Genomic DNA, 125848 nt, shown 5'->3' with positions numbered 1-125848 from the left:
TTCTCTTTTCTCTCTTTTTTCCTTTTCCGTTTTTTTTCATTTCATTCATAGTTTCTTTCTATTTTTCGCATCTTTTTCTTTTATCTCTTCTTTTTCTTCTTTCGCTTCTTCTATTTCTCATTCTCTTTCTTTCTTTTTCTTCTTCCCTTTCTTTTATTTCTCACTTTATTTCATTTCTCCTCGTTCTTATATCTTTCTTTCTTTCTTATCGCCTTCTTTTCTTTATTATTTCTCCTTTTCTTTCTTTTTCTCTCTTTCTTTTATATCTTCTTTTTTATATTTATTTCTTCATCATTCCCTTTCCTGTATTTCTCTCTTTTTTTCCTTCGTTTTTTTTTATCAGCTTCTTATTATTCGTTTCTTCTTATTTCATCTTTTCTTCTTCTTTCTCCTTCTTTTTATCTTTTTTATTTCTCCTTTCTTTCTGTTTCTCTTTCTTTTATATCCCCTATTCGTTCTTCCTTCTTTTTCTTTCTTGTATATCTCCTTTTCTTCTTCTTCTTCTTCTTCTTCTTCTTCTTCTTCTTCTTCTTCCGCCTTCTTTTCCTCTCCCTCCCCCGTTTCTTTTTCTACTTTTGTTTCAAGAAAAGCTCATTTTCACTCTTTGTTATTGACCTGTGACGATCACAACTTCAATCTCCAATGTTAACGTTGCAACGTTTTTACATTTCAATACAGAACAAAATCTCCCGCTGTTGAATGTCTACTCTACCGTTTATCTTTAAGTGGACCTCCACCAACACCACTGACGCCGCCACCACCTGCAGTGAAAAAGAAGCCAGGATGTGGAGATCGTACAGCAGTAAGCCATTAATAAAAGTCTATTCACCCAATGCCCCTTCTTCGTCCACCCCTCCCCCACCCCCGTTTTCCATTAGGTTTCACACACAAACACATGTGACCTTATATATCGGAGTCAAAATTAGTAATTGCTATAATTTATTTTTTACACGAGAAAATTCAGACTAGGCCCCGAGCTGTATTAATGCACGTAAACATTTTTTTTTTTTTTTTTTTTTACAAGGGAGTCACCACTTATCCAGGCGTGAAGGCCACTCGAGGATAAAAGTTAATGAGTATACGGTTGTCACTGAGACAACAACGTAGTCATTACACACGGTTACACATGTAGACCCAACACTTTGTAGCAGAGTAAGTCGCAAGGAACATGAGACAAATGATAACTCGGCTTCTATGTTTTTTAACAACGATATATATTTCCTCATTCTCCCGCCACGCGTGACTTCTCGTTACGGCTGTGACGTCACTCACGTCTCTAACATGCTGGTCTCTAATGTGATCGTCTTTTCTAATGTGCTCTCTTTCACCTTTTTATAGTCTTTTTCTTTTTCTTTACCCTGACATCATTTCGCACACGGCTGGATATTTGAACATAGCCGCCATACGCGCGTCCGCGTTCCGTTACGGTGATCGTTAATGGTAGAAACTGGGTAGAATTTGATTAAGTGGCAGCTCAACAAGAACTTGTTTACGTTGGACTTGAAGACGATTATATTGCACTCGACTGGAAAGTAGGCCAGCGGACTCACAAGAAATGTTTCACAAAATTTAGCTTTAAAAAAGAGCAACTCTGAGCAAGAATATGAATGATCTCACCTTTTTGGCCTTTTTAACGCTAAATTTCGCGAATTTTGCCGTTTTTGAAGCCGTTTGGTTTTGTATTGGGCCGTTTTCAAAGCGTAACGGACGGACTAACTAAGGAATGAACCAGTAAAATATTGTATAGAAACAGTTTATCGAAATTTTATAAGAATTCAACTGTGGGATAAAGTTGGTTCGAACCTGACACCCCCAGCTCTCCCTCTCCAGTCCGTGTCGTTATCTACTTAACCACCGACCGTAATAAAATTATCTCACAAATAGAATCTCGTGTGTCCGTATGTGTGTCTCGTCTATACGTAACTTTGATAAAGACATATTATTTTTACTCTTAACTGAATTTTTATTGAGATAAAAAAAAAAATAGAAAAAGGAAAACTAAAACGTATTTAATTTTTTTTTTTTCACTAATATTCTCCTCAGATTTAAATAAGTTTAACAAATGTGTCCCCTCGCTCCCTCCATAGTTTTTCTTTAGCAATATTGAACTTGACCTAACCACCATATTTCATGGCGGTATCAATTACACTAAACACGCCCATCTCAAATAAAACAAGTGAAGCATGCATGGTCCCCCGTGAGTGCACAGTGAACGAGGCATAAAAAAATGACTAAGTTCAGCATCTGCCCCCCCCCCATTTAGCCCCAAAAGTCGCCAAGGGACGTCAAATCCTGGTGAAAATGAACAAACAGTGCATTTAGGCCTTAAATATGTAAATTTGAGTTCTGCACCATGCAAAAAAAAAGAAATGACTAAGTCCATCATTTGCCCCCCCCCCATTTAGCCCCAAAAGTCCCCCAAGGCGTTAACATATTTAAATTTGAGTTCAGCACTATGCAAAACTGCTAAATAGACATACACAGTAAATTTTGGACAAATATGATAAAATAGTCCCAAAAATGGAGTTTTTTTATTAGCCCTAAAAGAGCCCTTGGGGCACATCCAAGAGTTATCGCGAAGTATAGACAAACAAAATGATAATCATATCATAAAGTTTAATACAAATCCAAGGCATCAGCACAAAAGTATCAATTTTAGCCATTTTAACTCGAAAGTCACACTGGGGGGGGGGGGCGGTAAATCTGTTCTGTTACTTTTTTACTCATATCATGTTTAATGTTTGTGCAAAATTTCAAAAAATTCCAAGGCGTAGTTATTGAGAAAAGTGCAGACAGACGAACGGACAAGGGTAAATTTACAGGTCCCACCCCCCCTTTTGTCGAGAGGGGGGGGGCAACAACGTTTCTAATTCGGGCTTTACCGTTTTAATATATGTGACAACAACAACACGACTACAACGAATCGCTATTTATTATTTTGAATCTGTGCTTAATTTTACAGCTCAGTGCTGATTGATGCAAGCATTTAACTTCCTTGCTGGCTTGCCAAGTCATAGGTCATCTCTCAGGCAAGTTGAGTGCACAGGGGAAGTTTTTAAAGAGGAGGAGCACTTGCTAGATGCTGATCCTGGATATGACCTTAAACTATATCCGATGGTGAGGCCCCAGCTGGCGGGCTTTAGGGAGTGTGGAGCAACCCTTTAATTGCCATTGCTCCCGGGTCCACTCTGACCCGGAGTGGTAGTACCTGTTAGGGTCCCAACTATGGGTTAAATAGAAACTGACTTGAAAACAACAAATATATTCTATAAAAAAATTTTTCTTCAAAATCTTTGGATTCAGCATTAAATAACCTGAAAAGGATTGATATGCCGTAAAACAAAAACAACCAACCAACCAATCGCTAGATGCTTGCCCTTTCCTTGGTTAGAACAAGGCACTGAACAACCTCACGTTGCTCGGATCCCCTTCTCCTAAACTTCTTTTTTGGGACTCAACGAAACCCCCTCTAATCCTGGCTTCGACATGACTTCAACAAGAAGACATAAAAATCCATTATGGATAGCAAGGGACGCACGTGCACTTATTATCACGCGTGAACAAGAACGCACTCACATACACACACACGTACACATACACGCACACACACACACACATTATTATTGATTATTTAAGGGGTCGACTCAACTTGTTTACGTTGGACTTGAAGACGACGATGTTGTAATCAGCTAGTACAGAGTTCCACAGGCGGGCAGTTCTAAAATTCTCCGATAAAATATATTTGTGTTATCCCAAAAGGAAAATATGGAATCATCATCATCATCATCATCATCGTATGAATCCAAAGACTCTATTGTTGGCATTGGTTTTCCCGATATTTTTCTAGTCAGAATTATTTCTAGAAAGGCATCAGGTTCTTACGAGAGGGATCACGTGAAGGTTGCCAACATCCTAAGTGAAAGTGATTTTTGTGTAATGAACTAGTTGAGACATCTAGGATGTCAGTCCGTGTCATTGACCACTAGAGACCACCATCACCCCCCATTCATAAATCTCTGTAAGTTATGCTCTAAGATAGGAATTGGAAAATTCGACCCTCGAGTGAATTTTGTTTGGTCCGCCACCATAATAAGGGCACGATATGAATAAAGTCTTTTATTTATTTATTTATTTTTTTGTAAAAATATGTTAGTATTTTTTTCAAAATGTTACTGCAATAAAATAAACGATATCCTCTAAATATAATATGATTATATGAAATCTTGTTTTCTTCAAACGCACACCCATCAACGAAATGTTGTATCTCTCTGCTTGTTCTACAAGTATTTTACTGGTGAACGCTCTGATGAACTACAACCACTTGTACCCCTTCGACGTAAATACCCCTGATATACCCGACAAGCAACTAAATTCCACCCCTACACAGTAGAGATCTCTAGGCCTTATACTCCAATAGTTTCTTCCCCAGATCTACTAGACTTTGGAATTCCCTTCCGTGTTCCTGCTTCCCTAACTGTACTGACATGCAGAAGTTCAAGTGTCATGTGAACAGACATCTTGCTGCTCATCTCCCTTCATAATATCCCTTCAACTTATCTCCCCGATAGTAGCCCCCTACTTCAAAGTGGCCGTGTGCCTTGTTTGGGGTGAAAATGAAATCAAAAAAAAAAAAAAAATATTTACACATTTTATAGCATTGTTGCCGTTCATGTCAGTATAGTCGAAGCTGTTTCACCCTTTCTCCTATAATCAGCGTGGCCTTCATGTTCCAAAAGGTTGCCGGCCTCTGCTCTAAGATAAAACAAACGAACATTGTCCACTAATTCTCTCTCTCTCTCTCTCTCTCTCTCTCTCTCTCTCTCTCTATTTCTCTCTCTCTTTTCATAAAGGGAAGATCATTAAGTTGCAATTTTAGGAGAATGTTTCTTGTTTTTGCTTATTATTACGTGTACACCTTGTTATGCAAGCGGCGGTTTATTTATAGCAAACCAAACCAAAGTTGCCTGATCCAATTTACCCCCCAAAATACAAAGGTTAGAAGAAACCTTAACAGTGAAGAATTGCTGAAGAATATATCTATTTTTTTTTTTTCAGGTGTCAGCAGAATAGTTACAAAGATGCAGCCGATGTAATATGCTGACTGCGGCCTTATCTTATTTTATTTACAAGCAGGGCGACCTGGCAGTACCCGGGGTAATCGTGTAACATAACTCTTCTATCTTTCTTTCTCTTTCCTCCTCTTCCGCTTCCCACTTCCCGCTCTTTCTTTTCCGCCCAGCCCATTCCTCTCTTTGGATACACACACATACGTATACATACACACACACACACACACATGCAGATACATACACATGCACACACACATACACGCAGACACTATTTGAGTTGATGTAATGGACTCTAAGGAAATCATCAGAGTTAGTTCCCTTTACAATGATAACATAAAAAGATCCGTGTACGTCTTGATAACATTAAATGGTGTAAATGGCTATTTGACTCCACAAGGAATGAATCTTCTTTTTTTTTTTTCTAACTTTTAGCTATTATTATTTTTTTTTTTTCCAGTGTTATGCTAAGTAAAAAAAAAATACATACTTTGTGGATGTTTGTTGTTTATTTTTCAAGTTTTAGCTGGACACAAACAGAATTCGTCTTTTATATAATAGATTTACTAATGAGTCACCTCTTTATCAAGATAATAAGATTGATGGGTCGGGTGGGGACTGAAAAGCCAGAACTTAAGAGACAGATCGTCCTGGCCTACAAAAAAAAAAAAAAATAAATAAATAAATAAATAAAAGAAGTTGATTAGCCTCGTCGGCTCTAGACCAATCTCATCTAAGCCAAAATTTGACTCCTAAATGTATTTAGTTTCGACCACAAATCCTAAACATATTGATGCAGTTAATGACATTTAGATAAAATATGTAGAATCTATGCTCCTATATATTTTTTTTTGTGTAATGACATTCATATTAAAAACCTTTTTTTTTCTATTAATTAAACAAAAAAAAAAAAATACAACTTTGCAATATATGGGTCGTGGAATTGCATTCATCTGCAAAGATCTAGCTAATTTGCATATTCTTTTAAACATTCATTTGAATTAATTCCCTATTAGTTTTTTTTTTTTTCGTTTTTCTTATAGGACTATCAATCTTTAATTAACTATTACGTGTAATTATATTCATGCAGATATTGTACATGATTTATACTTGCGTAATATTTGCGTAAAAAGGTAAACACAAATCTCTTTCTATATATATTTATGTATGCATATATATATTTGTTTTAAAAATTTTGCCTACCAAACTCCTCTGTCAGTTTTTATTCTACAGGCATGAAACTTCATATATAGGTTATTCGAACCCATACGAAACTTTATATCTGGGTTTTAGCCGGGGAAAATCAGTGCAAAAGTGTGAAAATTTTAAAAATGAAATTTGCCATGTGAAGGTCGAACGATAGCATTACGAGTATGCATGCATGACTTAATAGCTATTACTTCATGTTTTAATTTTTAGCCTTGCAGCAAACATGTCTTCATAGCTCAGGCATTAACGTCAAAGTAAATCGTAAAGTAAACATTTTGGTTTTGATTCTCTTTTTTAACTTTTTAAACTTTTTATTTATTTATTTATTTTTAAATCATTGCTATATATTAGGTCCAATATAACATAATCATAAATATGAAATCTGCATTAATCAAAATATCATATTTAAGCATATTTTACGACAGAGCGATGCCGGGTGGCCTGCTAGTTAGAGATAAACTCCAATTCTGATACTTTATATCAACTTTATTGGCCATTTTCGTAAAAAATAGAATTTTTACTTATATAAAAACGGCATTTTGTGTGTGTGTGTGTGTGTGTGTGTGTGTGTGTGTGTGTGTTTCCTATGGACTCTAAAATGGCTTGGCCGATTTTTTTAAACATTTCACACGTGGTATCTCTTACATATTTGGAGTTTCGACAACGAGTTAAAAATTAAAAATAAAACAAAATGCTGTTAGAAACCTTCCCAATAAATGTTATCGTGGCATTTATTGGATGGGTTTTTTTTTACCACTGTTTTGTTTTATTTTTTATTTTAAGCTCATCGTCGAGACTTCAAAGATGTAAGAGATTCCATACGGCCATTTTTTTTCTTGTGATCGTGTAACGCTCAACATTACTTGATTTGTAACCGAATAAGCATTTTACGTTAAATAAAAGCATTAGAAACTTATCCAGCTCGGTAGAAGAGTAATTTATATTGCCTTTGGTAACATTTATTTGTTTCATATTTGTTTATTGACCACTTTTTCGAATCTCTGCGGATTGTAAAAAGACTCGAAAATCTTTATAAAAAAACTGATCAAAGTTTAGTTGAAAAATAAACACAGTTTAAAACGAAGAAGAAGAAGAAAAAGAAGAAGAAGAAGAAGAAGAAGAAGAAGAAGAAGAAGAAGAAGAAGATCTGTAACGGAATCATCAAAAAATCGTAAAAGAGGGAGGGAAAGCAAGAGTCAAAGAAAAAGAAGAAAAAAATGAAAGCATGAAAGAACGAATGAAGAAGAAGAAAAGCAGAGAAAGAAAGAGTCAAAGAAAAAGAAAGCAGAAAAAAAAAGAAATTATCAAAATAGATAAAACGAAGCAGAAACAAAAACCAAGCAATCAAAGAAAAGGAAGAGAAAGAAAGAGAAGTAAAAAAAAGAAGAAGAAAAAAAAATCAAGTATAAAAATGAAATAGATAGACAAAAGAATAAGAAGAAAAAAAAACAAGGGAGAGAAAATAAGACGAAATAATAAAAGATAAAAAAAAGAAGAAGAAGAAGAAGAAGAAGAAGAAAACATCCAACAATTTTTATGTTCTGGCCATAACAAGAAAAGTTGTAGCACAGATTTGGTTTTATTTATAGCGCCCTCTGGCGTTTCTGCGAGTTGCTTGTTTGTGTGTCGAGATAGTCGAACGCACGAAAACATATTCTGAAGAACACAATGAAGAATGCAGATCCCCCTCCTCTCCCTTTCTCTCTCCGAACCGTTACTCCAAATAACAGAAATTAGCCACAACTCAAGAAACGGTGACGTAAATATTTTTGGTTGTTTTTGTTGGGGGTGGGGATGATAAAGAAAGAATGATTTTGGAGGGGGGGGAGGCAGAGATGCAAACATACGTAAAAAGTTATTAGCTTGTCTAAGTTACTTGTGGCGACTTAATCGCGAAGTGATTCAAACGAACGCTAAAAAGCAAATGGCTCCAATTGCTACACTCTTTCTTTCTCCGCTCTTTCTTCACTCTTTCTTCACTTCTAATGCAAGGTAGTTTTCACAAGAACGCGTTACCTCAAAGTATTTTTAACCAGTGAAAATCGTTTCAAACACTAAAAAGTAACAAGTCTATGTCAAAGTAATAAGCCGACGCAAACTTGAAAACTCCTATTAAAACGAGGAAATAAAGTTCAAAGAGAGGCAGGGATTTTTGCAGTCGACCACACCGAACCCTAGAAAGTACGCTCAACATTTGAGGCACATACTATCTGTCTTTTTCCCTTCGTTTAGTTTATTTTTTTCCTTTTCATTTCCTCTTTTATGTACAGAGTGGAAATAGGATACAGTTGAATCAATAGCTTTGTGCTACGTCCGCCCGAAATGAAATAGAAAATGTAAGCTAAACAAATGGGGAATTTCTAGGTTGAGACACTATGAGACACAGACGACATTTTGAGCATCTCTCTCTCTTTCTCTCTCTCTCTCTCTCTCTCTCTCTCTCTCACACACACACACACACACACACACACACACATATAAATATATACGTATGTTTTATTTTTTATTACCATTTTATTTGTTTGGTTACATATGTTTCAGATGTTGGACCATGTTTACGATCCAACAGCCTCGTCAGACCTTAAGGTCTTTTATCTGTTTGGTTACATATGTTTCAGATGTTGCGATGTATGTTTATTATCCAACAGCCTCGTCAGACCTTAAGGTCTGACGAAGCTATTGGATCGTAAACATGGTCCAACATCTGAAACATATGTAACCAAACAGTTAAAACGGTAATAAAAAAAATAAAACACATATTTGCTCTGCAATAGTATTGACCACTTTCTTTAGGTTTTTACTAATTACCAGTTTTACCAAATGTATATATATATATATATATATATATATATATATATATATATATATATATATATATATATGATATGATATAGTAATTTATATTCTTTTTCGTCCTCTGTGCACTCATGGGGAGGGGGGTCGTGCATGCTTCACTTGTTCACTTGTTCCAATAATTTTTCACAGTTAATAGAAAATGAAATGAGTGTCATCAAACATTTCAAATGTACTATTAAAAACTACAAAAATTACAGGGTTTAGAGTTTTCAATAAACATCGGCAAAAATATTCTTCAGTTACTAATTTTAAAAAAAATTGTAAAATATTTTCGAAAAGATTAAAAACTTTACATAATATATGATAAATCCTATTTTCAGACGATTTTCGCACTTTAGCCTGACTAAAAAATTTGGGGGGAGGGGGGGGTGACATAGTGTCACCCCTCTTTCGTTGTCACCTTGGGCGGACCCTCCACCCCACCCCTCCTCTAGCTACACCATTGCATAAATGTCAATTTTTAGAAATGGAAATCCCTTCAGTCAAGTTGGGAAATGGGCAGCTCTTGCTTGACTTTAATCTTCTGCATGGCGCAAGCGACTTTTCAAAAGGTATCCAGCATCTCTTAAGGGAGAAGAAGGTTAACGTGTCCCTATTTTCTTGTCTCCCCATGAGGACAAAGTCAAACACAAAATTGTTTTTTTTATGTATGGAAAATAAACCCAGCTCCTCATAAAGTGACATTCTGAATCGAGACAGAAATAATTGAACTAGTTTAACGGATCGGATCTCTCGTCCTCTGACGAAGACAGATACTACAGCTTGATCGTCTCCCGGGTACGTATGTAACATGTTTCAAAACATCTAAAATCAGCGTGGGCCATTGCAGGCGTAGCACTAGTTTCTTTAGTTTCGGGTGCATTAACGTCTCCCACCCCCTGCGCCGCGCTACTCCAGTGTTCCATCTGAGAGAAACATGTGTGTGTCCTCAATCTAACCACAATTATTTATCAGGACTTGCATCATATTTTGCCATTTCCGTTTTTCTTTTCCTTTCTTCTTTCTTTCATAATGTTGTATGAGGAGCGAATTTTGTCCGTTAACTTTAATAAACGTTGTTGTTGTTGTTCTTCTTCGTTTACTTTTCTTAACTTTTTAAAAATTTCTTTTTCACCGTTTTTTATTTCTTCTTTCTTTTAGGTTTCTGTTTCAATTATTTTTATTTTTGCTGTTCTCATTCTATCTTTCTTTTTTTTTCTCAACCTCTTCTTTTTGTTTCCGTTTCAACCTCTGTTGTTTTTGCTATTCTTTCTCTTTCTATCTATCTTTCTTCTTGACCTTGTTCTTTCTGTTTCAACCTCCCTTCTTTTTTGCTATTCTCATTATCTATCTATATTTCTTTCTTTCTTTCTTTTTCTCGACCTTCTTTTTGTTTCTGTTTCAACTTTTCTTCTTTTTGCTATCCACATTCTTTCTTTCTTTCTTTCTTCGTTGTGAAAACAACACTGCAGGTGAGAGCATTAGTCCAAAGAATCCAAATAATCAATTCTTACGTAAACAATTCAGAAACATAAAATTCAGTATAATCAAAATATTGTTACATTTGGCAAACAGATGAGTAAATTATCTATCTATCTATCTATCTAGCTAGCTGTATATCTATCCATCTATCTAACTGGAGAAGTAAACAAGAGATGTGGAGCTATATTTTGATAAAGTGAGCAAAACATAAAAAAAAGTCAGACTCTGTGAACTGGTCAAGTTTGCACCGGAAGCTCTAAACAAGATCGGAGGTGACGTGTCGTTTGTCATGTGTTCCAGTGAGCTGGACATATTGTTGAGTTGGAATTCGGATGCTAAATAGAGCAGAGGAGTTAACGGATCGTCTCCCACCCAGGAGAAAGCTGACGTGTCTCAAAATGGAGACTGAGAACCCCAGAGGTCAGAGATACTCACTTTCCATTCTTCTGCATATGGACACCTGGGAAGTGAATTATATTATATATAAACAAATCACCATCTTGGATCTTTTGAAACGTATTCATCCAAACAGGTTCCAGCTCCATCCAAGAACAGATGAAATTCTCAGGTAGACCAAAAGACAGAGGACCAACCACACAGTTGAAAAGGTATGTCGAAAATACATGTCTGACATACGCACGCATAAGAACACTTAGACTGATCACAGGCCGCATATATATATATATGTAGATGTTATTTGTTTTTGCGATACGTTTTGAATGAATTCAATTATTTATGAAAGTGCATTTTACTTAAATGCAAGTTGGGAATAATTTTCCCTTTAACCAATTTGGTACCACTATATGGGGAGCGGCGTATATATTGTTTTTAAAATCCCCTGACACATGTTCCGTCGTCTACAACTCATCAGAGTGTTTGAATCTAGCGAGATTCAAAATCTGGACCCCACAATAAGCAGCCTGAACTCTTACCGCTCGTCCCTCTCGCACAACTGTTTGGATATATTGTGATTTACTTAGATATTATTTGTTCTCTCTCTCTCTCTCTCTATATATATATATATACATATATACTAGCAAAAGTACCCGTCATTGACTGGGTTCAAAAACAGTCTACAGAAAATGGACTCTGATTTATGAAAGTATGATAGGTTATGAAAAGGAAGGGTTGTAAAGAGATAGCTTCAAATTTGGGGGTATCAAAACCACAGTAAAATATGATGAAAGTAAAAATAAAATAGATAAATCCCATAATTTATTATACCATACCTGTTCACACTGAAACACTTATCACAATATTCTGTGGATCTATATTAAAAAACCTTGTTAAACTTTGTGACATATTTCCATTCTATGGAGGTCAGGCGTGAACGCACCCCATACTTTTATTATACCATATTTCTTCAAACTGAAACATAATTATCAAAGTATACTTATGCAGATAGATATGAAAAGTCTTTATTAAAGTTTGTGCCTATTACCATTCTATGGAGGCCAGGCACAAACGCAGACCCCACAATTTTATTATACCATCCCTATTTAAGTTAAAACATATTTATCAAAGTATTATTATGTACATCTATATCAAAAACACTTGTAAACGTTTTTTATTTAAATTTATGAATTTTTTATTTCCATACTTTGTGGACCAGGCGCGAACGCAGACCCCACAATTTTAATGAACCACCGTTCTGCCAGATCAAACATACCCATTCCTGTGTCTTGATACATCTTCTATCATTATATGTAATCAATTTTTTAAAATAGTCAACCATATAGGAGCCTATTCGTGACCAGACACACACACACACACAGACATTCAGCTTTATATTATATATATATATATATATATATATATATGAGAGAGAGAGGACGAGGACATATCGGTGAGTTGGAATTCGGACGTCAATCAGAGCAGATAGGTTAAAGGATCGTTTCCACCCCCTGGGAGGGAGATAACGAGTTTCAAAATGGAGACTGAGAAACCCAGAGTCTAGAGATATTCACTTTCCATTTTTTTACGTATCGAAGTGGAATAAAATATTATATAAAATCAATCATCGTCTTGAATCATTTGAAATGTCTTCGTCCAACAGATTTCAACTCCATTAAAGAACAGATGAAATTCTCAGATAGACCAAAAGACAGAGGGCCGACGACCCAATTTAAAAGGTATGTCAAAAATACATGTCTGACACACGCACGCTCAGCAACACTTAGACCTGCTCAAGTATATACACATCACAAACCCAAATAGGTCACAAACCCAAATAGGCCCCCCCCCCACAACATAACAATATCTCTCAAGTGCAATAAATTCAGCATGAATAAAACTAATACCATAAACACAATGAAACCTATCTATATTGTAATTTATCCCAGTTCAAATAAACCCAATATGTTTATCAACACGAATACAAGATTATAGTTAAGATCGTCTGCTCTTTTTGATTTCTGGTTTCTGCTCTGTAGACGATGGCGATATATGTCCTTTTCTGATTAGTGATTATCGCCGTCTCTCTCTCTCTCTCTCTCTCTTCCTCCTTTTTTACCCTCATCGAAACAGTAATATTTGATTTTCTTGAATAAAAAAATTTTTAATAAAAAAAAAAAAAAAAAAAAAAAAAACTATTTGAGCAGATTACATGATTTTTTGGAATTTTCCATTTTCGTCGCGTGACTGGTACGTACATTATACAAACATTTCTGCATTTTCTTTAATTTTAAATGCTGCCATAAGTGGCAATCTGAATAAGCACCCAACATTAGTATTCATGCTTCTGAATTTTCTTTTAGATGAGTATCGATACATACTATTATTTTAAATATTGATTTCCGACAACGTGAAAGCATCTCCTTTCCCCATGTTAAGAAAGACTTTCTTGTCTGATTATCCAATCAAATGGTCAGCATAAACCGGAAGTCAAAAAGAACAGATAATCTTGACTATAACCGGGTATGATTTTCTCTGGGTGCAATAAACCCAGTATAACAATCAGTACTTATATCATGTGCATAACTTATAATTTATACAAGTAGCAATAAACAATATTATAATTTTATCATGAATCCAATTAATACTAAACCCAATAGGTACTTGTGCAGTTTATGAGCTGTGATATTTTTTAGATAGGATTTTAAAGTTAGATACAATTTTTACAGTATCCTTTGTTTATTAAATTATTAGTTGAAAGTACAGAATAGTTATAACACGCTACCTATCCCCGTGTTAAGAATGGGTATCTAAATAATGTCATTATTTCAGCATGCCCCATCTTCGACGCTTATGGCAATGGAGTCAATAATCTAGGGGGAGATGACAAGCATTGACTAAGCAAAAAGAAGCATATTCTGCAAGAGATAATTTAGGACGCTAAAATAGCCAATCGAACAGTCTAACAGTTTTGAGTAACAAGAGATCTCGTCTCCACAAACATCAAATGAAGTTAGTCTAAGAAATTGCCGAAGCAGTTTATGAAAACGAAACAAGTTAATTAACAAACTAAAAACTAAAAACTTAAACAAGTCTCGGAAATTTCCAAAGTAGTTTATGGAAAAATACACTTGCAACATTGCTTGGGTGTATATAAACGCATGTGAAATTATGTCACTGGTAAAGAAAAAAAAAAAAAAAGACTATAAAAAAGAGAAAGAGAACAATCACGTGAGAGATGTGCAGCACGGTACAAGATAACATCCAAGAACTCATAAGAGGTGTGGAGTATGTTCTAGATCACAATGGTGACGTCATGGTTGTACCAATGAGGAAATAAATGTTGTTGCTACAAAGAAAAGGGAGTTGGAGTTATTTCTTATTCTTTGTCTACTTTGCGACTGAGGTCACAACGTGTTGGTTCCTGAACCTTACACACTAAAGTGAAAAATAAATTAGCAATCAAAATTAGTAAGAATTTCAATTTAAAAATTGAGTATACGAGTTAGTGATGGGACGATTTCAATATTTTTGCCCAATTCTTATACAATTACCGAGTCTGATTCTTCATAAATCTCTAAATATTTAGCTATAAAGTTGCTATTTTTCCTAACTACTGCAAAAACATGAGATAAATGTGTGCATATATTTTTGCAAACGTAAAAACACACCTGTGGGGATGCGATCTATAGATTTTAGCGTTACTGGTATTTTAAAATCAATAAATATTTATTGTTTCGCCATTACAATGGAAGATTTTGTTTTAAACAGAATTAAATAAAAAAAGATAACTAAAAGAATCGTTTTGGCATCGGAAAATACGCACAAATCTTTCTGATTCCGATACTCCTAAAAGTTCCAATTTTTCTGATTCCCGATTCCGATTCATTGTCCCAACACAAATATGAATACTATACAAGAACAGTGATAATCAGTTAATCAAACATAAAAGGAAACAATAATTATCATCAGTAACTTACTTTTCAGTTTATGCTTTAATGTATTTTTTTGTAAACTGTTTCAGCTACTTCCGGGACTAACTGTATTTGGCTCTTGTAGACAATATAGTGTACTGCTTTGGCAATTTCTTGGACAATATTATAATGTTATCATGGATCGTCCATTATTTATTTAATCCATGTGTGTATAACAATAAACCCAGGATGAATATCATTTGTTCCTGGTGTAATTTAGCCCAGTGCTTGCCTTCATGGTCGCACTATAATAAAAACAACACAACTTGGTGGTACAACTCAGCTGAGGTCTAGGTGTGTGTTTGTGTGAATTGGAATAAATACATTGAGGACATTGCGAAGGCTGTTGCAAGGAAGGTGGGCTCCCTCTATCGTGCTAGAAAACTGCTCACACCTGAGATAATCCTGTACCTCTATAAGGCCACCATTCGCCCATGTATGGAGTACTGTTGCCACATCTGGGCTGGTGCATGTACCACCAGTCTCTCTCTCTCTCTTCGATAGGGTCTAAAAAAAGATCTGCAATCTAATAGGCCCCACTTTGTCAACTAAGCTCCAACCCCTGTCCCATCGCCGCATTGTTGCATCCCTGAACCTGTTTTACAAGTATTTTAATGGAATGGGCTTTGATGAACTCATTGCACTTCTGCCGACAAACCCGCTAAGCAACAAAATCACACCCCTTCACTGTTGAGGTCCCTAAATGTCAGAAAGTTTTCTACTCAAATAGCTTCTTCCCTAGAGCAGCTAAACTTTGGAATTCTCTTCCTGTTGCCTGCTTCCCAAACTCTACTGATGTGCAGAAGTTCAAATGTAATGTAAACAAACATCTTAATCTTTCTTAGTAGTCCCTTACGTCCAAGTGGCAATATGCCATGTTTGAAGTGAAGATGACTTTAAAAAAAAAAAAAAAAACAAGTTTATTGCTTATCACCTGAGGCGCCCTTATCAGGAAATGCCGACAATGCTGCTCAGGCACTTTTCGCAGAGTACCCTTCCTCTGGGGAGCTGACTTCTCAGTCCCACCTTCCAACTCTGGTGTCTGTTCTTGCAATGGGACAGAACTAAAAACTCTGAGTAGAGTTTTTGCATTTTTGCATGTATTTTATGCCTTGAAACTGAAGATCAAACAGAGCACTATCGACATCTGATGTATTTTTTTTTTTTTTTTACTACAAAAAAAGCTACATAAAGATATGTCATGAGTATCGGAAGAATGCTGTTACAGAATGGTTGCACCAGAAATGGCTTGTTTGATTCCGAAAAGAAATGAGAGATGCTCCTCGCTCTGACCAACTAAAGATGATCAACAGTGACCGAGTGAAAGCTGTAGTTAAACATGATTGCCGTTTGACAATTAGACAAATCATAGATATTCATTCTTTTTGTGGACTGTTATCCTCGTCTTCATAGTTGTTGTTTCACCACGTTTCGGCCAACTCATCCTCTGGCCTTCTTCAGGCGATTAACTGCGACTCAGCATTCTTATCCCCCATCGCAGTTAATAACCTGAAGAAGGCCAGAGGATGAGTTGGCCGAAACATGGTGAAACAACAACTATGAAGATGAGGAGAACAGTCTCCATAAAAGAATGAATGTACAAATTATGAAGCCTTATCTTAAAGGATTCCAAAAAAAAAAAAAAAAAAAAAAAAAAAAAAAAAAAAAAAAAATCGCAGACATTGTCAAAATTTCCAAATCGAGCATGGAAGATGAATTTCATAAACTCAGTTTTAATATCAACTTTAAAAAAAAACAAAAAAAAAAAAAAAAAAAAAAAAAAAACTTTGGGGCCAACCCAATAATTAATCACATGTGCAATAAACCCATTTATTCACTTACCCCGGGTGCAATAAACCTGCCTGTAATACCCGCTTGCATATCTGCATATCTATTTATCTATCTTTAGTCTCTTCGTCTTTGATATAATAATAATCCAAATTCTATCCAATCTACACCATTGACGATTACTATGCTACTACCTTTCATTCATCAACCCTTATCCTCGAGTGGCCTTCGGGCCTTGATAAGTGGTGACTCCCTTGTAAAACAAAATTACCTCACAGAGTTTAGAGGCAAGCGAATACATCTTGCTCAACAGTCATTATGGAATAGAATTATACAATAAGTACGAAAAGTTAGCAAGTTTGTTTACGCAATGAATCGGGGTGGGAGATGGGGTAGAGAACATGCGCGGGACAGATGAGTCAGGCCACCACTCTTATCTTGCGAATCGTTCACTAAGGAGGGGGAGGGGCGCTTAAAATAAAACAGTCCTTCTCTTGAAAAAAAAAAAAAAAAAAAAAAAAAAATCATTGTAGCAGTGATAGTGCCAGTGTTGGATTTCTTTTGCCTCCACTGCCTGGCATTTTGTAGTTGCTGTATGTGTGTGTGTGTGTGTGTGTGTGTGTGCGTGTGTGCTGATGATGATGATGATAATAAAGCTGTTTGTCTACGATACATAACAGGAACTACATTCCAGTGACAGATTGGCTTTTTCTTCTTGCTTGCTTGCCCCCTTACAGTTCTCTCCCACCACAAGAACTGTGAAACCAGGGTTGGAAAGTGAGACTAAAAGAGTCAGCGCCCAAGAAAAGGAGCCCTCTGACTCTGCAAAAGACGCCTGTGCAGACCCGTCACCGTTCCCAGTAGGGTGCCCCAGGCGATTAGCAATAAACTTACACCTTCTCAAAGAGAGAAGGCAAAGCCTGGGAGGGTGGACCTCCTAGAACTGCACAGAACCAACATTACACTGCAATCAACAGGGACCAGATCATTACATGAATGCTCTAATCGCTGTTGATTTTGGGGTCAGAGGTTAGAAATTCCTGCTTTGCTTGTCCTTTTTGGTAAACCTTTACTAAACCCACTCAACATCAACGAGCCGGATTGCTAGAATGAGGGCTACAATATAGTGAATTGGGTTGCTTTTGAAAGTGCTTGTGTTGACGTTGATGAATTCAGCTCAGCTTAATACCACTGACTTCGCACAAATAATAAACACATTTAGGTGCTTATTCAGATTGGCACTTATAGCGATAAACAAAAATGAAGAAAAACTCTTAACATGTACCTACTTGACACGGAATGAAGATTGCATATTTCAAAAATCATAAAAATTGATCAAGGTTTTTTTTCTCTTATTTACAAAAACTAAATTTACCGTTTTTTTTTGTTTTTTTTTTACCAGACAAGGCCATATTTCTGTAAAGAATATAATAAGGGGAGGTAATCAGTGATTATTTTGACAGTTTCCACATGCATTAGGGTTGTTTGCCCCTGCCTACCGATTTGTTGATTTAATATATGTTTATTGTAGCCTGGAGACTATATAAATAATGTTTGCTGTTTATGTGAAAGCTATATAACTCTGGAAATAAATCAAATTAGTTTAATGCAAATATGTGATTTTTTTTTAATCAAAATCGCTCTGAACAAAGCATGAAGCCACTTGATGTAAGGAGCTAAAAAATATACTACTTTAAGATCAAAAACTTGCAAGTGATAAGTGTTGGATTGAATAGATTCTGACCCAGAAGACATCAATTCTTTTGTCAGAAACATTGTTCCTGTAACAGTGCAAACTAAAGGGCAAAATAAGAAAAGCTAGAGTTACACGGCTGCCGATTAAAATCGAACCTGGAATAAACTTATGAATTCTATACTACTTTAAAAATTGTGTCCCATTTAAGAAACAATGGTTAAGGAAAAAAAAAAAGGTTACAAACACGTTTTATAGTCCAGAAGTGCATTATCATTTTACATTAAATTTATATATAAAAGTGATCTAATTTCCGTTTTATTTCTTTTTACCGTATAATATTCTCTCTTCCCTGCAGTCACTTTATCACAGAAGACACATTGCTAGTTTTTTTTCTGCTCTATCGATATTCCTGTGGCAGATGCTCGACTAAGCTCCAAACTCTGGTCTCTCCACCTATAAGATTTTCTCAGTTGATTTCTTCTGTATATCCAAAATAAAACAGAACTTCTATGAACAGTTTTTCAAGAACTCTTGTGAGACACGTTACCACAGGAATGTTTCCTTAGAGACGACATGGTCATTTTTAAGTTCTATGTAAACAAATATCTTTCGAGTAGTCCCCTAATTATATAATTAATAAAATTTTTCAACCCTTTTAAGAGTGTAAAACCATACTGTCCCTCCCAACTGCTGACCCCCACGGCTCGTGTGCCGTGATTTTCTTCTTCATTTTATTGTTCTCACTACATTGTCTTGGCAATCGCAGAGGGGGCGAGCACTGACTTAAATAAAAAGCAATAAAGATTCACTAGAGGCAATTCAACTCTAATACATTGATGTATAAATCAGTTGTGCCCTGACCTTGTTTGAAAAAGGAGCGCCAATTGTGTCCTGTTGATAGCTGTCTGTTAAGACATCTTTTTTCAGTCGGTTGATCAGTTCATGTTTTTTTTTATTTATGGAAATTGATCCAGACAAGGCATGAAGCCACTTGATGTAAGGAGCTAAAAAAAGGTCCTATTTCGAGGGCAAAAAACTTGCCAACGATGTTAGATAGTATAGATTCTGATCCAGGAAACAACAATCCTTTGTCAGAAACGTTGCTCGTAGAATGGACAAAATGAGGGAAGCGGGAAGTATGCAGCATCTCATTTACTAAAACTGTAGTAGTGTTACAAATAGCCTTACTACAAAGTGACAAAGGGTGCGTTCCTTCTGCCACTTGCACATGGAAAGAAGAAGAAAAAAGAAAGCGCAAAAAGTGTACCTGATTTTATGCAAGAAGGCACAAAGAACATGGTAAAGTAAACCTACGTGACTGGGCGAGATTTGAGGCTTAAAGAGAAAGGAGACAGGTCTCCGTTAGATCTTGTGTGGGTGGAAACCTAATGATCAGCCGTGACTTTGCAGAACACTAATTCTGATTCCTAAATATATTGGATCTTAAGCATCTTGTCTTTGTCTCATCAAAAAATGAGACAAAGACAATATATATTTAGGAGTCAGAGTTGTTTGAGGCAGTGTGTAGCTCGGGGAGTTCCCTGAGAGAGTTCAGCTTCGAGCAGATCAGGGTAAACATGAGGAAGCAGGTAAAGCTTGCTAGATATTTAGCAGATGACGAAATGAGTTGATGATCACCCAAACCACAATGAGGCCTCAACAAACATTGATTGGGTGGGTTTCTACTAGTATTTTGTTTAATTTTCTATTTTTGTGTGATTATCAACCACTCATAACTGACTATCCATTCTGTTTGATAGATTCCAGTAACTTCCTTTCCATATTTGCAATCCCAGATGTGGCAACAGTACTCCATCTTCGAGCATATTTGAATCTTGTACAAGGATATTGTGTTGGGAATGAGGTACTTCTTAAAGCAGTAGAACGATACCATTTTTTCGGGCAACAAATCTGATGTTTTCTATTTCAGGTAAAGTGTAATGTGGCCATCACGTTCAAACCTCCCTTGAACCCCCACGCTGTTCAGCTTCGTCAAAAAGGAACAAAGAAAAACGAATAAATCCAGATCAGCATCTTCTCCTTTTTAACAAAAGCATTTACTACTGTTACTCTCCCGTCTCAACATCCCTTAAAAAGTTTCTTGCTGCCACATGTCCATTGAACCTGGCATGCGTTTCTCTTTTGTCTGATCGCACACTGGCCACAGCCTGCCCTTCTTGCCTTCACTTTACACACGCATCTCATTCTCAATCGACTTTTTTCTTTTCGACCACATGGTGTTTTCTTTGTTTTTTTTTTTTAATTTCATTCAAACGCTGCCAATACGATCACTTGCCATCCATCCTCTCGCTGCTGCTATTTTCATAGATGCTTGTATGTGTTCTGTTGCAAAAGATTAGTTTCCAAAAGTTGTCGAAGTGGGGGTGCTTCATCAAGGTGAGAGCTATTCATTTCAGCTGGGGCAAAGTGGGTTTATGAGCGTTCATGATGAACCCCCCCCCCAAAAAAAAAAACTTAGTTTTAAATACATGAAAGGTAACTAGCCTCTTTCACTAACTGTTTTACCCTGCTGTACCATACGCTCCAGGTTGGAGGAGAGAGAATCAGAAAGATTCTGATCCTTATCAGCATTTGAAGTGTTGCCATAGATGGTGGTAGTATTACATATATATATATATATATATACACACACGAGTATGAGGGGGGCGTGCAATAAGTTATGCCCCTGACCCACTTCCAGTTGTCTGATCTAGCTGAAATTTTGCATGTGCAATGATTTATATCTCTACAGGTTATGTGGCAAATTACAGCTCTGAACTAATTGTGGTTTGTTTTACAGGTGTTTGAACTGAGTCAGTGTGAAATGGAGCCTGTTACATTCAACAGTGATCCGGTTTTTGTATTTGAAAGAGCACACACCACAGGAGACTTGATGAAATGAAAGAAACTTATGGTGATAATGTCCCATCATATGACCTTGTAAAACGTTCGCATCGTGAATTTAAACATGGCCGGAAGTCTGTGGAAACAGCTCCCAGACCTAGTCGCCCCTCTTCCGCCATTGATGAGGCATCTGTCTGTCAAGTTGAGGCTGCCATTTTGGAAGATTGGTGCATTACTATTCATCAAATAGCCCAAGATGTCAAGATTAGTATAGGGTCTGTGGAAACTATCATTCATGACCATTTGCATAAGGTGTCAACAGATGGATTCCCAGGTTGTTCACACAATTCCAGAAGCGAGAATGCGTCGAGTATGAACTTGGAGATGTGCCAAGAAGATGAGTCAAAGCTATTTCAAAAGACTAATTATACAGGATGAAACCTGGGTCCATCACTATGATCCAGAGACTAAAGCCCAGTCAATGCAGTGGAAACACTTACTCACCACCTCCAAAAGGCAAGGGTGTGCTTGATTTCTGAAGTCACGTCGTAGTTGGGAGATCAACCTGGGGTATCTACAAAAACGGTCTCCCGAGCTCCATCAAACGATGGAGAAATGCATAAATCTGGGTAGTTCCTATGTAGAGAAAGACTAATAACTGTGCCAAGTGTCGTGGCTCTACTGCTATGGGAAGTGGGTCAGGGGCATTACTTATTGCACGCCCTTCGTGTGTGTATATGTATATATATAACACCAGGAACTGTTTAAAAACATATGGCAATCATATTGACACACCAGTTTTCCTCGGATGACCAAAGTTAAGTAACGTTGACCCTATCTAGTACCAGATGGGTGACCATTTGGGAATTCTAAGCGCTGTATGTGCTGTCTGCTTATCTCTGAATTGTTTCCAGTCGTCCTGAACGTTCACTTGCCACAGGTATTTAACGCCGATTCAAGAGACGTGTGGTTGGTGATCGGGCAAATTTTGCCACAAAAAATCCATACACACACACCCTAAAGTGGGTATCCATAGTCTGTCAAGACTGAAATAAGTTACATGTATAGTAAAAATAGTACGATACAATTCCAAATTAATAACACCATTAATTAATGAACTGTTTAAGAACTAGTTATGTAAATTAGGCACCATCAAAACAGGTTGCTGGAGAAAGTGGGGAAAAAAGTGTTCAGACCTGTGTAGTGAACATCAGCCGACTCTTCTGAACTTGTTTACATTAGACTTGAAGTCGGTCAAGAAGCAAGCAAGCAGAACAGTGTTCCATAGGTGGGCAGTTCTAAGAACAACACATTCAGATCTGCGTAGAGTGAACATCGTCGTGAGACTTTTCCGATCGATTTACAACTGCTACTGTCAATTCCTTACATTCACTGTGAGCAATATGAATGTACCCGCGAGTGATGCCAGCGAATTTGGACGTTTAGAGTTCCAGTTGGTCTCTTGGTGCTAGAAGGCCCTGGATGTTGAAAAGTCTTGTGGCAAATTACCAATTTCCTCCAGACAGTGAAAAGATCAAAAGAGTAAATAGTCCGTCACTGGGGCGCAAAGGTCATTTAAGCCAAAAGAAAAAAAATATAACACTTCAATGACTGGTCTTTTTGAATCAAGTAAATTGTTACTTTATCCAAAAAGATAAGTTTTCTTTCTGAAGAACAAAAATCATACACCGTTTCGTCACATGCCTCAAATTTGTCCCTTGACATTTGTGTGTGGACAGCACCCCTTGGTTAATCTGGGCGATTTTCAAGTTTAATCATTAAGTATGCAGGTCAGATTTTCAACACCATCCATTGGGGTCTTTTATTTCTGACCCAGAAAGTCTTCACTTTTTGCTTGTGCAATTGTTATACTGAGAGGGCGAGGAGAAAACTCCGCCTCTCTAAATAAAAATTAACTCCCATCTATCAATAATTAGTTTTTCAAAGGAATTACATTTTCACCGAAACAAGGCATATTGCCACTTTGTTGTAGGGAGCTACTATCAGGGACATAAGCAGCAGGGGTACTGTGTAGGGAGTTGGGCAGCAAGATGTTGGTTCACGTTGCACTTGAACTTCTCCATGTCAGTACAGTTGAGGAAGCAGGGACTCGGAAGGGAATTCCAAAATCTAGCTGTTCTGGGGAAGAAACTACTGGAATAGAAGGTTCTCTTACATCTAGGGATCTCTACTGTGAAGGGGTGGGATTGTACTGCTTGTTGGGGGTATTTACGTCGAGGGGGTACAAGTGCTTGCAGTTCGTCAGAGCATTCACCATTAAAGTACTTGTAAAAAAGGCAGAGGGATGCAAGATTTCATTGATGGGACAGGGGCTGAAGTTTAGATGACAGTTCAGGACCTATCAGATTGGCGACTCTTTTGAACCTTGTCTAGGAGCGAGAGACTAGTGGTAGATGCACCAGCCCAAATATGACAACAATACTCCATACATGGGTGAATGGTGGCCTTATAGAGGTACAGGATACTTTTTGGCATTTCTTTGCAGTGGTCCTGGTGATAATCTCGATGTAATTGTTCTAACTCATGTTTCCTGAGAGCGTTAGAGGCTGAAGAGTTTAAAGGATGTACTTTCAGATAAATATGCAAATATTGTGAAATTTTTATCTAGTTGAACAAGTATATTAAAAAGTGTTTTAATAATTTTTAAATAAACAAGGCCGATAGTCATTAGTCTCGTGCAATGCATGAATGTAGGATTGACATGAAATAAACTAAAATGATCGAAAAATGGGCGGAAATGACTTAAATAAAAAGTAAATGACTTAGAATGACTAATGAACTTAAGGATGAATTGAATGACCTTAAGAATGACTTGAATGCTTAAAAAATAACTGGACTCCTTCAAAAACAACTTGAATGATCTGGAGAATGACTTGAATGGCTTTGAGACCGACTGGTTGTAAAGTGGGTGATCATTTTACATTAAATTAATACAGAAAAGTGATCTCCCACTTTATATTACAAAGTTACAAACATAAGTACAGCATGTAGTAAGAACAGATACTACACTTTGATCTTGGCCAAAAGGCCAAGAAAAGCTGGTATAACTTGTATAAATGAAATAAGAGAAAAGTTTTGTCTTGTTTTCTTTTTTTTAAATTTTATTTTGTTAAAATCCAGTTTTATTTTTTAACATTAAAAAAAATTTTTTTTTTAAATCAACATATGTACAATTTAATAATAGAATTTTTTATTTATTTATTTTTTTTTTATAAGTAATGCATATCAACATAAAACATCTATCTTTGAAAGAGATAAACATACGAACAAAAGACATGCATTTACCATAAGATATTACGGATGATTTAAAGAGGGACAGGAGTGTGAGAGAGCAAAGAATTTTATTTTATAATCATCTATATAGAATAAAATATAAAGTGTTATTCTAGCTTTTTTTTTTTCCCAATTTTTTTTAAAAGTAATTATGTGTAAACAACCTGGAAAAACATGTGCAAAATAATTTAACGTTTAAACAATTGGCGGTGGCGGGGGGAAAAAGAGAAAGAAAAGAGAAACTAGAGAGGAACCAATTTTATAATTTTTCTTCTAGATTAACTCAAAGTAACATTTTGAAGAAAGAAAAATTATAGAAAAAAAAAAAAAAATTCTCATTTATTCAAATTGGTAACATTTTACATGTGTATGTATGTATATATATTTCCCACGACTGAGATTTGACAAATCAGGTTTAAATATTCGAACCAGTGAACATTTTAAATGCGTTATTGTTATTTCTTTCTAAACCATTAATTCTGCACACTAAACATTTTCTTTTTAGAAATTGTTTCCATTAACAAACTTATTTATATTTTGCAATGCAAAGACACTTAACAGCCTTTTCAATTTTATTAACCATATTCATAAAAAGTAAATCAAAAGGGCCTCACTTTTGGTTTCACCTAAACGAAGGGCATTATCTATGCTCCCCTTGTATGCGGGTGTGTCCACATATACACACATAAGTGAAACAAGTAATTCTCTTTGTTGAAGTGGATTCAAAATTAAGGCTCTTTTGGTTTACTTTTTTACAAATACACTTGTATTTTATGAATGAAAGGCACTTTTATTTAAAAAATCTTTTTTTTTTCATTTTTATAAATTTATATCTATAGCAATTTAAATGCTACCTCGTAAATTATGGAATTTATCGAAGAGAGAGAGAGAGAGAGAGAGAGAAAGATCTTTTTTAAATTTGCGTTAACCACTGCACATCATACATTCTTCTCTGTTGTTGATCGAACATGCCATGGCAGCCATGTTCAACTCCTTGACGGAATCAGCTGGTTCGCTTGTAACAGGAGTGACAAGTTTTGTCTTGTCTACTGTGAATTGGATGGCAGATGCAGCTGGTTTTGTACGGAGGTAATACATACCAGTTTTTAGACCCTGGAAAATAAATAGAAATTAAATTTTTTCTTTTTTTTTTTTTTTTTTTTTAAATACAGTAGAACCCTGGGATATAACATTTATCTATTCCGGGGTTGAGATTGTAAGGTATATAATTTTATATAGTACATGTTAAAAATTAATAAAATTCAGTACAGTATGTAATAAACATGTATATCCTCAAACATTATGAAGAACACCATAAGGCGGGGCAAACACTGTAAGAAAGGGCCTGAAAAACATTGTATTCCACATCGTAACTTGGGAGAAAAAAAAAAAGTTCTAATTGACAATTGGAACCCTGGGATACAGTGGCTCTAGGATACTTTTTTTTTTTTTTTATTAAGTTACGATGTGGAATACAATGTTTTTCAGGCCCTCTATTATGCATGTGCACACGTGCGATTATAACATTATGTGTCAAAACTAGATTACAAATTTTTAAATCTGAGAGGAGAGGGGGGGGGGATTTTCACAACAAAATTTTTTTTTTAGATTTTCTATTATTTTTCACCTCAAACAGTAAAAAAAGAAAAAGGGGAAAAAAAAAAAAAAAAAAAAAAAGACTAGGTAATAATTTGTTTTCTGGGATATTTTTTTTTTTTTTTTTGTTTTAACACCACCAGCAAATTGCCAATGACTTATCACCATCTTCGGGTAGAAAATTCAAATTATATTTAGCACTTATAGTCGAGTTTACAAGGTTACATGACAATGACTTCAGCTCCAACTAACAAAAGTGAGACTATTACAGAAAAATGTGAGTGATGCAGACCAGAGGATTAGTAGGCCAAAATGTGGTGAGACAACAACAACAACAAGGGAAGATGGTAATTACTGGGGATGCAGTTACAATTCATCATTCCTGTCTTGTTACAGTTAATTACCTGACAAAGGCCAGAGGACAAGTTAGCCAAAACATGGTAAAACGACTAAGACGAGGATAACAGTCCACAAAAGAACGAATACACTAGCATGCAGTATTAGGTTATTAGATGTGGTTGGCTTGCAACAATTTTGAAACACGATTGCTGCACTATGAGGGTTGTCTGTAATCGATAAATTCTATTTAATCCATAGTTTGGTTTATTGATATGTTTCTTTAGTGTATGCTTACATTCTGGATACAGAATAATCACTTACAACAATCCTTGTCATATCACAGTAGTTAACATTGACTTGTACTAAACATCATTTCCAGTTCATTTGAGAGTCAAGCAGTGCAGATTCAGAAGTGGTTGGAGATTGTGTAACACTTGCAGCTAACCTTACAGGGGGTATCCATTGTCTCTCCAACTTAATGGAGGCCAGAAAGGATGGCATCAAAATTATTTCAAAAGAGCAAGATCTTTCTGTTTGGGATTTTGTCAGGACAACATATGAGGATACTTTCCTCTACAAGTAAACCCCGATTAAATATTCAAAATAATTCACGGCACAAATAAGATCTCTTCTGTATGGCTAACCCATACTGGTTTTTATGAGGAATTGTGCACTTTCTAAAAGTTTTGTTAGCTACTCCAGACTAAACAAATTCTTGTCTTGGTATCCAGTAAGACCACAAGAAAAATAATACAAGAGATATAACATTTAAATGGTCAGTTGAGGAGAGGGAATTTGAATGGAATATTGAATATCTATGTATCTCATATATAGATCAAGTGTTAGCCCCCAGGAAGGGATCCCTTGATTTCTGAGAACTTTGACTAAGTGAAACAATGAAATGCAAGTTATTTATGAGATACACATGATTGATATTGATTTCCATAAGATATTTATGCAATTTAAACCACTCCACCATTAATCTGCTCTTCTGGCAGCTTAAACCCTAAAAACTAAAACTTACCAATTTCCAGCCGTAGAAGTGCATGCTGGTCAATTTGCCATAATTGGGCTCTGCAATGTGAAGATTCAGAGATTGGCTCTGATCAATGTAGATGCCTCGGTCAGCGGCCATCTGGATAACCACCTTCTGGGAGATTTCCCAAACCGTCTTGTACAAGTTCTTCAGTTCTTTTGGAACATCCAAATTCTACAAAAAAGAGAGGAAAGAATGGAAATCATAAAACATACTTGTTTGGAAGAAATTTTACTTTTGTTGGTATCAACTAATATACACGTAACAATTGCATTTTTTTTTTTTCACAAAAAGAATATCCCTCCTAACAAGATAATACAAATATTTGTTAAAACATGAAAGCCTAAAGATATTAAAAAAACACTTTAATTAATGGAGTAGGTTTGTTTTCATAAACAAAGTTAACAGAAATTTGTAAATATTACAAAAATCTTGCAAGCTTGAATTATCGAGTTATCTTCCTCTGCTTTTTTTTTTTTTAAATAGTGGACAAGACAGCTGCTCTTCTTTTACTCATAAAATTTGATTTTCTTATTTTCAAATACAACTACTTAATCAGTTTACATGATTTTTTTGGAATATATTTTCATTTCTTTTTGTTGATATCGGGGGGAATTTTGGATATGGACTGTAAAATATGTTTCAAAAAAATTTGAAACTACCTTGCTGACGAATTTTCCGTTAACATAACCATAGTTTATATTATTTAATTGGAATTCATTATTGAGATGAGTATTATTTATTAATTTATTTATTGTGGACTATTATGCTCATCTAAGACAACCTAGAAAGACGAAGATAATAGTCCGCAATAAATAAATAATACTCATCTCAATAATTAATTCCAATTAAATAATATAAACTACGGTTATCTTAACGGGAAATTTGTCAGCAAGGCAGTTTCAAATTTTTTTTAAATGTTTTATGGTCCATGTCCAAAATTCTAGTATTTTAGGCACGTGGTCCACTACCAGTTAGATTCTTAAGAAAAAGTGAGTTTTTTTTTTTTTTTTTTTTTTTGTTATTTAAGTGTCATTTTTATTTTGTTAGACATTTTAACTTATTCAGTCAGCCATTTTGGGTCATTAGGTTTTTTTGATGGGGGTGAAGTTGGATCGGGTAAAATATTCTTTTGTATAAAGGGGCTTTTTTTTTTTTTTTTTTTTTTAAAGGAATGTTAGTATTTTGTTAAGATTGACTTTTTTAAAATTCAAATTGTTAACATTGTAATAGTTCTGCCGGATATTCTCGAGGTCGCCACAATTCAAAAGAAAGTGTTTTACAGTAAAGGGTTCTTGGCATGCCACACCTTCTGGAGGGTCTTTTTTTAGCAGAAAGGAGTGGGTTATATGTAAAAAGAAAAGTAAATAAATAAAAAACAGTAAATAAATAAAAAATAACCTTTAAATATTTACTATTAGACTAGTTTCTTGTTTTATTTTCTGATAGCCGTATAAAAAAAAGTAATATTTGCATGTATTTTCACAAACATAAATGCACGTGTGGAGAATCTATAGATTTTAGTTTCATTAATATTAATGTATTGGGCTAAGAATATCAATATTTATCATTTTATTAGTACCAGCAACATATCAATATTTATCATTTTATTAGTACCAGCAACAGGAAATGGAAAAGTTTTAAGCAAGAGAAAATGAAGGCAGGGAGAAAGAAAAATTATTTTGGGCATTGGGGAAATAGCACAATATTTCCTTATATGCGAATACCCCCCCCCCCCAATTTCAATTCGTTATTCCAATTATTTGTCAGCACCAGCAATTATCCTTAGTTTTCTTTGTTTGATGGTTACATTTTTGCATTTTCTTTTTTTTTTTCAAGGGCAGAGGTTCATTCCTGAAACTATGAAAAATGTTATATAACTCCATATTTTTTTTTTTTTTTTTTTTTAAACTATTTTGCAGTAAATCTTGGTAGAATACATCTTATATTTACATTTGTGAAAGATCATTTGAAAATGAAAGATTTTGTAACCCAAATAACGTCTCAGATTGCTTTTATTCATGCTTTCACCATTTCATTTTTTTCTGCATGGCTATCAAAATACCTCCACAGACAATAGTCATGGCGATATTGATTCAGAGTACTTAAACACATAACACGCTCACCTGTATTGATCCATTGCCGGCAATCAATTTATTTTTCATATCATCGTCCCAAAGTCCTCGTTCAGTCAAATCTTTTAGTAAATGTTGGTTTACAACCTGAAAAGAAACGTTGAATATATAAGATATACAATATACTTAGAAACTTCAAAACTAATTCTCAGTGCTAACCACTGACTAACACAATTTTTTTCCAAAAACACAAATTTCATACTAGCACAGACAACTTTATTTTATATAAGATTCCCTGAGGAACAAAACAAAATTTTTTTGCCGAACACCGGAAATAGCTGCTACCCCCTCCCCATAAAACCTGGCAGAGTTGACCAAAAAATAATTTTTTTTTAATCTGAAATATTCATCAAGAGCAATGTCGATCAAGAATATACCAACTTTGGGTGTTGGTTTGGTAGTTGTTTACTTTTAACTAAACACACATGCACAGACAATTGTTCCTTTATATAATAGATTAGATGGCCTCACACTTTACAATTCTTTAATTATTAGGTTGGTGCAAAAATAATTTTTTTTTTACTATATATAAATCTGATAAAAAAAAAAAAAACATTTTTGCACCAACCTAATAAAATCATAAGACAAAACTAATTGGATATATAATTAAATGAATAAACAAAATACAAGTAGACAAAATATAATTATGAAAATATAATTAAATAAAATATTTAATAAAACTAATTAAATGAATAAATAAAATTAAATAAATAAATCAAATGTTTATCTATTTAATTTATTGCATTCTTTTTTCCTTTCAATTTAGGAGCACGTTTTCACACAGACACAACGGTTGAACTTTAAATTTGACATGCGAAACTGAAATAGAAACCACTACGTTTCTTAACGTCTTTTTTTTTTTAACAATTCATTTACTTGCAGTTCGGATATTAGCTTCACACTAGCGAGTGGGGTTGGTATGCATAAAAAAAAAAAAAAAAAAAAAAAAAAAAAAACTGTTGAGAAGTTGGCTCAGAACCAGTGCATATTCTCTGATGAACTAACATTATCTGCAAACCGAACTATAATATCCCACAATTAAAAACAACCAGCAACTAATTTATGTATGAAATAACTACAATAAGGTGAGAAAATGATCCATATTTATATCTTGAATATCCGACAATACCTGGAAACTGAATATACTTCACATTTGAAAATAGTCGGTGTATTATTGTGCATTTTGTTTCTTCCTTTACAATTTAATTTCAGCTTGTTGGATTTTTTTATCCTTTTATTATCATCATTATATAATTAAAAGGGAAACACAGTAACACTTACCATAAATTCTCCAGAAAGAACTCGCCGAGTGTAGATGTTGCTGGTGTAAGCTTCAATGGCTTCATTATTACCCAAAATCTGAGCTGTGGACGCCGTTGGCATAGGAGCAAGCAACAGGCTATTTCGGACACCATGTCTAAAAGTAAAAGTTATGTGTTTTCATTCAAGTCATATTTTCCACACTGCATTTATAAAGAGAAATTATGCTTCGATCAATCCAACTATGTAGACGTGCGGAAGGCTGCATGTTTGGTAGGGCTTCATGGATATATAGACTAGAAGCAGTAAGTCAGCAACTGGGGGGAAAAGTTTAACTTAGAAAGGAGACAAACCAAGAAAATGATCAGCCTTATATATATATATATTATATACACACAATATTAAGTAAAGTGATTTTCAATTTAAAAATTTTTTTTTAAATTTAAAAATCAAATTTTAATTAAATTAAAAATCAGTTTCATTAAGAAACTGATTTTTAATTTAATTAAAATTTGATTTTTAAATTAAAATTTTTTTTTTTAATTTTTAAATTGAAAATCACTTTACTTAATATTGAATTAGCTCTAGGACATTTAACTATCGAGCTTATTATATATCTAAATTACAACGAGCATTTCCTGTATTTTAATTAAACTAGTAATTTCACTGTTACATTAAAATACACTTAGCTCTTTAGACTATTATTCTAATCTCCTTTAAATTATATATATATATATATATATATATATATATATATATATAAAAAAATGCCGAGATGAGTTACGTTAGTTTACTTGATTTCTTTTACAGAATATCAAATATTTTCATTTAGAGTCCAGTAATTTTAGAAAAAGATTTCATGCTTTAAGTTCTTTACATCTTCCAATATTTTATTCAGTGTGTTTGGTTTGGGTGTTTTGTAGAGAAAAACTGTTTTTTTTTTTGTTTTTTTTTTTACTTTGCATAACAAGTTTGAAGATGCAACAATATCAATGTTTGGTGCATTTTAGTTTAGTAAATCCGTATCTTTAAACATCCTGATCTGGCAATACTAGATGAGCAACTGAAGATTCTATCAAAATTAAGTCAACTCAAGTATCCAAGTTGCCATTCTTGAGAGAGAGAGAGAGAGAGAGAGGTAGTGTAATTTGTTATTAGGGTGGTTCTATGCTTGCTGTCATTTAGTGGAAATCTGTGTATGGAAATTGTCATTAAAACAAAAGCATATCCCCACGATTGGATATGAAATACAAATACTTACTTAGCAATTTTCTCTTTTAATGCTGCCCAATCGTGCATGGGATGTGGGGCTGCATTCCACATGTCATATTGGAGAATCTGTACATATAAAAAAATAAATTCAACATTAACGCCTTAAGATGATTTACCATTTAAGATTGAATTCAAAGTTTTTTTCCATACAGATGCCTGGTGTCAGGTTTATAATTTTTTTTTTCTTAGGTACATTTGATAATTGTTTCTTGCATTTGTCGCCAGGTACACGCACTTGTCAAGACGATTTCTCTCCGCAAATATAGTCTCGATGATATCTAACAAATTTTCTTAAGCCTGATTTTGGGATCCTGTTTAGAGGGGGGGGGGGATATTGTAATAGTTTCACTTCCACTGAGAAAAGAATTTTGAAGATAGCTATCAGCTTTATCAAAGAATTTTCATGGAAAATGTGAGTTATTTAGAAATGTGTACAAAAACTAAATTGGCTGGTTTGTTTAACCAGCATATCAACCTATGACATTTTGAGTCATTTAATGCCATGTGTAAGTTTTCTTTTTTTTGTTTTTTTTTAAAAGTTTGTTTTCTATACTTGTTGTCTTCGGATGTTTGGTCTTCCTTTTTAGTTATTTATCACAAATAATTATTTAAGCAATGTTTCGATGTTATTGGTTGTTGTAGAGGGATATTTGTGGAGATACGCTCTTGAAGTTTAGGATATTATCAGTGTTTTCTTTTTTAAAGAGGTCTTTTAGATTTTTGGCCTTGTAAATGTGTTTACGAATGTATGTGAGGTAATGACAGCCCAGCAAGAAATGCTTCATCATATGAATCCAAAGGATTATATTACAAACCATTTCTGTGCAAGTTTGAAGTAGCATTTTGTGTGGTTTTACTAAAAATGTAAAACTAAAAATTAAGCACAATCAATGTACGATTAATTGACGCTGATTAAAAAAAAAAAAAAAAAAAAAAGACATAGGCGATCTACTAGGTCCATCAGCACAAAATAATTTGTAAATAAAACGAATTTACTCAGAAGTTTCAGGCTATTTTGGGAAATATTTTTTAGCCTATATCTAAAGATATTTACTCAAGAAATCTCCCGATTTTTTATAATCTTTTACTACAAAACAACTTTACTCAGTCGTGATCATTTTTGGAAAATATTTAAAAGGCAGGCTTTTCAATTCAATGTGCCACTTTTCTTTATTTTTTTAATCTTAGCAAAAAATAAATAAATAAATAAATTTAGTTTTAGAAAAAAATTATTATAAAAAAGATTCTTACCCCTTTGCTAACAGGAGATCCAGAATACGTCTCATAAGGTCCATATTTTTCTGCCAATTCGCAACTGGCCTCTAATGCAGCATAATAAATAGTGGCAAATATCTGTTTATTCAATTCCTGTGCATCTGCACTATCAAATGGATAACGCATCAAAATAAATGCATCTGCTAATCCTTGCACTCCAATACCAATAGGCCGGTGTCGCTTATTCGAAACTTCAGCCTGGAGAAGAAAGATTGAAAAACAAAAAAATAATAAGTTGCATGCAGATGGAGTTATCTACCCTTTTTCTATATCAAGATTTTTTTGTTGACGCAAAATATTATACATTTTCATTTCAAAAACATCTACGACAATATAATCATATTTGATCTATTATTTACCATTTTATGCGGACATGTATTGGATGATTTTTAGAAACTGATTTCCTAACTTATCTCTGGTTAGATTCCTTTGAAAGTCATTTTTATTAACCGAAGCAACTTTTGCATAGGCTAGACATTCTTCCTCAACTAACCCAGCGGGGGTGATGGAGAACAGTGATCTTATCTCTAGATGACTAAAGTTAAAGAGTGTTTCATATAGGTTACTCACAAAATACATACCATAATTCTGGTATGGTGTTGAGAAATATAAATACACACACACACACACACACACACTGGCCTGGGAAAGCCATATGGGAGACAACAGAAGCAGCAAAACTGAAACTGGTTTGCAGGACTATATATACAAATGTACGCAACTTTGAGTATATTTTATTAGTTTGTAAATATAGGTTCATCTTTACCAATTGTCATAAAATTTTAATAGAATAGTATCTTCAAAAAGCCTGCAAATTTTCATCTCATAGAACCAAAGAACGGCGACTATTGATCAGAATTAAACAAATGAAGGCTCGTTGGAAAGGTAATGACCTGAATTCTGTAATGGACTATGCGATATTTGCCCTTAAGGCTGCACATTAAAGGGATAATCCAGAGTTTTTTTGTTTTTTTTTTTTACACAGCTATAAAATGTTTCAATTACATTATTTGTTTTCCTAGTTTTGCATATGAATTACGAAACATTTGCCCAAAACCTCTGGCCTTGATGGAGGAGAGACTAAAATTTGCTATGGTTTCAAATGATCTGTAATAACAGCAAGGGGAGACTTGATTCCAAATATTTCTCATGTTATATATCTCCCCACTTTGGTTTTTATACATTAAGTAAATTTCAGTGTGCATAAGGATTATTTGATACTGGAGATATTCATAATCATACACTATTTCCAAAAGAGAGAAGATATATTTGGAATCATGTCTCTTACTATTATTTCAGATCATTTGAAACCATAGCAACAAGTTTAAGTCTCCCCTCCGTCAAAGCCAAATATAAAATATCCTTAAATATGTTAATCTATATTATTATAGCACCAATTCTCTAATGATTGTACTTAATTGAATAGGGATTTCAAAAGTAATAAAACAACTGGGCACTATAAGCTAAAACCAAAACCATAAGTGCTCCAGTTTTATTCATCACCCTCCAAATCATGTCCATATGCATAACAATTTTCTTTAGCTTATAGATGTATACTTGCACATGTGTAGAACAGCATTTAAAGTTGACTTACTCTGATGATCCAATTAAATTTTTTTTAATCCCTTAGCAGCTATTTTTATCAGCTAAAGACCAAATCAAATTTGACCTACAGGTCCAAATCCTCCATATATCAAATTTTAATTATGTAGACCTAAAAATTGAGAAGAGTTTGCTAGAAACTGTTCCTCAGGCACATAAACTATGATTTACAATTAATTAGTAAATTAGTACACCAAATATTACACATCTTCCTTTTATGTGTCTAAAAAAAAAAAAAAAAAAAAAAAAACTGACACTCCACTCATCCATTTCACATGCTGTTTAACAATAGCTCCTAGCCATTTATTATTCTTAAGTTAAAGAATCTAACTTTGTTCCAATGCTCGCATCTCAGAAACTGAAAGTATGCATGAATATAAATCTGATTATAGACAGAAAAAAAAAAAAAAAAAAAGGCTAATGCAAGAAATTGAGATATGATAGTGGAATACAAGTTGGAGAACTTATCACTCGGGTTCCAGAATAATGTAATAACGTGAAAATAAAGTTAAACATAACTCACCTCTGGAACTGGGTAATGGTTTACTTCGATAATTCTGTTCAGATTTTTTACAATCACTTTTGTCACTTCCTTCAATTTCTTGAAGTCAAACGTCCGATCAGGTTTAACATACATATTTAATGCAATGGAGGCCAAATTGCAGACAGCCACCTACAAAAAAGCAAATTTCATTTTACTCATTAAAGGAGAAAAAAATTTTTTTTAAATGGTCGTCCGTTCCAATTATGTATTTTCAAACAAAGGCATTTCAGGAAAAAACATTACGTACTGAAATGTCATGTAAAAATTAGTTTAAATTCCAAAAAATGGTCCAGTAGATGTGCTAGAGCTGATTTTTAAAACAAAGCGTGTAGCAGATCAAAAGTAAGATGGCCGACCTGAAAGGTAACGTCATTGGATTCTGCACAAAGCAACTTAAATAATAGAATGCAGTTATCTCCGCCTAATTTCAAGCATGTAAAGAGTTAATTTACAATGAAATCACAACTTCAAAAAATTATGTTTTTACTTATTTTTTAATGGACCATTTTTCATAATTTATACCAATTTCAGTATGACACGTAATTACTTTTTCTCTGAAGTCCTTTTTTTTTCGAAGACACACTACAGTATTAAAAAAAAAAAGAAAAAAAGATTAGAACGTATTATGAACAGAACTAAATTATAACAGTTGCCATAAATCCGTCGCTAAAACTAGGCACTAATAATTTAGTATATTCTTAAAAATCCAACATGTTCTCGCATGTACATAAAAAAAGAAAAAAAAAAAAAGAAAAAAGGTACTTGTACAGTTTAATCAAGACATTAAAAAATGTAAATATTGAAAAAAAGATTATATTGTGCATATCCGTTTTGGACTGAAGATCTCAAAAAAATCATTTAATTTGATCAAGTAGTGTTAATTTTTTTATTTTGGACTATTAGTCTCATCTTTTATTAGTTGTTTTTTTGTTTTTTTTTTTAAATCTTTTTATTGGTTCACAACGTTTCGGCCAACTTCCTCTGGCCTTCGTCAGGTGGTAACAAATATGAGACTAATAGTCCGAAATAAAAATAAAAAAATTAACATAAAAATGCTCATCTCAAAATAAAAATTCCAATTAAGGAATAATATATATATATATATATTGATCAAGTAGTGTTTCTTTTTTTTTTTTTAACAGCGGAAAAAACGTTCTTATGAGAGCGCATTAAAGTCAGCCATTATTAGCTTGATTAGCTTCACCCAATAAAAAAAAAAAAACCTTAAAAATCACATAATCATAAAAAAAAGAACTTCCTCCTCCCTCAAAGCAAAACACATGATCTTTCATAAGAAAAAACAAATAAGTTAACTGCTCTAAAATGCTAGAATAGCCCTGAAATGGCAGATTATTTTGCATGTGTGAAATTAATCCCCCACTCTAAATTGGAAAAACAATTGTTTTTTTGTTAAGTTTTAAGGTTGTCACACATAATCGCACTTAACCTTATCACTATAACCAAAAGCCCAACTGCCCTAAAATAGCCCCGAAATCAGATTATTTTACATTAAATTCTAAAATAATTGTTTTGGATAATTTCTCAGTGTATTCACATGTAATTGCCTAAAAAGGTAGAATCTCATTTTAGGGAGACAGGTGTCAATCTACAATCATAATACCAAAAAAAAAAAAAAAAAAAAAAAAAAAAAAAAAAAAAAAAAAAAAAAAAAAAGAAAAGATATATATTTTTAAAACAGCCCTAGTATTAGAATTTAGTTTCTTGTACATAAAATGCATTACAATTCTATTTTGAATTCTCTTAATGGATAAAGGCATTTCATAACATTTATTGCAGATTACTTTCTAGAAATTTTCAGTGTAGTATTACAATTCTTTGCACACAATTATATCTATATGGCAAATTTCATTGCTGAAGCTTGTTTTAGCAAAAACATTACATTTTTATTGAAGAAGAAAACAAAAAAAGTGACAAAACTAATACGATCATAAAGAGGGGAAAAATATCAAAACGTGCAAGGCACAAAAAGTCATAACTTCATTTTTTTTTTTTTTTAAATGAAGACTTAAAAAATTAAAAAAGATTCTTAGATCATCAAGCTCTTTCTATATAGGCCATAGAGATATTTCAAGCATTTTTTTAATTTGTTCTATGCATCTTGCTATTTTAAATATATAGCACTTAAATGAATATTCCTTCAGACCAGATGAATTCTTGCCGCCGAATCCGGTTAAGACCAATAGAAAAATATACTATATTTAACATAGTCCTGGATATAACTTCAAAAGACATCCAGTGGTGAGGCCCCATTTTGGAACTGTGGAGTTCCCCCATGATTAAAATTACTCCCAGGTCCACTTTGACCCTGAGTGGTAATACTTGTTAGGACATCTGGTGTTAACAGATCAGGCTGTCTAATACTGGTTTCCTGACGAATAAATGCATCTAACATTGATATTCTTTTATTCTTTCTATTTGCAAAACTCAATCATGCTCTGCAAATAATAAAAAATTTCAATGCTTGTGCACTTAATTGATCCATACTATTTTTTTTTACAGAGTATTTTTAAGTTTAATTAAAGTGTTATGTTTTTATTAAATTGTATGGTTAAAGTACAAAACCGGTACAAAACACCCTCCCATGTTAAGAATGGCTTTCTAAATAAGATTTCAGCATGGAGGAATAAGTGCACTAGTACCCAATTTTCTTATATGCAGGTTTACCCCTTAGTTAACTTTTCTCCCAGGTTCACTTCGTTTCAGGGCATCTCATGCTAACAGATCAGGCCATCTAAAGATACTGGCTTCCTGACCAAAAAGGCAGCAAACATTACAGATGGCTGAAGACCGTCTGTGAACTTAATATTCCCTTAACACTTCTTCCTTTGGAGAAAGCTGGTTCAACCACAGACCTTTTGATCTGGGCAATTGAAGAGGAAAAATGGGTTCTTTGTTATTGTAGTGAAATTTGAAAATTGAAATACTGAATTTCAATTGAAACGAATAGTATCTACTTAATTGTCATGTGACAGTAATGAAAATATCCAAAAATTAAGAAAAACGATAGGGTAGAAAATTTATTAATGTAAACGGTTCTCAAAGACAATTAGCGAAAATTTTGCTAAATTTAGCGAAAGATTTTCAGAAAATATTTACCCCCCCCCCTCCATTCACAACTAGAACTATGGGTTTTTTTTTCTGTTTCTTTCTTTGTTAGGAAAGATACAAAAGTATAATGCAAGGGGAGTAATTCTTTACTTCTTTGGGTGCAAGATCAACGACCAGAAAGGTAACTTTCAAAATGGAAAATGAGCATCATTCCCGTTTGTTCCTGTTATCATACTTTGACTTCTAACCTTTCATGTGCTTTGTTTAAATTGTCGTTACATGTGTGTCTTCATAATAAACGTATACCGCCATGTAACAGTGAGTGATTTTCTTTTATTTGTTCATAATTGTCCCCTTCTTTCATCATGTGCTGCAAAAATACCCACATGAAAGCTGGACACCCTGCAGTAAGATTTTATGTCATGTTGATCCTAACGCATTCCACGATTAAACACTTTCGCAAAACTTAATTTTCGCTAATTGTCTTCCAAAACTATTTCCATTAATAATAAATTTCTACCTTATTGTTGTTTCATAATTTTTGGATATGTTACTACTTGAGACCTAACAATTCAGTAGATAGCATTTGATTTTATTCAAAATTCAATATTTCAATTTTAGTAAAGACATGTTTATTTAGTACTGTATATATACAGATACCCCCCACTACACAACATTAATTTTCCAGTTCTTTATAATGTTCTTCATTTTTTTTTTTTTTTACTAACTGAACGTTTTAGAGCTAGCGAAGAATCTTGTAGATTGATATATAGAAATCAAGTTTTAACCGCAGAAAGAAGTCCCTTGATTTATGAGAATTACCGAAGCAAAAAAAAGGGAATAACTTACTTCATCAGGGGCTGTATATTCAACAATTTCCGTACAAAGATTGCTACATTTGATGGTTCCCAAGTTTTGCTGATTGCTCTTTCGGTTACAGGAATCTTTATATAGCATATATGGAGTTCCAGTTTCCGTTTGGGATTCAATAATCGCATACCATACTTGCTGGGCTTTCAGAGTCCGTTTGCCTTTACCAGCCTTCTCATAACTAAAAAAAAAAAAAAAAAAAAAAAAAAAAAAAGTTAGAAAACTATTAAAAAATATATATATAATATGGAATATAAAAGGTTGTAATTAGTTCAAAATTAATAGTTTCATTAGCTGTATAATTTCTGATTTTGATCAGTTGTAGCCATGTACCATTTTTTACTGAGAATTATCTCTCCTGGCATGTTACAAATTAAAAAGGTAATTATACTGAAAAAGAGTTAGTTCCCACCCCTACCCTCTTCAGAAGATGGCATTAATATGAAGATTCCAATTTTTTTTAAAAGGAATTGGATCTAATTACATTTAATTCAATCAGAATTAAATATTAATTAAACTTAGAAAATTTAAAATAATAAAATGAAAACGAAATAAAAAAACAAAAATGAAACTAAAATAAAAAAATTATATACCCATCATTAAAAATTACATATCCTATTTAATGAACTTTTTTTTTTAGAGACAAACCTGTTTTGGAAATACAAGTAAAATATTTGAATGAAGGACAATTCATTAACGGAATAAAATTATCTTGTAGACAATAGGTTGATAAAACTATTACAATGCTGACAGTTGGAAAAAAAAAATAAAAATAAAAAATAAAAAAGGGGGGGGGGGGCAAAGGACAAAAAAAAAATAAAATAAAAATAAATGAATAAATAAATAAAAATTAGAGAAAGACATTCGGCCCACTCCAACTTACCTTGTATACAATTCCTCGAATTCATCACCCCAGACATCAGAGAGTCCAGGACATTCATCTGGGCACATCAACGTCCATTCAGCATCTTCCTCCACACGCTTCATAAATAAATCCGGGATCCACAAGGCATAGAAAAGATCCCTAGCGCGTTGTTCATCTTTGCCGGTGTTCTTTTTACAGTCCAAGAAAGCAAAGATGTCTGCATGCCATGGTTCCAAATAAATGGCAAAAGCGCCAGGACGCTACAAGGAAAGAGAAAAAGAAACGGGTACATTGAGATTTTAAGGGTGGTACTCATGAACACAATCCATTCTGCAATGCAACATATTTGGTACAAACAAACTGCAGCTAATGCACATCTTGTCTGCTAGTCCAACAGTTTTTGTTTTATTATAATTCTATTTTTATTATAATTCTATAAGCACACCACAACACAAAACTCAATAAATCTTAACGCTGCCCAAATTTTGTTGGAGATGGCACCTTTTCAGTTCAGGGAGAATCTAGAGATTGTTTTGATAGGTATCATCTTTGCTATAAAACCACAACTAAATGGAAGGAGTGGATAGGTATTCAGGATCACACCTACTGATGAGATGATCATCAAAGTGTCCCCCAATCATTGAGGGTGACAATTTTGGAAGGAGGTGCTTCAAGTAAACAGTTAAAGTCTATAAATAGGTTTGGCAAGAGTATATATAATTGGTGACAGACTAGTGTCCTGTCAAGCTAGCCATTCAGGCTAAAGCAGCAGCAATTCTGTCAACATAATAGATTTACTTTCTGTCCTGGGGTTTAAAGCAGAATCACCTATGCACAAGGACAAAAAAAGACATTCCCGGTGGAAAATTCAAACAGCCACAATATTGCTAACAGTGAAATAAAATTCTTACGATAAGGCAAACCTGTTGACTACCAATCATCACAATTAACATTTTTGGTTATAGTCTAGATTGGATGGTCATGTTTGACTTTCTGTTTCCGCTGTCCATTTGGCTGGATGCTTAAACATGGTCAAGCAGATACGAAAATCATTCTTAATATGGGGAAGGGAAGAGGTGGGCACTTTCACATTATCTGAGAGGAAGATAATTAATCAGAAGGGACCATATCTTGCTTATCATTGTTGTCTCGTTTTTGGATAAAAAACCAGAAAAAAAAAAAAACAAAAAAAAAAAAAAAACAAATCTATAATATAAATCTCACCTGTTTGTTTAAATGTATGTATGTATGTATGTTTACCTAAAACTTTGGAGCGAGATTGGACAGATTTTCACAAGATCAGTATTATTGTGAAGCTAGATCTTTCGGACAACAAATATCGAAAAATTAGCTAAAAACATTAATTCCTTCACCCTTAAATGTGCACATTTCTACAAAGAGGAGTAACTTTTTTTAAACCAATATTTTTGAAAGTCATACCCTCTTTTGGATTGTCTTGGGACAAGATCAAAGTGTAGTATCTGTTCTCCAGATGCTCCACTTCTATTTCTTGTTCTCTTTTGGTGGAGGAGAAATCCTTCACGACTGAGACAATTTTTTATTTTTGTACTTTTTCTCCACGTTAAAAAACGACCCTGGTGTCTAACTCTGTCCCGTGGGGAGGCATAGTAAATAGGTACATCACTTCCAGTTTGGTGATGGGTGCAACAGCAAAGACATCAGGTTTTTTTTCCACGTTCAAGCTTCCCTGCCTACTTACTACCACTCTCAGATTTCTTAAAGACTGATAATCATAGATGCAAATTTGCAACAATCCTAAATATTTAATATAAGTTTTAAATGCATTGGCCCATCCCTGCTACCATAGGCATATCAATTAAAAATAGAAACCAGTAAAACTAAAATAATAAAAAAACATTTACCTTATTTCCACCTTGATCAACATAACGTGCAGTATTGTTAAACACCCTGAGCATAGGAAGCAAACCATTTGAGGTTCCATTGGTCTGTTTAGAAAAAGAAACAAAAACTTTATATTTACAATAATTTGCAAAAACGATAATTAATCTGCCGCATGGAGAGTAAGTTATTTACAGTATGCAATATTGTCAGATAATGAAAGAATTGGTAGTGGGAACCATATAAAAAAGGTGACAGCCTAAAAGATGAAGTCAAGAAATTATGTCACTTGCATCAGAAACAAAGTTCTATGCCTCTAAGTCTGCTGAAACCAACAAGAACACAGGAAGTGGTGGTCCTAGCAATCGAACGATGAGCACAGGTGGCCAAAAGTTGGCCTTTCAGTATATGTACCGTTCTCAATTAATTACTTCTAAATTTCTGTCATACACATGCATTTGATTTGTTCTGTCCAATAAACTTTTTAAAACCAAATCGTCCATGTTCGCATTTAATGAAGATGTATGGGTGTATAATGTTATACACTTGCAATATCAAAAATATACACAAGAGAAGTCATGAAGACCGACTTAAATCTTATTATCTTAAAGGAAAATTAAATCTGAACAGCATAGGGAGATGTGTGTAGAACTTTGGTTAGGTCACATTTAAAAACTGGATAACAATGCTAGGGTTTGTTTTACTATACACAAATTCGAAAAAGTAATAAAAAAAAAAAATAAAAAATAAAATAAAAAAAATGTTATCAAAGTTTTTTGTTTTTCCCCCACAGGCATCACTTATCAAGACCAAGAGGCCACTCAAGGATAAGGGTTAAAGAGTGTACAGTAGAGATTGGACAATATAGTAATCGTTAGTAATGGAAATTCGGTAAATTTATTACCAAGTGGGACGGCTCATCAAGAACTTGTTTACATTAGACTTGAAGACAACCATATTGTAGTCAGTTGGAAAGCAGGAAAACAGAAGACAATTCCACAGGTGTGCAGTTCTAAGAAAGAAGCTTTGTTCATGGAATGTATGTTTAGGTTTAGGCACAGATAACGAGTGAGGAGGGGGAGGAGGAATTATTGATAGTGCTTTCTATAGTGATAGTGTTTACTTTCCTATCTAATTGGATAAGTTTTTAGAGCTTTTATTTGATGTTTATTCAGTTGAAGACTGCCAGCGAACAAGAAAAGATGGCTCCGATGTCTTTGAAGACTCAATACCCACTTCAAAATAAGAAATAAATGTCACTAACATTTACTGGGTGGGTTTCTAACATTTTGTTTTACTTCTTATTTTGAAGTGATTATCAACTCTTTAAAGAAATTGCGACCATCTTTTCTTGTTCGCCGGCAGCCTTCAATATTACTTGTTTTTCAAATTGATGAAACATTTTACATTAAATAAAAACACTAAAAACTTATCCTGTTAGGTAGGAAAGTAACTTATCTTGCCTTTGATAATATTTGTTGTTTTCTTTTGACAAAGTTTTTGAATTTATGTGTATAGTAAAACAAACCCTAATACTGGCATTAGTAAATGTAGACCAGTTGAAGTAGCAAGGTCAAATTAGCAGAGTAAGTTCAAGGAAACCATGGAAAGTAATAAATGATATATTTGAGAGAAAGTCGAATAAATACAAACTTGCTGGATAGATTAGTTTGGAAGTCAATTCCTAAAAAACATCAACCATATGCTAGAATTTTCTAACTGAAAGAAAATTTTTTTTTTTTTTTTTTTTTTTAAATGGGAATGTCGAAAGATTTGAGGAAAAAAAGGGGATAAATAGATTCCTAAAAAACAGACGCTAGAATCGTCAAACAATTCTAGAAAAAAAATAAAATAAAAATCAGAATGTCTCACCCCAGCAATGTAACTACCAAAGCTCCTGATATTGTGAACATGAATCCCGATGCCACCTGCACTTTTGGAGATCAGAGCACACTGCTTCAAAGTATTGTAAATACCTTCGATGCTGTCCGATTCCATCGCCAAAAGAAAGCAACTGAAAAAAAATATATCAAAGAACCACACATTAAATGAAAGTTTGGTTTGCGGCATATCAAAATCATTTGGTTTATTTAACACCAAAACATTAGGTGTAGTATGCTAGACAGAAGTTGAATAATATTTCAATGAAACTTTTTGACTATATTTTGTTATAGCTTTGTTACTTTTATAAATTAAAAAAAATTCTTTCTGGGTTAACCGCGCGGAAGATTTTTCTGGTAGTATCTTGTAATTTTAAAGGATTCTTGACAGTGTTCATACGACATTCTAAATTCTGATCTTTTAAATTAGAGTTGAAGGTATTGGTTATTTCGCATAGCTCACAAGTCAACTCTAGATCCTCACCTATTCCATTATCGGAGTGTCGGTCGCCAATCCACTGAATTCAGGGATTAGCCAAATATCGAATTGTTTCAACACCATAATAGCTTTGATATATATATACACACACACTCGCCAAAGTACCCGTCGTTGACTAGGTTCAAAAACAGTCAACAGAAAATGGACTGATTTAAGAAAGTATGATAGGTTATGAAAAGGAAGGGTTGTAAAGAGATAGATTCGAATTTGGGGGGTATCAAAACAAAAGCAAAATATGATGAAAGTAAAAATAAAATAGATAAACACCATAATTTATTATACCATACCTGTTCACACTGAAACACTTATCACAGTATTCTGTGGATATATATTAAAAAACCTTGTTAAACTTTGTGACATATTTTCATTCTATGGAGGTCAGGTGCGAACAAACACCTCATAATTTTATTATACCATATTTCTTCAAACTGAAACATAATTATCAAAGTATACTTACGCAGATAGATATGAAAAGTCTTTAAAGTGTATGCCTATTTCCATTCTATGGAGGCCAGGCGTGAACGCAGACCCCACAATTTTATTATACAATCCCCTATTTAAGTTAAAGCATACTTATCAAAGTATTATTATTATGTACATCTATATCAAAAACACTTGTAAACATTTTTTTTCTTCAATTTTTTAATTCCATACTTTGTGAATCATCATTATACCAGATCAAACAAACATATCCATTCCTTTGTCTCGATACATCTCCTATCATTATGTGATCAGTTTTATACAATAGTCAACAATATAGGAGCCTATTCGTGACCAGAGACACAGACATTCAGCTTTAAGGATATTAAATCAAGAAAAATATTTGTTTGAACTCCTGCCTTCCCTCAACTAAATTGAATTGTAATTTCCATTTCAGTTCTGTCGAAAAACTAATTATGTATCATGCTTTCAACTCGTTCTTTACATTAGTTTGTAATCTTATGCAAATTAATGCCATATGTATATTACCGAGCCTTCTACAAACAAAAATCTTTCTTTCCTCCCATCCTTCCGTCACTAACAGAAAAGAGAGGCGCACCCGTTTGTGCAAGTCACTTTTTTCATTACTTTCACCATGTAAACAATTTCCCTAATGTTCTTGCTCAATTTCGCTACAATATCTCCGTTGGATCCGCTTTATGTCCTCACAGCCTGTCAGTGTATAATGCACCGTGTAGGGTTCTTGGCATGGTTTACAATTTGGTGATTCTTCCCATTTCAGAAATCACATGTGGATAGTATTTAACGTTTTTTTTGGTCTCCTGTTGTCACTTTGCATGATTTATTTTCTATACACAAGTTCCGACGCCAACGGAGTCTGGGTCATTTTTCAAATGACCAGTAATGAAGTTATATACAGTTCTAGGCTAACTATTACAAGCTTTATAGTCTCTCTTTAAGGATTTAGTTTATTGCTAATTGCCTGAGGCACCTCTACTAGGGAAATGCCGACAAAGCTGCCCAAGGACTTTTTGCAGATCAAAGTGCAGTGGCACAGGCTTTTCAATCTCGCTGTGGGATAAAAAATAAATACCAAGGCATTTCACGATTTCAGCCACCTAATTATATATTTGTTTTGGTTTGAATCTATTTTTTTTAAGAATGGAAATCAATTTGATTTCTAGATCAACCTTGCTGAAGGATTGCCCATAAGTTATTTTCCTGGTAGCTAGTGACTGTTGAATTGGTTTAAAATCCAAACAGCCTGCCAGTATTTGATGCACTATGTAGGGTTCTTAGCAGGTTATGCAAATTATGGTACATCTTCCCTTTCATTACCGACCATTATTATTGTTAGTGTAATCAACATCTCAGAATTTGATCAACAGGAAAAAAAAAAAGTCTATAAAAATAGCTAAAACTGAATAATTTAATTCTTTTAAAAACTCACTTTCATGAGATCTATATATTTGGTCAACATTAGAACATGCTATGCCAATCATATTTGTTTAATAATTAAACATATTTTTGTAACTATGAGAAATATGCAGTTAAGCCCCCAGCTACTAAGGGAAAAAATAAAATACAATAAATGAATATCAGATTACTTATCTACTTGGCTAATTTTTCTGTTTTTAAGTAGTTTTAAACCCCCACCCCTCGCAAACAGTCCCTTTTTACAAGTTGTTAGCCAACAAGATGGTCGGCAACATAAACTTAAAAGGAACGTAAAAACCGCAAATGCCAAAACAAGGCTGATTTCCCATGAACAGAATGTTGGCAGAATTTTTGTTAACTTAGACAGAGAATCTAAGACTATTATAAATAATAAAAAAAAAAAAAGGGGGGGGGGGGTCAGACAATTTCTTTTGACCCAGATTTGATGTGTGTTCTTATTTCTACTAGCTCATCCACTTTCCATATGATGTAGCTTTAAATTTACAACAAAAACAGGAGTAGGTGAAATGGGAGGCATGTTCCTACCTGGACAACTGCGGTCTCATGGTACCAGAATTAAAGAGAGTTGGAGAAGCATGAGTAAACCATTTCTCAGACATCAAGTTGTAAGTCTAGAAAAAGAAAAAAAAATTTTATTAAAGGAAACTCAAATCATAAGTTATGAAACTTTAACAATTTTCAGCATTTCCTGTTCAAGTTATATACAAATTAAAAAAAAAAAAAAAAAATAAAAAAAATTAAAAACCCACACGCGTGACGAGTCCTGATAGGGATGAAATTTAGAAAATTCTATGTCGCTTAATTGCCATATATCTTTTCATAACTTACTACCCAGCTCTACTCACGGTGAGCACTGTTGAAGTAAGTACTGAAAATCAATATATAAAATATATTTCCTTATAAAATTTTGTGGATTAAGTGATCTTGTCTGTGTGTGCCGAACAGTTTCTGTAAAAACTACTTTGTCAATTTTTAGTCTACAGACTTGAACCTTGATATATAGGGGATTTAGGCCTACCTGCTAAATTCTATTTGGTTTTTAACCAGTAAAAATTGAATAATTAGAATTGGAAGGTCTGAGCCAACTTAAAATGCTGATCTATGCATGCACAAATATACATTTATATGTTTCAGATAAGACTGGAGTGATAAATGTTTTGGTTTCAATTCTGATAACTAAGGCTATGACAACAGAATATCCTCAGCTTTGACTCTTGAGTATATATCCGACAGTTAATCAACTGAGAACCACATCACTATATAAAAGCATATAAGATATCAACGGATACACACTTGAGAGTCCAAACAATGGAAATAATATGCTGTTTGTTGTCCTAGCCCTACTGATAACACCAATTTTTTTTTTTTTTTTTTTTTTTTTTTTTTTTCAATTTTTGTAATTACTATATTTTGGGTCATATCAGGCAATTGCTTTTCATTTTATGGGGAGCTGGTTTTCCCCAACATCTTGTAAGGGAAACAAACAAATACGCAGAAACTGGCTTGCAGCCAAAGTTAAGTGCAGGATTTCATTCCCCTATGGCACGATGTTTGACCGCATTAAATTTACGCACGTCACGTAACTTTTAATCATTTGTGGGGGACCCAGTGTGCAGTTTGTATACCGGTTGCATAGCTGGATCCCCTCTTGTAGAAACCGGTTACAGGAAATAGGCTGAGTGTTTGATAAGCTGGATAGTTGGAGGTTGTCATTACTAGGACAGCATAATAAAGAAAACAATCAACAATGTTATGAGTAAATTTAAGACATTGAAATGAAGCACGCCGAAACAGGATCATATATTTACATATGTACAAGGAAAATTTATTTACACAGAAAGGTTACGAACGTTAGAGCGTTTGTGTTTATAACCTAGCATACATGTAGATAAACGATCGTTGCGTGTATGCATGCATCAATGTATAAGAGTTTGTCGAAACTTACGTTGGAAATTCATTGTTTATAGGAATTTCATACCTATCTTGAGAAAAGATAAACGCCTGGTCGAGGCACGGACGCAATTTGCGTGCCACTCACATTTGAGGTTTGAATTGAAGGCAAACACATGTCAGTTTCATGTCTCGAGTGTGAAGAGAAAGAACTGAAGAGGAAATGGAGCGCGCCACCTGTTGGGCAAAGCAGAGGTTACCACAGGGGCGATAACTGATGCATTGGTTAAAAGGTGTATGCATGGATGTGTGTGGTTTGCTTAAATACATGTTACATTAAAAAGGCATGTTCCTATACATTTAATTTCAAACATTCTCGATTCCACTGCCCTCGTAGTGTTGCGGTAAGTTATCAGGCTATTTGCCTCAAGGCTTCAGGTTTGAGCCTACCTACCAAAACTTTTTTCTTTTACACCGACAAACACCCGGCCAAGGCTGGGCACCCCTGCTAGTTCACAAATAAAATATTAAAACAAAGTGATTTGGGGGAAACATGATGAAAACAAGCGTGCTGAGTGAGAAGATGGAGTGTTCATTAATTAGTATTAAATAACGATAATACAAGTTCCATGCTAATTAGACGGTTCACCATTTCTTACCACCATATTTGATATTATGATAAGAGAATTCTTTCAATTTAACTTATACAATTTAAGAACTAAGAAAGTATTTCTGGACTAGTCCAACATATATACGTAAATTGAATAACATCACAACCTACATGAATAGAAATTCACTTTTTTTGGCGTTAAGCTCTTACAGCTGTTTCGTGAAATGATGGACAATTACCTCTCGTCCATAGAACTGTAAATCTTCCATCCAGTCACTCCTCAGAGACGCTTACAACTATTCCCAACAAGTTCTTCAATCCGTTGTGAACACGTTTATTTTTATATATATATATATATATATATATATATATATATATATATATATATATAAACCTGCATACTATTGAAATTTTTTTAAATAACTATGCCTAACTTTCTTAAATCCAGACATCAATGTAAATAAACTTAAGTTAGATAACTTAAAATTGTTTTTTTTTCCTTTTTTTTTTTGTGCCCGTGTAGGCATTAATAAATTTTTTTAAAAAATCTATGATGTATGTGCTTATTATGGAATGAAGTAAAAAAAAAAACAAACCCTGCTATAAATTTTTTTTTTTTTTTTTTTTTAAATGAGATCATTCCCTAACAGGCACATACAGAGATTTTTCTTTATCTCAATGTCTTTGACAAAGTGCACAAGCACCTTAAAAATAAATAAATAAAAAGTGAAAAAAAGAGCAGGTAACTAAGAAATATGTTCATTACAGATTGAAAAAAAAAAAATCAACTCACAAACAATAAAAATAAAATGGATATAAAAAAAATTATAAATACAAACCTCAATTGCACTGTCGATATCATCATGGTGAATGCCAACAGATACTCTCATTAACATATGTTGAGGACGTTCAGCAACTAGAAAGATTAGATAAAAACATTAGCCAAGTTAAATAATATGAATCATTCCTAAAGTAATATCTCATTTTATTTTTATTCTACATAAATGGATCAAAATGGATTGCAAATTACATTGTTATAAAGACTGAACTTATTCATATCCTTAGATTTCAGATATTGATGGTGTGAGACCAAGAAAGCAGCCCGTCATGGACGTGTATCAAAAGAGATGTGCTATTGAATTCCTCCACGCAGAAAAAATTGAACCGATCAACATTCACTCGTGCCTACTAAACATATACAAAGTCGATGCAGTTGACGACAGCAGAATTAGAAGATGAGTTTCTGGATTTCAGAGTGACTACAGATGTAACGAAACATGCTCCAGACTTATAACAGACATCAAAAGTGCATCGAGAATGATGGTGACTATGTAGAAAAATAAATTCTGGAGGAAAAAACATTACATTTTAATGGTGCCACTCTGCTTCATAGTTCTTTGAGATTTTAGTTTTGGAGTTTGAAAAAAAAAAAAAAAAAAAAAATAGATGGCTTACTTTTAGAAAAACTCATTATGGATGTTTAAAGACAATTTGGATTATTCAGTCTATGATTTGGATCTTTAAACAACTGTTTCACATTTCAGTCAATATAACTTTCTTGTAAATATTGTTGAATGCTGGCATCTACACAGAACCCTTTTAACCCACAGGGATAGCATGCTCTTGTTCTTTCAGTCATGACTGGGTAGAAGTTTTAAGTAATTCGCAATTGTATTTGGAGTGTCACTTATACCGACGACTGAACACTCCTAGAGGTTGAAGGTTCAATCCTCAATGAAGGCAACACCTAAAAATACAATTCCAAATTACACAGGACATGATTGACGGAATGATATCCCATGGATTAAATTAAACAGATCCGCTTTAACTTCGGCACAAATTTCCCTAAGTTCGACAAGAAATAACCTCAAGTTGGAAGTCACGTCGACCGAAACGCTGTGAAAATTACAATCAAGATGAGAATAGTTCAAATAATACAGATCCTGCAACAGTAATTTAAGAAATGATGCAGTAACGTGTACTGAGAAAAGTGACCAACAACACGGAGTGTGCATTAACCTCATCTTCATAGTTATTTCACCACATTTTGGCCAACTATTCCTCTGGTCGTCAGGTGGTTAACTGCGACGGGATAGGAATGCTGAGTCTCGTAACTGCATCTCCAGTAATTACTGCCTTCCATAGTTGTCTCACCATGGTTTGACCAACTAATCCTCTGGCCTGCTTTTTGGACAGGATTGAAACGGCTAATCTTCAGACAATGCTCACGTGGAACCGTAGAAATTCAACACCTCTATCCATTGGAGTGTGCATATTTACTATATAAAGATATTTAAACTTAAAAAAGGATTACGAGAAGAAAATTGAAATAAACTTACCCTTTCCGTTTATTTTCAGTAAATAAGATCTTTCTAGAGTCTAAAAAAAAAAAAAAAAAAATATTTTGAACAAGGAAAACATGTGAGTGATTGAAAAGGAGTTTTCTTAGTTAAACTTGCGTAATAAAAGACAATATGGCTGTTAACATGTTTGTCATGTTAGTGTAGAAAAAAAATTGTTTAAACAAACTCTCGGAATATTATATTGGAAGACTTTACAAATATTTTGACTGGTTGGATTTGTAACATCATATGGATCTAGTATGTGATTTGATGCAATGGAAAATTATCTTGTATAGATTCCCAGGTGTAAGACAAACTAAATTCCCAAAATTCATAATTTCTACGAGTTGTTCAACAAAATCAACCCATCAAGAATGCTGATATTACTTGTACATTGCTAACTCAGAAATTTAACTGATTGTTCTAAAGGGAGATAATTATTTTACTAAGACTCGTTCATTTTTTCATACTAATTGGGGACACCAAAACATTCAAGGAATTGTAAGAAATACAGAGACCCCCCCCCCTTCAAACAATTTTTTTTTCCAATACTTTATTCAACATAAAGTTTAATAACATTAATGACAAAAAATATGAACTTACAATAAAAAGAGCATTAATTTTTTTTTTGTTACAATTTTTTGTCGCATTTTCCGTTTCCGTAATGTTAAAGCTTACATATTTATTATAAAACTAAAGTAATTGAAATTTTTTATTTTATTTCAAACAAAAAGTCTCCTCTTTGCAATAATTCCTTGAATGCTTTAGTGTCTCAGAAATGAATCTTAATAAAAAAAAAAAAAAAAAGTCAGCTCCCTTAGAAGTATCAAGTTCAGAATCACCACCCTTAGAATAATCAAGTTTAGACTTACCAGCTTACAAATATTAGCATTCTTAATAGATTGATTTGGTTCATCAGCATAACTTGTAGAGGTCACCCGTTATATACTGATACTGTTATGAGTTTCAGGAATTTGTTTTGTGTGGTTAATGACTAGGGCTGTGACAACAGCATATTCTTTTCATTGTTTTTACTCTTAAGTATATATCCGACACAAACAGGTAATCAAGCCAGAACCACATCACTTTATATAAAACATAAGATATCAACGGATACACACTTGAGTCAAAACAATGGAAAGAATATGCTGTTGTCCTAGTCCTTGTAATGACACAATCTAAGAACCTGGGTGTTAAGTTCAAACCCAATTCAATCCAAAGTAGATAGTTCCGCTTTGTATATGGAAACCCCTATCCACCTAATAAGAGGAGAGAGATAGAGATTGTAAAATGCAGGATTGACAATATAATGACTATAATAGAATTGACATTTTAAATAGTTTTTTTTTTTACACAGTGATCACCACTTATCAAGGCCCGGAAGCCACTCAGGGATAAGGGTTATTGCAAGTACATTATGTTAGTGTGGAGATTTGATGAAGTGTTTACTTAAGGGGGTGGTTCATTAGGAATCTGAAATGATGGAAAGTTTGGAAAATGCCAAGATTTCACAAAAATTGTGAGGGAAGGGGGGGGGGTCATACCTCACAAGAAAATAAGTACATACTGATATTTATCTGACATTTCTCAGTGTGCAGATATTGCCAATTGGAAACTTTGTCGCTTCTACACTATCAGAAGCATTTCGGAAATCGTAATACTGAATTTCACATGAAAACAATGGTATCTATGTATTTATATTTTTAAGATGATTATATCCAAAAGTTACGAAAATCGTTAAGGCAGAAAATTATTTATTAAAGAAAATAAAATTTGAAAACGATCGCATTTATTGATGCAAGACACAGGAGAGTTTAAACGGGTGGTAATTTTCCATTTTGATTTATTATGGAAAAACAAGATGGCCGAAATTTTTTACCTGCTAATTTTTTTTATTTTATTTTTTTAAATGATGCAGTAATATTCAAGTAATTTCAACTGCATAATTTGGAAGCTAATATTGTAATTTATTAGAATTGACAGAAAGAGTAGAAACCACTATTTTTTAAAGTAAGTAAAAAAAAAAAAAAAAAAAAAAAAAAAAAAAAACTTATTTTATACACCATTAAAATAGTAATTACACGGTTGAATTTTTTAAAAATACATTCCTCATTAAAATAGTTTTTGTTTATATTTTGTGAAAGAAATGACATCTACCTTTTTTTTTTAAATTAATTTCATTACATTCTATTATATTTCAGTTATTTAATGGGCCTGACCAATAACTGACCTTTGTAACCAAAGTAAAATTTCAACAAGGTCTTTAGATTCTGTGAAAATAAAACTCTTATTGAATCTCATCTAAATGTTCTGTTAACATGGATTTGTGGAAAACACTTAATTTTTTTTATATATATATGGATAGAAAATAAATCTATTCAAAATATTACAAAATTAAATCCAACTTCTCAGTTGACTTTTTTTTTTAAATTTTTTTTTTTTTTTAACTAGCACATGGCTGCAATAATAGTAACTTTATCAAGTAAGGTGACCATAATAAAATCAATAACTTACCTTGAAGCCAAAATAGTTGTATTTATAATCCCGGTCGTGGATAATAGCAGAATTAAGTCTCTGGAATAAAAAAATTTAAAAAAACATTGAACAAATTAATATTCATAAAAGATTCAAACCATTATAAAATTTTTAAAAATATAATTCAGACGTAATAAATTTGGTCTCTTCTTGTGCTTACAAGTTCTTGTTAAAAAAAAAAAAAAAATGTACACACAAGTGACAGACTGAAAATGTCATTGAACAAAAATCATGTAAATTAGATCAAGTAGTTTTATTAAATAAAGATTTTATGAGCAAGCAAGAAGGAACAGTCTCGTCATCTTGAAAAGAAAAACAAGAGCTGATAACTCAAAATTGTGAGATCAGCCTTGTAATGCCTACAATTACCCATTAACTCCTAAAAGTCTTTTAAGAAATTATTTTCTTTATAAAAATAAAACTTGTTCAATTCCCATAAATTTTGGAATGTAATCTTTTGTTCCATTACAAACACATACAAAAGATATTTTTTTTTAATTAAAACTACATAGAATTCTAAATAACTACTCCCTCTCATCTTTTTTTTTGTTGGCATAAATGTTGCGCATTTGTGAGAATGACAGCCATATTTAAAGATGACTGACAATTATTAAAACACGAAACACAGTAGGTGGATGAACTACAATCTTAATCTGGCTGTTCCAATGAAAATTGACAGAAATGATAAATAAAAATAGTTTGTGTTTCTGAATATTTTAGATAAAAATTGATTCATTTTTTTTTTTTTTAACAAAATTGACAAGTCACTTCAGCTGGGGTCGTGTCACCTCACATACAACTTTAATAAAGCAGCATAAGAGTGGTAGTAATTTCTTAAAAAGGTCAACTCCTTAAATGTGAGGAGTTATTTATTTTTATTAAACACAGCCATATTTCCAAACATCCAGAAAATGGCAGAGATGATGGTGTTGTTTGGTTTTACTAATATACATGAAGTCACTTTTAGTACTTTGCAGAGCTCAACGGAAAATGGCAAGTGTCTGCATTCATTTCATGTAACAAATATGGCCGCTACAAAGACAATTTTACGAAGCAACGACAATCATTGCAGACTTTCATAAATGAAAGTTTAAGCACAGCGAAAAAACCTGGAAAATATTTACTGCATTCATAATAGGGCTCAATAAGAGCTTTTAATTGATAATAAAAAGCTATTTATACACACATAGTATGGCTACACAATTTGGAATATGTTTCAGTTGTATTATAAATACACCAGCAGTCATCTGACAAAAATAGCCCAACCCCCTTTTTTTTAAAGGGGCATATCTGAATTTTATAGCTATGACTGAAATTTGTAAACATGCTTCATATAAATAAAAATGTTTATTATGAGGGTGGAATATATTTCTCACCTCTTGATTGGCTTTTATAATGTTGTAGATATTCGGGGAAACCATTGGAGAATGCTTCTTTGTCCGTGGATTGATATAGTTCTTTAAATCGTCAATTACATCTGTATAATAGAGATGTAAAATTAGTTCATTTTTCTTAAATAAAAAATTTTAAAAAAATAAAATAAAAAGATGTGCATAATACACACACACACAATCATACATACACTCATACATACACTCACACACATTTGTACATGTCCAAAAATATCAGGTGGCTATTAAGATCTAAGAAAGTTTTAAACTCCCAGTGGGAAATAAAAGCACACAATAAATCAATTTAATTATCACTAAAAATAATAAAAATCAATATTGGCATTATTTTTCCCAATTTTTAGTGTAGTTACCGATTTTTGGTCAAATACAAAGAATTTTTATTTGGAATTGCAATTTTCATCCTTAGCTGCATAGGATCCATATTTTTTTTTTATTTTTTTATTTCATCATGAAAGTATTAGTTGAATTTATGTAAGAATTTCAATCCTCTCAAATAAATACTAAGTGAGCAAAGTCTAATGGAAAAATAGTATTTACACATACTATTAGCAGCGCTACATAATGCTGCAAGGCATAGAGGGAAGAACAGTTTGTTTTTTCTTCTTACTTTACTTTTTGTACAAAAATGTCACAAGAATGTAAATGCGTCAGTAATCAAAATCAATTTTAGTAGATTTGAAATCTAAAAGTTTGCATGAAGTCAGTTTTATTAACTTCCATTTAAGTTATGACTGTGTATCGTTTTTCTACCCGCTGTAAAATACTGGTTTTAGGCAATTGTATAGATTGACAACAGATAATTCAATGTGGTAAAAAATTTATCATAGGTAATAAAAATGGTTCAATGTTTTTTTGTTTTCTTTTTTAAATTATAGTAAATTAGGAATGTTCTGGAGTTAAAATTGATGTCTTATTATTAGGGCTATCTTAGGTATGTTTTTATTTAGAGTGATGTGGTTCTCGGTTGATTAACTATGTTGGATATATAGAGTGTATAAACAATGAAAAGAATATGCTGTTGTCCTAGACCTAGTTATTACGTAGTAATAAGTGGGGGGGGGGGTTGTCAATAGAAAATGGTGGCATTAGCAATAGGAAAACCGGGATCAGAAACAATGAATACCAAAACAAAGTCTTGTATTGAATTATAGAAATTTACTGCTTCTTCATTATTAATGGAGACATTTGAAAGCAGTTAGCTAAAACGAGTTTTGCTAAATTAGCCCAAGATTTTCAGAAAATAATTACCTCCATTGTTACAATTCCTACTCTCCAGCTTTTGTTTTAAAATAAAACTAAACTTTTGCTAATTGTCTTCAAAAACTATTTCCATTAATTATTTCCTATGCTATTGTTTTTCATAATTTTTGGATATGTAAATGGTAGCCTCTGTACCCCCCCCGCCTCATTCACATACATTTTATAATCAGATTTTTATTTAAAATGGGTCTTCATTCGCTAAAAACAAAAGCATTTTTTTTATTGAATTTTTTTTTGCAGACTCATCTTCATCGTTGTTTTCATGTGAAACAACAATGAAGATGAGCATAACAGTCCACACAAAAAATAAAAATAAAATAAAAAGCACTCCTGCAGAATTTGGAAATCGTAAAACTGAATTCCACATAAAAACAATGGTATCTACATATTCTTTATATTTTAAAGATGATTATATCCAAAAATTACGAAAATTGATAAGGTGAAAATTTTTGAAAGAAAATAGAATTTGATGAAAACTATCATAAGACGTAGGAGAGTTCAACAGGGCGACAAAGATGGCAGCCATTTTTCACCTGTTAACATAATTCAAGTTTTTTTTGTTTTTTTTTTTTAAAAACACTTCAATAATATTCAGGTAATTTCAACTTCATAATTTGGAAGTTATTATTGTAACTTATTAGAATTGACAAAAAAAAAAAAAAAAATCAGTTGAAACAATTTTTTTTTTATCTGAAAACTATTTATCGACTACAAAATCTCGCCCCAATAATGTAGACGCAAACAAAAAATAAATTAAAACGTCTCATTTCAAAGGATTCCAAAAAAGAAAGATGCAAAAACATTGCCAATAAAAAATTGGCATCCATTATGTTGCCCAACGTCAACTACATGATTGCAGTTTTATTCTTTAGCAATAGGCTTGCTTTTGTTTTATGATATATTGATCCTTTTTGGATAATCTAATTCCGAACTCAGTAATTTGGGAAAATTTTTCTTTTTGTTATTTGTCAAGACATTAAAAAAATGAAAATATTGAAAAAAGGTTATATTTCACGTATCCATTATGAAACGAAGTTCTACAAAAAAAAAAAAATAAAAAATAAATAAATAAAAAAACACTTAATTTCATCGAGTAGTTTTTTTGTTTTTTTTTTTACAGCGAAAAAACAATTTGTTATGATACCAAGCAAAAGGTTCGATTTTTAGGAAGAAAAGCTAGAATTAAAGATGGGAAGGGAGTGTCGCCACTTTACATGAACTTATCTCCCCCATGGTATGCTGTTCAGCTTCAGCAAATTTCACAATGGCTGACTTCAATGCGCTCTCATAAGAACGTGTTTTTCTGCTGTAAAAAAAAAAAAATACTAAATCAAAATAAATGAATTTTTTTCTTGGAGATCTTCAGTCCAAAAGGGATACGTACAATATAACTTTTTTTTTTTTTTTTTTTTTTTTTTTTTTTTAATATTTTCGATTATTTTGTAAAAAAAAAAAAAAAAAAAAAAAAAAAAAAAAAAAAAAAAGGTTTTTGTTTGACTTTTAGAATATGATTGACTTTTGCAAAAGGAAAGGAACAATAACATCAATGATTTATGCATTTTTGGTCAGTAAGCCAGTATCTTCAGACAGCCTGAATTGGTCCTATCAGATGCCCTAACAGGTATTACCACTCTGAACAAAAGTGGACGTGGACTTGAGAACAATAGTAACAACTATGGGAGCAACTCTACATTTTTCACAGTGCATCAACACTGGATGGTTTTAAGGTCGTCAGAGGAATAAATAGATAAAAATAAAAAAAATCTAACTTTCTCCTCATAGGAAGGCAATTAAGTAGGACCAAATCTGCATTCATTAAAGTTACAATCACATTTATAGTTGTATTTTAATATCTTAAATTGTTTGTAGTTCTGTTTATCAAGGGGTATGCAGTATTCATTTTAGATACTACACACAAAAAAAAAAAAAATGTCAGCTCTGTGTAAAATAAAACGAGCATTTCATAAGTTTCTAATCATAAAAAAAAAAAAAATTATACCTTTTATCACTGCTATGGGATCAGGTCACACGTTATGGTGTTAATCAAACATGTGCGGATGACACTGAGGGACTCACTAAAAAGTATATTCAGGGGAAGATAACTGCACACTTACGGTTCTCCACTTAAAGTGCATCTTTCCTTATCAAGAAGGATCTTCCACAAGGCTATGATCTCTTTCTGATAAAGTTTGCCAACAGTCACAACGGAAACTACAGTATTACCCATGAGTATAGTATGAGCATTTTTGTTCAAGGTTTACACCTCTAGATCAACCGTGTTGTGTCTATATTCGTGCATATTAACAGCCAAACCTCATGAAGCATGTGGCTCTCAAGAATCAGGTGAATGAATTCACAAATAATCGTGAAAGAATAACATTACAAGGACATGGGGAAGGAGGAGGCGGGGGCTCTATCAGGAGGAAATATTAAGTAAATCTGTATATTCATGCGATTTGTATGCCGACAGAAAGAAACACTTCCAGTTAATGCAATACTATCACATCAAAACCAAATAGAAATATTCTATTCATTATTTTCATTCTGACTTAGTTATATTGTAACACCCTACGCAAGGACCCCTGATCGTCTTCATGAAACTTCGGAAAACTCGGCTCGTGTCATCTAATCTCCGAGAGGCAGTCACATTGAATCATGGTATGCTGAAACCGATTAACAAAACTCACGCAGGCAAGAAAGACAACAGACGCTTGAATTCTATTCTAATTTCATAAAATATATTACAGACTTTTTTTTTTACAATATGCTGTTCAGTTCTAAGCAAGTTTTAAAAGTCTCAAATGTCTTCTCTCCGGAGACAGGACTCAGACGGGTCAGAGGAGGGCCGTGTTCGTCACTTCTCCAGGGACTGGCGAGTATCCACACAATCCGTGCCACTTAAAACCAAACGGGAATCTGCTTAATCTTCGAACGGGTTAAGATTATAGTCTGGTGTGCGTTTGGGGTGGAAAATTCCCCAAACTAATCAAATTACAACACATTGGGGAACCCAAATTTGCGAGTGTGCAATTCACCAATACCACTAGCTTTGCAACTTGGGACCAAAATATGATATCTATTCCCATGACCTCGAAAGGTCACGTCCCATCATTCAGACAGCCATAGGTCGACAAGAACAGTTGATTATTCTAACATTCTCACATTTCCTGTTGTCCACCTCTCAAACAATATATCTCCAATTTACAAACAAAGCAAAATATATATTTCAACTCAAGGCTTGGGATATCCGCCGTGGCCCGGGATCCATTAAAGCTATCCTAGCATAGTTATCCAGTTCTCCTCGGCCCTTTCTTGGCAAGTTTCTGGCTTTGAAACATTCTTTAGCTACTTACATCAAGTGGATTCATTCTATGTCTACAGCGATATGAAATATTTATTCATATAATTATTAATATTGTGGCAATTTTGATATGAATTTCTTTTAAATAAAACTGAAGATATATGAGAATGTGTGGAAGAACATTTTTCAACCTATATACTCAAATTTTTGATCTACAGACTTCAAAATTGGTATATAGGGTATTCTGTTATGCAGAAAACTTTTTAATCGATTTTCACCCAGAACTCTTGTATTCGCAATAATACCTGCACTTTCAGAATAATTCGAGGAAAATGTCAAAATTCAAGAACTTTTCAAGTCTATACGAACCCTGTCAATTCTGGAAATTTTTCTTCAAATTTCTTTTTTTTTTTCATTCAATATGGTTTTTTCAAATTTTTTTCCATGAGGATTGATAATTGATATTATTTGAACTATCAATTTCAGCTATTTTCATGTTTCATTCAAAACGAGTAAAAAGTCTAATGTACTCACCACTGAAAACCTTTTTGGTCTCTTTGTGCATGTTTGATACGGCTATTCTGGCAGCTAAGATAGCGTAATCTGGGTGCTTGGTAGTCATAGTAGCTGCAGTTTCTGCAGCTAAGTTATCCAATTCCATCGTGGAAACTCCAGAATAAAGACCATTGATGACCTTCATGGTAATGTTTTCCTGAAGAAGAAGAAAAAAAGAGAGAAAGTGTATATAATATATACATATATAAATAAAATTTTGTATGAGCACTTTACGGTTGAAATGAAGTCAGTCACTTAAGCTCGTATGCACAGATCATAATATTATAATCATTAGATCACTGACAAACATGACATTTAAAAATAAATATTTAAATTTCAATGATATTTCTCGCAGTTAAGGTTGGTTTGTTCCTTGCTAATGGAGTCAGATGACTTCGTTGCTGGGTTTGAATCTTCTGACCGGCAGTAATTGTGTGCAATGATCATTCCTGAAAAAAATGAAACTAGTGTCTGTAGGTATTCAATCTATATCTATAAAAGTGAAAGTGTGTGTGTGTGTGTGTGTACACACACTTCCCTACACAATAACTGTCAATTTTCAGTCTACAGACTCAAAATTTGATATCAGGGTACTGAGATTTGGGAAAATCTTTGTAATCAGTTTTCGCCCAGAAATTTGGCTGTTAAGGGATCAAAGTTCAACAATTTGACCTTTGAGAACTCTACCAAACTCCGACAATTTTGGGTCTAAACACTTGAAATTTTGGATATAGGCTCCTTGGACATGGATCTTACTTAACTTGATTTGAGCCCAAAATAAATGTTAAGGGGTCAAATCTTTTTAAAATTTGACCGCTTCAGTCTACCAAATTACTCAATTTCTGGTCTAAACATTTGAAATTTTACATAAAGGGTATTCAGAGATAGGGCAAGCTTTTTAATAGGTTTGTGTCGAAAATTTGAGTTACCAATATTCTAGTTTTATATTTATAGCACCTTTTCCTAAACTTACCGTGTTAAAGAGAGAATCGGGCATCATTTTGAATTTTCCAATACATACACAGTATGTTTTTCGAGCTGAATAAACATGTTACATTAAATAAAAACACTGAAAACATATCCAGTTAGGTAGAAAAGTAACTTATCTTACCTTTGATAACATTTAGTTGTGATTTATTTATTTTTTGACAACTTTTTCGAATCTGTGTACAGTAATACAAACCCCAATTTTTATATTTTTCAGTCCATTCTTTTAATAATAAATAAAACTTTTCACTGAAGCATTTTTCACGGCAGTGTTTTTTTTTTTTTTAACACGATTGGTGAATTATCAATATTTTAGCACGGGGAATAATTCATTTCTTTCAAATATATTTAAAACTTCAATTGTTTTTTTTATAACATTTTAACTGTAAATAATTTACATAACGAGTTTGTTTTACTGTACAGATTCGAAAAAGTTGTCAAAAAAGCAAATATATAACAAATAAATGTTATCAAAGGCAAGATAAGTTACAAACATGCCGATAATTTTCTTTTTAAAATATATTGATAAACATATGATTTTCGAAGCGATTACACGTTTTAAAGTGAGTAAAACCACTAAAAACCTTCCCAGATAGGTAGAAGAGTAACTTATCTTGCCTTTGATAACATTTATTTGTGATATATTTGTTTTTTGACAACTTTTTCGAATCTATGTGTACAGTAATACAAACCTAAAATTTAATTTAACTTAAAAATAATATTTAAAATACACGTGCCTACACTGCACAAGCACCCTTATTATCATAATAATAGTAATAATAATAAAAAACTGGTGTAGATGACCTCGACTGGCGCCACACCACACCAACTAATTGTGAAGGGTTAAGGAAGATGGAAAGACCGAGGTGAGAGAGTACTGACCAAATCTCCACTGGAAGTGTGCAGTTCAAATCTGGTACCTTGGGAATGCATTTTGTCACCCAAACCTCAGGAAACACCATTGGCAACGAGAAATCAGTGACAACGGCTGTTGTGATAACATGCAATCATCTGCACAAGTGGTCAAAACGTGGAGAACACTGGAAATCTGGGGAGACTTGTCACTTGGTCTCCAGGGAACACCACAGGTTACTGCCAGTGAGCAACCACTAATAATGGCTTGTGAGACAACTAATACGCTACACATTTTGATGAAAAACATGGGGGAGAAAATGGACGTTAAAGAACAGAAAACCAAAATTTTAAATATAATTTCTGTGTTTAAAGTAATAGTTATTTAAATATTTCAACATATAATCTTGGAGAAAATTCAGCTTCCCAATAAGGGGCACTCTGGATAGGAACAAAAATAATCTCAAGTCATGAAAGATTTCTCCTCCACCGGCCGAAGACAGAAAAGGTAAAGTGTAGCATCAAAACAGATACTACACTGATCTTGTTCCGAAGGCCAAAAATTTTTTTTAATGTTTCTTTAATTGTTTGTTCCCTAAATTCATAATTCAGTTTTATCAGTATTAAATTGTATATTGCTTTAAAATTACTTAATTTTATATAGATAATGTTTATATTTGATATTGAATAAAGTTCAGTTTAAGTAGTAATCGAACTGTGTTCCTTTTTCTTTTTAAAAATGTTTTATTACTCTTTTTCAAATGGCCCTCATATAGTAATGACAGTCTGACAAATCTTACCTACATTGCCTGCAGACATTTTTCAGTTAACAGGCCTTCTTACTCTCGGTGGCCGTGACTCAACCCTCTTGACAGTGGGCAATGTCATGACAAGATCGTGGTAGCAAGTTGCACAGTATTTTTGGCAAGCCAAGTAGATATTTGCATTGTCCTGCTTGCGGCCAAACCTGCTCAAACAGCAACATGTTAAATCCTTATTCGTTTATTTGCAAGAAGCCAAGTAATTCAGTTGCTCATGCTTGCAATATAGTTGACAATTGAATATCAGAGCATAATTAATTGCTCGTTCATATGAGTGACGTTTTCATCGCTTGTGACGTTATACAAGAACATGAGACAGAACTGCACCCTTACATCGTGAGATTGATGCAAATATTTGGGTAAGTATTCAGATACGTTACAACAGAATACCGGCCACTCTAATTTGTTTTGTTTTTTTGAGGTAATTGAGGTCGCTGACAAGGAATCTGATACTCAAACCCGGGGCAAATTTACAGTTTGCATGGTATTAACCCCTGAACCCACGAACTACTTTCCGCCATTTTACAGCTTTGTTTATGCTACGCGCGGCAGCATAAACGCCGGCTTGCTTCACCTAGCAAACTGCCTTCTCACATGGCGTACCAATATTCCGCGGAAAATTAAAAATAAGCTGAAAAAGAAAACAAGAAAAGGGAAGCACTCTAAGTTGGGGAGGAGGGGGTAATTTAATTTTTTTTTTTTTTTTTTTTCCTGGAATATAGAATTTTCAAAAAGTACATTATAACACTTTTTGGGTGGAAAAATTACGGACTGACATTTTTTAATGAGTTATAATTAAAAAAAAAAAAATACAACAAATTGAGGGACTTTTTTTTTTTTGTCTCACGTAGTTTTTAATGCGGTTTACAAAAACATAAGCACCAAATATTTTTGTTTTTCGTGCTTTTTTTTTTGCGGGAGGGGGATTCAATTATAGAACTTATGTGGCTTAATATGTGCTTCTGCAGTTTAGTTAACCGTTTTTCCGTAAGTAACGCACCGACATTTACCGATTAGAACACCACCGGTAAATGTCGGTGCATTACTTTTTGAAAATTCTATGTTCCAGGGGGAGAGGGGGATATTTAATTACCCCCCCCTCTTCCCAACTTAGAGTGCTTTCGTTTTCTCGTTTTATTTCTTTTTCATCTAATTTCAAATTTTCCACCAAAAAAGTGCGATGATGTATTTTTGAAAATTCTATGTTCTGGCAAAAAAAAAAAAAAAAAAATTACACCCCCACCCAACTTGGTGTGCTTTTTTTTTTTTTTTTGCTTTAGTTCTTTTTCATCTAATTTTAAAATTTCCGTGGAAGATTGGTACGACATGTGAGAAGGCAGTTTGCTAGGTGAAGCAAGCCGGCGTTTATGCTGCCGCGCGTAGCATAAACGGAAGCTGTAAAATGGCGGAAAGTAGTTCGTGGGTTCAGGGGTTAATACCATGCAAACTGTAAATTTGCCCCCGGTTTGAGTATCAGATTCATTGCCAGCGAACTCGATTACCCCTAAAAAAACAAATTAGAGTGGCCGGTGTTCTTTTGTAACGTATCTGAATATTTACCAACATGTTTGGGTGGTCTTCACACTAGCCTTTATGGGTGTTTCAGGCTCAATTTAATCAGTGCGGAAAGCAATTCAAAGGGAGATTTACGATATATGAACCATTATCTTTGTTCTTTTTAAGCGCTCACAGCTGAGCAGCCTCCTATAATCTATTGAATAAATTCATTCTCGTCAATCCGGCTGCTCACTCTCACTTGTTCAAAGCAGATTATCACTTTATTTTATATACATTCCCCCACCCCATTTGAAATTGCTTTACACGTTCATTGTCTTCAACATCGACTTTCGCCTATTTTTCCATTTTTTCTTGAGCACTTCTTTATTTGCATACCCCCCCCCCACTATTGCTACGAATAATCTCTTCGCAGCCAGCCATGGATGCAGGATGCACTATATTAAAACTGAGCATCCTCTAAAAATCTTTACATACTGATTTTTTTTTTTTTTTTTTTTTAAATATGTAGATTAGTGTCCAATCGATAATTCGCTGAAAAAAATTGAAGAACGACGAGGAAAAAAAAAAAAAGTTCAGGGTTGAGTGTGCATTGTACAAGAACCACCTCATCAATTGAACATCCTCAAACATGCAACTACCGGCTTAAATAGGGGAGGAGGGCTGTTCAATAAATTCCGTTTGAACTTATTTTAGAAAGTTATCGCCAAGCGAACACGTTCTATTTGACCGGGACGGGAGGGGGGGGGGTGTTTAACTACATGAGAAAAAGGTGCTTATTCAAATTGGTACTTATGGCGGAAATTAAAATAAAGAAAATACAAAGAGGTCCGTATGATTGATGCATGTTCTCGTTACAGAACGCCGACATAAATTTCATATTCCAAAAATTACGTAATTCGTAGTTTTTTTTTTTTTTTTTATTCAAGAAAATTAAATTTTTGAACTAAATGAGTCGTAGTGTTTTCTTTTCTGTTTTTAATTATTCCATTTTCACTTCAAACAAGGCACAATGCCACCCACTTTGATGTAGGGGCTACAAGTTGCAAGGATACTATGTAGGGAGTTGAGCAGCAAGATGTTTGTTCAATGTTCACATTACACTTGAATTTCTGCGTGTCAGTACAATTGGGAAAGCAGGACCCCGGAAGAGTTCCAAAAACTAGCAGTTCTAAGGAGTAAGCCTTCTTACATCTAGGGATCTGTGTAAGGGTGAGATTTTGCTGCTGCCGAATTTGTCGGGGGTATTTACGTCGAGGGAGTACAAAGGTTTGTAGAGTGTACCAATTATAAAACCTGGGAAAGGTATGAACCCACATATTACCCTCCCTCCCATTCCTAGGTCACGGGCTAAAGAGTAGACAACTTTCGTCAAGAGTCTACTTTCTTAGTGTACAATTCTATTCCGCGGAAATGATGTCAGATAAATTTCAAGGTACAGGTGACTAACACTATATAATGTAGTCCCCCCCCCCCCTTAAAAATAAATATAATAGAAGTTTTATTCAAACAATCTTTATTTGAACTTTCATAACAAAAGGTCTAGGCACCTGTTTTTTTTTGTTTTTTTTTATTTTTTTATTTTGGTGAGACATTTTAATTGGAATTTGGAAAGAGAATTCTGGACATGGAAAACGTAAGAGGCAAACTTACCCCCACCCCCGTGTTTGGTTCATACATTATATATATATATATATATAAATAAACCTCCCAGTCTCCCACCCCTCTTCTCCCATTTTTAGTAAAAATTAATAACTATCCTTAACACTTGAGCAACGTGCAACGATTTTAAAAGTTAGATTCCTATTTTATTTTTCGATGCAATTACAGACTTGAAATTTGTAAAATAAGTTTTGGCACTTTGCAGGGAACGTGGACTCTGCGTAAACGGGTTTTTAATTTAATGGCTGCTCCCTGAGGTTTTTTTTTTTTTTTTTTTTTTTTTTTTTACTTTCTCCCTATATATCTCAGACTTTTGTAATCTCATCCACTTTTTTGTAATTGAGCATGTTTTTATTTTATTTAAATTATATTTGATTCATACTTTTATTTCGTGCTTGTTTTTATTTTATTTTTGTATTTTCCACACTTCAAATAATGCTTTTAGCACATTTCTTTTTTTTTGCCTTAAATAGTACCTTCAAAAAAGTTTTCGTGATTAAATGAATCAATGAAAACCTTTTGCGCATGCGTTCTGATGGAGTAATCATTAAATTAAAACCCGTTTACGCAGAGTCCACGTTAAGTACCTAAGTTTTCTTTAACTATGTCGATTCCAAGAATCCCGCCGCGGAAATACATAAATTCCAAGAAATTCGATTATCCCGCCTCCTCATCTGGTCAAGTGTTTTTTTTTTTTTTTTTTTTTTTGTTCAAAGCGGAATACGGCGGATCGTGCTCTCTGAGAAATTGAATTAACTCTGAAATAATTCTATCTTTTGTTCATTAAATTGTTAGGTGATAATACGGAATATTACAAAACGCCCTCCCTTCCGCATATTAAGGACTTTCTAAATGTTATTTCAGCACGGTCCGTATTCTGCATAAGTACCGTGAAATTTGTTGTATTTTTTTCCATAAACAAATCTTTTTCGCAAGACGGTGTAAATTGATTTCCTCAAACATAAATACATCAATTTGTTTTCGGGACAAGATCAAAGTGTAGTATCTGTTCTTCAGATGCTGCAGCTGAGCTGCACTCCACTGGGCACTGCAGTCTGCACTTCTATTTCTTGTTCTCTTTCGGTGGAGGAGAAATCCTTCACGACTGAGACAATTTTTATTTTTGTACCTTTTCTCCACGTTAAAAAACGACCCTGGTGTCTAACTCTGTCCCGTGAGGAGGCATAGTAAATAGGTACAATATATATATTTTTTGCATCATTTTGCTTTCTTTAGAGGACAAATATCCCTCGCAAGGGTCGCACAATTTACAACGGCACTGACTTGCTCGTCAAAAACCTCTGGAGTACATGGCATAGAGTAGCCGAGAAAGTTGGTTTTCTTTCGAAACTAGTCGTACGACAAATTGCTTGAGTAGTCTACTCTGCTTTCGTTAAGAATAGCACTTTGTTTACAAAGCCATTCGGCGGAAGTTACTCTCGGTGGCCGTGACCCGAACGAGAATCACTCCCTATCCTAATTTTTATATTTTCGTATGTAGTATAGCTTGTGTTTATTCCGAAAGTCGTTCTTGACATGGGGAAGTTGGAGGCGTTTATACTACGCTGGTTTAGGTCGTTAAAAAAAAAAAAAAAAAAAAAGTAATTTGATTTGGTACTTCTACAGTTTATCGCCGAAAATGGAGACCCATTTTTTTTTTTTTTTTTGCGAACTTGTTCGAATAGGTCCTCTTTCATGTGTTTCACTTTATTTTTATTTTTTCATAGGCCTTACCGGAAGTAAGGAATATCTAGTTAAATTTTTGTTATTTCTAACTCCGGCCACAATTTAAAATACTCGGAAAAAAAAAAAAAAAAAAAAAAAAAAATGGCGTCTCCATTTTCGCCGATAAACTGTAGAAGTACCTTTTATTTAATAACATTTTGTGGTACTCATGCAGAGAGTGATCCGTGCTGAAATAACGTTATTTAAAAAGCCATTCTTAACATGGGAGGCGGGAGTGTTTTGTACCTATTCTGTACTTTAATTAAACGTGGAAATACGATTTAAAAAATAGCGCGGATCGGATCACTCTTCATTAGCACCCATTTTGTTACAACTAATGTTTTGCTAACTTATAAAATTCAATCGGGAGGGGGGAGGGGGCGACGGATTAAAATTTAAAACTAGGCTAAAAAAAAAAAAAAAAGCTCTTAAAGTAAATCAGTATGAAAATTGTTTTATTCTAACATCTTAAGATTGCAATTTAAAATTACGATGTTTATGCACGGTGCTGAAATAATTCTTTCAATGGAAAGAAAAGCATTAACTGGAGAAGTATCAAGACTACAAACAGAATACAAAAACTGAAATTGTTTTTCTTTTTGACGATTGGCAAGGAAAAAAAAAAAAAAATCAAATCCTGGTCTTTTTTTTTTTTAACCTTCATTCTAGACTGTATACGGACTTTATAAACGACGTAAATGAAACAGCTGTTATATAAGTTTTTTGTTTTGTTATAGTTAATATAAAAATTCGGTAGACTTAGATTAGCAACACCAACGAAATATCCCCCACCCTGTGACAATTTGAGTTCTTTCCATTACTTATTTAGAATTGGATTAAAAGCATTTGATGTACGCAACCCATCACGGAACAAAAGAGGCCACATTACAAAAATCACGTAAATTAATCGGGTAGTTTTTAGTTTTTAAATATAGAGAAAAAAAAAAGCATTTTTTTTTTTACGACCTGCCCCAGCGTAGTATAAACACTCCCACCCACCTCAAGTTAAGAACGGCTTTCGAGGTTGGGAAGTGTTCATTCCGAAAACAGTTTTTAAAACGGGGAGGTTGGGGTGTAGTAAAAAAAAATTTACCAAAACAATTCTTTTGGTACCGCGCAGAAACAATATTTCGAAAGCCGTTCTTAACGTGAAAGGTGTTTTGTAAATATTCTGTGCTTCCACCTAACAATTTAATCTAAGAAAAAAGATATCGTGAAACTGGAATTTAACTTGAAAAAAAAATATTCAAAAAAATAGCTCGGTACCAAAAATAAGGACCCTTTTTTTTTTTTTTTTTTTTTTCCAGCGATTTTGAGATTAAATTGCATTACAAGGCTGATTTTCATCTCGATAGTTGAAATAGTCTCTACCCTGGCGGATCATAAAATAGAGCCTGGCTTCGTAATATGCACTTGATAAATTGTGATATTTTGGAAATGACATTCGTTCTGTGACGGGATCGTAAATCATAAATTTAAATAGGAATCTTTTTCTTTCTAATAATCGTAAGTTTTTTTTTTTCTTTTTTTACTAATTTCATCCCTAATTTTTGCTTTGTTAAATAATGTTCGATGTTAGTTTGTTTAGCTGGTAGATGAAAAAAAAAAAAAAAAGTGCTTGCAAATATCCAAATAAAAATAACATACGGGACGGATGAATTCCATATTGAGATTATAACATAGTTTTTTAATCCTGGAAGTGATCTTGTCGAAGTGCACATCTTCCTTGCGGCCATCTAAAGAAAAAAAAAATACAAAAATACAAAAATACAAAAAATGTTGAGTTTAAGAAAAAGAACTAAAATTTAAACTACATGACTGAGTAGTTGTTTATGTATTTAAAGAAAATCAAGAGAAAGTGAAGGAAAAAAAAAAAAAAACTAACTTCAGTCGCGCCTTTTAATTGCGCCATTGTTTAACGATTAAAGATTTATTAGACATTGCTAGTTCTTATTTAAGTTGACTTTAAGATTATATGTATATATAGATATAATAAATGATTTCTTTTAAATCGAATTGAAATATAAGAAAAATTTAAGGTTAGGGAATCTTTTTCTTTCTTTCTTGAGCTAACGATTAAATTCACTTACTTCTTACAAAAAACAAAGTCAAATATATTTCTTTTATTATCAAACTTACAAAAAAAAATAATGGCTTGTCAATAAATTGTATGCATAAATATAATTTCTTACCTCGCTTAACAACGTAGAGTTGTGGAGAATTCATGTTGACAAGAGAAGACGTTTCAAAAGAGTTCTCTCTGAATGAAAAGTTGTGATGAAATGCGAAATCAGCGCCAAAAATTGAAATGGCGCAACTTTACAAACCACGTGACCGCATTCTCGTCATTTGATTCGTCAACGCATGTTTCCCCGCCTCTCTTCCTTCAAATTGATTTTTATGTAACAATTTTCTAGAAATTCTTTGTCTATTCTTGGAAAAATGAAACCTAGATAATAATTAAAAAAAAAAAAAAAAAAATATATATATAATAAGTAAAGAAATAAAAGCAACCAGTGTTAGTTTATTAGTTTTCTTTTAGAAAGGTGTGTTTCTGAGTCTATAAGTATAGTCACAGTTTTTAATGCACACATAAATAATAAAGTTAACCAGATAAAATGAAAAGGTTACACTACAAAAATTAGATAAAACTGCACCCTATGCTCATTCATACTCTCTCCCCATAAAGGAGTGTTTCTGAATTTAAAGGTATAGCCAAAATATTTAACGGACATAAGTAATAACCTTAAAATCGCGACATAAAATGAGAAAAACAAAGTTCCTATGAGAATTACTCTAAGTGATTATTTTTTTAATACATTTTCTGGTACTAAAAAGATCGGATAAAATCAGGTATTCAGTTCCTTTTCACTGCAAAAACTTAGACACCAGGTTCAAAAAGTGTGATTGAGAAGTCAGCAGCCCATAGAAAGGGCACTCTGATCTGCAACAAGTGCCTGGGCAACCCCGTCGGCATTCTCTGACACGAGCGCCTCAGGCGATTAGCATTAAACTAACTTTTTGTTAAAGAGAGAAGGAGAGTGGACCTCCTAGAACTGCACAAGAACAGCACTACACCACAATCAACAGAGACCAGGTCATTACAGGAATGATCTAATCCCTGTTGATTTTGGGGTCCCGAGGATGAAATCCTTATTGGATAAAATTAGAGCTCTTGTACCCTATGCTAATCTCCCCCAACACACCCACACATTTAATAAAATTCCATTTGTAGACAATTACATGCAAACAGTCTAGAAAAGGTGTCAGTAAAAATAAATAAAGCAAAAAAAAAAAAACAGTTTCTAAATTTTGATTGAGAAATCACTTTTGCATACAAATTTAAGATAAAATTATCACCATTATCGTAACCTCGCTGTAACGACAGTGAGATCTGCTCAAACAGAATAATGGCACACAGCGTGTGTATGTTCTTCAACTATAAAACCCAGTTGCGTGCGTGCAGCTGTTTAAAGTTTGTTTCAGCTGCGTGTACATCGCCTTTCTACACCCACGCAAATTCTGTGGGCATATAAACTAAACTCGGCCTTGTCACGCGGACATCTTTGAAAGCATCTTACGTCACAAAGATGTTTTTTTCATTCAATCGGATTATGAAGAAAGCAAATTTCCAAAATACTTTTTTTCGACAGTGTTCGTAGAGCCGGCTTGATATCTATAAATAGTGCATTTTGCGCCAAAAACCAATTAGCCGACCTCAGCCAGCATGCTGAAAACATCATCATCGATTCCGTCCATGGGACGTTAAATGAGTACGCACCCAATAATTAATTTTCTTTGAAAATGGACTTTTTACCCTTTTCTGCTAAAGTAAGCGATGGACTTTTATGTTGGTTATTTATTCCTAAAAAAGGATTGGTTATTTCTAACCAAGAACTTTCATTTTTCTACTTCATTTCATTTTATTACCTCAGTCGCAGGAAGAGACTCAATTAAGAAAAAAAAATTTCTTGCCTTCTCTTTTCACTTACTTATGATTTTGAATAAATTTTGTATTAGATTCATTCACCGCCTCCGTCATCTTTGTTTGATTGTTCAACTCCATTTTACACATTATTTTTATTTTTTTGAGTTTGCGGGACTAATGTCGTCACCCACAACACCACTTCCAGTCCATTGTGCAGTAAAATTATCACTATTTCCGGACCAGAAAGCGTTTTAAGGAGATTTTTCGAAGGAATATAATTACATGACTAGGATTGAACATATAAAAAACAAAGGCATAGTTTGTAACATTGGAATGGGCGGAGGATGCTGCTTTGCTATGCAAGAGCCTGCAAATGAATAAATGAGCTAACCCATATGATTTGGGCTGAATGGGTAGTAATTCTGGCAGAATGTTGGAGTGGCTAATATACATTGATAAGAAAAATAAAAAAAAAATGATTTTATTTATAACATACTAGCGTTGCCCGGGTATTTGTAGGTGTGTGTGTTGGGGGGGGGGGGTAAATCAGAACAAAAAGGAAACTTAATGATAACGATTTAAAAAAAAAAAAAAAGATGGGGGGTGCATGTGGGCTCGAACCTGGAGCCTTGAGGCCTATAGACTGAGCCTGAACACCTGCGCTACGGCGACAATGTTAATGTAAGAGCAATTAAAGTGAGTCAAGTCAAGGAGGTTTGATTGACAGGTGGATGCTTAAGGAGGTCATCGCGTGAGCGTTACGATGACGGGGCAGTTTTTGTTAAATTTATATGTGCAAGTGATTCTCTACTCTAAAAGTTAAAATATTGATCTTTTTTTGTTTTATTTCTTTGTAACACCAACAACATCTCTCCTCCTACCCGAAAATATTTTTAGCCAATCATGTAATTTTCGAATAGATATTGATCCATTTTATTATCCAAACATGCACACACAATAACCCTCAATATCTACTAGTTGACATATTGCTAATGTTAATCAGGGCCCGTGGATATCATAGCAATTAACTTGGCTTCGGGACTAGCCACACAGAGGGGTCACTGGGGCCTTGCTCAAGTGATAGCATTACAATTACTATTAATATTAATAATAGTAATACACTAAAGTTTTTAGCCTGTTAAAAACAGGCAAAAGTTATAGCCTGTTGACTTAGAATGAGTCGTTTACGCCAAATTAATGGTTTGAATATGGTTAAATCTCAATAGTCGCTTAAAAAGCGAAAATTAAACAGAATCATAACTAATAACTGTTCAGCATAATCACGTTGACATACTGGTTCTCGACAGATCACCAAAGTTAAGCAACGTTGAGCCTAGCTAGGCACTGTATGTACCTTCTGGGAAGATTGGGTATGAGGCCAGCACCCAGCCCCCAAAAAAGAACTCCTCGCTACAAAAGCATCTACAAAAAGTTGTGGATGGCCTATGACTCTCCAGGGGCTCAAGGCTATGGATGGATGGCTGGATGGATGGATGACTAATAACTGTTATCAATCATGCAAAAATGTAATGTTCAATTCAATTGTATATTTTTATTACAAGTAGTTTTGTTTAATTTTTGATTTTTGAGTGACTATTGAGACTCTATAGATTTATATTATAGACTAGCATGAGTGCCTGGCGTTGCCAAGGTGTTTAGAGGTGTGTGTTGAGCAAAAAAAAGTGGTAGTAGGCAGGCAGGCTCAAACCCGTACCGTGAAGAAGGAAAAGAACGTGAAAAAAAAAAAGTGACGTCTTTGCCGTTGTGTCCATCGCCAAACCGGAAGTGGAATACTCTTTTCATCTCTGCCCATTCTGCAATGGACCTTTCCCCAGTGGTCAGACCTTTGGTTACCATTTGTCTGCAGATGTTGCAGACTTTACCTTTGGACTCCGAGCTTGTAGGATCAATATCACATGCTTTCATGTCACTGATACAAGGCCTACCTATTAGATCCATTAATGTGTTGGTGCAGCACCAGTTCACTTCTTATTCAACTCCTCATCATTTATTTTCAGCCATATCTAATGGTGTTATAATGTTATTTGATTATATACATATACTGTACTGTATTTTGTTACTAATTTTTAATGCCATATCCCGGGATTTTACTGTAATCCCTAACTGTGCATAGAATGTATGCCATAATATTTAGTTCACTGCACCTTATCATAACAAAAGTCCATACAAAATTTCAGCTAGATCGGTCAAGTAGTTTCAGAGAAAAAAAATGGAAGAGAGGCAGATAGACAGATTAAAAGTAAAGAAGGTAGAGTTTAGTCCGAGGAGTTGCGAAGAAATGTTATAAAATACAAACTCAAATATGAATCAACAATAAAAATAAAATATAACTTTCATTGAGATCTACTTTTTTGTACTTTGAAATCTCTTGCATAGTCATTCGTATGTGGTTTGGTTGGCTAAACACAAGCATGTCCAAAACTCACATAGTGATACACAAGTGATCAGAGCAACTTTATTTCGGGTCCTTCCTCTTGATGAAATCTCTACGCATGGGCTTCCCTCACTGATGCGAGGCTCACCTATTAGATCTATTGATGTAACATTGGTTCACTTCTTATTCAACTCCCCATCATTTCTTTTTAGCCATATCCAATGGTGTGACTTTTCCATCGCTTTTTAGATCTCCTTCCGGACTTTATTTCACTTTCTATGACTCGGACCTAATGTCAATAATTACCCTTTCATTCTATGGCCAACGAATCCTCTACAGCCTCCCTGCCTCCACAGGAAAGTGAAAATTGCACTAGAAAAATGATTAAATCTTAACAGGAGAATAAAAAAAAAAAGAAAAATAAGGTTAATAGATTGCAAGAAAATAAAAGATACCAAAAATAATCATAAACAAAAATAATTGTCCACTAAAAAAAAATGCTAAAATAGTTTCTGCTTTGTTGACATATATTTCTCTAATGTGTACTAGGTAATAAAAAACACCCCCTCACCAAACTGGACCATATTTTCATGTGTGCTATATATGCAAGTCACAGTCCTTGAGTGTGCACTATCTCCCCATATGTGAGAAATTAAAAAGATTGGGGTTCATTAATAATGCGGTTAGATATGTATTTTTCATTAGACAAAAATTCAGGAACATACTTCAAGTGGAAAAAGAATATTGCATAAGTCCAAATGTATTGCTGGAAGCTTTTAATGACTGAAGAAATACTCCGAGACTGAGGAAGTTATTGATGTTAACATAATTTTACGAAGAAAACTTTATGAATGCGAAATACGAGGGAGAAAAAGCTTGTGAGCATAGACTATTAATCCATTGTTGCTTGCATAAGCTTCCTTAGTAAGGGATAGAGTTTTTCGTCCGTTTACAGTTTTTTTATAACGTTTTTACGTGTGCCACTTTTTTATGTAAGCAGTTCAGGTCGATATGGCGATAATTTCAAGCAACGGTTACTCAGTCTATGAAAAGCTGGCTGGAGATCACGGAATAATTGCTGGGACTTTGGTATTCTTGGCGATGCTGTTTTACGTTCATTAGATGGTGTCTGGTGTATGTGATAACCATGAGCGACAGCAATGGTGACTTGCAGAAATGCTGTCTGAGCCATTTTAATTTTGGTGTGCTAAGCCCTTTATATCGAGTTTCTTCAATGTTCCACCCTGTTTACTGTCTTCATATGCAAAGAGATAAAAATATAATCCCATGGTTTTGTGTGTGAAAATGACGCATTATAGCCACATCTTTTATGTGATACAGGTCTGCGTAGACAGCCGGTGATGAAATCAAATTGTTCCTTAAATGAATAGATATAGATTCTTCTGTTTACGTTACAAGCGACTTGATTTAGCTGGTCACTACATTTTCTAGCAAGGAACCAAAGCAGTAAAACTGAAGCTGGCCTGAGGACACTATATATACAAATGTAGGCAAATTTGAGCATATTTTATTGGTTTGAAAATATAGGATCTTTTTTTTTTTTACAAACCAATTGTCATAAAATTTTAACCATAGAATAGTCTTATAATCTTCAAAAATCCTGCAAATTTTCATGTAGTATAGAACCAAAGAGATGAGCATTTCAATATTCAAATGTACCAGCTATTTTGGCAATTTTGTCAGTTCCAAATCTCAGCGGCTATTAATCAGAATTTAACAAATGAAGGCTATGTGTAGTGGGCTACGTGATATTTGCTCTTAAGATGGCACATTAAGGGGATTATTCATCAACCAAAGCCTATTTTTTTCACTTTTTTTACAGTCATAAAATATTTTAATCATAATCATTTGTTTCCCTAGCTTTGCATATAAATTACAAAATATCTGATATTTCTCTAAAACCTCTAACTTTGATGGAGGGAAGAGACTAAAACTTGCTGCTATGGTTTTAAATAACAGCAAGGGGAGACTGGATTCCAAATATTACTCATGTGTTATACCCACCCCCTTTTGGTTTTCATACATAAAGTAAATTTCACAGTGTATAAGGATTATTTGATACTGGAAATATTCATAATCGTACTCTATTTCCAAAAGAGGGGAGATATAACATATGAGAAATATGTGGAATCAAGTCTCCCCTTGCCAATGTTTCAGATCATTTGAAACCATAGCAGCAAGTTTTAGTCTCCCCTTCATCAAGGCCAGATGTTTTGAGGAAATATATGCATATATATAATTGTATTGTTGTTGTTTATATTAAGAGTAGTGTAAGGAGATATAATATATTATGTACTGAAGTATTTACTTCAAAAGTGCTTAATACATAAATAGAGCTAGGTAAGAAGCTAGTCAGAGGAACGTACGTTGAGGAGGCACCAGTTGTATGAGTTTGTCGGAGCACATTCCATTAAATTACTTATAAAACAGGCACAGGGAAGCAACATTGCGGTGATGGACACAAGTAGAAAGTTGGTTGATAGTTTAGGATGTATTAAGTTAGAGACTAACTCAACAAGCAGCAAAATTCCACCTCTTCACTGTTGAAGTTCTCAGATGCCAGAAAGCCTTCTACTTAAATAGTTTCTTACCTCAGACTTATATACTTGAGAATTCCCTCCCTATTTCCGGTTTCCCTAACTGTATTAACTTGCAGAATCTTAAACATAATGTGAACAGATATCTCACTGCTCAAATCCCACAGTTCCCTGTTGGATATAATTTCAAATAGTAACCTCCTACGTTCCAAATAACAATATTCCTTGTTTGGGATGAAAAAAACAACCTCTTTATGGTTATATGTTGCAATATTTTTTAAAAAAATATGAGGATATGATTAAAGAAAATTGGAAGGTTCTACTTATAGACACTAGTGATAACTGACCAATCAAATGTAGCCACATTCTGCTAGCAACCAATCAGAAACCGGAGTCGCTCCATAAAAATATTAGATCTTTTAAAATTAAAAAACAAAATGTTTTTGTGCCCACACGAGAAAGATTTTTGCTCTTTGCCTTCAAAATTTTAAAGTCCAAGGCTTATACAGACCAGCTACCCGCCAAAAACTCTTTTTCATCTCCAGGACCTGTACAGATCAGCTACCCATCGGAAACGCTTCTGAAATTAAACATGGCTTTTAATTCAAAATTGCAAATATCCCTATTGTACGCGATCTTATGCATTGATGGAAACTGATGAATCCACATTGCTCTGCTTTCTCTCTTAGTGATTGCCGTGTTGCCATGTCACGATAAATGTTGTTGGATGTACTTCCGCATTATTCTTCACCTTAGGACACTGAACCTTATCAGATGGTTTTGGACCAGTCACCTTTGGATATTTTGCTGCAGAGGGACAGAAGATATGAAGGCGCCAATTGGCTGTACAACTAATTAGGTAGACAAACAGCAAGGAAAGTGACGGCAATAGCAAAGAAGGATGACAAACAAATGTTCTGTTAAAGACGATAGGATATCATGTTTTATTGGTAAAATGTAGGGAAAATCATACAGGGTAAGTTGGAGTGAGAATGGGTGTTTCACGAGGTTGAGATTCTTGAGTCCTTGAGGTAGGAATGGGTAGTTGGACGTCAGTGGGTGCTGAAACAGGAAGCTGGACGTTAGCAAGCACTGGAACAGGCAGCTGGACATTAGCAGGCACTTGAACAGGTAGCCCATGATAAATATATATATATATATACCTATAGTTTTGTAAACGTAAAAATACATTTGTGTGGGGGTGATCGATATATTGTAGATTTGCTGGTAGTTTAAAATCAATAAATATATATTTTATAAGTAGTACCAGCGAAGGAAAATTAAGTCTTGTAACTAAAAAAAAAATTAATAAATAAACAAAAGAATCGTTTTTGGCATTGGAAAATAGGCATAAATTTTTCTGATTCCGATATCCTCAAAAATTCTGATTTTTCTGATTCCCGATTCTGTTTAATTGTCTCTACACTAATCTCAACTTAAAGTTATGTATGTTTGAGACGAGGGTGGGGATGGGGGCATTTTATTAAGCAAATAAATTAAAATTTTATTTAATTTTTAAAAGTAAGAATGATGTTTGAAATCCAACTTCAAAATGACTAAGAAATAGAAACAAGGCATATTTCCATTTGGAATGTAAGGGGCGACTATTTTGGGATAATTTCTAACAGGGTGGGGAATTGAGCAGGGATGCAACATTGCGGTGATGGGACAGAAATTGGAGCTAGGCTGATAGTGTGGGATCTATTAGATTTGAAACTCTTTGCAAATCTTGTTAATTGCAAGCAACCCATTTTAAAAACAAAATATGTTATCTTCATTAGAAATTTCATTTATTTTAAGAACATTTAAAGAAATATTTATTTTGTTAGAAATAGAATAAAATAACAATAAAATCTTGTTTGCCTGACTGAGTTTCTGTTCGTAAGAAAAAAGTTTCAATTTATTTTATTACTAGGGGGGGGGGGTACCCGGCGTTGCCCGGGTGTTTGCAGGTAAATCAAAACTCGGCGGGGGGGGGGGGGTAAAATAAAATAAAAAGTTTTGGTAGGTGAGTATGAGGATCGAACCTGAACCCTTGAGGCAAAGTGTGAAAAAAAAAAAAAAAAAAAATTATGTGACGTTAACCATTGGGCCACCGCGACATTCAAACGGAAACACGTTTGAATTTATTTAATTACTTAGATTTGGCAGATGCACGTTTTAATGACTTAATGAGGTCAACTTTGACTGCAGAGTTTTTCATTTACTGTGAGAACGCTTTTTTTTAGGTGCACGTTTTAATGAGGTCAACTTTGACTGCGGGATTTTTATTTATTTTCCCCAAATGTGTGTTGGGTGGGGGGCAGCTCCCCTTGTCCAATTTGAATAGCAATTGTTTGATATAAGGAAAATATTTCCACATTGATCAAAGCTGATTGCTTTCGGACATTTCCGGCGATTGCCACCGGAAAAATACCGCCAGAATACGTGTCGTTTTTATTATAGGAAAAAGCCTAATTCACACGCAGCGAGCGAAAACTGTTGAATATTTATCTTCCTGAAGTCGAGCAAATTAAATAGACAGGCGAGCTCTGTTGTTAACTCAGAGATGTTACAATTTATATGTGATATAAAAAGTTTTAAGAAGTTGCGAGCTAACCAACCGCTTCTCTGAAAAAAGCCTTTCTTGGACATACACACACACATTTTCGCTTTTATATATATAGATTAATATTTGATGATTTCTATTTTTTAATTTGCATTTCCTTTTTCTTATTGATTAATTTCGTTTTAATGATTACAAGTAGTGAATAGGAATTAAATTGCAAAATACAGGGTGGAACAATAAAAGTGTCGCATTAAAGAAAACAACACTACAGCTTTATTTTAAAACTTTTATTGAAAAAAAAATTAATGCAGGTAATTTGATAATGTATAACAGTAGAGCTGACATTATTTTCTGTTTCAATCACCGCCTTGATACTGGTCCGGAACTGGGAGCATGCTCTTTCCACAAGCGCTGACAGGAGCTCGGTGAATACTCGGCAGATGGCGGCGATCAAGCTGGCTTTGGAGTTGTGGGAAGTCATGTTGGTGATGTTCTTGACATATAACCAAACAAAGTAGTGAAGCGGGTCCAGGTCAGGGAGAAGGGGGGAGGGCAGTGAGAGAAGATTACAAAGTCATAGCACTCCTTCTGAAGCCAAGCCTGGGTCTCTTTGGACTTGTGGGGCGACACCGAGTCCTGCTGCCACACTCAGGGTCTGCCAGTGACCATCTGATTGCACCACGGGATCATCACACTATTCAGCACACTCAGGTACACTTTGGTATTTAATTTCAAGCCGTCTTCGAAGGCAAGAGGTGGCATGAGGTAGTGTTCACTTGAAACCACACCAAAAATCATAACCGTGGCCAGAAACTTTGTTTTCATCACTCTGAGCACGTCCCCGTTACTCATGGTAATCCAGCAATGCATTTTGAGGGTGCTGGCAAGGGTCCTGTTGTCAAAACTGGGGTCAGTAGAGAGCATGAGTTGTACAGCGATGCATCTTCAATCTTGCTCGTTGAACATTGTGTCACTTTTAGACATAATAGAGACTCCTATCACTCTTGGGATTTGTACATAACTGGCCAACCAGTAGATGGCCTGCAACAAACAAAGAAAACTGTTTTTCTTCAAATGGAAATGCAATCATACTGTCTTTTGCAAGATAATTTTATCATTCCGCTCTGTAATATTTACATAAAAATGAAATCAAACAAAAATCCATAACAATTAAATAAGTACTTAATTTTATCTTTTTGGGGTTTTTTTTTTTGGCAGATTTCTTTTTCTTAAATCTGGATAATTTTTTTTTCCTCTCATGCTGACAATGAAAGAAAAATGTGATTAATTTTTTGCATGTGATTATTTGCCAACATTCTGGAAATGCATAGAATTTATTTTTAATAAATAAAACGTTTTAGAGTTGGAGACTCATTTTACTAGATAAACTTCACTCAGCTATTAACTGTACAGCATAGGACAGAACAAGTAACTATTTTTTTTATATTTTCAAAATGACATACATAAAAAAAAATTAAAAAATCAGAATTAATATATATAATAGATTTTTTTAACAGCACATCTATAATATAAATCTCACCTGTCTGTTTAAATGTATGTATGTGTGCCTAAAATTTTTGACAGAAGCAACAGATTTTCACAAGATTAGTATCGTTTTAAAGCCCAACCTTTCGGATGACAAATATCGAAAAATTGGCCAAAAACATTAATTCCTTCACCCTCAACTGAACACTTTTCTACAGGGAGGGGTCGCTTTTTTCACCGATATTTTCTAAAGTCATCCCCTTTTTTCGATTGACTAGCCTTAATTTAAACCTTCACCACTTCCGATTTGGCAATGGACGCAATGGCAAAGACGTCACATTTTTTTTTTTCACATTCTTTTCCTCATTTGCAGTACAGGTTTGAGCCTGCCTGCCTACTACCACTTTTTTTTTTTTTGCTCAACACACCTTGCTCAACACACCTGGACAACGCCAGGTACCTAGGCTAATAATGTATATAAAATAAAATAAAATTTTCTACCAAACCTGCCTTGTTTATTTAACACGTGGAAACGATTTTCAATACCTTTTACTTCATATTTTTTCTAGAATTTTTTTTTGCTATTAGAGAGACATTATATGCATTTCTTGGTGAGGGTATTTTTAGGCAATTATATGTCGTTTTACGATATTGCCAGTCAGACTTAAGGTTAGTGGTAAAAAAAATAATTAACAGCCAAAAGAGAATATAGTCTCGAAAATGAAGGATCATTTTACGTTCAATTTATATACTAAACGGAACCACCACTCTAAATTCTAAAATAACTGTCATTTTGTTTTTGTTTCTTATTTCTGTCAAGTTTTCCAACATGTTTAGATGTAATCGGCTACAAAACGTAGAATCTCATTCTTTGGGAGGGGGGATAGCTGAAAGTGTTAATCTACAAATTACCTAAAATAGTTTAAGAAATTAAATCCACCTTAATACATTTTGCTTTTTCTTTTTGTGAAGAAGTCAGCCATTTTAATCTTTTGTCAATAGCTGAAAAAAAAATATATTTTGTAATCTTTCAAAATTTTAAAGGAATTTGGAAGCCTTTTTAATCTGTCAACTAAAAAGTAATTTCTGGCTTTAAATTTTTATCAAATATGTATGCATTAAAAGATTGAACATTTTGGAAACCATCCAATTATTTTATGAATAGAGATAAGAACAACATCATAGCAAGTGCTCGCCTGAGCTCCAATCTATGGTTCCACCCTTGCCAAACTTTCACAAAAAAAACATTCATTTAGTTACAACAACAAGCAACAATTTCCCTTTTTATCTATGCCTAAATCTAAACATGGATTCCATCAACAAAGCTTCTTTCCTAGAATTGTCTGCCTGTGGAACTGTTTCGCTGGCCTGCTTTCCAGCTGACTACAATGTGGTATCTTCAAGTACAATGTTAACAAGTTCTTGCTGAGCAATCCCCTTAACTAAATTATACCAATTTCCCATTACTAATGATTACTACGCTATTAACCCTATACTTGAGTGGCCTTTGGACCTTGATAAATGGTGACTTCCTCGTAAAAAAAACAAAAAAAAACATTAACTCAACAGAATTAATTATAGTTTTATAACAATTTGATGGAATTAATAATTTAATGACCAAACGATACCATAATAATTGAATTTTGTTATGTTTTATACTTTTCTTGGGGGGGGGGGGGCGGAGATTATAGTTATAGGTTTTATAACAGGGAAATTGGTGCAAGTCCAGATTAGCATTTGTGGCGATAAACAAGAACCTTTATCACGGAATGTCGATGTTTTTTCTCATATCGAAAAACAATGAAATTTTATGAAATTGTTAGGTGAAAGTCCCCATGTTAAGAATCTTCGGCCCAAAAAATATCCATTGAAAAAAATAAAAAAATAGTCCGAAAAGCACGAAGTTTAAGCCAAAAAAAAAAAAAAAAAAAAAAAAAAAAGGCCACACACGCCAAAATTCTTTTCTTTTCAAAAGAATGAAAGCTTCCTCAAACGTGCTGTGCTGTGCGCGCTGCGGCGCCGCAGCGAGCTGCGTACAACATCGGATTTGAATTTTATTTTATTTTTATTTTTTTTTTATCGATTTTTTTGAGTTTTGGTCAACATCTTCGTTCCGTGACGGGTACAGACATTATAAAGATTTGTCTGTATTTGCTAGTCTCTCTCTCTCTCTCTCTCTCTCTCTCTCTCTCTCTCTCTCATATTATATATATATATATATATATATATATATATATATATATATATATATATATATATATATATATATATATATATATATATATAGTAATTGGGTTGAATTCTAAATAAGAACCAAAGTAATAATTTGGAATAAAAGACATCGCTTAAAAAATAAATAAATAAATAAATAAATAAAAGAGAAAGAAAAATGAAATTGAAAAGATTCCCGGGCAACACCACGCAGCTAGATCTTGTTAAGGACAAAAAATTATTGCTAAGAAAAAAACAAAAACAAAAAATAAATTAAAAAAACCAAGGTTGAAAAAGAAAAAAAAGAAAAAGAAAAAAGATAGTATTTTTATGAACTGAAAGTATTTGGATTTTCTTTTCTTTCTTTGTTTGATGTCATACAATTATGACAAATAGTTTTTAACGGGCAAATAAAAGAACGTTCAATTGGCGCCTTGAGTGGTGTAAGCCCAGGTGGCCGGACAAACGGTGACAATTGGACAAGAAGTTGAAAAATGGACAAAGTCTCACCGCAAACAAAATAAATAAAACAAATTACATTTAAAATGGGTATTGGGTATTTTATAGAAACATTCCCGTATCCCCGACGAGAGTACTTTTTAAGAATTTTTAAGAATAAACCCCGCTTCGAATCAAAAGTATATATTTTTTTATATAGAAGAGATCTTGCATTGCGTGCAAGCTTAGTTCAAGTTTATCGTTATTTTCATGACATGCTCGACTGAACTTCACTCTTAATGCCTCCCTCCATCCCAATAAGGCAGCCGCATCCACAGCAAATACCTGACTAGCTACAACCAGTATCAGCATTCTCTCGCTATATGTGCCTAAAACTAAATGTAAAATTCCATGAGCAAAGCTTCTTTTTCCCCAGAACTGCTCGTCTGTGGAACACAATACGACAGGGCTGCTTTCCAACTAACTATGACATGAGTCAACATGAAAAGTTCTTGATGACCCGTCATCTAATTATATATATATATATATATATATATATATATATATATATATATATATATATATAGAGAGAGAGAGAGAGAGAGAGAGAGAGAGAGAGAGAGATGTAAATGTTTGGAAAAATAAAACTTAAATATGTTTGCAAAAACAAAAAAAATAAACGTAAATATGTTTGAAAAAAAAACATGTTTAAAATTAAAATATAACAAAAACATTTATTTTTATTTCAAGGGTGCCATTCTATACATTTTGTGCTTCCGTAACTGGGTGAACAGACAGTAACGCCACCTATAGTCAATCGGAGGAAACAGGCTCTCCCTTTCTTCATTATGACCCGTTATTTTTGGATTATGACATAGTTTAGTGGCGGCTACATCCAGCCTTTTGGTCAAGATCAAAGTGCAATGAACTTTCTTGGCCTTCGGGACAAGATCAAAGTGTAGTATCTGTTCCGGCAGATGATGCAAGCTATGACTAGCTATGACTAGCAAAGACCAGATGTGGGGGCAACCCCACATGCCTGACCATTAACCAGCTCCCATTTCCCACCTCTCGGGAGCTGGTCCCCTTTTCCCCTTCCCCTCACTCCTCACATTAAAAATCGGCCTTGTGCCTAATTTGCTCGGTGGGGGAGCAAATAAATACCATCTGTTCCGGCAGATACTGCAAGCTATGACTAGCTATGACTAGCAAAGACCAGATGTGGGGGCAACCCCACATGCCTGACCATTAACCAGCTCCCATTTCCCACCTCTCGGGAGCTGGTCCCCTTTTTTCCCTTCCCCCTCCCTTCACTCCTCACATTAAAAATCGGCCTTGTGCCTAATTTGCTCGGTGGGGGAGCAAATAAATACCATCTGTTCTCTGATACATACACAGCGATAGGCAGTGTTGTTCTGGTGACACAATCTCGTGCCCGGAACACCTGACGAGCTTGTTGGGTAGCGTTCTGTCCGCACCCCCACTTGGTCTGTCTTTCTCTGCTCTCCCCCCTCACGGGGGGATCCGAGCTGATAATTTACGACCTTCCCGCGAGGGAGGGTCGGAAACACTTTCTCTCTTCCCTCCACTAACTTCCCACTCCCTCTCTCAGTTCTATCTCCCCTCTTGCCGCCTTTGGCGCCACTTCTTTTTGGCGCCAAAGTCGGCTCCCACTTTGGACGCCGACTCCACGTCACTCATTTTGGTGAATTTATACAGGGAAGAGAGAGCTTTTTTCAAAAATGGACACCCCCAGCCCGGGGACCACCAATACAGATACCCCCAGCCAGGAGGCTACCACAAGAAAAACTGCTCCCCAAGAGGACGGCTCCCCAACAGGGGAAGCAAAAAGCAACGGGGCATACCGCCCGGACACTAAACCAAAGGACGCCCCCCAGAAGGGAGAATACTCACCAGCAGCTCCCCAAGAGGGCGACTCCCCACAAAGGGGAGAAAAAACAATGTTGGACGGGGCATCCCGTTTCGACAACAAAAATCAAGAGGCAGTAGCCCCAAAGGACGATAAGGGAGACAGTGCTCCCCAAGAGGGCGACTCCCCACAAAGGGGAGAAAAAACAATGTTGGACAGGGCATCCCGCTCTGACAACAAAAATCAAGAGGCAGTAGCCCCAAAGGACGATAAGAGAGAGTGCTCCCCAGGAGGGCTACTGCCCCAAAAGGGGAGCAAATCAAGAAAACGAGGGGGCATACAGCCTAGACCTCCCCAAAACAAAAGGGGCAAAAGCTCCCAAGGACAATAAAGAGGACAATGCTCCCCAGGAGGCCGACTCCCCAAAAAGGGAAGTATTTCCTGGAAGAAGTATAGAGCAGGGAGAGTCGGTCCCAAAGGAAAGCGGAAAGGGAAATGCCCCTCAAAATAGCAACCCTTCCGCCAAGGAACAGCAAAAACAGTCCAACCTCACCAAAGATCCAACACCAACAAGAGGGTCGGCATGGGGGAAGACTGTAGAGAAGCAACTGTCCCCTCAAGAGTATAGAGACTTGTACTTGACCAAGTACAGACAATACATAGAGGGGGCAGAAATTAAACCAGTGCCAGGCGCTTGGGAGGCAATCGAAGACAGAGTGCTCTCCCTCATCATCTCGGATATGCCGGAAAACCGCCTCCTAGGGATGAAAAAGGAAGACATGGCAGGGCTCCTACACAAGCTAAACATCCCGGTATTATACCTGTACCAGAGGAGCTACGCCATGTGGGACATCCTCCTACCCACCAAGGAAGATGCGGAGAGACTCTCCCTACAGGAAATTAAGTATGGGAGAATAAAACTAAAGCCCGAATACCAGGGCAGGACAAGGACCCAGGTGCAGGTATTCAATGTACCTATGCAAATATCAGCAGAAATCCTGGGATCCTTCTTCACACAGTTCGGCAAGGTGGAAAAAATAACCCCAGTGCGGTCAAAAACCGGCATGCACTTGGGCAGCTAAAGAAAGAAGGCTTCCAGGCGATACCAGCACAGCTGACATTTAAGGAGGCAACTATGACAGTAGTAGTGGAGGGGCGTCGTCCGCACTGCTGGTTCTGCCAAAAACAGGGTCACATGGCCAAGAGCTGCCCTCAAAGGTCAACTCCTACTCAAGTGACACTAAAGGCGGTCCCAACCTCTGAGACAGCACCAGTGTCCAAACAGACTGTCACAACTCCTGCAACCGGAGCACCAACCCCAGCACCGAGGAAACCCAAAACTGTGCAGGAGGCCAAGGGGGAGGAATGGATCACGGTAATGAGGCGGAAACGGAAGCCCACAATCCCATCTGCCACCGTCCCACAACCAACCCAACAACCGAGGCAGCAACAACAACAGCAGCCTCCACAACAGCCATGGCAGCAGACACAGCAGCAGCAGCCAAACCAGCCGTTGAACCAGCCGCAGCAACAACATCAGCTGCCGCGGCCAATTCCACAACCAATGCCACGAAAACAGCGGCAACAACAAAAACAGCAGCAGCAGCAACAGCCAGAACAGCAGCAGCAGCAACAAAAACGGCTGCAGCAACCAGAAAAGCAATAGCATCAACCGGAGAAACAACAATTAGAGGAGCAGCAACAACCAACGGTCCCCACACCAATTGAGACGGGGATCAAGCGAAGAAAACACTGCTCCTCTGAGGATGAATCTGCTAGTGAGAGGGAGAGGAACTCAACCTCACCACTCCCCGGTTCATTCAAAAGAATAAAAAAGAAAAGGAAAGGGGAAGAAAAGGCAGCCCACACTCCCTGTGAGCATACACCACCTCTAACAACAACACAACCCACTTCCACCCCCATACCACATACTGCACCAACACTAGACACCGCACCAACACCAACACCAACATCAGACACCGCACCAACACCAGACACTGCACCAACACCAGACACTGCACCAACACCAACACCAGACACCACACCAACACCAGACACCACACAGACACTCGTCCCCACACCAATGCAAATTGAGCCGCCATCCCAGAAAGAAAAGAATGAACCCGGGAGGGGGAGAGACCCTTCAGATTCTCCCACTTACGGACTCACTCCAACAGGAACTCTCGCCCTCGAAACGAGAGAGGAACTTTGTTTTGTAGACCTTCTGTCTGTGGCAATGGGCTTACCACACCGGCAGAAAAAAAATTTTAAACCTTTGCTGGACTGCCAAAAGATGGGGGGAAAAGACGTTAATGTCCCCTCTAATTTCCCGGACGCCCCACGGCTAACAACTTTCGTCAGGCTTCCTGAGGCCTGCAAAACCAAGGTGTGGACAATGCTGGAGGCCGCTGAAGGGGCTGGTCCAGGAATTGAACTGATTAGGAAAAATGACCCTTCCCTTGAGGAACTCGCAAAACAATGCAAGGGAAGGGTCCCAGTGTTGGTCCATCCGTCACTCTATAGGGTCCTTAAATTGACTTACCCTTTGAATGTCGGCGGCATTGTGAGAGAAGGTCAGGACATGAAAAACCTGACCACCTTGAGCATTGCACACAACGTCGGTGTCCTTTCCCCGGCTGACTTCGGAGCTGAGTGTGACACACCTTAAGGTAGGTACCATGGCTTTGAATTTGGCTAGTCTGAATGCGAGGGGCTTGAGATCATCGGGCCGGGCGGCTCGCCTCCGGCACGACCTCTTGTCCCTAGGAGTGGATGTTGCTGCGATTCAGGAGACGCATTTCGTTTCCTCTGTGGACTGTAGGTGCTGGCCCGAGACTTTGAGGTTTTCTCAGCATATGGCAGCCCGCGAGGGAAGGGAGTTTCCGTGCTGGTTAAACGTACCCTGTCGGCGACGGTCGACGTTGTCCATAGAGATGCGGTGGGTAGGCTGGTTGTGGCCGATGTTGCCGTAAAAGATTCTGTGTTTCGGGTGATTGCAGTTCATGCGCCCAGCACCGCTCGTGAGAGGGTCTCATTCTTCAGTCAGCTTGACGCGTTTGTAGATTGTCGGAAGCGGGTAGTGCTAATGGGGGATTGGAATGCCATCTTAGACCCCGACATAGATAAGGTAGGAGGCGGAGCTAGAGGATCGGAGAGGTGCGAGTCCAGCCTGGCTGATCTGATGGCTAGATGCGGTCTGATCGACAGGTTTCGGTTCGAGCATCCGGGGCGGGAGATGTGGACGTGGACCAATAGCGTTTCCTCCTATCCAAATACCTATTTGGACAGGATGTTAGTTAGGAGAGGCGACGTAGACTTCTTATCTTGTCCCACGTTCACTTGGCTAGGCCAGACGGACCATAAATTAGTTATGGCCCAGCTGAAGCTAGGAAATAGGCCTAAGTTAGCGGGGTACTGGAAGTTAAACACCTCCCTTCTGGAGATACAAGACTTCCAAGATCAGTTAAGAGAATTGATTAAAAAGGCACTAGTGGGGGCAGTTACCGGGAGTAAGTGGTGGTTAGGTCTCAAAGCCAAGATCAGAAGCTTCTCCGTCAAGTATGCCCAGCGCCTCGCACTAGATAAGGCCAAGACGAAGAAGAAGCTAGAGCAGAAACTAGCCCAGGCTACGGGGGAGGGTGATAGGGTTAGTCAGGAACTAGCTAAGCAGGACCTTCTACGCGAGACTAGCGAGCGTTACGAAGGCCAAGTAGTTAGAGCTAGGCTTAGAAAGATAGGCAACGAAGCAGTCAATTCTGATGCAGACGTGCGCCGTGAGGTTTCTAGGCGTGGCTCGGACAAATACATTGCGAAAATCAAACATCCGAATGGACGCACCCTGGAATCGACTCGGGAGATCTGCGAGGGGTTTCGAGAACATTTCGAGGAGCGTTTTACGCAGCAGCCCGATCTTCCGGTCCTTGAGTTTAGCGACTATTTGGCCGACTCTCCCCGCCTCGAGGCGGCTAGTTGCGAGGGCCGGGTGACGGAGCGGGAGGTCTTTACTGCGCTGAAGCAGGTCAGCTGTGACAAATCGCCAGGACTTGATGGTCTGCCATACGAACTGTACTTGAGGCTGTCGCCCATGTTTCTGCCTCTTCTGACGGATATGTTCAACCATTGGTTTGCTCAGGGATCCATCCCAGGGCAGGTGACCAAGGGAGTGATCACATTGCTGAAGAAAGGTGACGGGCATGGAGGGGAAGAATTAGACGACTACAGGCCCATATTTGGCCGACTCTCCCCGCCTCGAGGCGGCTAGTTGCGAGGGCCGGGTGACGGAGCGGGAGGTCTTTACTGCGCTGAAGCAGGTCAGCTGTGACAAATCGCCAGGACTTGATGGTCTGCCATACGAACTGTACTTGAGGCTGTCGCCCATGTTTCTGCCTCTTCTGACGGATATGTTCAACCATTGGTTTGCTCAGGGATCCATCCCAGGGCAGGTGACCAAGGGAGTGATCACATTGCTGAAGAAAGGTGACGGGCATGGAGGGGAAGAATTAGACGACTACAGGCCCATAACTCTGCTAAACACAGCGTTGAAGATTTTGGCCAAGGTCCTGTCGAATCGGCTGCAGGTTGTTATCGACGAGTTGGTTGAACCGGAACAGAACTACGCTGTGAAGGGGAGATCGATTCAGAACAACTTGCACCTGATCCGCACGATCCTAGAGGGGGGAATAGATGACGACACGGAAGCCGCGCTGATCAACTTAGATCAGTCAAAAGCTTTCGATAGGGTCGACCATCGTTTCCTAGCATCTGTCTTAGAGGCCGCCGGTTTTAAACCGGACTTTTGCAAGTGGATCTCCATAATGTATCGACAGCCCATGGCTGTCGTGTAAGTCAACGGAAAGCGCTCGAAACCCTTTGTTATCTCTCGGTCGGTTCGTCAGGGTTGTCCGCTGTCACCCCTGCTTTATGTCCTGGCTTTGGAGCCTCTTCTCCACAAGCTGAGACATGGGGAGGCAAATTCGGCCCTGTGCGGAATGGCTCTGCCTGGCGGCTCAGCTGCCAAGGTATCCGCGTTTGCCGATGATGTCACGGTCTTCGTGTCGGGCTTCAGAGACATTGAGGTCGTGTTGGAGGCACTCACACAGTACGAAAGAATCACGGGGGCCAAGATAAACCGCAACAAGTCAGTAGGACTGCGGTTGGGCGAATGGAGTGGCAACGCAAACCTCCCGGCGCCCTTCAGCTGGACAGATGGCCCGGTCCGGATCCTCGGCGTGTGGTTCGGACCGGGTCTCCAGCTTGACAAGAATTGGTTGGAGGTACGGTCAAAGGTGGAGGCTGCAGTCAATTCGTGGCTTCCTAGGAAACTTTCCTTAAAGGGTAGAGCTGAGGCGTGCGCCACTTACGTCTTTCCTCTCATCCTTTACCGACTGGCCGTACTTCCCCTGCCTGCACAACACCTAAAAGCTCTTGTCGAACTCTTGTCCTCGCTCCTTTGGGACAGAGGAAGACACTGGGTGAGCAGACAGGTCTGTATTCAACGTCCGTGTGAGGCAGGCTTGGGAATGCCGGACTTGAAGTGTCATCGAGATGCTGAGAAGCTAGCCTTCCTGAGCCACTATATGCAGGATGACCAACCGTGGCACCCCGTGGTTACTGCCGCCTTCCCTGACCTCGTTCTCGACCCTTCCATCGAGAGCCGTCACAGGCCGCGGGGAGAATCTGCCTACATGAAAGAGTGCCGAGCCGTGCTAAAACGACTACCAAGGTCCAGTGACCTTGTGACTGCTACCCGTAGGGAACTCCACAGGGATCTAGTGAAGGGGGCCGCTGACGACCCGCTATGCGCGCGTCTGGGGTGGCAGCAGAGTGAGATCCGCTCCGCGTGGAGCTGGACGCCAGGTTCGAGTCATCTGAACAATTCGGAGTTCTCTCTGACCTGGCGATTGGCCCGAAATGCACTTCCACTCAACAACATACAATGCAGTTCTGGGTTTTTGGAGTCGCCTGATTGTCCCCGTTGTGGGACAACGGCCGTAGAAACTACAGATCACGCTTTCTTCGATTGCCGCGAACTCCGCCAGTACTGGTCGTATGTCAGCGGAGTGACGGCTCGCATCGATCCTGAGCATCCTCGCCCAATTACTGTATCCAATGTTGTGGACAACGTGAGGCCGCCGTGGGACCGGGAAAGACAAATGGTCTACGTTACGATCCTGGCCGTGACGAGAATGGTGATTTGGACGTCGCGTCTGCAAGGTTGCCGGGGGGTGTTGTCTTTTTCTGATCAAGATCTGATCGCGTTCTTTAAACACCAACTACGGGTGAAGATCAGATGTGATAGAAGAAGGCTGCATCGCGCGGCATTTGACAGAAGATGGCTACATGTGGCAAGTCTGTGTGTACGAAGAGCCAAATTTGAATACGTGTTCCCCGCCTAGGTGTGGAACGCGCAGTTCTGTAAAGTAAAATTAAACAAGTAGTCTCTCAGCTAGCTGAGTGTGTGTTCCATCCCTCCTCGATTAGGAAGCCTCCAAGATCCCCATCCCCTCTTACCTGCAATTTTTGTTTTCACCCCTTCCTCTAAATTTTACCCATCTTGGAGAAAAAGAAATACAAACTAACCTCCATCCCTTACCCACAAAAATTTTCTTTTCTCCATTCACCCCCATCTAGAGGGCATCCCCACCTAGAGACTGACCTGCAGAAGCGAGGTTCCTTTTACAAACCTAGTGGAACGGGCAGTCTATCAACTAGATGGGGTTGGGAGGGTCCTACTAATCACCTTTTGTTTTTTTCTTCCCCCGCCCTTGACACAAATGAATTATTGTACCATTTTATTGTTATCTTTTTTTGTTTTTACACGTCAATAAAAAATGTTTTAAAAATTGGGAGTTACTAGGACGTCCCCCAATATGAAAGGGTGAATGCGGTATTATGGTGAAAGAAGATACTAGCTGGGAGAAACGTTTGACTTTGTTTAGTTCTGGAGTGACAAGGATGACCAACGACCCCCAAAATCCCCCCTTTTGAGTTGGCCATGTGCCTAAGTTTTTTGTTCATCGTTGATTTTTTCTGTATTTTTTAACATGAATAAAAGATTTAATATCTCAAAGTGTAGTATCTGTTCTTCAGATGCTGCACTGCACTTCCATTTCTTGTTCTCTTTCGGTGGAGGAGAAATCCTTCACGACTGAGACAATTTTTATTTTTGTACCTTTTCTCCACGTTAAAAAACGACCCTGGTGTCTAACTCTGTCCCGTGGGGAGGCATAGTAAATAGGTACATCCATTATATATATATATATATATAAGTTAAACACTGGAAAAAAAGACACTTAAGAGAGGGTTTATTCGATAAAAATATTTTCAAATATTTAAATCGTAAACTGTAGCCTTCCACTTAAGGATTGATCTTTAAAAACGATATTTGGTTCGGAAGTGGATACCGTTTGTAATCTAAAATATTGATTTTGCTTTTTTATTATTTTTTTTTTACCGCCAATTTTCTCAGCGATCATTTAGTGTAAAATGAATGACACACCTACTTTTTATTTTATTTTATTTATTTATTATTATTATTTTTTTAGCGCTTAGTTTTTTTCTTTCACGCTGTTTAGTGTAATCGGCTAAAAAAAAAAAAAAAATTCATTTTCATTTCCAGAAGAATTAAGTAGCGGGACATTCCAGTGCCTTCCTTAGTTTCATTTGATGGACCCGTTACTTAAAATGCACATATAATATTTATTCCCCCCCCCTCCCAAAAAAAGGAGGGTGAACCTGGACCTGTAAATTCATCTTTGTCTGTTTATCTGTCCGCACTTTTCTCAATAACTACACCTTAGAATTTTTTTGAAATTTTGCACAAACATTAAACATGATATGAGTAAAAAAAAACTAACAGAACAGATTTTCTGGGAAAACTCCGGTAGCCCCCCCCCCCCGGTCCCGTGGCGCCTTTCAGGTGAAAATGACTACAATTGACACTTTTATGCTTATTAAAAGAAATTGATGCTTTGGATTTTTATAAAACTTTCTAAAAAGTTATAACTAACTGATTTCTATATAATTTTGTTTGTCTATACTTTGCGATAACTCTTGGGTGTGCCCCAGGGGCTCTTTTAGGGCTAATAAAAACACTCCGTTTTTCGGCACTATTTTACCATATTTGTCCAAAATTTTCTGTGTATGTCTATTTAGCAGTTTTGCATGGTGCTGAACTCAAATTTAAATGTGTTAAGGCCTTGGGGACTTTTGGGACTAAATGGGGATGGGGGGGGAGGCAAATGATGGACTTATTCATTTTTTTTAAAAAATGGTGCAGAATTCAAATTTACATATTTTAAGGCCTAAAACTGCATGGTTTGTTCATTTTCACCAGGATTTGACATCTCCTGGGGATTTTGGGGGGCTAAATGAGGGTGGGTGGGTTTCAAATGCTGAACTTAGTCATTTCTTTTATGACTCGTTCACTGTGCAGTCACAGGGGACCATGCATGCTTCACTTGTTTTTATTCAATTCAGGTAAACAAAATTACCATTACAAATTATGGTGATTTTGTTTAAATTCAATGGTTTTTACTTTTGGACATCTTTACCTTATGAATATATATATATATATATATATATATATATATATATATATATATATATATAAAACATTTGGCCTTCGAGCCAAGATCCAAGAGTAGTATCTGTTAGTGGAGGAGATATCCTTAACGACTAGGGCAATTTTTATTTTTTCTCCTCTCTCCACATGAAAAAACGACCTTGGTGTCTAACTCTGCCTTCGTGGGGAGGTAAAGTAAATAGGAACATTTAAATGTTTATATAGAGAATATTTATAAAGCTCTATCTTGCATTGGGCACTTTTGAAAAAAAAAAGAAAAAAAGTGGTACATTTTTACTTTAACAGCAACTCAATACTCATCTTTAAAATGACAACTTAAATAGGTTTTCGGGTTTGCTGAAAACGAATATAACTTCAAAATTTGGGGCAGACAAATAGTTTTCTGGATATTAAGACACGTTTTCCAATGAATTACTTAATGAATGTAAGTGGCGATCGCCATTCTTAACATGGGGAGGAGATGTTTAGTAACATGCATGCACATTAGTACTTGTTCGGTTGGGAAAAAAACATGACCGCCAGTGAAAACATAATGATTACATTAGATAATATAGGCTTTAATATCCAGAAAACTACTTGTCTGCAACAAATTTAAATGTGATATTCGTTTTTAGCATACCCAAAAACATGTAAACGTCGTTAATTTAACAGTGAATGTAGAGTTTGCAGTTAAAATAAAAAATACTGAAAAAAAAAAAAAAATTGGGGTTTTAAATTCACATTATTATCATTTGTTTAATTATACATATGTATATATGCAATTATATAAATGCAACTTTGTGCGTGTGTGTGTGTGTGTGTGTGTGTGCGAGTTCATTCCTTATAGACTAAAAAATGGCTAAAAAGATTTTCTTTAAAATTTACAGAACTTTAGTGTATAAGTCTGGGAGTGATCTTAGTTAAGTTTTGCCTCAGAATACCCCCGATAATTACCAATAATCGAAACTGTTATTAAGAATTTTGTAAGACTTGAAAATTTACGTGTTTTATTTTTCCATGACATGGTCTGTAGCTTCAAACCCCACCCGTAAATTTCTTCAATTTTTTTTTTTTTCGTTACCTGAAAAGAAGTTCATATAAAATAATTCTATAAAAGAAACAGTAGGTTCTCTAGTGTACAATGTAGAATAACATATAATTTGGTCTAAGTTGCTGCATCGAAATCTGTGAAACTCCCTCTCAGGCGATTTCACAGATTTCGATGACAAAAATATAAGAGTGTGAAATATTCGTTGATCATCATTTAATCCCGGACAACATCAGGTCTTCCTGCTAGTATTTATATAGTTACGAAAATATATATGGCAACAAAGCTACACAGTCTTTTGCGTTTCATCCCCGTAGGAAATCGTCAGTTTTGTTCCGCGGTTTAAATCATGTAACCATTTAGAACAATTATTTTTGCACTTATGATTCCACAAAAACGAAACGTATACAAATGTAGACAATCTTCCTCCTCGTATACATAAAAAAAATTATCTCAATTTTTTTTCCTTGCCAATACAGTTTCTTTTTTCAATAAGAACTTAACCAAACACTTCCAAAACAAACCTTTCACTTACAGCACTGACTAAATCAGGTTTCACAAAGCTATGCATAGTTTTCCCTGTTTATAAATTACAACATTTATTCCAAACAAAATGCCTCTCCACAGGGTGGAACGATAAAGTTGTCGCCCTAAAGAAAACAACACTACTGCTTTATTTTTAAACTTTTATTGAAAAAAAAAAAAAATAAATAAAATAAATTCAGGTAACTTGATTATGTAACTGAGCTGACATCTATTCAATGTAGCTGCCTTCAGCCTCAATCCCTGCCTCGATACGGGTCCAGTACTAGGAGGATGCCTTTTCTACCAGCGCCAACAGGAGCTCAGTGAATACTCGATAGATAGCGGTGATCAAGCTGGCTTTGGTGTTGTGGGAGGTAAGTGAGAGAAGCCTGGGTCTCTTTGGATTTGTGGACCAATGCCAAGTCCCGCTGCCACACCCAGGGTTTGTCAGCGCCTACCTGATTGCACCAGAGGATAACCACACTCTTCAGCACCTCCAGGTACACTGGTGTTGACTTTCAAGCCAACTTTGAAGATGTGAGATGGCATGATGTGGCCCTCACTTGAAACCACACCAAAGACCATAACCAAGGCCAGAAACTTTGTTTTCATCACCCTGGGCACGTCCTTGTTTTTTGTGGCAATACAGTAATGTATTTTGAGGGTGCTGGCAATGGTTCTGTTGCTATAACTTGGATCGGTAGAGAGCATAAGTTGTACAGCAGTGCATCTCCGATCTCGCTCGTTGAACATTGTCGCTTTCAGACATGATAGAAGGCTCTTATCACTCTTGTGATTTGTACACAACTGGCCAACTAGTAGATCGTCTGCAACAGAAAATAGAAAAACGATTTTCATCAAACAGACATGAAATCATGCCATATTTTCTAGCGCAACAATTTTATCGTTCCACTCTGTATAATACTTATTTGCATAAAGACAGTAGCAAACACTTTCATTCCCTAACTATGAAGTTAGGACTCGCCTTATGTCAACGTCAGAAGATTCTTAACAAGTTTCATAATTTCTATAGAAGCATTTCTCAGATGTACAGATGTTTATATTGGCTACAAATATACGTAACATAATCCTTAGATTTCATTAACTTATTATTATTATCATTAGCATTAATATATTTACATCCATAGAGTTAAACAGACAATTCATATTAATTACCTCTCTTCCAATTACTAGAAAACCATTCACCAATACAAATTCATAAATAATCTGAAATATTACTGCAGTTAGAATCTTCCACACATTTGTTAATACTAATACCATGTTCACTACCATGCCTTATTAAACTATTATTTCTGTTTGGATGATAAAATGGTCAAAGGGAAATAACTCCCTTTTTTTATAAATGGCAGATTTATCTCCCCTGCTTTAACTCTGCGATAACGGTTATCATGTCTTCATACATGAGCAGCAAAATGTCACATGAGAGCGGCCATCTTGAGATAGCGCAGCGGAGACATGGACAAACCCCGTGAGGACTTTTCAAACTGAAATCAGTTTATAAGAACATTTTCCAGCTTACAAATAAGGGACTTACTTCATATGACTGTTGTATTGCCTGTCTCTGTCACGATTCATCTATTTATTGCTCACGTATGTATAATCACGTTTGTTGCACTTCTACGAAGATGCTTGCTGCTAAATAAATATATACACTCTAGCTTGTTCCAGCTGTTTGACAATCAAACACAGAGACGGTTTCATAACAAAACTGCTTTTTATTTAATTATTTTGTCTGCAGTGGTCGTCGGACGTGTCGAGCAAGGATGAAAGATTAGGTTGGGGTTGACAAGCTAATGACATAATCGTGTGTCTCTCTCAGTCTCTCGCTCTGTATGTTTTTTTGTTCATCAAACCTCTTGTGTTTATTGATAAATTCTTTCTTTGTTTCATCAGAAGTCAATATATGTGAACCAGTCCGACATAGTATTTTCTTTGTTATCTGCTAACCTGGAAATAGTGTGTATGCATGATCTCCAAGTGCCTTTACCCAACACAACTAAGTAATAGCACTATGGCTGCTATTTTTCTTTTAAATTTAAAAAACATAATCAACGTTAAATTTTTATTTGATCGATTGTATGGCCTTTAGCCTTAATTACTTGCTGTAGTCGTTTATTATAGTTTTCCACTAACTTGTAGCATTCTTCAGCAGTAAATTTAGCCCATTCCTCCTGACAATAATCCTTTAATTGAATGAGATTCTTAGGTTTCCTCTCCATTACCCTCAATTTTAAAATCCTCCACAAATTTTCAATGGGATTGAAGTCCGAGCTCTGGGATGGCCACTCCAAAACATTGATATTGTTGTCCTCAAGCCATTTCTTAGTCAGATTAGCCAAATTCTTTGGGTCATTATCTTGCATGAAACACCAACGTCGACTAAGTGACAGCTCTCTAGCAGAGTCCTTCAGGTTTTCATTCAGGATTTTAACATAATCCTCATTTTTCATGATGCCTGTGACCTTAACAAGTCGTCCTGGTGCATTGGCTGCAAAGCATCCTCAAAACATTAAACTGCCTCCACCGTGCTTCACACTTGGCATGGTGTTGTTAGGCAAGAAGGTTTCGCCAGATTTCCTGTAAACAGAAGAAACACTATTATGGCCGATTAACTCAAATGTCGTTTCATCGAATCAAATAACATGTTTCCAGAAGGCAACATCTTTATCAATATGGTGCTTTGCAAACTCTAGCCTTGCTTTCAGATGCACATAAGGGAGTCTTCCTCAGGTGACATGCTTTCAAACCAGCTCTCTTCAAAACTCTACCAACAGTGTGTCGAGACACGTTCACTCCAGAGCTTCTCTGTTCCTCTATAATCTCCCCAGCAATAATCCTTGGGTTTTGGTTGACACGTCGAACTATTTTTCGCTCTGCTCTCGTGGACAGTAGCTTTTTTTCTCCCCCGACCTTCCAAATTCATAACGTGACCTTGTGATTTGAACTTCTTTACGATGGCTCGAACGGTGGATTTGGGGGGAGGTTTAGCTTCTTAGAAATCTTATCATAGCCCTCTCCTTTAGAATGACATACTACCACACGATTCCTGAGGTCTTTGCTGTGTTCCTTAGTCTTAACCATAACAAAAATTCCTTGATTTAAATTAATTCAAAGCAAACACTGTCTAAAAATTGTCTGAAAAGAAAAAAAAAATTTTAAATTAACATTAAATAAGCATAATAAGTCTACAAAAGGTAACAAAACCATGTCAAACATGGAATTGGTTGTAATCATACTGGTAATAAATAAAAATAATAAGCCGTGCCAATAATTTTGAACACAGTAATTTAGAAATTTCGTTTGTAATTTCTTTAGTATTCAATTTTTTTAAAATCCAATTGTTGCATCGAAAAGAGCAGTTAAAAATACATATGATACTACATAATAACCTTCGATTCTGACCATTCGTATGAGATTTTATTAACAAGATATGATTTTTATTGGACCGTGCCAATAAATATGATCATGAAAAATCTTTCTCCACTGTGTCAATTTTAACTTTGGATGGATGGGTTATTTAACCAGCATATCAACCTTTGTGGGTCATTTAATGCTGAGGAGGTTATTTTGTTATGTTTGTTTGTTGTTTATTAGGTAATTTGATTTTGCTAGAAAGGTTGTTTGGTTGTATTTTGTTTGTTATTTGGGTTTTAGGTTTTTCTGAAGTGGTTATTTAGTTATGTTTGCTTGTTGTTTATTAGGGTTTTAGATTTTGTTATATAATCTTGTTTCTCTTAGGAATTTCAGGATATTGCCAGGGTCCACTCCGTGAAAAAGATCTTTTAGACTACCTTCATGGTAGTACGTCATTTTGTATCTGCTGGAGATCCATGCAGTCTATCAGGATATGTTTCACAATGTAAAGCTCATGACATGACACACAGAATGGGGCCTCTTCACCTTTTAACAGGTACGAGTGAATGATCCTAGTGTGTCCTATTTGAAGTCTTGTCATTACTGTTTCTTCTCTTCTTGTCTTCTCCCAGCTAGAGGTCCCGCCCTCCGTTCTTTTCCCTGAGGTTGGGCTTCACCTGCTGGAGCTTGTTATTCTTGCAGGCATTCCATGACTCCTGCCACTTGGAAGTGATATATTTGTTGATTAGTGGTTTGTAATCAGTGTGAGGTACTTTTGTATTGCGGATATTCATTTTTAAAGATTTTTTTGCTGCTGTATCAGTTTTTTCGTTGCCTTTGAGTCCTATGTGGCTGGGAATCCAGCAGAATACGATGTCAGTGTTTTTGGAAAGGGAGACGATTCTTTCCAGGAGGTTTATGATTAAGGGGTTGTTCAAGTTTTTGTTATTTAATGACGTTAAGACTGAAAGTGAATCAGATAATATTAAGTATTTGTTTGACTTGTTTTTTTTGGATGATGTCTAAAGCTAGGTCTATGGCTGTTGATTCAGCACTAAAAATTGAGCAGTCGTCTGGGAGACGTTTTTGTAGTATAATGTTGTTAGATATGGCTGCACTTCCAACTTTGTTTAGTTCTTTGGAGCCATCTGTGTAGATGTGTGTCCAGTTTTGATATTGTTCTAATATATTATTGAAGTTATTTGTATAAGTTAGGGGATGTGTATTGGATTTAGAAGATTTTGCATGAATCGCGTATCAGCTTTTGAGTGGCATAAGAGATTCAAGGAAGGAAGAGAGTCTGTGAAGGAATGATAAGATATATGGGAGGAGTAAGGAAATTAGAGCACAAATCAGAGCACAAGAGTTGATTGGCCAAATAAAGAATTTCATCAATAAGAACCGTTGTGTGCCTATAGAGACAATAAGTGTACAGTTTGATGTCAGTGTGGGAACTGTACACACAATTATTCATGAGAAACTGAAGATGTGAAAGATTTGCGCAAATACACCAGTCCACAACTTCATCCTTGTCACTGACGATTTGACCAAGATGGGCATCGAAACAGTTCCTCACCCTCCCTTGCTGTGTCTTTTGGTTATTTCCTAAACTCAAAGAAAACCTTAGAAGCTGTTGTTATGAGACAATTGAGGAGATGAAAGAGGCTGCGGCGAGGATCATTGACACGCTCACACAAGAGGATTTCCATGGGACCTTTCAGAAATTATTGGAACGGTACAACAAATGCATTGCAGCCGATGGAGATTACTTCGAAGGGGACTACAGTTTCATGTGTGTACTATCAATAAAAGTGCCTATACGAAAAAAGTCTGCAAACTTATTGAAGACACCACATACCTTTCTTTCATTTGTACTGTTTCTTTGTCATTTTTCAAAAGAACAAAATAAATTTTTTTTTTTTTTTTAACTGTTTTACACCAGACACTAACATTTTATTATTCTCCAAAAATCTCAATCTTTTCTATTATATAAAAGGAACATTGTCTGTGTGTCTGCGAGTTTGTTCCTTATGGACTCCAAAGGGGGTGGGCCAATTTTTATGAAATTTCATACAAAGGTACTTTTTGAGACAAGAGTTATTCTTTTATGTAGATTTCCCCAAAACTTCTGGCCTTGATGGAAGAGAGACTAAAACTTGCAGCTATGGTTTCAAATGATCTGAAATAATAGCAAGGGGAGACTTTATTCCAAATATTTCTCAAATATCTCCCCTCTTTTGGAAATAGGGTCCGATTATGAATATCTCCAGTATCAAATAATCCTTATACACTGTGATATTTACTTTATGTATGGAAACCAAAGAAATACTTATTTGCGGAAAATTTAAATGTAATATTTGTTTTCAGCACATCCGGAAACCTACAGAAAACACATTTTAAGGTAGGTTTTGTGTTGATCTGCCACGCCACAATAAACACCACGCCTAAAAAAAAAAAAAAAAAGAAAAAAAAAAGACCCCTCCTCCTCCCCAAACAGGTGGCCATAGTGGTGCTCATTTTACATTAAGTTAATATAGAAAAGTGATCACCCATTTTTTTTAAACAATAATGTGCGACCTTCAGGCCAAATGTCACACTACCCACAATTCAAGTCATTAGCTTTCCAACGAGCCTTCATTGTTAAGGTCTGATCAATAGTCAGAGATTTCAAGCTCATAAAATTGCCAAAAAAGGTGGTATGTCTTTGGATATATCTATGCTCATAGCCAAACTGAATATTGAAATGCTCATATCTTTGGTTCTATGGGACAAAACTACATGAAAATTTGTAGTTTTTTTTAAGATAATATTATTCTATGGTTACAATTTTATGACAATTGGAAAAAAAGAACCTATATTTTCAAACCAAATTTGCCTACATTTGTATATACAGTGTCCTGGAAAGCAACTTCATTTGTATATTTGTTGCTTCAGTCGTCTCCCCTACATTTGCATATCTGTTGCTTCGGTTGTTTCCCCTACATTTGTATATAAAGTGTCCTGGCAAACAGCTTCGGTTGTCTCCCCTGTGGCCTTGCCAGGCCATTTTTCTTTTCTTTGTACATATTTGTGAATTATTCCATGGATTTCGGCCTTTTGGATTATTTTGGACCATCTTCCAATTATGTGATTTCCTTGGATTTTTTTTTGGTTGATTGGTTGTTTTTGTTTTATGGCATATCAACCCTTTTGGGTTATTTAATGCCAATGTAATCACCCTTTTCTTCACCATATTCCCTCTGCTTCACTTTTTGTTATCAAGTAAGATCTTTGACTTACTTGCAGTTTCATCAAATACTTTTGTATGCAAAATCCGATCCCGCATTTTGCTAATTCCTACTTTTTGATGAGAAGGAAAGTATTTCTTTGAAACTATGCGGATTAAGGACTATTCACTTATCAAGTGTTTCCTTTTCAGATTAAACATGTTTTTAACTCTTTTTCAAAGTGTTTTTTAACATGTTTTATTAACTGTTTGCTCTTATATATATATATATATATATATATATATATATATATATATATATATATATATATAATTATTAATATACAAACCTCATGACCAATTTCAACCACAAGAAATATTGTTGAAATCTCAACATTTATTTTTTAAACTAGCAGGGCTATCTGGCGTTGCTCGGGACTGTATAAAACAATGAGAAAAATGAAGTTACTTTTGAACATATCTATTATTCTTAGGATAGAGAAATTTTTGATGTCTATGTATCATTTGCTATCTCAAGCAAAGGAATATTTTACCTACCATAGAACAGGTATTACACATGTATGAAATAATTGTAGCGTCCCTAGGATAGGTAATTTACAGCAAGTATATGAAACAAGTTTACCTTCCCTAGGACGGGTCATGTACAACACATATTTAAAATAATTTTCCCTACCCTCGGACGGGTAATGTAAATACATATATGAAACAGTTTAACATACTCTTGACAGGTATTGTACAACATATATGAAATATGAAGAATAAAACATGTATAAATACATTTGAAGCCAAAACTGCAACGCAAAATAATTTTTCCCACCAAGGCCACCATAATTTTAAGAAAAATGAAATCATTTTTAGAAGATGGATCATTAGGATTTCCAAATTAATACATGAATACATTGTCTTGGTTAATGATTAGGCAACGCTTGCTTCACCATAAATTTCAATATTACTGAGTTTCTTTCCTTCTTCACTATCGGCACTATAATTTTAAGAAAAATTGTGTCATTTTTGGAAGATGTCTCAGCAGATTTTCAAATTAATGCAAAAATACATTGGAGGAGAAATCCTTCACCACTGAGAGAATTTTTATTTTTGTTCCTTTTCTAAAAAACGACCCTGGTGTCTAACTGTCCCATGTGGAGGCATTGTGAATAAGAACTCAGCAGTTTTTCCAAATAATTACATAAATGCATTGACACGGATGGTGATTAGGCAACTTTTACTTTACTATGAATTTCAATATTAATGTAGTTCTTCCCTACCCACCACCAATAACATAATAGAGAAATGATGTCATTTCCGGAATATGATTCAACAGATATTCTATATTTTTGAAATATGAAATTGTGGGAGATTGCTTTGTGATCTCAAAACGGACATTACTCCCTCCAGCCCCACCCCAAAAGAGAAGGTTTGGTAATCGCTGGAGAACTCCAGAGCATGTTTAAATGCAACATAATCATTCTTCTTTCTACCCATCACTACAACCGCGACATCGTTCCCGGACGATAACATTGAAAATTCAGAAAAATATGGATCACTCCCTACAGAATCTGGCCTACTCACCTTCACAAAACACCAACAATATATATGAATTAAAGTAATTTTGAGACCGTAAACTGCTTCAGCCATTTCCAGGACTGACTCCATATCCCAGCCACTATTAAAAATATAAAAGTTATAAAGTAATTTTGAGATCGTAAAGTGTTTCAGCCATTTCCGGGACTGACTTCATACCCTCCCTCCACATACAGACACACAAGCACTATTAAAAATATTCATGAAATAAAGGAATTGAGATCGAAAAGTGTCTCAGCCATTTCAGGGACTGACTTTATATTCCACCACCCTCATTTAATCCCGGGCAATGTCAGGTCTTCTGCTAGTATATATTTCCATCTATCTCATTCAATCTCGGGTGATGTCAGGTCTTCTGCTAATATATACTTCGATCTATCTTATTCAATCCCGGGCGACGTTGGGACTTCTGCTAGTATATAACAATAACAAAAGAGTTTCTTAAAGGAGCCGACATAATTATTACTAGAATAATTTTTTTTTTAATACCTACAGACACTAGTGTTTCATCCTTTCGGGAATCATCAGTGCAGAGTGACACGATTACTGCCATTACTAGCTTCTGTACATATCCAGCACATCTGGCATTGACATGGTCTTCTTTTTGCTCAGTAGTTGCTTTTGCAATTCTGGGAATTTAGTCCTCACAATTATTTGGTCAATAACGTGCTCTTCAAGTTCATCCCTGAATTTGCATTTGTGCGCCTGAAGCCTGCACCTCGCGAGAAAATCATCCATATTTTCTGTATCAGTCTGCGAGAACTTCTGCAAGCAGAAACATGCAATTCTAAAAGTGATTTGAGGCTCTTTTTGCTCCAGGAATTTCTCCCAAATCACCGCCAGGTTGCGCTTGTTGGCCTCGTTTTTGAATGACCAGGAGTTAAATTTTCTTAACCCTTCCTTCCCTGATAACAATAATATGTGGTCAACTTCTTTGCTTTCGTCAATGCCTCTGACTGCAAAATATAACTCACATTGTTGCTTGAAGAATTTGAAGGATTCCTCCAAATCATTAGTATCCCAGCACATGTGTGGTTCTATTGTCCGATTAAACATTTGTTTTTTTAACAATGTAAGGGAATAAAAGGAAGATATTAAACAAAAACAACTCACGGTTTTGAGTAGGAATTCTATATGGCGTTTTTTAGAGATGCAACACACGTGGTTTCTCGTTATCTGGTAAGGAGGCTGAATTATTGTGGGGCTGTTTTCAATGTTCTTTTTTTTTTTTTTTTTTTTTTGGATTAGGGTAACGTTTCATGTTTGGGTTTTATCGCTGCCAGCATGTTGTATTATGCCGTTGTATCTGTTAGGACGAATAAATAAACAAAGGAGAGATAACGACAAAACGTCTTTAGGGTACAAGGAACCATTTTTTATTATATTCCAAGGGGCGTAACTCGTACAGTTAAAAATACAAACAAGATAAAATAATCAATATCTTGACAGTTAAGAATAAAAGTGTAAAAAAATGTAAATAAATTAAAACACAAAAACTTATCTAGTTAGTCAAAAAAAAGTAACTTAGCTTGCCTTTGGTAACATTTTTTTTTTGTTTTGTTTTTTTCTTGCAAGACTGTACAATCGACTCACTAATTTTGTTTTGCTAAAATTTACGTTCTGTTCCATTTTTTACACCCGTTTGCAGCCGCCATCTTGCATACAACTTTAGTTACGACTGCCTTAAAATTTTCCTTACTGTTGGTAGCACAACTGAACATGGATTATAAATACTTGGTACTTATGCAGTATAAGAACCATGCCATCATTGGAATCGTCCGCGCATTTTACAGAAAATTAAAACGCCAGAAGTGAATATTTCATGTCATTTCTTTTTTTCAAATATAGATATATATTTAGATTTTTTTTTATCTATAAATATAAAAGCGAAAATGTATGTATGTTTGTATGTGTGTTCGCTTTTTCTGTATGTCTACAAAAGACTTTTTTCAGAGAAGCGGTCGGTTGCCTAACAACTTTTTAAAACTTTTTATATCACATATAAATCGTAATATCTCAGAGTTAACAACGAAGCTCACCTGTCTATTTAATTTGCTCGACTTTGGGAAGATAAATATTCAACATTTGTCGCTCGCCGCATGTGGGTTAGTCTTTTTCCTATAACATCTTGGGAAGCATTCCCACAGTAAATGAAATACTATCCCGCAGTCAAACTTGACCTCATTAAGTCATTAAAATGGGCACCTGCCAAATCCAAGTAATTAAATAAATTCAAACGTGTTTCCGTTAGCATCTCGCGGTGGGGCAATGGTTAATGTCGCACGTTTTTTTTTTTTCACAGTTTAATTTACAACTTTGCCTCAACGGTTCGGGTTCAATCCTCATACTTACCTACCAAAACATTTTTTTTTAATTTTAACCCCCCCTCCCCCCGGGAGTTTCCACACACACCTCAAAACACCCGGGCAACGCCGGGTACCCCTCGCTAGTATATAATAAATGAATGATAGCATATAAATTTTTTCTTTATGATTTTTTGTGCTAAGATTAATGTGCTCAGCATTTTGGTACCTTCTGGTGTTTTCTGTAAACTACCCGAACGATTCTGATGACAGCAGGGTCTTTATACTGCATACTTGATTTTTGAGTAACTGTTACTATCAGCGACATAAATTATTTTAAAGGAAATGCCATAGTCAAAAACAATTTATGTTGGTTTCGAGTTTACTTATTAGTTGTGAAGTATTTGACATTTGCTGGCACTTGTTTAGTTCAATCAAGACATTAAAAAATGAAAATATTGAACAAAATAAATATATTGTATGTACCCGTTATGTAATTAAGTTCTCATAAAAGAAAACAGAAAAAACTTAATTTGATCAAGTAATTTTTTTTTTTTTTTTACAGAGGAAAATCAAATTTTAATGAGATTGATCGTATCTCGCCATCTTGCTTATTTCACAGACGAGGATGGGGGCATGGGAGATAACTCCAATCACCACTTAAATTTTGTCAAAATTTGACGAGATTATTTTGAAACATGGGCAGAAAAAATACCTAGATAAATATTTTAGTTTGGGCCCCCCCCCCCAAAAAAAGGAGGGTGGACCTGTAAATTCACCCTTGTCCGTTCGGCTGTCTGCACTTTTCTCAATAACTATGCCTTGGAATTTTTAAAAATTTTGTACAAACCCCACTAGGGGTGCTTTTCAGGTTAAAATGACTAAAATTGACACTTTTTTGCTTATTAAAAAAAAAAAAATTGATGCCTTGGATTTTTATAAAACTTTCTGAAAAGTTATAAGTAACTGATATCTATATAATTTTGTTTGTCTATACTTTGCAATAAAGCTTGGGTGTGTCCCAGGGGCTCTTTTAGGGCTAGTAAAAATACCATATTTGTGCAAAATTTTCTGTGTATGTCTATTTAGCAGTTTTCCATGGTCCTGAACTAGGTGTGTCAGAATTTTGGGGGAATTTTTAACACCCTTTGTTGGTACTCTTCCTGTGATTGTCTCCCCTTTATTGTAAAAATCCCACAATCCCTTTTTTGCCCCATAATAAAATTTTCTTCTATCTGTCCACACGTTTATATTTCCTCCTTTGAATCTTGACCCATTTCCAATCTCAATTCCACCTAAAATGCACCACTCAACACCCTTAACACAAAACTGCGAATAAAATATACAAAACTCGGTATACTACACTTAGTACATTCAGACAGCTGGCTCAATAGACCTGGCAGATTTAAACGGAAACCGCTATGCTGTCTCGTTAACTGATGATTTTTTCCGGCGCCGTATTCATATATTTCATTAAGAATAAAGGCAACACTACACTCACCGCTGAGATTCATCGTGGACATTTCCCCCCTACGACAAAATAAAAATATTAAGATCAGACAATGGCTCGGAGTTCAAATCAAATGACTTCCAGAAGCTACTCCGCAAAAATAAAATAAAACATGAAACTTCGGCGCCATACTCACCTCATCAGAATGGAACAGCCGAAAGAAATTGGCGAACATTGTTTTAAATGCCAAGATGCATGCTTGTACAAAGCGGTTTGCCAAAACTTTATGGACTTACGCTGTTATGACATCTGCAGTTATACGAAACAGATGCTTCAACAACCGCTTAAAACAGACTCCTTATTATGAGATAACCGTCAGAAAACCCGGCCTCTCAAAAACGCACATTTTTGGCTCGGTGTGCTGCCTACTCTAATACAAAAGGAGGAAAACTTGACCCAAAATGCCAGAGGAATATTTGTCGGATATGACAGAAACAGCCCAGCATACCTAATCCAGAAAACGGAAAAGTGTATAAACACAGACAAGTAAAATTTATCAACAGCACACTCAAACCTCCCCAACAAATGATGACGATGGGGACTTTCCCGAGAGACATTTGACAGAAAACCCAAAACAATCTAGTGTTGATGAACCACCCAACACTATGGAAGAGGATATCCATACACAGAGATACCCTAAGCCGAAACACAAGATACCCGGCTACTTAGAGGACTATGTAACAACAGTTCAAGACGAGAGTGGTCACACACTAATCAATGTCGATTACTGCTACAAAGCCGCACATGGTGTACCACGCACCTATAAAGAAGCTACAACCTCCCCAGCGGCACACCACTGGATCAAAGCAATGCAGGAGGAAATCAATTCCTTAAAAGAAAATGACGTGTATGAACTAATATCTTTACCTAAAGGGAAAACAACAACCAGTGGCAGATGGGTATACAAAATTAAAGAAAACCCTGACAGAACTCCAAAATACAAAGCAAGAGTCGTTGCAAGGGGCTATAATCAAACCAAAGGAGTAGATTATACAGAGACTTTCTCACCGACAGCCAACATCACATCAATCTGCATATTAATGCAAATGGCTACCCAATACAATCTCATCATACATCAAATGGACATAAAAACAGTATATCTTCATGCCCCTATCGACCATGAAATTTACATGGAGCAACCAGAAGGATTTGAAGTAAAATGGAAAACAGGTGAGAAACCAGCCTGTATGTTAAACAAATCTCTATACAGCCTAAAACAATCAGACAGAAATTGGAACCAAACCCTATATAATCGGCTCACCAAAAATGGCTTCACTCAGAATAAAGTGGATCATTGCGTCTACATATGACACAGCAGTAAAGAATGAGTCATTGTCATCTCATGGGTCGCTGATTTAATTATTGCAGCTGATAATAATGATTCACTAAAGCAGATGCTGATGTCCGAATTTGAGATGAAAGACCTTGGAAAACTGACATTTCCTAGGAATAGATTTCAACATAACCGAAAAATATATATTAATGAACCAGGAACGGTATGCGACAAAAATACTGGAAAGGTTCGACATGCCTGCCTGTAAGCCCAGGACAACACCATATGAGCAGAAGTTGGATTTAACCAACAATAACTCCAACGACACGATCGACCCAAAAAAATACAGTGAAGTCGTTGGTAGCTTAATTTTTTTGATGATCTGTACGCAACCAGATATAAGTTATATTGTCGGAAAATTATTCCAGTATTTATCCAAGCCATATGAACAGTACTGGACTGCAGCCAAGCATGTACCAAGATACATAAAGGGCACTGTGTGATATCAATTATGCTATACAAACGACCAACTCCAGCTAATTGCGTACAGCGACGCTGACTGGGCATCAGATCAATGCAACAGACACAGTACGTCTGGGTACTGCTTCAGTTTGACAAAAAACGGTCCACCCATTTCATGGAAATCAAAAAGACAACCTACGGTAGCATTATCCACATGTGAAGCCGAGTATGTGGCATTACTGAAGACCACTCAAAAAGGTATGTACCTCCTACAACTACTCCCAGAAATGGAGCTATGCAAAAATTACGGACCGATTAAGATATTCGAAGATAACCAGAGTGCAATAGCACTTTCTAGGGACCGTGTGCACCGACAGTGGTGCAAACATATAGACATTAAAATGCCACTTCATCAGGGACACCCTAAACAACGGCGACGTAAAAATTATCTATTGTCCTACAAATGACATGCTAGTGGACATTTTGACGAAACCCGCAACCCGAGCAAAGTTAGAGTCAAAGAAATTCTTTTTGGACTTTAAATACGATGCTCTTATATAATATACACAATAACATTCTAAGAGAAAGCGGGGGTGTTGGAACTCTTCTTACGATTGTCTCCCCTTTATTGTAAAAATCACACAATCCCTTTTTTTGCCCCATAATAAAATTTTCTTCTTTCTGTCCACACGTGTTTATATTTCCTCCTTTGAACCTTGACCCATTTCAAATCTCAATTCCACCTAAAATGCACCACTCAACACCCTTAACACAAAACTGCGAATAAAATATACAAAACTCGTAATTTCTCTTTTTAAAGTGGTTTGTTAAATTTTTTTATCGAATATACTTCCAAAATAAACTATTAAAGTGTTTTGAAAATTAGAAATATTTTTTTTTATTTAAAAAAAAAAAAAACAGTGTTTACAAAGTACCTGCACGCACTCATACAGCCATTTTTTCTACGTAATAAAATGAATTGAATTTTACGAGTTAAATTTTTTTCAATTTTTTCAATTTAAAAATTTATCAAAATTTTTCTATTGGTTCAATTTTTACAATATTTTCAGGTTCAATGTGAAATTTTATGCTCTTTCCAACAGGATTGCGGTGTCAGATAGTGAAAGTCCGACTGACTGCTTGAATTCCTAGAATGCCGACTCCTTTGATATTTTTGACTCCAACTCCCGACTCCTTGATCTCTATGTAGAAATCTATTCTACAGATATTTTTGCTAAGGGATGCATTAGCTTAACTTATATTTATACTCTATAGAATATCTATAAAATAGATAACTAATAGCCACAGTTTGTGCCCAGATTATAAGTGATCTATATTAACTAGCAACTATATCTTTCTTACATTAGATGGGATAAAGTGCTGCTGATTATCTTTACTTGAAAACACCTAAAGCAAATTTCGAAACCGACCCTAACCCTTATACTCTAATTTTCCAATTAGTCACTAATCCACAAACCATATTTGATCTTTTCTTAACCCTAGTTAATCTACACCCCACACTCATACATACTTCCTTTAAAAACGTAACTAATCTTAATCCTATTCTGAGGAGTGTAACTTCAAAGCAGATACTAATTCTTTGATCCTAACTATCAATCCTAACTACCCATGCGGGAGCATAGAAATACCTGGCTTTGAAACCAGGTGTAGGGAAAACCCTCTCAGTGCTGATGGACCAGTAGATCTGGTTAGGTCATCCATCTAGGATAAGGAAAACTCCGATTTGTAAACCTGTGCAACTGACCTCATACATCTTGGCACCAAACAGGGGAGGGAGGCCTCCTCATTCCTGGACGATAACATCCCTAGAGCTGGTGACTTGATCAAATCACCGGTTTGCAAACCTAAACTGCTTAAGGAGTAAATAGGCTCTGTCTTCTTTGCCTATTAGTCAGCAGAGGTGCGGCCACAATGACTCATTAGAGACTCCCAGTGCTTAGCCTTGTTTCCTGACTAAGGCAATGAATGCCGTCCCCCACATTTGCTTTATTCCCTTCTCCTATAACTGGGCATCTTGGCGGTGCTTATTTACCATATATGCTAACATGATTGGACTGGGCCACTCCTGTCGGACAGGTTTGAGGGTACCGGTTTGACAGTTGCTGGTTGCTGTTTCCAACTGACAGTACAGGAGTCCTAACTCTTTGATAGCGCTTAGAGCGGCTGTTCTGTCATCAGTAATGTAATATCAAGATATTTGTAGTGCTATGTCATGCATGGAAAGGCATCCTGCACTCATCTCTGGTGGGCGTTCCTGAGGCCACATTCCTGTGGATGAGGAGCCGGCTGATGGTCTACTCATGTTGCATAATGGTGCCTATGCACATTCGTCTTGCCTAGCACCTCAGTCTAGATCTGAAACTACTGAATAGAATGAAATAACAGATCAATCCAAAAAAATGTTTAAACCAGACACACACTCACACCTCTTCCCTTGGGGCTTGCATTTACACATATCAGAGGACTTAGAACTAACTTAGATGATGTAGAATCATTTCTCCTAGCAAACTCCCCGGATATATTAACACTAAGTGAAACTAACTTGCACTCCTCCATTCCTTCTAACATCTTTAAGATGTTTGGTTATCTTACACTTTGTTGTAAGAACTTTAACAGGAACAGACTTGGAGTCTATATTCGTAACACCTTCCCCATGTCTAGGGAATCTAAACTAGAATCAGGTGATCAGGCCTTCATGTGCTTTAAACTAAATTTACAACGTGATGTTAGCTACCTGTATTTTCTTTATTGTCCCCATCAAACCAGGACTGTCTATAATCAACCATGTCTCTGACAGTATAGATGTAGCACTCTCCCTTGACACTAGCGCCCAAATACATGTATTTAGTTACTCTAATGCCCACCACAGAAATTTGCTTGGCTTCTCTAACTACACTAACACAGCTAGTAGCATCAGCCATAACTTTGCTATATCCCATTCCTTTACACAAACAATAACATTCCCAACCTGTCTCCCAGATCGCCAGGAACAGCAAGCCTCACTTGTGGATCTATTTCTGACAAGAAATCCTGAGGATTGTGTAACAAATGCTGATTGCCCACTTAGGAATGCTGATCATGCTGTGATAATGATAGAATCGCTCTAAACTCATGACCACAAATTGAAGAGCCATTGCTCAAAACGACAACGTACTAACATAAGACTGGGATGCCATTAGAGATCGCATCAGAGACGCCCCAGAATAGTGCGCAAATAAGACTACTGAATGGTTCAAAGCAGCAATTAAAGCACCTCTTCCTACATGGAAGGTCTATAGCAACAATAGTTTACGTCTACTTGCGCAGCTGCTACTGCTCAGAGGCAACATGCGTACCGTAGATTTATCCAGCATAAGTCCTGTACAAACAGACAAAGTATATAGAAGCTAGAAGTAACTGTAAGATAGAAGCAGCAACAGCTAAGAGTGAATATACTGAAACCACCAGGAAACGCATTGAAGCGCAGAAATTAGGAACTCATGATTTCTGGAAAATCTACAATAGTATAGTAAATAATGGGCAATCAATAATTCCCTCACTATCCAACAATCATAAGGTTGTTTGCACAGCAACTGAGAAAGCTAACATGTTTGCCTGTTATTTTCCATAAAACTCTACCTTGGACCCAGCAAACTATTCCCTCCCTGATTTTCCTCTGTGGACAGAAACCACACTAGATGATCTGAAAATCACCCCTTCTCAAGTACATGATATCATAAAAAACTTGGACACGTCAAAAGCATGGAGACCTGATTTCATACCGGTTGTGCTATTAAAAAAAGAGGTTGCTCCAGTTCTCTGTAAACTCTTTAACAAATGTCTTAACGAATCTTGCTTTCCTGACAGCTGGAATACTACGTCTGTGATACTAGTTTACAAAATTTCTGGTGAACGAACTGAACTATTAAATTATTGCCTAATTAACCTTCTCCCGCTTTTCGACAAAATATTTGAATCTTTAATTAATCAAGGACTAGTCCACCACCTTACAGCTGCTAAACTTCTGTTTGACCATCAATATGGATTTAGGCAAGTCCGTTCTACTGCAGATATTTTAACTGTAATCTCTGAACGTATATACCAAGCACTGGATAAAGCAGGGGATATATATCTAAGGCTTTTGACAGGGTATGGCACGATGGTCTTCTCATGAAAATATAATCTATGGTATTACTGGAAGAATGCTTAACATAATTAAATCCTGCTTAAATGAGAGAAGAATCCAGGTTGTCCTCGATGGGCATACATCCAAATGATATAAATGCAGGTGTACCTCTGTGGTTTGAGTTGTCCCCCTTTGCAAATTGGCTGTTTGGAGAAATGGAAAACTAGATGGCTCTGGTTGATAGTCAATTTGCATAAGTGGAGAAATGGGCAGCATATAAACGGTACTTTTTTTTAAGCAGGGGTGAAGAGCGCAGAGAGTGAAACGACGGTTGGAAGAAGTGACGGTGAATTCTTTTTGTGACGGCGAATTATTTTTGAATATTGAAGAGCTCGACCTTTTGGAAGGAACAGCTGTGCCTTATATATTTTTTTTTTTAATTTCTTTTTTTTTCTACTTCACTACAAGCTATTTCGGCGGGAACTATGGAAGCAAAGAGGATCAGCAGTAAAATTCTTAAGACGTTCTCTGGAGAGGGAGATGTTATAACCTGGCTGACCAAGGTTAAACTTGTCGCTAAGTTGCGGGACATCGCGGATGTAGCCAGCTTGATACCGCTGTATCTTGATGGTGATGCTCTGGCCCTATATCTGGAGATGCGGGAGGAGGATCGACTGTCTGTTGACGCCATTGAGGAAAAGTTGAAGGAAGCATTTACCGAAGGACCGTTTGTGGCATATGGCAAACTAAGCCGTATGGTGTGGACCGGAGAGCCTGTCGATGTTTACGCCAACAATATCAGGAGGTTGACGGGACTAGCAGGATTCAATGGAGGAGGCCGTCGACAGATGGTTAAGATGGCCTTTATTAATGGCTTCCCGGACCATATTTCTATAGCTCTGCAGCAACTGCCCAGTGTAAATACTATGGAGGTGGCGGAGTTGATTACACAGGCTAGAGTGCTGGCCAGGAAAAGAGTGAGCAGGGAATCGTAGCTGTCTCTCAACGAAGCAAACTGCAGCAGGAAATTGTGAAGGATGAAAAGCAGAGAGGACTGTGGCAGAGACCCAGGTTCTCTGGCAGATGCTACCGATGCCAAGGGCCCCATATGGCGAGGGAGTGCAGGGAGCTAAAGCCAGAAGTCACGTGTTACCGCTGTGGGGAAGTCGGCCACATCAGCAGATTCTGTCCCCAGGGAAAACGAACAGGGAGAAGCCACTGCGCCGGTGGCTACCCCACTTATTCGATGAAGGCGCTTCAGGGTATGTCACCACAAGTAGAGGTGACCCTAAATGGACGATGTGCAAAAGCCCTTGTCGACACGGGCTGTACTTCAACAATTGTCACCAAAGACATGGTTGACACATGCAATGGAACCAGCAGCATTACGGCAGAGAGGTGAAGTGCAGTTGCACAAGTATCGTTCGGTTGATGGTATGTGGGATGTCACTAAAAATCCAGGTGATTGTTATTAACAAAATTGTCACGGGTGTCGATGTGGTGCTAGGGATGGATGCAATTGCTCAACTAGGGGGCGTTACGGTATATAGGAACTCCGTGAGATTTGGAGGACATCAAGGGGCTGTGTCATCAGAGGAAGACAGCGACGTCGAGCCAAGTAGCGACGTTCACGAAGAGGCTCTGCGGAGATCACAGCGAGAGAGACGGCCGCCATGTTGGTCGAGCGACTACCTGATGGGTTGACATGTGATGATCGTGTAGATCAAGGGGGCGTGTGGTTTGAGTTGTCCCCCTTTGCAAATTGGCTGTTTGGAGAAATGGAAAACTAGATGGCTCTGTGTGGTTTGAGTTGTCCCCCTTTGCAAATTGGCTGTTTGGAGAAATGGAAAACTAGATGGCTCTGGTTGATAGTCAATTTGCATAAGTGGAGAAATGGGCAGCATATAAACGGTACTTTTTTTTTTTTTTTTTAAAGCAGGGGTGAAGAGCGCAGAGAGTGAAACGACGGTTGGAAGAAGTGACGGCAAATTCTTTTTGGACGTTGAAGAGCTCGACCTTTTGGAAGGAACAGCTGTGCCTTATATATTTTTTTTTTTTAATTTCTTTTTTTTTCTACTTCACTACAACCTCAGGGACCGATCCTTACCTGATAAAATTGTCTGTGACATAGGTATATTTGCCGATGGCATCACACTCTATAGCAGGCACGTGGGGAAAACTAATGAGCACATATCTAAGGCAATGGCGGAAACCCTAGAGGAAGACCTTCAGTCTGTAGTGGAATGGGGTCAGAAATGGATGGTAACGTCCAAAGCTGCCAAGACAAAGCTTGTTTCTTTTAATAATTACATGAAACCTTACCAACTACCAATAGCCATGGCTAAAGATACATTACTTGAAAGTACACCATTCAAACTCCTTGGCTAAACATTTATTAATAATGTCTCACTTGTACAGGCATTTGTTTTTAAATTTCTTTTTAAATGACTTTTAACGACTTTTTATAATAGCATTTGCGGATGGGTAAAAAACGAAAAAAATAACTAAGCCATTTACTGATAATTTCTCACTTTTACAAATATTTTTACAAATAAATATTATCAAAGTCAAGATAAGTTACTTATCTACCTAATTGGATAAGTTTTTTTGTGTTTTTCTTTAATGTAAAACGTTTATTCGGTTCGAAAAACGAGTAATCCTGAACGCTGCCGATAAGTCATTTAAAAAGAAATTTAAAAACAAATGTCTGTAAAAGTGAGACATTAATAATAATCGTTTAGTTACTACGGCAACGTCAGTAAATAAAAAAAAAATGTTATGTGCGCATGCGTCAGGAAGGGAGCGACGCTTGTTATTTTCTGCTCAACGCCCAAAGGAGTACCAATTGTTTTTTCGCTGTATAAAAAAAAAAAAAAAAAAAAAAAGTGCTAATGCAGAGAGTGCACTGATTCGCGCTTCGTATTTCCACGTTTAATTAAAGTTTTGTTTTTTATTCAATTGTAAGGTTAATTGAAAGAATAGGTACAAAACACCCTCCCCTCCTCCCCATGTTAAGAATGGCTTTTTAAATAATAACGTTATTATTTCAGCACGGATCACTCTCTGAGTACCAAAAAAAAAAAAAAAAAAAAAACTACTTAAAATTAAGTGAAACTTTTTTTTCGGAGAACTTCGTTCCATAACTGATAGTGATACGTAATATAATCTTTTTTTTAGATATTTTGATTTTTTTTAATGTCTTGATTAAACTGTAAAAGTACTTTTTTTTTTTTTTTTTAATAATATTTAACTAAAAGTAAGGGGTTTGTATTACTGTACACATAGATTCGAAAAAGTTGTCAAAAAAACAAATATATAACAAATAAATGTTATCAAAGGCAAGATAAGTTACTTTTCTACCAAACTGGATATATTTTTTGCGTTTTTATTCAATGTAACATATTTATTCAGCTCGAAAAACATACAGTGTTTACCAATGTATTCGAAAATTCAAGATGGCGTCTCACACCCTCTTTAACACCGTAAGTATGGAAAAAGGTGTTATAAATAAAAAAACTATACAAAATACTATTAAAAACCCGCGGAATATGTCAACCTATGTCACGGTAACATATATTGAGCGAGTTTTTAACAGTATTTTATCCGGTTTTTATTTATAACATCTTTTCCCACACTTACCGTGTTAAAGAGGGTGTGAGACGCCATCTTGAATTTTCGAATACATCGGTAAACACTGTTTTTCGAGCTGAATAAATATGTTACATTGAATAAAAACACAAAAAAAATATATCCAGTTTGGTAGAAAAGTAACTTATCTTGCCTTTGATAACATTTATTTGTTATATATTTGTTTTTTGACAACTTTTTCGAATCTGTGTACAGTAATACAAACCCAAAGTAAGTATTTTAAGATTCATAATTATTTGTTTTGAATAAAATAATCAGGGGTATTGTACGATACTTCCTGTTATGTTATGGTATATGACACCGATTCATTGTTGAATGTTGCCCTGCGAAATTCGATAGTGATTTTATCAAAGTTATTATTTTTTAAAAGAACAATCTTTAAAAATGACAAAATAAAAAGAAAAATGTACAATGCTTACTAGGTAAAAAATACAAGTCAAGACGCGCATACTCCAGTAATTCAGACGAGATCCTTGTAGAAGTTATATATTTTGCCAATGTGAATAAAAGTACTGAACACTGTCGAGTGTCGAAAGAAGCACGTTGTAATATGGCGACTGCTATTTTTTTTTTCTTTCAGAAAAGAGTTACCGCCCTTGGATATTTATTTATATAAGACAAGCTGAAGTACCAGCCGTTGCCAGGTTGTATTTGATATATTTAAAGATTCCATCCTCATACATAATTATTAAATTGATTAAACGAACCATTAATTCATAATGGCTTCTTTTACCACATACAACATGAGGTAGGAGCAGTAGGCGCGTTTTATTTTATTTATTTATTTTATTTTTTTTGTTTTAATTATATTTTCACCCCAAACAAAGCACATTGCCACTTTGGTGTAGGGGGCTACTATCAAGGGCAACAATTACTGGGGTACTATGTTGGGATTTGGGCAGCAAGATGTCAATTCACGTTAAGCTTGAACTTCTGCATGTCAGTACAGTTGGGAAAGCAGGGACCTGGAATGGAATTCCAGAGTCTAGCGGTTCTGAGGAAGAAACTACTCGAGTAGAAAGATCTTTTATATCTAGGGATCTTAACTGTGTGGGGGTGGGATTTAGCTGCTTGTCAGGTTTGTCGAGGGTGTCTACGTCGTGGGGGCACAAGTGTCTGCAGTTCGCCAGAGCATTCACCATTAAAATACTTGTAGAACAGGTAGAGGGATGCAACATTTCGTCGATGGGATAGAGGCTGAAGCTTAGATGCCAATTCAGGGCCTATCAGATTGGTGACTCTCTTTTGAACCTTGTCTAGGAGCGAGAGACTAGTAGCAGATGCATCAGCCCAAATGTGACAACAATACTCCATACATGGGTGAATAGTGGCCTTATAGAGGTACAGGATACTTTCGGGTGTTAGTATTTTTCTAGCACGGTAGAGAGAGCCTACCTTCTTCACAACGGCCCTAGCAATACTTTCAATATAATTGTTCCAACTCAATGGTCTAATCCTCTTTTCTAGTTTAATCTGTTATCTTTTTGTCCTTCTTTCAAAATATGATGTCAGAACTGCAATTATTATTTTGTATCATACTATTAAATCTCCTTTTGTTTTAACTATTTAATGTACAATATAGACGACGAAAATTACAGAACAGTAGCAGAAACACGCCACGAAGCAAGCGACTAACAGAAGATGTGTCGTAAAGAAACAGCTTACCTTATAGGCTCGTATATAATGATGTTTAACAGCTGTTTTCACGTGTAAAGTAATCCATTTCGGATAAAGATAATATTGGTTGTCAAGAGAGAAAATGCGCCTTTCTAGGGTCTTCCTCCTCTTAGTTTTTTATAGGATTATCAGACAATTATGGTACATGTATACGTATTTGTTTATTAGTCACATGTGTACTTATCGCAGTTTCTGTTTCTGTTATTTTCAGATCTTCATCATTGTTTAATCAACGAATAAAGATTGACAAATAGAGCAGACTCTTATTTATTTTTCTTGTATAGATTGGTGTTTATGTTTTTTTCCTGGTGTATTTCATTGCATTTCTTAGTTTATTCACTTGCACGATCATGTTTTTTGGGGTGTATTTCATAGTATCTTACAGATAATATTGGGTCATCAGGAGAGAATACACACCGTTTTGTGGTCTACCTATCTACGGCTTGTTCGCGTATCAGCCCCCCTCACTGATGTGAGACCCAATTATCTGAATTGCATATGAGTAAGAATAAATAAAAATAAATGATGTTTGATAATTAAGCAGTTCCTGCTATGAGTACCAGTTTGCGCATGTGTTATATATTCGTTCTTCATTGAGGTTATCCTTGAGGGGTACCAAATTGAGCGTTCGTTACATGTGAATATGTTATATAGTGTTCTTCATTTAGGGGCACTTTTTACGTTTGGGTGTATACACTGTATAACATCAAAGATTCCGTGTGCGTATGATTGTCTCTAATATAAATGGTTGTGTGTTTGATTATCATAAAGGGAATCGTGTGTGTGACATGTAATTTCTGAACCTACCTCTGTTTCTTCTCGCTGTTGAACCATCTGGAAATTTCTCATCCTGGAGGGAGACTTGATACCTGTTTGACGAAGATTTATCACTCCAAGACGATGAATGTGTTTTATAGTTTTTTATTTCACTTTCCCCAGAGGTCCTGCAGCAGGTGTAAAGTGAAATCTGCTTGTGTGGTTCTTCTTCACACACGTCAGCGTTCGTCTCCCCCCCTCCCCAGTTAAGAGGGGGAGACCACGGAAAAACGTCCGTCTTCTTCAAAGCTCAAATCAAATCTCACAGATCTAGCCAACCACGTCACACATACGTAATTTGGTCAGCTGACCTTTGGTTCTGGTAAACGTGTCTACCTCCACGTTTACTCACCTCTCTCTCTCTCTCTCTCTCTCTCTCTCTCTCTCTCCTTCTCTATTCTCTTATAGAGACACAGAGAGAGAAAATAGAAAGAGTAAGAAAGCCAGAGAGGGGGGGAGAGATGCTCGTTAACACATGTCGTTCAATGTTAAAAGACTACGTCTGGCATATTCGTTAAGATGCGCTCATATCGAAGAAAATAATAATAATAATAATAACAATAATAATAACAATAATAATAAAATAAAAATAAAAATGATCTATATATAAATAAAATAAATAAATATATGCATATATATATATATATATCTTAAAATTAAGAAAAATATGTTGTATATATATATATTATAAAACGGGTCATATGTTGTATGTGAATATATTCCATAACGATGTACACATTTAATAGTTGGGTTTATCTTTTCCTCTGTATATTTGTGTACGTGTAAATGCATATATGTATATATGCATTGTATCATTTAGTTGATCGTCTAGTGTGTATATTTCAACATTTATGCAACAGTTCTAACAGGAACCGATTGACGTGAACGTATTGAAACAGTTGTAGACAAACAGTTCTTTTAATAGATGCAAATAACACAACATATACCTAAATTATTTATGAACATTTATTCTCGTGATCTGGCCAGCATTTTCAGAGATTACTCGTTCTTTACATCTTGGCTGTCCAGAGTGACGCCGCTTCCCACGTCATCTTGGTCGTCTGTTCTCTCCGATGTCCAGCTAACGACTCCCAAATCTAAATGCATCACGTGTTTCTTTATGTCACATCATTACGTGTATCAGACCAACCTAATATCCCCAATCTAGTTATTTGTTTATGCAAACCCCAAAATAATGTTTACATTTATTTCCTATTTTCACATTCCTTTTGCGATTTATATGTCAATCATCTATTTTCCAATTTAATTGTTTATTCTTCTAATCATAATAATTGATCCAGCGACCAGCCGTTGCTCAAATCCATTAATAATAATAATAATAATAATAATAATAATGTTTTGACCCTTGGCCCTGCTTGCCATAGTTAACACAGATACTATGCTATGATCACAGCCTAAAGGGTTATAACATTACAAATATATATATAGAGCCAGGTACGTCCAAGGATGGAATACTGTTGCCACATCTGGGCAGGAGCTGCTAGAAAGGACTTGGCCTGCCTTGATAGAGTTTAAAATAGATTTCGTAGCCTCGTAGGAGATGTCCTTTTCTCTTCCTTGCAACCTCTATCTCACAGAAGAGATGTTGCGAGTTTGTCTCTGATGTATCGTTATTTTCATGGAAAGTGTTCAACTGAGCTTCAATCTATGGTCCCCCCTCGCCAAGCTTTCACAAGAAACACTCATCTAGCTGTAAACACTATCAATAATTCCCCCCACTCTTTATCTGTGCCTAAACCTAAACGTAGATTCCATGAACAGAGCTTCTTTCTTAGAACTGCACGCCTGTGGAATTGTCTTCCGTTTTCCTGCTTTCCGGCTGACTACAATATGGTTGTCTTTAAGTCTAACGTAAATAAGTTGTTGATGAGCCGTTCCATATAAGTTATCAAATTTACCAAATTTTCATTACTAATGATTACTATATTGTCCAATTTCTAATGTACACTCTTTAATCCTTATCCTTGAGTGGCCTCTTGGCCTTGATAATGTGGTGATGACTATGTAAAAAAAAAAAAATATATATATATATAAATATACATAAATAAAGTAATGAAATTATTAAATAAATGAATAAATCTACTCACAGAGATAACTATGCTGTAGACACTTACTATCATATCATGCGGTATCCCTTTTTGCCTAGCGCCACATCTTCTATTTATGTTGTTTCTCTACCCGGTTCTTATAAGGTATTGTAAATCCAATCAAGATAAGTCGTTTCCTTGTTACAGCTTGTTCGTGTATCGGCCACCATCGCTGATGCGAGGCTTAATTATCTGAATCATATTTGAATGAACTGCTCAATACAATAAAAAAATGTTCAATGATTCAGTGTCCCCTGTAACGAGCAACGGCTTTCACGTGACGTTTAAATGTTTAAAGGCTGCGTCTAACATAGGCATTAAGTTAAGACGTGCTCATATCGAAAAGAATAGAAAAAGAGAAAAAAATGACATAAATAAATAAAAACATTTCCGAGATTTCATATTTAGGTTCTAGTTGAAAGTAAATTTTCAAAACAATTTATAAAGTCAATAGAAATATCAAGCAAAATACTCAGGGATATTATTTCTAAATTACACTGGCTCACAAAAAAAAAAAAAATTGTCATGGTGCCTAACATGTTTCAACTGTTTTTACCTAATTAAGGGGCGTTGATTCCAGAAATGCTGTCACTTCTTTTCTATCAGCTCTACAGCTGATAGCTACAATAAAACAGGCAATTTCTTGGCCTTTTGATCAAGATCAAAGTGTATAATCTGTTCCGACAGATGCTGCAAGCTATGACTAGCTATGACTAGCAAAGACCAGATGTGGGGGCAACCCCACATGCCTGACCTTTAACCAGCTCCCATTTCCCACCTCTCGGGAGCTGGTCCCCTTTTCTCCTTCCCCCTCCCTTCACTCCTCACATTAAAAATCGGCCTTGTGCCTAATTTGCTCGGTGGGGGAGCAAATAAATACCATCTGTTCCGGCAGATACTGCAAGCAAAGACCATATGTGGGGGAAACTCCACATATAAGACCTTGGTCAATGTAGGGGCAACCCTTCACACCAATTGTCACTATCCAGCTCCCCTACTCCCCGGGGAGTTGGTCCCCATTTCCCCTTCACTCCTCACTTAAAAAATCGGCCTTGTGCCTAATTTGCTCAGTGGGGGAGCAAATAAATACCTCAAGATCAAAGTGTAGTATCTGTTCCGGCAGATACTGCAAGCTATGACTAGCAAAGACCAGATGTGGGGGCAACCCCACATGTCTGACATTTAACCAGCTCCCATTTCCCACCTCTCGGGAGCTGGTCCCCTTTTTCCCTTCCCCCTCCCTTCACTCCTCACATTAAAAATCGGCCTTGTGCCTAATTTGCTCGGTGGGGGAGCAAATAAATACCATCTGTTCTGGCAGATGCTGCAAGCTATGACTAGCTATGACTAGCTATGACTAGCAAAGACCAGATGTGGGGGCAACCCCACATGCCTGACCATTAACCAGCTCCCATTTCCCACCTCTCGGGAGCTGGTCCCCTTTTTCCCTTCCCCCTCCCTTCACTCCTCACATTAAAAATCGGCCTTGTGCCTAATTTGCTCGGTGGGAGAGCAAATAAATACCATCTGTTCTTCAGATGCTGCACTTCCATTTCTTGTTCTCTTTCGGTGGAGGAGAAATCCTTCACGACTGAGACGATTTTTATTTTTGTGCCTTTTCTCCACATTAAAAAACGACCCTGGTGTCTAACTCTGCCCCGTGGGGAGGCATAGTAAATAGGTACAATAAAAACAGGCAAATTGGAGACACAATATCTTTATGTAACTTTAAGAGACATGAATTCATGAAATCACACTAAAATATTCACAATTAAAGCTTGAAGTGTAAAAAGAATAGACATCATAATCCATAAATTGACGTTTTACTGATTTTCTAGAATGGCATCATTGTGCTTGATAGACCAACAGTAGTCTGCAAGTATGGTGGCATTCCAATAACCTTGATAGCGAACTTCCATGTCGCTGATGTCTTGATGGAAGCACTCCCTCTACTCATCACTCACATCATGTAGATTTTCTGGAAAACGGGCAAGGTGACTGTGCAAAAAATGTAACTTGGTACTGTCTAATTATTTATTTAGAAAGAAAATCACAGTCTTTACAGAATTTTAAAGTTAAAATTAAATAAAATATGTAACAAATCTTTTTAAATGTGGCATGAGGCCAAAAAGGGTGTGGGGGGAGAATGGGGGTCGGGGGTCGTCCACTTGGTCTATTCCCTATAACTAGTTGCAGTCACCACAATACCTCAGTCACTCTAGGGGTTGGATCTACTTAAAACCCCGATGATATGAACAATATTTACAATGACCTTTTTTTTTTTTTTTTTTTTTTTACAATGATTTATTTTACAAGGAAACAATGAGGGTGATGCGTATGATATATGAGGGGTGAAATTGTGATGCGTATGATATATGCGGGTGATGGGCGGGGGTAATGAGAGCCTTAAAACTTGGTACTGTCTATAACTTGGTGCCAATCTTGAGAATAACACTGTTTGACACCAACCTACCACAACAGGCCAGCAATGTTGTTGCAATATACTATATCGTTTTCCTGAATGAATATGGCAAGAATTCAATATGGTGTTTCTGTAGAAGGTTATGAGAGTTCTAGGCTGAAGTAGATTTTTTTCTTTGAGTCTTGAAGCTAAAAGTTCAGAAGATTCTTTGGAAAGGTTGAGATCTCAAGTCAGATCATAAAGCTTGCCTTGAGAAAAAAGCTGTAATAATGAAGAAAGAGGAAAACCAACATCTGAAACAGTGGCTTCACTACTGTCAGTGGAAAGCACCTGGCATAAGATGTTTGCTAAGTCAGGCAGAACTGACTTCTGGAGTACGGTGATGTTGTTCCTAAGGAGTTCAGCTGTTTCATAATTTATTATTATTATTATTATTATTATTATTATTATTATTATTATTATTATTATTATTATTATTATTAACAACAACAACCTTTGGTATATTTCAGTAATAAAAAAATAATTATCATAATTATAAAAACCAGGCAATTTCAATTCAGGCAAGCCTTTAAACACTGGAACAGGAATTTCATTGCAGCGTAGAACTTGAGGTTTGGATAAACTAACAAATTCCTGTTCTTCCTGTTGATTCCCATTGTTTTGACTGCACAGAAATAGCAGTCATCGAAATGGAATACCAAAGCAGAGTGGCTTTCTATCCTTTCTTGTCCACTGTCGAAGATGCTCAACACATATTGCTTGCATACAATATGGGATGCCCATGTCTTTTCTTGATCATCCAGCATTACTTTGAAGTAAGCAAGATAAACACACTTCACAAACTCACTGATCCCTTTCATATTGGATTGTGATGTATATTCCTCACAAATATAGCTAAACATATCTGGATTGTTTAAACAATGTCGCCGAGGAGATGATCTAGCCATGCTTAATTTTTGCTTTAAAAATCTACAACAAGAGTTAAATAATACAGCGTCATATTTCCTGTCTGACTTATAAATGAATTCATAACATTAAAAGAATAAACCTTATCCTGACCCAGAAATCAACAAAAACATGCCACAACCAGTAGGCCTATTTACTACTCAGTGTCCACTTCTTACCAACTACATATCTCATTGTATATTGTATAGCAAATTTGACGTTTACTTTAAGGTTTGTGATGTCATAATCAATAGATATGCCTCACAATAACAACCTACAATTGTAATTATGGAGCTAGAATGTATATAGAAACATGGCTAATGTACTGTCGTCACACGCAGCTACATTTCACAGTAACAACTCTGAAGACTAGTACATAATCCACAGGCATATTTATTTAAAGAGAAAACGTAAAAACTGAAAAAGAAAAGAAAATGAGAAAGTAAAAAACAATAACAACAAATGAAGGTAGGAAAATGAATGAAATTGAAAGACTGAGTTACCCCTAAGAGCAAAGAATTAGGACGAAAGAGTGGGCTAGCATGACGTATGTATGTTACACACACATAAACTCTTTTCTCCTCAAACTAGACTCCTTAACCTCTTTGTATTGATCGATACTCATGGATTCATTCTATCACTAATCCTCTACTTCTTTTACTTAACGAATCCAATAAAGGTGTTTTTAAACATTAGACTGAGACTTTGCCTTTCTATTCTAAAGACATGAAATCTCTGACTGTCCAACAGTGCGTGAA

General features: G+C 35.7%; 1 protein-coding gene and 1 pseudogene across 2 annotated transcripts; both read right to left on the bottom strand.

Annotated features, from left to right (window-relative positions):
* Positions 1 to 24211: 24211 nt before the first annotated feature.
* LOC145259332 (U2 spliceosomal RNA) lies at positions 24212 to 24348 on the bottom strand (annotated as a pseudogene).
* A 540-nt stretch (positions 24349 to 24888) lies between these two features.
* LOC145259273 (ribonucleoside-diphosphate reductase large subunit-like) lies at positions 24889 to 117699 on the bottom strand. Of its 2 annotated transcripts, XM_080117112.1 has the most exons (21): positions 117542 to 117681; positions 104914 to 105106; positions 70242 to 70498; positions 69697 to 69785; positions 60467 to 60644; positions 55336 to 55436; positions 53939 to 53998; positions 51422 to 51461; positions 49922 to 49998; positions 47108 to 47193; positions 44177 to 44318; positions 42328 to 42411; positions 40463 to 40704; positions 39559 to 39760; positions 35620 to 35769; positions 33471 to 33692; positions 32209 to 32285; positions 30969 to 31104; positions 29679 to 29774; positions 27541 to 27726; positions 24889 to 25694 (listed from the first exon to the last, which is right to left on the bottom strand). In XM_080117112.1, the coding sequence occupies exons 3-21, from the start codon at positions 70273 to 70275 to the stop codon at positions 25506 to 25508; spliced, it is 2391 nt and encodes a 796-aa protein (XP_079973238.1). In that variant the 5' UTR covers positions 70276 to 70498; positions 104914 to 105106; positions 117542 to 117681; the 3' UTR covers positions 24889 to 25505. The 2 variants fall into 2 exon arrangements, with proteins under 2 accessions (XP_079973238.1, XP_079973237.1); XM_080117111.1 differs by lacking the exon at positions 104914 to 105106 and having other exon boundaries at positions 117542 to 117699.
* Between the last annotated feature and the right edge of the window lie 8149 nt (positions 117700 to 125848).

The sequence above is a fragment of the Euprymna scolopes genome, chromosome 34 (genome assembly GCF_053919585.1).
Source record: "Euprymna scolopes isolate OS-2025 chromosome 34, ASM5391958v1, whole genome shotgun sequence".
NCBI classification, from domain to species: domain Eukaryota; kingdom Metazoa; phylum Mollusca; class Cephalopoda; order Sepiida; family Sepiolidae; genus Euprymna; species Euprymna scolopes.
This window is presented reverse-complemented; position numbering and strand designations above follow the sequence as displayed.

What these genes read in the sequence shown, in the direction of transcription:
- LOC145259273 (XM_080117111.1), bottom strand. Translation starts at nt 70,275, where the DNA reads ATGAATTCTCCACAACTCTACGTTGTTAAGCGAG. An exon ending in TTGGTAGTTACATTGCTGGG is followed by an intron (nt 42,412 to 44,176) that starts GTGAGACATTCT and finishes TTTTCTAAACAG; the next exon opens with ACCAATGGAACCTCAAATGG. An exon ending in CCGGCAATGGATCAATACAG is followed by an intron (nt 27,727 to 29,678) that starts GTGAGCGTGTTA and finishes TCTTTTTTGTAG; the next exon opens with AATTTGGATGTTCCAAAAGA.